Below are 143310 nucleotides of genomic sequence, written 5' to 3'. Positions count from 1 at the left end.
CATCCTCCTGTTGGCGACTGCAAGCTTAGAGAAATACCAACTTCACTCTCCATGTGTTCTGGCCCAGGTAAAGAAAAACCAACAAAAGAGCAAGAAGCCAGGATAGGGGCTCTGCAGTGAAATGCTCTTTGATGTCTGGCTCTGAGGTTCTGAGGGAGAAAAGCCCCAGACACGTATCAATCAGTCTGACAATGTTGACAGGGCTTTGGGTTCTGTGTGTGTGGCTGTCTTCCCCACTGGGCTGTTCATTCAAGCCCCAAGCCAGTCCAGTGCCTGGCCCCTATCTGGCTGTACACACATGTGTTTGTCAACCTCAGCTGAACTCTCCAGTTCAGTTCAGCTAGGCACTGAGGGTGCAGCCAGCAGATGGTTCTCTTGGGATCTCACCGTGCACATGGAGCCTACCTGCCTCTTTACCCTCATATTATATCTTGCTCCCATACCCCATATGCCCCAGGTGCTGGCAAAGCCCACCTTCTGACAGTTCCTCCAGCACGCCCAGCTCAGTCCTGTCTCAGGGCCGTTGTGTCTGCTGTTCCCTCTGCCTGGAGTTCTCTTCCTTAGAGCTTTCCTAGAGTGGCACCTTCTCCTTGTGCAGCCCAAAGGTTCCCTCCCTACCACCTTAGAGAGGCCACCACAGCCACCCTAGGATGCAATTCTTCCTTTGAATTAACTCTATAGTCTTTGTTTAGCCCTGTGTCATTTGTGTCCCTTCCTCTGGAAGGTCAGCTCAATGACATCAGAGGCCTTTTCTATCTTGCTAATAGCTACTCCCCAGCACCTGGAGTGAGGCTTGATGCACCACAGGTGCTCAAGGTGTGTGGGCTGAACCTTCCCTAGCTGGGCTTTGCCCAGCCTCTAGGGGAGCTCTGATCTCTCTAGCTCTGCTCTCTCAGAGGGACAAATGTTTTCATATTAGCTTAGCCCATACGGGTTGACATGTTTGGAGAGAAAAATTGAGAGGCAAAGAAGGAAAACTCCACATATTTCAAAAGCTGACTAGCTGATCTCATTTGTATCCTAAGATGACTTAAAGCCTCGTGGGCATCTTGGCTGACACTGGTCCTGGTTGGCCCTGCTTGGGTGGGATGTGAGACCAGCTGCCCCTCCTCATCACCAGGTTCAGAGGGATATTCAGGCCCTGTCAGGCCCTGTCAGTCCCTGCTTCTCTGCTTCTCCTCTGGGTGAAGACCCAAGATGTGCATTCTGGCCTCATGGTGACGTGTGTTTCTCTCTGCAGCTGTCCTAGATCTCTTGGGTTGACCCATGCTTTTGCTGTGGGCATAGTAGCCTTATAGAAGTAGGCCTTGGGCTTCCAGCTGTTCTCCGCTGAGCAGCAGACATTGTTTCTCCTGGAGATGTCTCTGACTCCGGATCCTCTTTTCTCCCTGCCTGCAGCATATTCACTAGCTGGGCTTGTGGATGATGTTTTCTTCTTGTCATTTGGATGAAATCTGACTTCTTCCCCTCCTACTATAAGCAGTGCCTGACCCAGCCACATCCACAGCCCTGAAATGAAAGATGTCCACTTTCCAGGCGGAATCTTGGGCATGCTACATAACTTTTTTGAATTTTTCTTTCCTTATCTGTAAGATGGAGATGATAACATCAGCCTCCTAAAGTTTTGTGGAGTCCAAAGAGATAGTCAATGTACAGGACCTGGCAAAAAGGGAGGGAAAGAGAGATGTAGTTATCATGATTAAAACTTGCAGCCCTGGCACCTGCTGAGCTCCTGACCTGGCTAGTAGAGGTTTCAGGACTTTCAAAAACAAGCCTGAGTTTCAGCCTATCCTCAGGGGGTGGGCACTACAAGTGCCAATCCAGGCAGGTAGTGTGGGGCAGGGCGAGGACATTAGGCTGAGTGTCAGGGCCTGGGTTTGGGGCTGACTCTGGGTGATCTTAACCAAGTGTCTCCCTTTTCAGCCTTGCTATGATGTATTTTCTGGTTCGTGCGGTCTGAAAACTATAGGGAGCTGGGGAGATGCTTCCAAAGAGAGAAAAAGGAGATGCCCAGGTTAGCTTAATGAGTGAGGGTTATAGGCAATGCATGCATTGACCCAACTGTGAGTTTAATTGTGAGCAGATGCAGGGTTTGCTGGATCCATGAAACCAACTCCAAGAAATCTCCAGGGCTGAATCCCTGTTGGCAGCATTAGCGACGCTGCTTTTCAAAGCTCCTGAGGTGAAAAGGGTTCTTTGCTTTGGTCATGATGGAAGCCCTGGGGCAGCGACAGCTATGAAATGTCCCATAGGCATGAGGGAGAGAGGCTGGTCTGGTCTGTCTGGGATGGCCCAGGCTGCTTCTGTGCCCTCTCTGCTGTCACAAGCAATGAGCCTGCTTCTCTTGCTTGTTCACACAGCTCTCTGGGTCCACAGAAAGAAGAGTGTGAGCGAGTCGGGGTAAGCCTTAGTGAAAGCCAGGGGCTGCTGGTGACAGGCTGGACCACCTTAGAGAGGCATCTAACCTCCAAGTCCCATTGTTTTCCTCTTTTGGGAGCCAGAGATAAAGGTGGTGTGATCATCTTCGCTTGGCCAAAATGAAGGAAAATCATTGAGAAAGTGATTTTCTCACTTGGAGGAAAAGATATGTGATGGTGGCATAACTCCTGGCCAAACACCACCCACATTCATTGCAGGGAGAGGGGGCCTGAGATATCTATTTACTTTCTATTTCAGGCTTTAATTTAGCAAGCAATTGTTGCCTTTTGTGAGCAAAGCACTCCTTGCTTGGGAATCCAAAAATGAATAGAATCCGGCACCTGCCTCCTGGGGCTCACATTATAAGTCCCCACTCTCTTCCCTTTGTGTAAACAGTACCAGCTCTACCTACCGTCCATCACATGAAATGGTCTGAGCTCTTCCCAGCACTCTGATTGAATTCCAATCTTCCAGAAATGTTATGAATTTTAAGCTCATTTAATCCTCATACAACACTGTCTGGAGTGGTGTTTTAAGTACCGTTTTGCAGGTGAGGGCACTGAGGCTCCAAGATGTCCATAATAGGGGTAGAGCATGTGCACCCTGAGAGGACCTGTGGGCTTCCCAGAGGAGGTGACACTTGCCTGGATTTTCATGCGTGGGTTGGAGGTCACTGGAAGGACAAGAGGGGCAGGGGCACATCAGGAAGAGGGAAAATTTTACTCAAAAGCTCAGAGATCAGAAATAAATACTGTGCCATGGAAATAGCCAGCAGCTACTTTTCAAGTTTAGAAAAGCGAAGAAGGTCCCTGTATACCAGGCAAAAGAGTTGTATCTTTAACCTGGGGCAATGCTGAGTGTGCATGTGTGTGTATGCATGTGTGTGTGTGCATGTGCGTATCTGTGTACCTGTGGTGGCGTTTGCTCTGGGAAGAATCATCGTGGATTTTATTTTCCCTTTAATGGTAGGCAGATAATACAGAGGCAGGTGGGGCTGGAGGTAGACAGACCAGATGAGATGTTATCGCAACTGTCTAGTAATATTAATCAATATTTACTGAGTACTTATCCCGTGCCAGGTACAGTGCTAAATACTTTGCAAGGATTATCTCATAAATCTTGTATCAACCTCTGAGGCAGCTGTCACTATTATGCCCACATTACATACAAGGACACTGAAATTTCGACAGGTTTAATAACTTGCCCAGGATTGCACAGCATAAGCTATGAGCATAAACTGAGATTTGAACACAGCTTTCTCTGACCAGATTCCAAACCCCTGACCATGATTACCTAGTATGACAAGGGCTTACATTTACGCAGGGATGGTGGGATTGAAAGTAGAGGAAATACCTGATAAATATTTAGGAGGTAAAACCAGTGAATTTGGTGAGCGAGTGGGTCCCAGGAATGAATGAGAGGAAGATGCTTTTGGCCTGGGTGACTATGGAGCCTGGAGAAACATAGATGTTATAGAAAAGACATTGCTTTTGTGATCTCAGATTTACCTGATGCAGGTATAACAGGATCTGGACTCTGCTCTTCAACACATGAACGGCCCCTCCTTATTCAATTTATAACTGATCAGCAATTCATCTATGGGGAGGTGAGAGCCCTGCCTAGGACTCCAGGGTCCTCACCCCAAGTATTGATCCAGTTAAATTGATCTAGTGATTGTTCTCCTTGGATGTGGTCATTCTGCCAGTTATAAAGCCCCTGACTGTATGATCATCTGAGTCACATTTCTCTGTCTGGGATCATGAGCGCATAGGTACTGTTTTTCATCTATTCATCTGACAACTCTATCAGAAAAGAAAACGAGAAATGTCAGGTATAAGGGGCTCTTCATGGACCCATGGTGGCCCCTGTGGATCACAGAATCTCTTCCTGAGGGCATGCAAACCATCTACTTAATGAGAATTGTACCTGGGATGGGCCCCCAGCAAATGTATCTCTTTTGGAAAATCAAGGCGTTTGCTTTTTTCTAGTCCCTTTTCAACATTTGAACAAATTTTAATTGAGTGTTTGCTATGTTCCTGTCACGTACTTGTCCTTTCTACATCCATGATGATTCTTCAAGGGTTTCCAACAGCAGGTCCATATCCTGTGTGATATCCACAAACTGTTGAATAGAATTCTTCCAGGTCAAGAGGCTTGACCTCATTTTAACAATCGGTTCGTTACCTGGATTCTTAAATTCTCCTTACCGATGTTTATTTTAAATGTACTAATTTGAGAATCACTGTCCTTGACAGACAGGTAGAAACAAAATAGGAGCTGAAGAGGGCTGCTTTTTGTTAACTTTAAATCACTAGTATTAAGGGGACAGAGCTGGGCGCAGTGGCTCATGCCTGTAATCCCAGCATTTTGGGAGGCTGAGGTGGGCGGATCACCTGAGGTCGGGAGTTCAAGACCAGCCTGACCAACATGAAGAAACCCTGTCTCTACTAAAAATACAAAACTTAGCTGGGCATGGTGGCACATGCCTGTAACCCCAGCTACTTGGGAGGCTGAGGCAGAAGAATTGCTTGAACCTGGGAGGCGGAGGTTGCAGTGAGCCGAGATCACGCCATTGCACTCCAGCCTGGGCAACAAGGGTGAAACTCCGTCTCTCTCTCTCTCTCTCTCTATATATATATGGACAGGAAGGAACTGACAACATGTATGTATATATTTATTTATTTATTATACTTTAAGTTCTGGGATACACGTGCAGAACATGCAGGTTTGTTACATAGGTATACATGTGCCATGATGGTTTGTTGCACCCATCAACCCATCATCTAGGTTTTAAGCCCTGCATGCATTCGGTATTTGTCCTAACGCTGTCCCTCCCTTGCCCCCGACACCTCAACAGGCCCCAGTGCGTGATGTTCCCCTCCCTGTGTCCACGTATTCTCATTATTCAACTCCCACTTATGAGTGAGAACATGCGGTGTTTGGTTTTCTGTTCCTGTGTTAGTTCACTGAGAATGATGGTTTCCAGCTTCATCCATGTCCCTGCAAAGGACATGAACTCATTCTTTTTTATGGCTGCATAGTATTCCATGGTGTACATGTTCTTTATCCAATCTATTATTGATGGGCATTTGGGTTGGTTCCAAGTCTTTGCTATTGTGAATAGTGCTGCAATAAACATACATGTGCATGTGTCTTTAAAGCAGAATGATTTATAATCCTTTGGGTATACACCCAGTAATGGGATTGCTGGGTCAAATGGTATTTCTGGTTCTAGATCCTTGAGGAATCGCCACACTGTCTTCCATAATGGTTGAACTAATTTACACTCCCACCAATAGTGTAAAAGCGTTCCTATTTCTCCACATCCTCTCCAGCATCTGTTGTTTCCTGACTTTTTAATGATCGTCACTCTAACTGGTGTGAGATGGTATCTCATTGTGGTTTTGTTTTGCATTTCTCTAATGACCAGTGATGATGACCTTTTTTTCATATGTTTACAACTTATATTTTTTGAATGTCTTCTTCTGTGCTAGATTTTTGTTTGTTTGTTTTCTTTTGATTTGAGACAGAGTCTCACTCTGTTGCCCAGAGGCTGGAGTGCAATGGCACCATCTTGGCTCACTGCAACCTCCACCTCCCAGGTTCAAGCAATTCTCCTGCCTTAGCCTCCCAAGTAGCTGGGATTACAGGCATGCACCACTACACCTAGCTAATTTTTGTATTTTTAGTAGAGATGGGGTTTCACTATGTTGGCCAGGCTGGTCTCGAACTCCTGATCTCAGGTTATCCACCCTCTTCAGCCTCCCAAAATGCTGGGATTACAGGCATGAGCCACCATGCCCAGCCTGTTGTTTGTTTTTCTAATGCATCATTCCATGTAATCCTCATAAGAAACCTGCAGTGTAATAATTATTATTTCCATTTTATGGACAAGGAAACTGAGTGAGGTTCAGAGAGGTTAAGAAAATCACCCCAGGTCATACAGCTAGTCCTTGGAGAGGTGGATCTAGCCCTTCTTTGTTCTCATTTCTCTTATTCTACCCAAGAAGACCTTTTGTGGTGTTGGCTTCGGCTCATTCTGGGCTTCAGCCTTCCTGACATTATACTTAAAGGTCTGTATCACTCGTGTGTATTCATCCTGTGCAATCACACTTCTTCTATATCACAGTCATTTGCAATTGTCTTGTCAGAATTTCTTTTTTGAAAGTCATCCCTTCAGAGCTGTCTGCCATGAGAGTATCAGGTCATGGGATCAGCCGATCTTTTCTCTGAAGATTTTGCAATCTGACTTGTAAAAACTAAGGTACAAGTAAGACCATGCCCAGCTCTTTTCTTCATGAATAGCATGAACTTTGAGGTGACCTGGCTACTATTTCTCAGGATTTCTCTCTTTGTTCCTTCTCTAAGCAGTTGCCGCTTGTTAAAGCAGAATTAGATTCCAAATAGATACCTTCTCCTACCCACAACCTCTGCTTTCTGAGAGATTAAATTGCTGAGGCAAACCAAGAATGTATTTCAATACGTTAATTGCTTTGCTTTTGTCTAAATGATAGTTTCTAGAATGATAAGTAGTTGTAAGTAAAGTCGATTAGGTAAGTTACACTGGGAGAGGACCCTATTTCTATAGGGTCTTTTTTTAAAAATAGAAATTTTGATTGTATGACAACTTGCAGGGACTTACTGGGATCCCTTCCTGAGCATGCTTATGTCATTATAAATGCAACTAAGTAGAGCTATATTGGAATGTATGTACAGTTTTATGTAAAACAACATTACATGACTTGGTATGAGGTAGAAGAGATAGAGGAGTGGTTAAGAGCGTGGAGTTTTGGAGACAAGCAGGTATGGAGTTCAGTGCTTTCTCAATACTTCATTAGCTCTGAGACTCCGGTAAATTCCTAACATCTTTAGGGTTTAGTTTCCTTACCTGTAAAGTGATGGTGATATACACAGTCTCTATACCCATCTCATAAGGCTGCATGAAGACCAAATGGGGTAACGTGTGTAAATGCTTATCACAATGCTTGGTGTATAGTAAAATACTCAATTAACGGTAGATATTATGTGGAATGACATTTGTTTGTATAGGAAATTGTTTTGGTTTATACAAGTGTGTGTAAATCTGGATGTGAAAATCTGAGTACATATTTCCAGAATATTTTAGTCTCATTGCTGCTTTTTAACACAGATGTTCACAGATACATGATGGTGAGTCCTGAGGACAGGGAGACCTTGAGGAGACTGAGGAGCTTTGAGTCCTTTTAAATTAAAAATCCAAAGAGTTGGAGAGCATTTAAGTTGGAGAAGAGAGTTGACTTCAGAGGTACAGGTGGGCGCTACATGAAAGGTTCCTTCTAAGATGTGAAGGGCCACGCAGGTTCCTTTTCTCCAAAGGGCAGAGGGATGAGGGATGGAACTCTGACCTACCATGCTGGCTGGTGAAGGATCACCTCTCTCAGGAGGCAGAAGGTGCACCTGTGGAGGCCAGGCAGCCTCCTCCTCCCTCCTACGATCTCTTTCCCCTGGCAGGAGGCCAAGACAGCCATCTCCAAGGTGTTTTCCAAGCCAATTCCCTGTGCTTCATGGAAAAGAGCAGCAGCCTGCGTGTGTGTATTTCCCCAACCTAAGCTCCAACTTTGATCTTCAGGCAGCACAACATTTGTTTTTAGAAAAAAACTCATCCAGCTCAGAGGTGATGAGGGTGACAGGGCTGTAATTATCACCTGTTCCTCAGCACCTAGTGTACCGTGGGAAAGGTGCTGACAGCTCTGAACTCTCTTTGTGTGGGGAGTGAAGCCCCCAACCTCTGCTTAGAACATTTGACACAGACAGACAGCTGTGGGGCCGCGTGGGGGTGGGCGTGGGGTGGGGGTGGAGGGGGCCTGTCACCTCCTCCTCCATCACCTCCTCTTCTCCCTAGGCTGTGAGAGTGGGCTGAGAGGCCTTGCACGTGTCTCCATTCTTAGACACATTTTTATAATAATCAGCTATATTTTACTTAAGAGTCTCTTCAGGGTGCCAGACCTTACAGAAAAGAAAAGGAAAGCAATGGGTATTCATTTGTGATTAACTGGACTTCGTTGGGAACCAAAGGGCAGGATGGAAGAGTGACCTCCAGAGGGCGCCAGAGTGATTCCATGCTAAGCCGCGGCTAAGGAAGTCCCCAGGAATACAGTGGAAAGAGGTCGGCTGCAGTGTCAGAAAAACCCGGGCTACAAACCTGATTCTGCTTCTTCCTCGACAAGTGGCTTTGGACAGTGCACTTGACCTATTAGAGTTTCAGCTTGCTGGTCTGTAAAATGAGGGTAGCAATACCCTACTTTCAACGGTTGCTGTGAAGACTCCATGAGATAAAGGATTCAGGGTTAAATGAGATAACAAAGACCAAGAAGGGAGGGGAGATATATGACTGCAAAAGATTTGTGTTACCACTGGCACCTTAAGTCCATTACCCGCACACTGAATTAAGGCCGACTGGTCATAGATGGTCAGCAGTTTTCATACATCCATCAGTGTTCTTAGAATAAAGCTGGAAATCAGTGAACAGCCCCGTTGGCCTTTGTCATGGCATTGTTTTCAATCAACAGACGCTAAGCACTGTGGCTGCTCTTGTGCAGGGATCTGCAGATGGCTTAGACATGAAACAAGAGTCCTCAGAAGCCCTCAGGAAGGTTGGGAACCACAGAGACAATGCAGGTAAAGCGCTTCTCTCCCCACTTTCCTGAGCCCAGAGGAGAAGAGGCCCCTTCTGACCTGGGTGGGCTCTGCTTGTTCTCCTCCAGGGCTGCCAGGAGGTCACAAGGAATGTGCCATGTGCCACCAGCAGGCCCCGACAGGTCTTACTAAGCTCCTTGAAAAGTCTGGCCCTAGTTTCCCCCTTTCTTTCCTGCAGTATCAGCTCCCAGTCAGGGACATTGCCCAGGGAGGCCTTCCTCCTCCTCAGAGTAACACGTGTCATGTGGCCTCCTTTTATGATTAGTGTTCTTCTCAACTGCCCTCTAGTAGGAGGGGTGAGAGGCAGAGGCTCAGAAACTTGCAGCTGGGAACATATGTCTTTCTGGCACCAATTCTGAGAGCAACCTCACCAGAAGAAAACTCCCCTGCTTCCTCCTACTTCCACCAACTGGAAAATGAAACGTCTGCTTCAGGCGTTCTCTGCAGTTCAGCTGTGCAGCCTCTAGGCAGGGGCCCTAGAGCTACTAGCATCGGGTTCTACCACCTACTAGCCAGGGGTACTGTCACCCAAACAGCCTGAGCCACAGCCACCACTGCCCATGCCTGATTCCAGTGGCCACCCTATGCCTGCCCCTGCCTCTCTCCTGGCTTGTCTTAAGGCTAGTGTTGTATCCTCTTGCTCCTCAAAGAGTGCTTCCTAGGGCTGCAGGATCCCGTCCTTGGAGTGCTTGCTAGAAATGCAAAATCTCAACACCCTTCCTTCCGCAGACTTCCTGAATTAGAATCTGTATTTTAACATGATCCCCAAGTAATGCTCACGTACAATAAAATCTGAGAAACATGGATCTAGCTCACCTGATGGTTTCCCATCACTGCCTAACTACTTTATGATAAAAATGACTTCTGGCTACACAGCACCAGGGGCTGAGAACACGGTACCAAGAAATGGTCATGGGAATCTTTGCTAGAAGTCAGAGAAAGCCCACTAGCATTATTGAAGCCAGGCACTTTATAGGCATGGTCAGAGTTCACCCTTACACTCTTTCTAAGGCACGTGTTATCCCCGTGTCTGGAGGAACAAACTGAAGATCAAAGAGGTCTGAAATGAGCTCACCATTCCAGAGCTAGTAAGAGGGCTGCGTGGGGGACAGAGGAGAGAAAGGGATGTTGGGCACAGGAACAGCACATGTAAAGGCACAGAGGTGTGAGACAGCATCATCAGCATCATCAACAAGAAATCCTGTATGCAGGACACTGGGCTTGACATTCATTCATTTCATTTATTCATTCCGCAGCTACTTGCCGAGTACTCAGTATGTGCCATGCTCTGTGCTGGGCAACACAGTTAATGTAGAATCAGGTAGGCATAGTCTCTGCTCTCAAGGAGCTGCCTTTCTGCTGGAAAAGAAGGATTTTATATTCACAAAAGTGATTTAATTGTAATTGAAGCAAGAGCCACAAAGTATAAAAAAAAAAAAAGAAACCTAGCTTAGTCTTGAAGAAAAGGATACTGTGTATAAATAAACAGAAAGACATCCTTGTTTTAGGGCTCCCCAACTTTCAAGATTCCCCTTGGTGGCTCCCAGGAGTGCTGTCTACTCTCCTGGTTGGTGGTTCTTCTCTTGCTGCTCCTAAGCAGCAATCATGGGTCTGTGCACAATGCCAGGCACATAGGGATGCTGGACAAAGGGAAAAAGAGTGTGGATTCTACCCTGCAGCAGAAGGGGGCCAGAGCACAGGATTCCCCTTGGGTCTAACGCCACCTGAATTTCTGCATGGGGGTGGGTGGAAGTTGGTGTGGAATGTTATTTTGTTCAAAGATCAAAAGCCCCAAGAGGCTGGAGCTTCGTGCAGTTTTGCTGCCAGGTGTGCTTGTAAGGAGGTCCAGAAGAAGGCAACATCAGAGCCCAGCCTGGCCTTCCTTTCTTCTCCCTGACAAAGGCCACTCACATTTATATACAGCTGTGGGTTTTCTTGGGTGTTTCCATTTTATGGTTGTGCATTTATTTGGGGGCTTAATTTTCTAACTTGGGTCTGGCTTTTGCTGGCAGCCCTGGTCCCAGCAAATGGCCTTGGTACACTGGGCAGCTGCAGGGACCAGCTAGGCTTGCCAGGGAAGCTGTATTCCTGTGCCAGGAGTCAGGCACATGGGAGTTTCCATATTGGCCTGTTTCTGTTGTCTATTGCTGCATAACAAATCATCCTCAAAATGATCATAACAAATAGTGCCTAAATTGAACAATGGCAATTCAGTGGGTTGGTTGGGCTCAGCTAGGTAGTTTTTCTGCATTCTACAAGATATAGGTGAGGTCAATCATGAGAATGCATTCAGCTGGGAAGTCTATAGAGGCTGGAATGTCCATGATGATCTCTCTTCCTTCAGGCTCCTCTCCAAGTGGCCTCTCACAGAGTGCTAGTTTCCCCAAGGCTTCTTTACACCTTGACAGCTGGCTTCCAGGAGGGAGAGTTTCAAGAGGATAAGCCCCAGTGTTCAAGCACTTACCCACCCAGCCTTTGTTTGTGGCATGCTTGCCAGTGTCTCATTGGCCAGAGAAAGTCATGTGGCTGAGCTCAGAGTCACTGTGGGAGGGGACTACTCAGGGTATAATTACCAGTAAATGTGCACACTGGGCACCACCAGTGTAGCAGTGTTCCATGTGGCCCTTGGAAGTGAAGCTGCCGTTAGCTGCTTAGGAAAGTAGTACAGGGCTTGATGGAGCAGGTCTGGAAGGTGAAAGAGCAGTACTGGGAGGGGCACATGTCTTTAACATATTTTATTCAATCAGTTGTTCAACAAGTACTAAGTAGTTCAAACTAGTAGTAGGCACTATACCAGACCCTGGGTGTACCAAGATGACGAAGACATCACCCTTGCTCTCCAGGAGCTCACAGATTATTAGCCACAGAGAGACGAATCAGCAATACCATAGCATATGTGGTCTGTTTTAGAACTGAGTTTCACTTTGGCTACTAAAGAGTAAAAAAGGAGAGGAATTTAAATCAGACTGAGGGTCAGGGAAGGCTTCCCTAGGGAAGGATACTTGAGCTGAGTCCTGAAGCAACATAAGAAACTGTTCAGGTGGACTTGCACCAGGCATTCCAAGCCCAGGAGAGAGTGTGGGTGAAGTTCCAGGGAAGAGAAATGCCTTGAAGCAACCACAGAATTGGATGTCACTCTTCATTCCACACATTCAGAAGGCAGGAACTGTGTGGGAGATGAGCCAGGAAAGCCTAGGGCATGAGGGTTCTTGTCCTCTATCATGCCCTATTCTCTTTGATACCAAGGGAGAGCATTAGAAAGACATCTTCTTTCTGCATAATGGCATTTAAATGGTTTCCTACGTGTATAAAATATAATACAAATGGGAAAACATTATTCTGGCCACCACCCACTGAGTGAATAGGCTGTTGCCAAATTTGAGTTATGATTTGATGGCAGCCTGAACTGAGTTAGAGGCAATTGGAAGGGAGAGAGAGACATGTGAGAGGCACTTAGGAAGTTATGAATGTGAGATTTGCCACCAGGTGACTCTGACGGCTGAGGAGGAGTATCTAAGGACAGCGCCATCCTCTTCTACCCTCCCATCCATGCACCTGCGTCCAGGGGGCACAGGAAGTCCAGAGCCAACCAAGGGAAGCATTTGGCACGCTTGGGGCCTTATGGGACGCACCTTTGAAAGGAGTGACCTCTAAAAGGGGACAAGACTGATCTATATTAATATGCTGTCCACCCTGTTGACACCCTGCAAATAGATGTGGTCCACAGCAGTACATGTGAGTGGGAACTGCTGGGGCTCTTGCATAGCACCACAGGGATTCAATCCTGGCTCAGGTGCCCTCTAGCTCTGTGATCTTAGATGAGTTACCTCAACTCTATGTGCCTCAATTTCCTCATCTGTGGAATGAAGGATACTTCATTGGCTTTTTTGGCCAGGTTTACATGGGATGATGGAGAAGGGTGCTGGAACATAGAAAACACCCAATAAATGGAAACTATAATACTTATTAAAATAGGTTTTTTTCTACTTATGGAATAAGTAAGGCTTTCAAATTGTTCCAAGTTTAGAAAGTACAAAATTATGTGTACAGGGAAACGTCTCCTTCTATCACTGTCCTCTAGAAAGCTAGGTTTTCTCCCTGGTAGTGATAAATAGTACTAGCTTCTTAGGCCTTCTTCTCAAGATAGTTTGCATATACTTAAGAAAAGGCATATATAATCCCACTTTTTATTACAGAAGTGGTGATGCCCTTCATAACACTGCATGGCACTTTTTGGCTATAATTTTAATGAGATAGTTTCTTTAAGTGGTTTCTTATTATCCAGCTTTTTGTTATTATAAACAATGGTGCAATTAAAAACAAAGGGCATCATTTCACTCGTGCTGGAGTATACATAAGGACGAATTCCTGGAAGTAGAATTTCTGGATCAAAAGAGTACATGCATTTTAAATTTTGTTCTTTACTGTTAAGTTCCATAGAGGCTATACCAATTTCCATTCGCACCAACGATGGTGATCATGTAGGGAAACACATTATCGTACATTGTTGGAGAACTTGGTATAACCTTTATGGAGAGTAATTTAGCAATATCTAAAAACGTGTCATCAAACATTTTGATATTTGCAAATCTAATTGGTAACAAATAGTATTTCAGTATAGTTTTATTTTGCAATTCTCCTATTGTAAGTGGAATTCAGCAATTTTCCCTAAGCTTAAAACACGTTCACCTTCTTTCTCAGTAAATGGTTCCATATCACTTTGTTCATTTTTTTCTATTGTGCTGTTACGTTTTACTTTTCTTATTGATTTATGAAATCTTTATATATTAAAGAAATTGTGTTATGATTTGCAAATATTTTCTCAGTTTTTAATTTGTCTTTTTATCTTACTCATGAAAGTTTTTGCCATGCAGAGCTTTAAAAACATTCATGTTAGTGAGATTTTCAGTTTTTCTTTTACAGCTTTTGAGGTTTACATGGTACTTAGGCCATTGATACTTGGAGATGAGAAGAAAAATGTTTTCTTCTGGCATGATGGAGCCTTTGAGAGAGAATTAGGGTTAGATTAGGTCATGAGAGTGGGTCCTCAAGTTGAGATTAATGCCCTTATTAAAAGAATACCTGAGATCTGATCTCTGGACCATGCGTGGATACGAGAAAGGGGCTGTCTATAAGCCAGGAATCAGCCATTCACCAGTCTTCTAATCTGCCAGCACTTTGATCTTGGACTTCCCAGCTTTCAGAATTGTGAGAAATAAATGTTTGTTGTTCAAGCCCCTCAATCCATGGCATTTTTGTTATAGCAGCATGAACTGACCAAGTCAGATATTGGTAAGGTTGCTGGTCTACAGCTGGGTTTTGGAATCAGTGTTAGGCTTGTTTCGTTCAATAGGATGTAGTAGAATTCCTTCTTTCTGTGCTCTAGAAAATAAAGATTAAGAAATTGCTTAAAATTTTCTTTTTCTTCTCTTAAAAATAAGCTTAGAAAGTAACCTTTGTAATAATTTCTGGCCTGGTAGTTTTATGAAAGGAAATTAGCCAACTTTTTCTGTTTATTCTTTTGTAATTGACCTGTTTAGATTTTCTCTATTGTAGAGCCGGTTTAGTAAATTGTATGACTTATACAATAATTCATCCCTTTCAGATTTTCAAATGTATTTATATAGAGTTGAATAAAGTAATGTTTTAATTTCCACTATACCTGTGGTTTCTCCCTGCTCCATACATCTTATTTTGTGGATTTTGTTTTCTCTCTCTTTTATTAATTAGATTATTTATTTTTCTCAAAGTCAGCTCTTGGATTTATTCTAATATTTTCCTTTTAAAATCTGTTGTTAATTTCTGCTCTAAGTTATTAAATACTTCTGCTTTTCTAAGGGTTCTTCTATTTTTATAACATCTAGAATTGGATGCTTATCTCATTTATTTTATATACTCTTTATTATTAGTAGTACTTAGTAAAACAAATTTCCCTCTTGACATTACTTTAGCTGATTTATATATATTGTCTTAATTAGCATGCTCTAGCTATTCTGCCATATTTATTTGCATTTTAGACCTAAGAGAGTTGTTTTAAAAAGACACTAAATATTTTTCTGCAAACAGTAGTGAGGATTTTTAATTTTTCCTTAATTATTCATTTCCAGTTTTAGTGCAATAGAATCAGAGAATGAATTTTATACTTTTTTATTTTGGCTGCATCTCAAATAAAGATGTTTTTCTCTGTTTTGAGGGTTCAGAGTTAGAAATATATAAATTACATGTACTTAAGTTATGTTGTTTTGGTCCCCTGTAAACTTAACTTTTATCCATTTGATCTTTGATTATAGAGAGTTGAATGAAAGCCTTTTACTCCTGATATGTTTTTGCCTATTTCTCCTTGTATCTTCTGTTAATTTTGCTTTATAAATATTGATATTAGGCTATTTTGTGCATAAGTAGTCATGACTTTTAAAGTTTCATTCTGCAGTGTATCTTTTTTAAAACTGTAATGGACACATAACAATTGTTCATATTTGTGGCATACAACATGATGTTTTCATATATATATAAATTGTATAATGATGAAATCAGGGAATTTAACATATCTATCACCTTAAACAGTTATCATTTCTTTGTGAAGAGAACATTCAAAAACCTCTCTTCCAGCTATTTTGATAAAATATATTATTATACTCTAATATTATATATTATATACAATATATTATTATACTCTAATATGTTATATTACTATACAATATATTATTCTACTCTAGTATTATACTCTAATCATCCTACTATGCAGTAGACTAATGGAACTTATTCCTCCTATCCCATGTAGCCCTGTACCTATCGACCAATCTCTCACCATCTCCTCCTTCTTCTCCAATCTCTCACCTTCTCCTCCTTCCTCTCCAATCTCTCACCTTCTCCTCCTCCTTCCCCTCCTCGCCATCCTCTGGTAACCACTATTGTACTCTCAACCTTTTAGTTTCCACTGAGAAGTGAGATCATGCAATATTGTATCTTTTAGCATTACAAAGTGTCATTCTTTGTCTCAGTGAATGCTTTACATCCAAATCCAGCCTTTCTGATACTTAGATCATGACCTGTTTCATTTTTCTGTGCATGTATTTGCTATACCATGTCTATTCCTTTATTCTTAACCTTTCTAAATCACTTTCTTTTAGGTGTGCTTTTATACGCAGCAGAGTTGGTTTTACTTTGTGATGCAATCTGAGGTCTTTTTCTTTTAATAAGCGATTTTAGTTTATTAATTTGTGTTCAGATGACATATATTTGGTTTTAGTTCTGTCATTGTTTTATGCTACGCTTTCTGTTTAACACTTTAGAAAACTTTATGTGGACTATTTTCCCCTTTCCCTTGTGTGTGTGTAATTTGGCAGATTTATATTTTTCTGGCACTTTCCTTTATAACTTTATATAATACTCTTAAACCCCTATCTCTCTTTTTTCTTTTTTTTTTCTTTTTTAGTATTTATTGATCATTCTTGGATGTTTCTCAGAGAGGGGGATGTGGCAGGGTCATAGGGTAATAGTGGAGAGAAGGTCAGCAGATAAACACGAGAACAAAGATCTCTGGTTTTCCTAGGCAGAGGTCCCTACGGCCTTCGGCCCTGTTTGTGTCCCTGGGCACTTGAGATTAAGCAGTGGTGATGACTCTTAACAAGCATGCTGTCTTCAAGCATCTGTTTAACAAAGCACATCTTGCACTGCCCTTAATCAATTTAACCCTGAGTTGACACAGCACATGTTTCAGAGAGCACGGGGTTGGGGGTAAGGTTATAGATTAACGGCATCCCAAGGCAGAAGAATTTTTCTTAGTACAGAACAAAATGGAGTCTCCTATGTCTACTTCTTTCTACACAGACACAGTAACAATCTGATCTCTCTTTCTTTTCCCCACATTTCCCCCTTTTCTTTTCGACAAAACCGCCATCATCATCATGGCCCGTTCTCGATGGTCGCTGTCTCTTCGGAGCTGTTGGGTACACTTCCCAGATGGGGTGGCCTGGCAGAGGCGCTCCTCACTTCCCAGACGGAGCGGCCGGGCAGAGGTGCTCCTCACTTCCCAGATGGGGTGGCGGCTGGGTAGAGGCACTCCTCACCTCCCAGATGGGGTGGCGGCTGGGCAGAGGCACTCCCCACCTCCCAGACAGGGCGGCCGGGCAGAGGCGCTCCCCACATCCCAGACGATGGGCGGCCGGGCAGAGATGCTCCTCACTTCCTAGATGGGATGACGGCCGGGAAGAGGCACTTCTCACTTCCCAGACTGGGCGGCCGGGCAGAGGGGCTCCTCACATCCCAGACGATGGGCGGCCAGGCAGAGATGCTCCTCACTTCCTAGATGGGGTGGCGGCCGTGCAGAGGTGCTCCTCACCTCCCAGACTGGGCAGCCGGGCAGAGGGGCTCGTCACATCCCAGACGGTGGGCGGCCAGGCAGAGAGGCTCCTCACTTCCTAGACGGGGTGGCGGGCGGGCAGAGGCTGTAATCTTAGCACTTTGGGAGGCCAAGGCAGGCGGCTGGGAGGTGGAGGTTGTAGCGAGCCGAGATCACGCCACTGCATTCCAGCCTGGGCAACATTGAGCATTGAGTGAGCGAGACTCCGTCTGCAATCCCAGCACTTCGGGAGGCCAAGACGGGCAGATCACCCGAGGCCAGGAGCTGAAGACCAGCCCGGTCAACACGGCGAAACCCCATCTCCACCAAAAATACAAAAACCAGTCAGGAGTGGCGGCGCGTGCCTGGAATGCCAGGCACTTGGCAGGCCGAGGCAGGAGAATCACCGGAGCCCGAGGCAGGGAGATTGCAGCGAGGCGAGATCATGGCGGTACAGTCCAGGCTCCGCAAGAGAGGGAGACCATAGAAAGAGGGAGACGGAAAGCGAGAGGGAGAGCGAGAGGGAGAGGGAGAGGGAGAGGGAGAGAGAGAGGAACCATTTTCAATTCAATTCAGAAAATACTTATTGAGAGTTTACTTTTTTTTTTTTTTTTAATTTGAGAGGGAGTCTTGCTCTATCGCCCAGACTGGAATGCAGTGGTGTGATCTCGGCTCACTGCAACCTCTGCCTCCCGGGTTCAAGTGACCCCTATCTTTTTAGACAATATCGGCTAATTCTCTATATAATCCCCTACTTCTTTAGATAATAGGTAGTAATTTCTCTCATCTTTGTTCAGCGCTTTTGCTTCACTGAAGTAATTGCCTCATTACTTTCTTTTTTTAATATCATGGTGAAATATTTAGTCACAACTTATTCTGCTCAGTGAAAATATTTTTCTATTAACTCTTCATCTTCTATTTTTTTTTCCTCCTTTCCTTTCTTCTTTTTCCCTTGTCTTTGTTTAGATTCTGTGCTGGCTGTTTTTCAAATACTCACTTTTGAAGGAGGGGAGTTTCATTCTGAAGCAGCTATTTGTAGTTGGTTTGTGTTGGGGGCAGCCTGGGCTTCCTTCTAGGGTACCAGAATTTCTTGTCAAGACTCGTGGTTTTATTGATGAGCAGCTTAGGGTTTTGTCTCAAGCCAGTAAACATGAGCAATTGTGTGGCTATTCACAAGAGAAAGACTCTCTCTGCCCCACTGTCACTAGGGTACTGTTTCTTGCAAATATGGCTTGATTGTGTGACACTTTATCTTGACCTGTGTTCTCTGTTCATGGAATTAGATTTAGCATATTTCCTGTCACCACCCTCATGGACTTACTCCATTCTTGGTTTTGAAATTAGGGAGTATAGGTTTTATATCTCAAGGAGGGCTTCTCACCTTCTAGAAACGTATTTTGAAACTTCTCTCTGAGCTCCACTGCTAGGGCATCCTCTCTGCTCTTCTTCCAATGTCACCTTCACTATTTTGGTGACCCTCCATTTATCTTGTGGTTCCAGGTTTCAGGTCTCTCCTACTTTGTGAGGATGAGTCTTGTGTTCCTAGCTCTCATTTGCCTCTTGGCTCTCAGGTGATTTCCAAGAGGAGGAGGAAGAACTGCCAGCTTTACATTGCTCTAGTCACACTGGAAGTTGACAGTTCTAGCTGATATCATTATCATTACAACTGTGTTGCCAGGCCCTGGGTCCCAGTAAAGAGTGTCCCTGCTTAGAGACAAAGGAATGGTTCCTAGGAAGCCCTGCCAGGAGTTAGCAGGGTCTGAGCCTTAAGGGAGATCAGAGACCAGGTGAGGATGAGAATGGCCCGACTTGCAAGTGGGCCCTCAGATCCTGATGACCACCTACAGTGGGGAGCTGAGAAGGCAGGTGTGGCTCTGCCTGCTCAGAACCAGAGTTCCCACTGTACATGGCAAGGACTCTATGACCTTCAGCCTGTTCAGTGCTCAGAGAGGGCAAGAGTGCTCATCTTGCATTTCTGGATGGGGAAACCAAGAGTAAGAAGGGAAAGGAATGTCTCAGAAAGTCAGCCTCCTGATTCCCAGTCATGCTCTCTCTCTCCTCTCATGAATCTTGTGCTTCACAGACCACCCTAGGAGTCCTGGGGGGATCAAGCACAAGCTCCTAGGAAGAGAGTGCTTGCAGTGCCTTGAAGGAGCCCTGCATGGTCAGCCTCTGGGCCTGGGCACTGCTGCTTCCTGCATTTGGGCTCCTCCTTCCATCAGCTCCCTTTCCAACCCTAGCCAGGCACAGTCATCTTGGGCATCCCTCAGAGGGCAGCTCTTCTTAACCCTTCGCTGCTTCCCTCTGCACTTTTTAAATTAAACAGCCTGACCTCGAGCTTCCCTTGTGTCTCTTACTCATCCCATTATTTTGAAAACTGCTGTGCCAGTTCGTTTGCCTGTACTCTTCCCTAGGCTTAGAACCCTCCCTGCATTTTCCTGTAGTTTCTTCCCTCACTTTACTTAGGTCTCTGCTCAAAAATCATCTGCTCAGAGAAGCTATCTCTGACCACAATATATAAAATAGTACCCCCTTACCCTCTAACTGATTTACTTTCTTTCACAGTAAGTTATTTTATTGATGTTAGTTTGTTAATTTCCTCGCTTCCTCACTAGAATCCAAGCTTCAGATGAGCAAAGAATTTGTTTTATCTATCACTGCATTCTCAGCAAGTAGAAATGTGATAGTACCTAATAGACTACAGAAATATTAGTAAAGAAGGAAGAAAGGAGAAAGCAGGGAATGACAGAAGAAGAGAGGAAAGACAGGAAGGAAAGGAGGAAAGAGTGAGGGAAAGAAAAAAGGAAGGAAGAAGGGAGGAAAAGGATCACTGTGCTCACATAATGCACTGAACTAGCATTTATGTTTTACTTGTCTATTTCTCCATTTAAACTGTCACTTCTTTCAGGGTGGTTCATCCCAGTGCCTTGGATAATGGCTAGCTCTGTGCATGGAGCAGAGGCTCAATATTTATTGAATTGAGTTAAATATGGCACCTCTGCCCCAAAATGAATCTCAGAGTGAAGAAGTTTAGCTGAAGAAACCTTGAGGGACAGGGGAACATCTGTTCTGACACAACTTACCTACCTGCTCCCACCCCCAGGCATATTGTATTTGCAAAGGTGTCAGTTGTGATATGGGAATCTTTTTATCAACAATAGATTCAAGTTGACCAAGGAATGGAAGAGTGTCTAGGAGAACTAGCTAAGGTCTGCCTCTACCTCTCTGCCCATAAGTGGGTGGGAGTGGCTCTACCCATTAGGCCCTTCTCTGACTGATTACTCCATGGACCCCAAAACACTCACATTTACTGAAGGGATCAAGAAAGAGACACGTTGAGTACTGGTGGCAGCTCCAGGAGTTTATTGACAGAATGAAGACAGCTGATGGAATGTCCATTGGGATCAAGAGTGCCTTGTTATTTCTGCCCCTTACAAGAAATTGTTTGATTTCTCTCCTGGCCCATTCACTCAGTCTCAGCTTCCCAAAGAGAAATCACCCCTCTGAAAGCTTATTCTAAAAGTTTTTCTATGCAGAGGATCCATCTGGTGCTATCCAGCTGTGAGCCCCTCTAGGAGCCTGCTGTGCCCAAAACCTGGATTGTTCAGGCTCAAATAATTAATTGTGATGTTTACTCCAGATGGATGGATATGAAGTTGCTCAGCATGCCCAGCAATTTTCTAAGAGAGGAAGAGGAGCTCAGAGGACCAGGGAGCCAGGTCCCATACAGAGTACCCTGGCCTGTCCGCCTACTCAAGTCAGTGACATGGGTCAGACCCTCAGAAAGTATCTGGCCCTGAAGTTCCCAATCAGGGTGGGGGGTGCTTGAAGTAGCATGCACCTCACTCTGGCCACTTCTTCCAGATGGATGGCAGTCCTCTGCTTCCCAGCATGAGCCCATGACTTCTCCCTCCCCTTTCAGAGTCCATAATTAATGTGGCACCTTCAGTAATAGTGACATGGGTCAGACCCTCAGAAAGCGTCTGGCCCTGACGTTCCCAATCAGTGGATGGTTGGGACAGCTGGTGTGTTGTCAGGAGTCAGAGTGAGTGCGGCACACAGCTGGGGGCAAACAACCAAGTAATAAAATTTGCAAATGATTCATTGCATCAAAAAACCCTCATAAATTACAGTGGATCTAAAGTTATAGTTTGTAACTTGCATTCTGATACCCTTCTTGGGTGAAAGAGCTGGGAATTATGCTTGTATGGGTCTAAGGTTAGTAGCATCGTCAAGGAGACCTCTGTAGAAAAAGGCTGTGAATCGCTGCTCTTGTCCAAACTTGTTAAGGGTGGAATCCCTTCTACACATCCTTGACCTATCCACCAGCTTATGCTCAAAAACTGCTAGCAGGGCTGCCTTTACAACCTCCTACAGCAGCTTGACTATATAGGAAGCTATTACCTCTGTAGAGCTGCCTGTTGTTTTCACCCATTGCCTTAGTTTTCCTCCTAGAGAAAGATAATCTCTCCTGCAAGCTGCCTAAGGCAGATGCTGTGGATCCTGTGCTGATACCACTTTGGTTGTCCTCACCTTTTCTTTGTGACACCAGCTCCTTCATCTTCAGGGCAGGGAGGTGGGAACTTATTTGCCTGCATGCCCCAGACAGAAGCACCTGGGAGTTAACATCTTCCCAAGGGCAACCCTTAACCAAGGAGTGATGGAGGTTGGGGTATAAATATCCCAGCTCCCTTGCCCCTGGCTGAAATAATTCTGCAGCATGTATACTGCATTGTTTCCCAGAATGTTCCTGCAGGATTAAGCTCCAGTCACCCATTGGGAAGCTGACTTATTAATGCAACCTTTATTGCCTGCCTTCCTCCCCTGTATCACCTCTCCCCACATTTCTTGTACCTCTCAATAAACTGTGCTTGAACCATTGACTCAGAGGCTGCTTCTTGGGGAACCCAAACCAATAAACCTAACCACAAAAGTACAAGACCTTGCTGGAGAAAATTATATGAAAACAAACAAGTGGAGAGATGTAATATATTTGTGAATGTGAAGACTGCAGTGCAAAGCTACCATTTCTTTCCAATTAATCTTTACATTTGATGCAGTTCTAATCAGAAACCCAGAAGCATATTTCAGAAAGTCAACAAAATAATTTCAAAAGTCACATGGCAGAATAAAGGGCATGAATAGCTAAAACAATTTTCAGAAAGAAGAACTAAGAAGGGAACTTCATTTGGCCATATGTGGAAATGAGTTCAAAGCTGTAGAAATGAAACCAGCATGGCGCTGCACAGGAATGGGAAATAGATCACGGGGAAGATAAGACAGTGCAGAGATAGGAACGTGAGTGTGGTAGAGGTGGCAGCACTAGTTAGGGAGAAAAGAGAGGCGTTGGAGAATGGAGGGCAGCTGGCTATTCCTTATTTCTATAATAGACACTAAAAAAGGAAATGGGATTGAATTCCAACAGGAGAGGTGCAGTTTAGGTAAAAGAGTGTCAGGTGCAAGACCAGATGAGTGAGGCAAACAGTGGCATTTCTCATTAGATAATTGGGAGCTAGCTCCTGTTTTGAGAATACCAGGATTTGCTCTGTGTCCTGGGTGACATTTTCTTTTGCTTGATAAACATATATTACTTGCATCTTGGGCTAGGTGGTGCAGCTGCCCCCCTAATTAATGTATTAGCCTGACACCGAGTATTTTGACATGGCATTTTCCACTTAGTGCTTGTGTGATCTCACAAAGAGAGCCCTGAACGGGACATTGAGAGCTTTTCTGGACAGTAACATGTCATTAGCTCTGGGGAAGTGGCAATCAGTGCAGATGTGAGGAATAGGGAGTCAATTCCTTGGCCAGGATGCAGAGAGCCCCGGGCTCCTTGTGACCATTATCTGGCCACATCCACCCCCTGACACTGAGACCTGGACAGAGAATGGCACAAAACTCCAACATACAGGACCCCCACTAGATGACACAGTCAATCTACACTGGTATGGGTACATGCTCACACTCAGGTCTAAGCATAACCTCCTCAGACTTGCTGAGAGGACATTTCAATGAGATTTGGTTTCTCATGACTAAATTCCATGGCAGGAACCTTTCCTGGCTTGGGTATGAGAGACACTAGGCCTTCAACTCCTCCACCAAACACCATACCCCAACGCCCCACCCCCACACACAGTGATGGTTAATGTGTCAACTTGACTAGGCCATGGGGTGCCAGATATTTTGTTAAACATTATTCTAGGTGTTTCTGTGACAGTGTTTTTGATAAGACTTGCGTATCAGTTGGTAGACTTCAAGTCAAGAGATTGCCTTTCATAATGCAGGTGGGCCTTGTCCAACCAGTTGAAGTCCTAGACAGAACAGAAAGACCAGCTTTCTCTAAGCAAAACAGAATTCTCCAGCAGGCTATCCTCAGATTTCATCTACAACATCAGGTCTTTCTGGTCTATGGCAGATAGCTTTTGGACTTGAACTGGAACATCAGCTCTCTTGGGTCTCCAGCCTGCTGGCCCACCCTGCAGATTTTGAATTTACCAAACTCCATGATCATGTGAGTCAATTCCTTATAATAAATCTTTATATATTCATATCCTACTGGTTCTGTTTCTCTGAAGAACCGTGACTCATACACACACACGTGCACGCATATGCGCTCACACGTGCATGCGCACACACATACACACACACGAGTTTGCCCTGAGGTAGTAGTTTGAATGGGATTTGGATGGGAGGCATAGTTGTCTCTCCTTCCCTCCCTCCCTCCCCTATATCCATTTCTCTGCCTTATACCTATCCATACAGTCCCTGAGGAGCCAAGGATGGACAGGAGTGCAAGTAGGAACTCTACATCCAAATACCAAGAGCAGACACAGGACCCTGGAGCTGACCTTGGGAGACCCCTCTGGAGGAGGTTTGCCACCATTCCATACCTGGAGTTTCTTAAGCCTTACCTGGACCTCCTGGAATATTCCTGTAGGGCGCTGCTGAACACTTCTCCTGTCTTGGGGATAATATGGCCTTAACAAGCTCTCTTCCTTCTGTCTGGGCCTCTTGTCTGCTCTGCCCTCCCTCCCTCTCTTCTTGTTGCCACTACCCATCCATCTAGGCATTGCTGTTCTCAAATCCTTGGGAAACAGAGCCCTAATCTTAGCAAGAGGAGGGAGAGATATTAGGGAAGGAAGGATCCCAGGCCAGGAATCAGGAGGCAGGTCCCTGAGAATTACTTCTACACTTCCAAGCCCAGTGATTCGTAGATGTGTCCTGCCAGTGCTCTATTCCTCACCTATGGGACGAGGAGGGTGAATAAGATGGTCTCTCATGACGGGCATTTGGGGAGCCTCCACCCTGTACCCAGGTAGGGTATAATGGAGAGAATCCTGGGTGTGCCTGGCATCTGGTGAGGATGTAATGAATGTTTGCTGAATGTCTTTAAATAATGGAATGAGAGAAGACCAAGGTTGAGAACCAGTGGTGTGACCTTGGCCAAATCGCTAAGCCTTTTTAAATCTCAATTTCAGTGGAAACAAGTGTCTCAAAAATGACCATCCCGAAAGTCCACAGCTGTGAAAAGGATCTTTCCCCCTCAAAGAGATTTAATTTCCCACTTTGGATATGATCCTTCCACAAGAACTTACACATCTCAGAGTTGTATTTTCTTAAGAATCTCCTGGTATTTCCTGAGTGTCGGGTGTTATGCTAGACTCATAGCTACCACAACAGATCATCTCAGCAATTCTATGCAGGACACTTTTTTCTCAGTATTTCACAGATGTGGAAGAATCAGAAGAGCCTAGATGGTAAAGTGACCCTTCCAAAGTCAGAGTAGAAAGTGACTGTGCTGAGATCCAGAACTCATCTATGCATTCACAGTTCCACCAGGCTGTGCACTCAATACTGAACTGAACCTTGGACACATGCTTTCTGAATTCTGGTCTGGGCTCCTTCCTTCCCTAATCCTGCTCCCACCTCTCACTAGGATCAGGGCTCTGGTTTCCAAGGATTTGGGAAGAGCAATGATTACCTTGCCCAGGTGAATGGGCAGTGGAAATGAGAAGAGAGAGCAGGAGGGAGGGCAGAGTGGAGAAGAGGACCAGGTAGAGAGAAGAGAGCTTGCTAAGGCCTGAGAGGTGAATCAGGATGACAGAGCTCCTGTGCTGGGGACCTGGGGTCTTTCAGAGTCCTGCTCAGTGCTGTCGCACTATTTCTCACCAGGTGGTCTCTAGGAAGCTCCAGCCCCCTCATTCTGATCCTAAGGTCCCACGATGGCTCTTGGTCTGTTATAGCTGCCTTATACCTTAGGCCAAGGGGAGCCTCAGTAGCCCTTTGGGGCTGGATGGAGGCAACAAAATGAGCACTTAGTCCATGTGGTATGAATCCCACCTGTGGTCGTCCTGCCCTCAAACATATGCCCAGGTGTGGACAAACCAATTCCAGAAGCCCCATAGCATAGCACTCTGGCACCCCTTGTCCCTGAAGAGATGGAGTCCAGGACAGGCAAGGTGGAAGGAGAGAAGAGAGAAGGCCCCAAACGGAGGCAGGGGTGGCCAGGGGTGATGTGCAGTGCAATAGAGCATATCTGACCATGTGACATCCCTCTCCATTCTTTCAGTGGCTCTCATTGCTGACAGGCTGAAGAATCAGCCCCTTAAGTGCCTTACAAGGGTGCTGTAGCTAACTCCTACCCATCCTGGTCACCTCCAGGCCAGGTGATGTGCCCACACTCTGACTCCATCCCAGCAGACTTTATCCCAAATATCTGATTGTGCATCTGTCTCCAACAGTCACTGGATTCTGAGGTCCTCCAGGGCACCGAGCCCAGGCCTTTACACAGGTGCCTTGTGCCAAGTTGGTGTTTAAGGAATATTTGCTGAGCAAATGAATGAATGCGAGCTGTGTGGATATTTCTCAGGGCGCTGAGCAATATCTGGGCCAGGCTTAGAGTAGCATGCACATCACTCTGGCCACTTCTTCCAGATGGATGGCAGTCCTCTGCTTCCCAGTGTGAGCCCATGACTTCTCCCTCCCCTTTCAGAGTCCATAATTAATGTGGCACCTTCAGTAATAAACATGTGCTTGTGGGCTCCAATCTTTCTCATTAGAGCCTGGGCAGATTGCTCACCTTTTCCTGGTGATGACGAATGACTCACCTTGCCCAGCACACGGCCCTGTCCTGTCCTGGGTGAAAGTGCTCCCATGCTTCCCAGATCTGACACTCACTAGCACTGACACAGAGCCCCCACATTGGATGGATGTAGGCCCAAAGTTGGTGTCCTCAGGTGGACAATGGTCCAGGTGGTGCCCCAGTCCTAGCCTCAACCTTCAGCTTGATGTTCAAGGCCCTCCCAGACCTGGTCCCTGTCTACCTGGTTGGACCCTTTGTCACTGAACCTTCTCTGTGCGGTGCACTCCTGCCTCTTCAGGAGTTTGTTCATGCAGTTCCCCCTCATTGATAACTCTTTCTTTTATGCCTTTCTGAAACTCACTCATGAAAGAGCCTATAAAAGTGATACCTCCTCCATGAAGCCTTCCCTGACCTTCCCAGTGCAGAATTCCCATGTCTTCCTTTTACACTTGGCATAGGATGTCTTCTGGCCCCAGGAGCTCTGTCACTAATTGTGTATCACTTTCCCTACTTTTGTCTCAGATTCCTTGTCTTTACAGGAAAAAAAATCACTCCACAGACTTCTTGTGAAGTTTAAATGACCTTCATTCATTCAACATTTGCAAACATTAATTCTGTATTTCCTTCAAAACACACAAGATGATGTGCAGAGGCCACAAAGATGAAGAAAACATAGCTTCACCCCCAAGTAGTGTGCAGTCCAGTGAAAAATAATCTAAGTAATAATAATAATAAAAGCTTCACATTTTTGCTTTCCAGGGCATATCAAGCCAAATACTTTACATACAGACAGATATAGAGGAGATTATAATCCCAAGTAATAACGTGCTTTGACATTGGACATACTCTCAGATAAACTGAATGTGATACTATCGCTACTCATCGTAAATGTCTGTCGGTCTTGGCTCCCCATTTAGGCCATGAGCTCCGTAAGTCAGAGCAGGAATCATCCTTCTTTGTAACTTCCATGATACCTTCAGCAAATTATGTTTCAATCCATGATTGTTTGCTGATCGGTTAATCTCCTAGGACCAGGAGGACTGGAGGAGATGCTGCCCTGTCCAGAGGTAAAGGCCACTGTGATACTATCGCTACTCATCGTAAATGTCTGTCGGTCTTGGCTCCCCATTTAGGCCATGAGCTCCGTAAGTCAGAGCAGGAATCATCCTTCTTTGTAACTTCCATGATACCTTCAGCAAATTATGTTTCAATCCATGATTGTTTGCTGATCGGTTAATCTCCTAGGACCAGGAGGACTGGAGGAGATGCTGCCCTGTCCAGAGGTAAAGGCCACTGGACACGTGGTCAACAGGACCTGCCAGAGGTCACTCCTTCCAGCTCCAGCCAACAGATGAGGACCAGTTGTCCTTCCTTGAAAGGCTTCAGAATAGGAGCATCAGAAGACCTGGTCTCAGGTCTCAACCCTGGAACTTCCCCATCTTCAAGCTTCAATTTCTACCTCTGCAAAATCTGAACAATATCTCCTGTCTTGCCTCATTTAAGGATCAGTATGACAGTCAAAGAAGGTGGTGGATTTTACCACCTGCATCATGAGAAATAGAGCTTGAGGGGTCATTATCCCTTGCATTTTCAAGATAAACCTTTAGGTTTTGAGTTTTAAAGAGGTTTTACTAAACTTATGATGGAAATTCAGCCCAAGTGGCCCCTGGGCAGACAAGAGATATGGGGACACGAGGATTGCCTGGCATGATCACCTGGCCCCAAATGGGCACAAGTCTTTTTGTGAGTCTGTCTTCACTCTGTCACTCATGGCAGGTGCTGCAGGAGGTGAAGATGGGAAGGGCAAACTCCTGTCACACTGGGCAGGAGAAAGGGCAGGCTACCACAGTGTCCGACCAGGGCAGGATGCTCCCTAGGGCTTAGCCAGCCTCCAGGTCACTTCACAAAACGTCACTGCACCTGCATGGAGAATTTTCCAGCTTTTAATGAGGCCACCAAAGCAGTGCGTCGATAAAGTTCCGTCTCTAATCCCCAATTAAGGCTCCTAGGCTTCGCTGCATCCGGCATCTGGTTGCCGGTGGGTACAGTAATCGTGTTGCTCACTTTTTCTCTCTCACTTTCCAGTACAGTTTCTAGTGGGAGGAGACCCTTCCCTCAGGGTCTCGAAAGTCAGAAACCTCTCCCCAAGGTGGTGTCCTTGTGTGTGTGTAAGGAAGCTTCTCTTGGCTTTCAGCTTCCCCCACCTCCCTGTCCTCCCTAAGCCCCTCCTCTGCTTCTATCAGAGTCTCTACCCCACGTCCCTTGTGAACTTAGCCCATTGATAAACAACCTACTCTGTTCTGTACCAGGCACTTTATATACGTAATCCTTTAATTCTCAAAATCAGCTCTGGGGTAAGAGTGACCATCGCCTTTGCAGCAGGGGGAGAGCCGAGGGTCTTACAGGGTGTGGCTTGCTCCAGCTCCACACATGGGGAAGAGTGAAGCTCAGAAGGACCCTGTGTCTGGGCCACCCAGGTCCTTTGCCACATCAGAGCCTTCTCCGCTGTGGATGTGACATGGGCTTTGGAGCAGCCTGAGCTTAGGACAAGGAGGGATGACCAGGATTCTGTCAAAAAACACTGTCAAAGAACCTATTATAATAATGCTGGCTGCCATTTTTGAACCACTGGCCTGGCATTTAGTAGATCTGGACTATTCGATTTTTATATGAAAGGGGGGTATGTTCAGGTACTGTCTGGGCACATTACTACTCATCTCATTTGAGCTTCTTAATCCAGGTAGATACATAACTTTACCCATATTTTACAGATAAACAAACTGAGACAAAGAGAGTGTAAATTAATCTAGTTATTTTGAGTTGACACATATGGAATTACTGCTTTTGTGAGTGGAAAATGGAAAAATATCATCAACTTCATATTGGCTCAGCCTAATTATAAGTAAAGAAGCTAGGATTTGAACCCAGTCCTTGCTCCATTCTAACATTCTTGCGCCCCCCCATACCCCCGCCCTAACTATAGCATAGCCTTCCTTTTGCAGTTTTTGGAAATCGTATGATAAAAGAGAAGGGAATTGGTGCCATGCAGAACAGAACGTGAACTCTGCTAACTTTTCCTTCAAATTTGGAAGGCTCTTACCCTGCATTGAGAAACCCTTAATGGCCTGTGAGGACTTCCTGAGGAGGGGTCATCTCTAAGAGCTGCTGGGCAGAAGCAAACTGATCAGAGTTTGGGCTTGCAACATGACAACATAGACAAACGAACTACTCTGTAAGTAGAAATGCACAGGGCAATGCCTCAACAGGTAGAAGTTCTCACATGGTGCTGTTCCTAGGTTGGGACAGACAGGAGACGGGGATCCCTGAAGAGTGAAAGGGAATGGGCTGGGTCTTGCCACACATCTACTCCAGGCTCAGCAGAATGCATGTCTCTCATCAGAGCCACATTTTTGGTTATAGACATGTGATTTACATTTACTTCGATTTCTAGAAGTGGAGAGCTGGAGCAGCCTCAAAACACCAAAAAAGTAAATTCTTGATTCACTAGCCACCTAGAAAAGTCAGCTTAAGAGGCAAAAGACATCTCCCCATTTTAACCCCCATCAGAGTGTCACAGAAGTGTATGACATTAGGGCCTTTTAGAACCTCAGAGATTTTCCTTCATTATGCCCTCAATGTGTGGTAAAAGAAACTGAGATCAGATGCCCAGGTCTTATATCCTACCCAAGATCATGAGCTCACTGAGGGTTGGAACCAAGTATCGTGTGTGTGTGTGTGTGTGTATTATTATTATTTTTTTTTCCGAGACGGAGTCTTGCTCTGTCGCCCAGTCTGGAGTGCGATGACACAGCAACCTCTGCCTCCCAGGTTCAAGTGATTCTCCTGCCTCAGCCTCCCAAGCAGCTGGGATTACAGGTGCCTGCCACCACACCCAGATAATTTTTGTATTTTTAGTAGAGACAGGGTTTCACCATGTTGGCCAGGCTGGTCTTGAACTCCTGACCTCAAGTGATCTACATGCCTCAGCCTCCCAAAGTGCTGGGATTAGAGGCATGAGCCACCGTGCCCAGCCTGGAATCAAATCTTTTTCATTTCTAGGTCTCCAACGTCTGGCAAGGTGCCTGACTGAGGGTAGGTGCTCAAAAAATGTTGATAAAAGCATGGACAAAGATATTGACAAAAAAGTAAAAATAGTGGAGTGAGGTGAGAGATGGACACCCCTGCCCCCATCCAATGGCCACTCACCTGGAAATGGTGGCATCTCTGTGACCCTAGAAGCATCTTGTTTCAAAACAGGTTTCATGTTGTTAATAAGGCGAGGCTACTTCAAGTTTGTGCTCTGAACAACTTGAGGGGTTGAAGTAGACTTCTTCCTTCTCTGGATGGCACTCACACCTATGCCCTTTTCAACTCTGCTTTGGGTCAGTCCTCTCCATCTTGCTGACCCTAATTCCTGCTCAGTGAAGGATACTAAAGATGTGTAGCTGGCTAGGATGCTCACTGTGACTGTGTCCATCCATAGGGAAGCTTTGTTGATCTCCTCAAAAAGGCTAAGTGACAACCTCCCCATGATGATTTTATAGACTTCTTCCATCCCGATGCTGCAATATTGGAGTCACATGAAATACTTTAAAGAATGCTGATGCCTGGGTCCCTCCCTCAAGAGATTCTGATGAATCGTTCTGGAGCATGACCTGGGCATCAGGATACTCAAAGTTCTCAAGGTATTTCTGTTGTGTAGCCAAGCCTGAGAACCTGTGCATTTGAGCATCGGCTCCATTGTCTACCCATCAGCTAATGTATCCTTTGCATTCAAGGGATGTTTGCTGAATGAGTGATGAAGAAAGGAATGAATGAATGAAAGGCTTCCTACCCAAAAGCCAGCAACAGAATAACTCAGGAATGTTTGGCAAAACAAACAAGCCCAGGCCCTATTCCACTTCCACTCTCTGTGCCCCTCCCTCCCTGCCCCCATCCCATCATTCGTGAACTCAGATTCAGTTTGTCTGGGCTATTGTTTGGGCTTGTGTGCTTTGAAAAAGACTCCCCAGGTGTTTCTGATAGGCAGAAATCAGAATCTTTCGTTAGGAAAATAAGTAGGTGAATGAATGAGTGAACAAATAAGACATCTGAGCGAATAGAAGGAGTTTTAGCTGGGAGCAAGAACTAAAGAAGCCAAGACAGATAAGCATTCTGTATGGTTGAGGAAATTGGTGGGTATGATCTTCCACTAGTCTTGTTTCCATTCGCTCAGTTGGCAAAATAAACGGCACTTGGGGAAGCTCTTTCCTCTTCCCTATCTCTCCTTTCCTTTCTTTCTAGGAGAAACCAGTAATTGCCTGGAAACATGAGTCTGGGCTTTTCTCTTGGGATTCCAATTTGCAGGTAGCTGTGGCTGATCTCTCATTGTTAGCACATACATTGGACTGGAAATTGAAGTCTTGGTGAGGAGAGGGAAACTAGGAAAGTGGGGAGGAGGGATGAGTCAATTAGGAATTTGGTGATCAATCCCATCCCCCCAACCCCATGATGAACTCAACCCAGCAGGTCCTTGGAGCTTGAAGAATTGGTCAAGCCATTTAACCTGCAGTCACCAGGGACATGGGGAAGTAACAGAGAAAGTCAGGGATGAAGATGAAGAAAGAAAGAGACCAGCAAGTCAGTACACTACAGGCAGCAAGGAGCTACCCCTTCCTACTCATCTGCTACTCCAGAGGGAGGCACAGGACCCGCTCACAGGGGCAGGCACCTGCAGTGCCCTCAACAAACAGTCAGCGAGCAGTCAGGAAGGAATGTGAAGCAATGCTGTCCTCAAGTTCAGGGATCTGCAAACCAGCCAATGCCTGGGCTTGCAGCAATTTTTAGTGGAAACTGTCAAGACAAACATAACGACCAAACCACAGAAGTGGGCCTATACCATTAATATTCATTATTATTTTCTGCAGTAATAGAAATGTTCTGTACTGTGTTGTCCAATATGGTAGTCGCTGGCTACACGTCACTCTTCAGCTACAGGGAACTGAATTTTAAATTTTATTTAATTTTAATGAATTTAAATTTAAATAGCCACGTTAGTGAGTGTCTACCATATTGGACAGTGCAGCCCTACACTGTGAGGTGGACAGATGGGGAGGGATGAAAATAGACCTGGGATGAGGAAAGGAAAAGGAAAACCTTGGTAAAGCATCATGTAACTTGGGCAAAAGGGTCCAGTCCCAGCTGTGGGGTGGAATACTTTATAATATGTTCTTCTCATTGAAAGATCCAGAATGCCCTCTGACCTGTGGCTTTTTGGGATCTTGGGCTAATCTAGAGAGTTGTCCTTGTGATGCCTTCAACACCATGAGGAGAGATTATGGTGCCTGCTGTACTCAAGGGAGTGCACTTTTTGACCAAGGCTCATGTTGAAAAAAGAGAAACATTCATTCTTCTATTGCAATATTTCTCAAAACCCTTCCCTTACAGGACTCTCTAAAAGAGCAAGTCTCTCCTGTTGGGCCAGAGGGGCCAAACTGGATTAGAACTCAGAGCTAACTCCAAAGACCTCAGACTCTCAGCTCTATAAAGCTGCTTCTCCAATTGGAAGTCAGGATTTCCCTGGGTCAGAGTCTGCTGTTAACTTGCTGAGTGGTGTTGAGAACATAATTTCGTTTCTCTGAGACTTCTCTGTAAAATGAGGGGGTTGAACAACCCCTAAGATGCCCGAGGTTTCTCCTAGCTTAAAAATACTACATTTCTAAGGCATTTAAAATGCCCTCACTAGACACCAAGTGAAGTCAAATGGGCAGTGAAAAGGCTTCTCTCTCACTGCAGCAAGCTTTTCTTGCAACCCAATTACCCTCGACATTAGTCTCTTTTATTTATTAATGTTATCATTACTATTAGAACAGTTTCTATTTTCTGCTGCTCAGCCTGGGTCACCCCCAGGAAAACCATTGTCAGCTTCAGCCAATCCTGCATGAGCATGGAGCCAGAAACATGCACAACCCGGCTCTGAAACAAATGGCACTCCCACAAAGAGCACTTGTTATTATCTGTCCTTTTCTCCCATCTTACTCCTTCCTTGCTTTATCAGTCAGCATCCCCCTTCTTTCTTTTCCGTTTTCCTTCTTCCCTCCCCCACTCTTTCCTCAACCCTCCTTTCTCCCCTTCTTTCTCTCTCCTGTCCACCCCCCACCCCACCCAGGTCTCCACCTCCCTCCCCACTCCACCTTCTCTTATGAAAGCTTGCAAGCCCCAGTCAGCCTGGTTTTATGCTCTTGCCAAGCAGGAGAATAGGCAGTGCTTTGGTGGGTGGGAGGGTTAGGGGTGGCTGAAGGGCTGGAGACCATGTTTCCATGCATTTCTCCAAGTGCTGAGAGAGAGAGAGAGAGAGAGAGAGAGAGAGAGAGAGAGAGAGAGAGAGCGCCTGGCTATGGGAGCAGCTCTTGTTGCTAATGGAAAACAAAAAAGGAAAGAAAAAAACCTGCCAGCCTAACCAGCCCCCAAACCCGCATGTTCCATCAAGACATTAACAGTCATACTAGGGAGCTGGAGGTCAAAATGGGGGAGGTAACCCCCTGTATTAGGCTGTTCTTGTGTTGCTATAAGGAAATATCAAACTGGGTAATTTATAAGAAAAGAGGTTTAATTGGCTCCTGGTGCTGTAAGCTGTGCAAGAAACATGGTGCTGGCATCTGCTTCTGGGGAGGTCTCAGGAAGCTTTTACTCATGGCAGAAGGTGAAGCAAAAGCAGTCACCTCATCTGGCAAAAACGGGAGTGAGAGAGAGTGAGTGTGTATAATGGGGAGGTGCCACACATGTTAAAAAGACCAGTTCTCATGTGAACTTAGAGTGAGAGCTCACTTATCACCAAGGGGATGGCCCAAGCCATTCATGAGGGGTCTGTTCCCATGATCCAAACACTTCAGACCAGGCCCCACCTCCAACATTGGGGATTATATTTCAACATGAGATTGTGGGGGTGCAGGGTAGGGAGAGACAAACATCCAAAGTATATCAGCACCCCCACCAATTCTTTAGCTTAGGGAGGGGGATCTGCTCCCAACCAAACTCAGGGAGTCTCATCTCACAGAGCGAGGCAGCTAAGCTGTAGGATCCAAATCTGCAGGAAGCCAGCAACTTTAGCAAGAGAGACTTGGAATCATCACCTACATTTCCAGGCTCCTCTGCTGGGCTGATTCCCTGTCTAGAAGACCTCAATGGGGAGCTGCGGCTTGGGCTGAAGACTTGTGAGTTTGTATTTCACCAGTGCTTCTATTCTCTTTCCCCCATACTAGGGGACATTGAGAGGAAAGCCCTGGCTTCCAGGGACTGTGCTATCTGCAACATCTTGGGGTTTTGTTGTCAACACAATAGTTATGCTTACCTTCTGCCCTCATTCCCCAAGGAACCCTGCTTCACAGAATTAAATCATGGGACTCAGTTACTTCTCGGACCATGGGTCCTCTTTCAAGCCCTATTACTCCTGGTCAGGGGTAGCCGAGAAGCAGAGGAGAAAATGGTCTTGAACTGTTTTTCCTAATTCTGTAGGGCCATTCTAAGGTAGTGAAATGAGCCCCCCATCTGGGTTTCTGGCCAGTGCCACCTCTTCCTAGCCTCGTGTCCTCACCCAGCCTCATTCTTTTCATCTGTGAAATGGGAATAGAATACCTCCTTCATCCGGGATCTTTACGAAGGTTGAAGGGAACAGTAGCTTTAGACCGTGGACAGGCAGTTGGTTAGCCTGGAAGCTGGAGATGGATCCGATGACCTCTTCAGGTCACTGTCTTGCTTGGTAATCTATAATGCTAGGGAAATTTAAGTGAGTCCAGAAATGACCATGAAATTGGCTGAGGTAGGTGAGACCTAACAGCTCATTACTTGTGTGACTGACAAAGTGACAAGGCCCTAAAGCAATTCTGAGACAACAAAGAAGGGGCCAATAATGGGCATTTCCTTAGCATCTGGGGTGAGTTTCTGAGGCATCACTCATCAGTTTCCAGGCGGCCTCTGCTGATTTGGTTTTCACGGTGGAGTGGTGTGGAACCGCTGACGTGGATGCACTGGGAGGAGAAGAACAAAGGGAGCATTGTCACATTTAAGCAACGTCGACACTCAGGCAGGAACAAAGGAGCTTGTTATGCAATAGACAGAATGAGAAGGCCAACCCAGGGCAGCTGCCTTGAATTGTGGAGTCACGGAGCTACGATTTTGCCAAGGGAGATAAAATCAAACTAACTTCAGCTTCCTAGCGTGAAGTGATGAGAGGGAAGTGGTGAAGCTGAAAGATGCTGGCCAGCCTACTAGGAGAGGGATATTTTCAGTGACTACACACCAGGGCCACTGTGGCTGCTAACAGAGACTTGAAGATGATAGACAGGTGAGGGAATAAAGGTGATAGATAGGTGAGGAAATAGGTGAGGGCTATAAAGAAAAGAGAGATGACAGGCAGACAATAGGGTGTTCAGGACGCCAGGTGAGATAAAAGAATCGGGTTAGTCTCAAAGACCAAGGCCCACGTGGATACCAGGAGAGTCAGCACTCAGCATCAGTTAACAGAAGACATCACCCCCAACTCTAATCCTGCATGCAACCTGTCTATTTTTGCCTCTTCTGTCATCTCTGCCATGTTAGTGGGCCTGAAGTGTGGTGAAAGAGACAGGGACAGGACAGAGGGGTGTGTTTATGATTAGGGCAGAGTTGTGAAGTCTGGGATTGGGACATTTTTCATGGAAGACAGAAAGATGTCCTGCAGTTCTGTGAGGGACGGTTTATTCAAAGAAGAGGGACATCGCTGTTTTCTGCTTCTATCAAGGAGGGAGTGTTTAACACGCAGTAAAATCACCGTGGAAATTCAGGGGAAGAGTTTCTTGATCCTGAGAGCAGTGAGCACATAAGCAAGAAAGTTGGGAGACTTCTTTTCTTTGGAAAGAGTCCGAGTGACAAGCAGTATCAGAGGGGCTTCAAGGATCTTTTAAAAAGAGGCTTTCCTTCTATCTGGGAGGTAGCTGTGGCTCACCCTGTCTGGGAGGGAATGAACAAAGAACCCTCTGATCTTCAGGTCCTGTACATTTACCAGTCCACTGGTACCACCCCTGCTGCCTAGCTATCCAACCAGATTCAGATGACACAATAGAGTTGGATGACTGAGCCAAACAGCTTATCAAGAGCAGAGCATTTTCTATCTAAATACCTACAGGATCGATCTGCATGAACATGAGGGTAATCACTTTCTGGTTTTCGTGAATGACATTTGAACTTCATGATACTATCTCCCTCTTTGCTCTACTCTTGGGTAAAGCAAGCCAGTATTCTCTCCCTCCTTCTGTCTCTGGCTCTGCCTTTGTCTCTGTTTCTGTGTGTGTGTTTCTGTCTCTGTTTCCCCGTCTCTCTTTCTCTCACATACACCAATCAAAACTTAGCCCTGGAAGAGATAACTAAACTTGGTTCCCAAATCCTGGTGTCTTCATCGGCACAGTGCAAACTCAAACCATTTGCATTAATGAATCAAGGCCAGTTATTACCAGGACACTCTTGTGATGGTTCCTTCCTTGGCTTCCTGCCATTTAGGCTGTTTAAAGGCTGCATTCCTCAGCTGCGTGCAGAGATAATAAAAGAGGAAACACAAGGAGGTTCCGGGGTTATGGAGCAGGGAGCAAGGAGGGCAGAGGAAAGCTTCTCCCTCTCTTTTTGTCTCCAGGGAAGCCTAGGAAAGCACTGTGATGATGCTGATGCTGGTGGCCATTGCTGAGCATCTGCTATGAATGGATACATACCCAGATGCAAATAATGATGGCAGTTATTGTTGAGCATCTGCAGTGTCTATTTTACATTCATCACTGCATTTACTCTTCTCATCACACCTAGGAGGTAAATGTCATTATTCCCATTTGACAAAAGACAAAATAGGGTGAGGCAGCTGCCTAGCCTCACTGGTTGTGGAACAACCAGAATTTCCAAACCCAGGTTATTCTGGCTCCGAAGTCTTCCTACTCACTTAACCCACTGCTGTTCCTTGTTCTGCTGGCCCCATATGACCTGAGTTTTCAATGAGCAAATCCTAGTTTCTTCATCAGACCCAAATCCCAGCTCCATTTTTTTTTCCCCACCACTGCTCACCTGTCAGGAGGAACTGATGACATTTTATCCCCTCTGCTTGCCTTCCCGGCCTGACTCCAGGGTCCTCCCTTGCTTCTGCTGTCTGACTTTGGGGAAGGCAGTTCTGGCTAGTCGTGGGTGCCCAGCCTCCCTCTTCCAAATGGCTGGAGTGCAGGAATGTGCCTGGAGAGTAAGGCCACTAGATTACAGCAAGAGTCTCAGCAGAGAGATGACCTGTTTGTTTCATCTTTTAAAATCATGTCTGTATTCGTCCTTCATTATAAAAGTGAAATACTCTTTCTAATATAGATTTTGTTGGGACACAGTATTGGGTGGTGGCTAAGGGTGTGGATCAAACAATATACAGTAGGTTTAACTCATTCAAACAACAGCAAGATAGTATTTCACAAATGAACCACCATTTAGTCAACCAATCTTCTACTAATGGATAGTCACTTGGTTTCCAGTTTTTTTCTGTGTCTTTTTGGTCATTACAGGCAATAGTGAAATAAGCAAATATATACTTAGGTACTGAGATATATATATATCGAGGCAGAGTTTCACTCTTGTTGCCCAGGGTGGAGTGCAATGGCACAGTATTGGCTCACTGCAACCTCCATCTCCTGGGTTCAAGTGATTCTCCTGCTTCAGCCTCCCAAGTACCTGGGATTACAGGCACTTGCCACCACACTTAGCTAATTTTTGTATTTTTAGTAGAGACGGAGTTTCACCATGTTGGGCAGGCTGGTCTTGAACTCCTAACCTCAGGTGATCCACCCGCCTCAGCCTCTCAAAGTGCTGGGATTACAGGTGTGAGCCACCGTGCCTGGCCGGTATTTGTATTTTTATAAAAGAGTCTCCAAAGTGTAATTTCTGAGTCAACATGTAGGGGTGCATCCGTGCGTGTTAAATGCCATTGTTACTGTGCTGGTTGCTCACGTGAAGGTATTTGATTTCTTCTGTGGAATGGTAGAATCATGGAACTTCTGGAAATGGAGGAACAGTTTTTAAGAGTTGACTTTTCTTTGTTCTAAGAGAACATTTTGTAATGCTTTATTTTCCTGCCAACATTTTTTTTTTTTTTTTTTTTTGAGATGGAGTCTCGCTCTGTCACCCAGGCTGGAGTCCAGTGGTGTGATCTCGGCTCGCTGCAAGCTCCATCTCCCAGTTTCACGCCATTCTCCTGCCTCAGCCTCCCAAGTAGCTGGGACCACAGGAGCCCACCACCATGCCCAGCTAATTTTTTGTATTTTTAATAGAGACGGGGTTTCACTGTGTTAGCCAGGATGGTCTCGATCTCTTGCCCTAGTGATCCACTCGCCTCGGCCTCCCAAAGTGCTGGTATTACAGGCGTGAGCCACCACGCCCAGCCAAGAAAGTATCTTTTTAACAATAATTCTAGCAGAACATTCAATAAAGTGCTCACAGTTTGTTCATCTTGGGTCAAGTGCATATTTCTACCTTCTTTTTGTCCCTCTTCAGTAAAATGAACTACTAGGAGGATTAAAAAAGTTAAAATTTGTGAAAAACTTAGAAAAGCACCTGGCACCAATAGCAAGTGCTGCATTAGTGTTTATTGAGTGAAAAGAACATCTGGGTAATGTTAGCAGAAGGAGGGAGGAATGAATATTGGGAAGGCAAACACAGGAAATATTCATATATTTGGCTTAGTTGAATTTCTGCTTATTCTCTTATTCCTGTTAATTGTGATTTTTATTATGCTTTCTGATTTTGTTGTTGATTATGTTCCCATTCCTAACAGTCATAATTACACTGATAACTTCTACTATGACATAAAAATCATTTTTCCATTATTTGCGTACTTCCACATATCTATCTCTCTCAAGATGAACCTTGGTTTCTAGAACAGTTGTCACTCTGCTGCCTTCCTCTTTTTTTTTTTTTTCCTTTTTTCTTTTTCTTTCTTTCTTTTTTTTTTTTTTTTTCAGACAAGGTCTCACTCTGTCTCCCAGGCTAGAATGCAGTGGTGCAATCATGGCTCACTGCAACCTCAACTTCCCAGGCTCAAGCAGCCTCCTGAGTAACTAGGACTACAGGTGTGTGCCACCATGGCCAGCTAATTTCTGCTGCCTTCTAATTGCAGTGTTGCAAATGAGAAATCTTATGCTAGTCTGATTCTCTTTCATGCATGTTTCCTACTCCCTACCTACCCAATTTGGAAACTGTTAATGTTTTTTCACCCTATAAGAAGTTTCAATATTATATTTTAGGAATTTCACTAGGTTATTTATAGGTGTGAATCTATTTTCATAAGTCTTGAGTTGAATTTTCTACATCCTTTCAATCTGCGAATTCAAGTCTATCTGAAGCTCAGGAGAAATTGTCTTCTTCATTCGTTCCTCTCTTCTTCTGAATCTTCTATTCTTTGCTTATTAGGTCCCCAGATTTTTTTCCAAGCTGATGATCTTTTTCTTTTATTAATTTGTTTTTGTGTCTTGGCTCTGTTCCTTAAAGCATTTCCCTTGATTTCCTAGATCTTTAATGTGATGCTCAGTAGTGACTACCCTGCTCCTCAGTTTACTTTATCTATTAAATATTTAGGGTTTTCTTGTCTTGTTGTTAGCTTCTGAACATCTCTTTGTGCTCACATTGTATCTCCTTGACTGCCCTCACCACTTTTTAAAATTAATATTCTCATATGTCTCATCCATCAGCCCTTCCAGAGTGCCCTTAAAAGATTTGTAATATTATTTTACCTTCTCATGGTTTGCGATTCCTTCATCCTCACAGAGGGCAGGTTGGTGGGGTTTCTACTGATGGTGTTAAATTGACAAATAGTGGAACATGCAATGATTTCTGCCTATTTGAACCAGAGATGATTGAATGGATAATTCATTATCTTCTGTTAAAGGTCGAGGGGATATTTTCTTGCACCTAAGTCTACTAATAGAAAGTCCTTGGAGAAATTCCACCAGTGCACTTTTCCTCCTGGACCATCAGAAACAGTAGGATTGGACAAATTCTCCTTTTTAGAACCAAATAACACAGGCAACTACAGTCCCTCTCCAAGCAGATTCACCATCTTCTGCTGGCTAAGCTCACCTTACCTCTCTGAAAACTATAGAAAATCTTCGTCTTTTCTCCAGGCTCAAGGAAATAAAAATCTGGTCCTCTGTTGCTGGAAACTTTACTCTTGCCTGGATCTAAGGAGAATAAAGCCTGTTCTCTGTCTTCATAATCCCTAGGAGCACCTGAGGCCTCAGATGTGCCCTCCAGGTGCCACCAGCAGGGACGTCTTGCTTGTGGTATTACTGCATATTGTTTCATATAACGGTTAGCAATTACCATTTTTTTCTTTTAAGTTGGGGTCTCAGTCTGTTACCCAGGCTGGAGTGCATTGATGCAATCATAGCTTAATGAGACCTCGAATTCCTGGGCTCAAGCCAGCCTCCCATCTCAGCCTCCTGAATAGCTGTGACTACAGGTACACTCCACTATGCCCAACTAATTAAAAAAAAATTTTTTTTTTGTAGAGACAAGATCTTGCTATGTTGCCCAGCATGGTCTTGAACTCCTGTGCTCAGGCGACCCTTCCACTTTGGCCCTCCAAAGCACTGGGATTACTGGCATGAGTCACCATATCTGGTCAGCAATTTAATTTTTATTGCTATATATTATTCCATTGGTGAGTACGGCTTATTTGTTAATTCTTATTGGTAAGAATAGTTCATTTATCAGTTCTATAGCCGAAGAACTTTCAGGTTATTTCAATTCATGACTACTTTAAGCAATGCTCTGCAAACATTCTTATGGATGTTTCCTGGTGCCCATTGGCATTCATTTTTCCTCAGCAGTGGTTTTCAAAGTATGTGTGCTACCTCTAGGGATCCCTAAGACATTCATGAGATGAAAATTTTTATAAGACATTGTTTACTCTTTTCACCAAGTTGACAGTTGCACCGATGGTGCAAAAACAGTGGTGGCAAAACTGCTGATGCCTTAGCATGAATCAAGTTAGTGGTACCAGACTGTACTAGTAGTCATCATATTATTCACCACAATGTGCCACAGTTTAAAAAATGCCAATTTCACTTAAGAATGTTCTTTAATGCCGGGTGCGATGGCTTATGCCTGTAATCCCCGCAATTTGGGAGGCCAAGGCAGGCGGATCACGAGGTCAGGAGTTTGAGACCAGCCTGGCCAATATGGTGAAACCCTGTCTCTACTAAAAACACAAAAATGAGCCGGGCGTGGTGGCACGTGCCTGTAGTCCCAGCTACTTGGGAGGTTGAGGCAGAAGAATCACTTGAATCTGGGAGGCAGAGGTTGCAGTGAGCCAAGATTGTGCCACTGCACTCCAGCCTGGGCAACAGAGCAAGACTCCGTCTAGGAAAAAAAAAAAAAAGAATGTTCTTTAATAAGCAGGAAAAGTTATCAATTATATTGAATCTTGACTAGAGTACTTTTTAAAAATATTCCATGTAGCATCAAAAAATATCAAGAAAATATCTAAGAAAGATAAGTCTTCTACAAGGAAAGCTCTGTAACTTCATTGAAGGACATTAAAAAGATTTAATAACTGGAGCTATATATCCTACTTATAGATTAGAAGACTCAATATTGTAAAGATGTTAATTCTACCAATGACGATTTAAAGATTCATCACACAGAGAGTGCTGACATTGTTTTACATTTTTGCAAAACCCTTTAATGTCTAGCTTAATGAAGTCTCTTATTAATGCTAATAGTTGAATTAAAAATTCTTTTTGATTTCCTAGGTGCACAATAATGTTGTCAGTCAATAGCGATAGTTCTACTTTTTCATTTACAATCTTTGTACTTTTTATTTATTTTTATTGCCTTAGTGCACTGGAGATGATCTCTAGCACAATGTTGGACTGCTGTTGTTAGATCAGATGTCTCTGTCTTGTATTTATTTATTTATTTATTTATTTATTTATTTATTTTTTGAGATGGAGTCTCGCTTTGTCACCCAGGCTGGAGTGCAGTGGCGCAATCTCGGCTCACTGCAAGCTCCGCCTCCCGGGTTCACGCCATTCTCCTGCCTCAGCCTGCTGAGTAGCTGGGACTACAGGCGCCCGCCACTACACCCGGCTAATTTTTTGTATTTTTAGTAGCGACAGGGTTTCACCGTGTTAGCCAGGATGGTCTGGATCGCCTGACCTCGTGATCCTCCCGCCTCGGCCTCCCCAAGTGCTGGTATTACAGGCATGAGCCACCGTGCCTGGCCTTGTATTTATTTTTATAGATATTCTTTAGTACATTAAGAAAGCACCCTCTCTATTTCTATTCAGCTAAGAGATTATTCCTTAAAATTATAAATGAATGTTGCATTTTATGAAATGATTTTTCTACATGTATTGTGATAATCATATAATTTTTTCCTTATCCTATTAATAAGGCAAATCACTTTGATTTTTTTCTAAGGCTGAATCAGCCTTGCATTTCTGCATTAAACTCAATTTATTTACGGTTACATTAGTTTCTAAAATTTTTTTGGAAAATTTTTGCACCTATGTTTGTAGATCAAATTTGCTTATACTTTCTCTTTTTTTCCAATATTTCTATCAGGTTTTGGAGTCAAAGTTATTGCTTGGAAGTGTTCTTTCACTTTTTAAATTCCTCCTGACTGTTTGTATAAATATTTGAGTATTTCTTTCATAAATCGCTGGTAAACCCACTGGTTAAACCATCTGGACTTGGAGAGCAGGAATTTTATTTTTTCATTATTATTTCAATTTTTTTAATGCTTACATAGAATTTTATTTATTATTATTAATTCAATTTTTAATGCTTACATAGAATTATTCCATTTTCTCCATAGTTTATTTAATTGAGCTCTATTAATGAAAACGTTAATTGCTTTCTGTTTTTACTATTACAGAGGATGCTGTAATGAACACATTTATACAAGCATTTTGCACATTTGTGTGTGTGTTTACATTTTAAATATATTTGTATAAGATAGATTCTTATAACAGAAGTTGCTTGGTCAAGAATATGACAGTTTTAGTTGTCTTGGTCTTGATATCGGACCATTTCTTCCTTGAGGAGGCAGCATTGGAATGAGAAATACCCTCTGGATTAGTTATTGATTGTGTGTAACAAATTACCTTAAAACTTGCTGGCTTAAAACAACAATAAACATGTATTATCCTCACAGTTTCTGTGGGTTGGGGATTTGAGAGTGGCTTAGCTGGGTGTTTCTGATGTGGGGTCTCTCTTGAGGTGGTAATCAAGAAGTCAGCCAGGTCTGCAGTCCTCTGAATGCTTGGCTGGAGCTGGAGGATCTGCTTTGAAGGGGGTTCACTCTTGTGGCTGGCAGGTTGGTGCTGGCCCTCGATAGGAGGCCTCTGTTTTCCCAATGTGGGCTCTCCACAGGCTGAGTATCATCGCAACATGGTAGTCAGCTTCCCTAGAACAAGTGATGAGAGAGAGAGAGATAGATACGGTAGCAGTGATGCCTTTTGAACTCTGAAATCATACGCCATCACTTCTGCCATATTCTGCTCATTAGAAGCATAGTATTACATCTGGCCCGCATTGAAAGGAAGGGGAATTAGATTACACCTGATGAAGGAAGATGTGTCAAAGGAATTATGAGCGTGTTTTAAAACCATCACAGCCTTTCTCTAAACCGAGTTTAAATGGATTGATCTCCTTAGCGTGAGCTTTCAAAAATATGTATCTAAGAAGTTCTGAGCCCATTGAAGTCACGGAGGTCAATGAGATCAGCTGGTGAGAATGTGGTACTGGGAATACAAGCTGTCAACCACCTGCTGCCCTTGGTGTCCAGTCCCCAGTGCCCTGGCTACTATCCAGGCTCAAGATTTATGTCTTAATTATGTAAATGAAGAGATTATGCCATCAGGGGCTCTGGTGAGCTAATTACTAAACAAGAAATCAATGCTGCTGAAGTCAAAACTAATGAATCCCAAGGCTCCCCACACTCTGACTATAATTGCAATAGTGAGGATCTTATTTCCACAGACCATGCCAGAGAGCTGGGAGGGCCTTGCACTGTGATTGATTTATTGAGATCCTATCCAAGCTGCTTTTTCTCATGGATGCTGGGTTCTGGAAACAATCCCTGGCCATCCCTCTCCCAATCCACGGGCACTTCTGCACCTATTCAATCATCTGTAATAGCTCAGGCTCTGGGAAATGAATGTATGGATTGTTCTGGCCAGTGACAGTGAGGAGGGAGGAGCTTTGGTCAGAGCATCAGCTCAAATAGATGTGACATTTGGAGGACTGAGGCAGGGTGAGAGGGTTTCACTGGGGTCCCTTTCTCCCTCCCTGCTTCGCAAGAGATATCCAATTGCCCCAGACAGTGGACAAAAGAGGACAGAGAGGTCTCTTGACCCTCTGGGCCCCAGAGGCACATGAATGCCTACTCAACTCATTGTCCCCTCTTCACCCTCCCTCACTCCCACACTGCAGGGCTCTAGGCTCTGTCTCTCTTGCTTTATGTGACTATTTTCCTTTTAATCCAAATTGCCTAGTCTTACCCTTAGCTTTTATCCAGTGCTGCTATAAGAAATAGCCATGTGCAGTCTATTTCTGCAATTATCATAACCATACTGTTGAGGATCATGACTGTTACATCTGCAGCAAAATAATGAGGGGGATTTTTCTGGTGCCCCAGAATTGTGGCTAAGGCCCAAACCAAAGCAGAGGAGAAGAGGCACTGAGGAAGCCTGCATTCTAAACAGAGCTGCCTGGGAGCAGGGCTAACATGTCCTGGCAATGTGGTTTGTAAACCACAGGTTGCAGAACTGACCTGCCCCCTTCAAGCCACACTCCGTCCTGCCTTCTGCTCCTCACTCTTGCAGATATCAAGTGAGGACTGGGGAATGGTATGGGGAGATGGCACCAGAGCTGCAACCTTACAGTGTTGGTGGTGGGGGCAATTCCCTTATCTCCCCATGGGAAGACACATGATCACAGAGACCACTGCACTGGCACTCTGCTCTAGAAACTCTCTAAGAGACCTGTGGAGATGGCCCACGCCAGTGGAGGGAGAAGGGGCTGCAGAGGGCCTGAGAAAGAAGCACTGGGGTTACCCCATCCTGGGTCTCAGCAGCCCTTGGAGGACACAGTGGAAGTCCACAGTATTGCCTATGGTTCCACACAAGGGGCATGGAACGGAAGGGCAGGAACTGCGGGCTGCCCAGCTGGTTGCCAGAATAAGTCGGGAAGGCACCACTCAGAGAGAGGGGGGCACAGTGCAGGTTGAAGGGGGGCATTACCACCTCCTTTTCAAGTGGGTCCTTCTAGGAGAGGAGACCCGGGTTGAGCTGAACATTGCTCCAAAAAAAGACCCCACCCTCCATGTGGAGACTGCCACTCAGCGGGGTCCACTAACCTCCCACAGAGCCAGGGTGAGCCAGGCTGAGATCAGAGATGCCTCCTCACCACCACAGACTCTCGGCCACGCTGAGATGCCTCCTGCCTCCCCATCCTTCCTTCCTGCCCCCAAGTCTAGAACCGCTAGATCCAGAGAAGGGAGGAAGAGGAGGAGGAGAAGTGAAGGAGGAGACCATGCTGCTCCCCCACCTCCAAGTCCCTAAAGCCACAGTCTTCCTGGGGTTTGGAACATTGACAAAAGGAAGAGCTTTGAACCAGATATGAATTTGGAGTTTTAAATGGACTGGACTGAGTTTTTAGTAACTGAAAGTGACAGGAATATTTATTCACTTTCTGCCCAAAATATCAAGGGATGGGAGAAAGTGATTTGACAGAACACAGCAGAAAGCAGTGACTAGAAAAAATTAATTTTCATGTTTATACCCCACTGCGTTGAGACTCCTGAATAACCCACTGCACATCATTCCAATCAATGCTCTTTAAATAAAGCCCCATGGAAAGAAAGTCTTCTCAGATTTTTTTGCAAGACTATCCAAGATGTGGGGAAATGTGCACCCTCACACACTGTGGGAGTAGAGGTAAACTGTAAAGGCAAGGCTTTTCCAGGGAGCAGTGTGTGTCACAAGACTTAACAACGGCATGCCTTTGATGCAGCAGTTTTACAGTGAGGAAGGTACTTATTGATCGTTAAACAGATGTTCATGGAGTACCTATTATGTGTTGGGCACTGTTCTAGGTACATTGACCACTGCAGACATGGTTTCTAGCCTTGTGGACATTACAGCTCAGTGAAGGAAAAAGACAGGGCAACAGGATGCTACAACACAGGCTGATTCCTGCCGTAAGAGAATGAAGAGTGGGTGACGGTGGTGACATAAGAGGTGCAGAGGACTCGGTCTGTGGTGGAGGTGGGTGTCAGAGGAGACTCATCTGAGGAAGTGATGTCTCTGTTGAGAGCTAAAAGATGAATGGATAAGGGTGCTCAGGCAGTGGAGAGTGTGCTAGGCAGTGGAATGAGGATGTACAAAAGCACAGAGGCAAACAGCGTGACAAGTTCAAAAAACCTGAAGACGTTCAGTTTGGCCAGAAAGAGGAGCAACAGTGAAGGGGCTTTAAGCAGGAAGAAGCTGGAAAGGGGCAAGGAGCCCTGAGGGAATAATTCAGGATGCATGCAAAGACTCACCAAAGCATCATTTATGGTTATAATATCTGATGATTGGAGACAACTTAGATGTCAAACAATGGGTCACCAGTGGCACCAATACAATAGAACACTGTATGACTATAAAAACAATGCTGTGGATGACTATTTATTGATGTGAAGAGATGCTGAATGTTATATTGTCAAATTAAAAATCAGCATATTGGAGAGCCTTGCAAAAAAATCAGCATATATAATATAAAATGTACACGCTGGACACAGTGGCTCATGGCTGTAATCCCGGCACTTTGGAAGGCTTGAGACCAGGAGTTTGAGGCTGGCCTGGGCAACATAGCGAGACCACGTCTCCACAAAAGCCAAGAACACTAGCTAAGCATGGCAGCTAGCTAATGTGCTTATAGTCCCAGCTACTCAGGAGACTGAAGCAGGAAGATTGCTTGAGCCCAGGAGTTCAAGGCTGCAGTGAGCTATGATCAGGGCAGTATACTCCAGCCTGGGCGACAGAGGGAGACATTGTCTCTAAAATATATACATACATTAGTAAAATAAAATAAAATTGTATGCACAGTTTGATCTTATTTTTATTTTAAAAATTATGCAAAGATTCTGGAAAAATACATACCCAGTTAACTATACTTATCTCTTGGTGCTGGGGTTGCAGATGAATTTCATTCTTTCCTTTTTGCTCTACTGTAGTTTATACCATACTTCATCTGTGTGCAAGTACGGCCTGGATAATAAGGAAGTCAAAGTTATAAAATATAAAATCTCTGAAATGTAAGCTTAAAAAATTTAGTGCCAGGAAAGTCTTGGTTTCCCTATCAAGCATGAAGAAATTATTCAAAATTGAGAAGAAGCTAGTGTAAATGCAACTGACATGGAATATCAGTTTAGACATTTATGAGCTCCAATGAACTCTGCATGCTTATTCAGAAGGTGTCCACTCCCCTCCCCAACAGGCTACCATTTCCAGCCACATGCACCAGTTGCTGAGCCCCAGGCAGCGCCAGCTTCTCATGGAAATCTTTAATTCTTGTTCTACCACCTTCTTGGTTCTCTAGTTTTATTTCAGAAGCTTCTTAACCTATTAGGATCTGCAAGCAGATAAGCTTATAACACTACGCTAAGGTCTGTTCAAGGCCTTCTGTGTGTCAATAAATTCCAGTGGGTTCACACAACTTTGGGAAAATAGAAATCTTCTTCTGGTCCTACTAGTATGTGGCTCACCTTAGGACCTCAGCACACACACCCAGCATGATAAATGTGCATCACCATCTTGCAGAGCCTTGGAGTAGAAAAAGAGAAGCTGGTGAACTTCCTCCTTTCTGAAACTTAACATGTTTCCTTTTTGCCATGGTTACCTGTAATCAGAGTCAATCTGATGCTGTTCAATTATTACGGAGAAAGAGTTGCTATTTGAATTCAGTGCTTTGAATTCAATTGATCTTTGAATAAGGAGCTTCTGCAGTGATGGGGACCCTCTGCCTAAAGTGGACCAACATTCTTTCTGTCCCTTGAAAGACACGTGTTGTCCCTGTTCCCATCCCGTGTTCATGCAGGTCCTCTCACTAGGAAATCCTGCTTTGCTGCATTTTCTGTCTATCCCAATGCTACTGATCCCTCATGACACAGATCAAGTTTCACCTGTGTGAAGGCTTCCCTGATGCTACAATTTTCATGCATCTAGATTCTATGTGCTCCTTGAAAAGAGCATAGATGTTGTCACTGGAAGTCATAAGATCTAGTTGTAACTTTACTACTTACTACTTGAGTGATCTTGTGAAATTTACTTACCCTTTAAGAACGTCAGTTTTTTTGTTTGTTTGTTTGTTTCATGGAGACATTGAATAACAGGGCACAGGATTACAGAATATTATAATTTAAGTGCCTTAATTACCAAACGCTACATGTATTCAACAAACATTTGTTAAGTACCAACTATGCAAGTGACACTGCACTAGGCATTACCCAAATGCTGGTTTTGTTATAAGAAGAAATAATAGTTTTCTAGGGAATTTAGCCAATTACATTGTTTTGTGCTTTTAATGTTTCACCTATGAATGTCTTGTTAAGTCTTTTTTGTATTTTGTATGTTAATTTCTTGTATTGCCAAATATTTATCAAATTCTTATTATGAGCCTAGTGGGGATAAAATGGTGGATAATAATGTTCCCTCCTGCAGCTGTGTAGATTTAAAAAATGGGGAACAATTGAAGATTTTAAGCAAGGGAGTAATTTGATGGGATTTGTGCTTTTAAAATATGATGCTTTTTCCAAGTAGTTGAAACTTTCTCCCGTTCTTTGCTTGTCTAAGTTCTGTCCATTTTTGTTTATCAAGTTTGATGTCACTTTCTATTGGGATACTTCTCTGATGTCCAAAGTTGGATTTTGGGCCCTCTGTCTGTACCTTTTCTTTTCTACCCTCTGTGCAGCTCTAATGACATTGGTTGTAAAAGTTTGGGTACTTGTCTGTGTGCCCCTAGACCATGAGCTCCTGATGAGACATTTCTGGGTTGCGGAAGAAAGAGTGTTTACTAACTGAGAAACCTGGAGGAGAGACAATATCTGTAGGGAAGTGCCAAGTTTTAGTTAAACTGGGAAGAGAGGAGGCCACTTGGTTGAGGAGTCTGGGGGAACATGAACATTTGTTTACCACAGAGTTGATTCTAAAGGAGACTGTGGGCTCTTGCGTTGTGAGGGAGGAAGTCCAAGGGAGTGGGTGAGGAGAGCTAAGCCCAGGGGCAAGGCAGACTGAGTTCGTTCGAGAGAGAGGTCCTGGGTCATTCTCGAAAGAGGAAATCCAAGGCCAGGAGAGCACACTGGCGATGGGTTTATTTAGTGCCCAGTACTCTCACCATGTGGAGAGAACAACAGCCCTAACTCACCAGAAAAGTATAAGGCCTTTAAGAAATGCCTAATGTATACCTCAACAAAGTTGGAGGGAAAACTGCAACAAAAAAGGGACAAATGCTTTATAAAATAAATAAATGTCTAAAGAAAATACTAGGTTTATGAATTACCTTCTCCTGCATCAGAAAGAGCAGTGGCTGTAATCTTCTGGCCCATGCAAAGGAAGGCCCAGTAGGTGCCTGGCCATGGCCACCTGACCTCTGTTGCTGTCAAGGCTTGGGAATTACTAGCCATGGCCACCTGACCTCTGTTGCTGTCAAGGCTTGGGAATTACCTGTCCAGAAATCCAAGAACCTTTGCTTATGAGTTTTGATTTCTCATTAACCTTTATAGGGTTTTCCCTGACAATTAACACATATTATTTATCAGTTCGTCTTCTCCAATTAAGATGATAATTAGCTTCCATGTTCTACCAGCCATTCTATGAAAAAGAGCTTAATCAAACAATCCAGACATATAATCACATTAACGAGAGAGGAGCCCATAGGGAGGAGGAGGATTTGAAATGTTTAACAGTTGAGCGGAGAGTCATGGGATTTCAGGGCAAACACAGACCCCATATGGGCTGTCATATATCCCATGGCATGGGAAGGAGAGTGTGGGTCAGTTGGGAAGATTGGGTGTTTTTTTTTTTTTTTTGCCTTGGCAGGTCATAGAAACAGGAAGCTGGCGCATGCAACAGTGTGGGCTACAAGCTTTGATAGAATGGTGGCTAACAACAACAACTGATATTTGTCAGATGTCTACACTGTGCATGGCATTATGTCAGGTGATCTACAAGCTTTACATCAATGGATTCTTACTGAAACCCTTTGAGGTAAGTATTATACTTAGCTGTGTATTACTGACAAAACAACTGAGGCTCAAAGAGGTTAAGTAACTTACCTAAGGTCATGCAGCTATTAAGTAGCGAAGCTGAGACTAGAACCCTGGGTGAGCCAAGGTATGCTCCTCCATGTGGTGGGAGATTGATAGAAAGCAAAATGGTTTGGGGGACAATGGTGCCTGCCTCTAAAGCCATGTGGCTGCCACAAAAATGGCTTGGCCCAAGAGTGGCAAGTATATGGCACATATACAGCCTGTCAGTCCCTCCAGCTATTACCCCTGCTAGACATTTCTAGTTTATCATGATCTCTCCCACTGAGCACAGATGTGGCCTCATACTCCTTCTCACCCCAGCATTGCAGGCAGCCACTAAGTCAATCAGAACTGACATGTCAGATGAAACCACTTTGCCATTCCTAACTTAGATGCTCTGTAAAAACATGAGTGGCAAAGCATCAGGCTCAGAGTTTGCAGGAACCAGCCCTAGATCCTGATTCTTCCTCTTCCAGCTGTTCCCAGAGCTTATTGCACCATCTGTGAAATCTGAAGTATTGTTGTGAGGATTCAATGGAGTAATATCTGCTGATGTGCGAACCACAGAGCCTGCAGGAGAGTAAGTCGTGGAGAAGGGCTGGCTTCCTTCTTTTACAATGGCAGTCAGTATGTTCAGGCTTATGTCAGGGCCAAGGATGGGTTTCTCAGTCTTAGAAACCTCCCTGGTGGGGAAAGGCTGTGACACAGTAGCCTAGATCCCAGGGAATACATGGAGAGGTGGAGTGTCCAGGGGTGAGGACCGAGAGTAGCTAGAGTGACTGATGTGCTGGAGAACAGTCCAGCTGGGTGTGGAGGGAGGCCCATGGAAGAGAGGGGCAAAGAAGCCATTTCCAGCAAAAACCAAGAATCCTTGGGCTGGGCCCCACCTGGATACAAATCCAAATCTATACCAGCCAATGTGAGCCAGGCAAGGTGGCCTGAGCTGAGGCTTCAGGAACCCTGGGATAAAGAATGTGTGCTAGACAAACAGAATGTGTCTTGCTTGGCCTTTTCACTATTTTCCATTTAGGCTGTGTTTGGTTTTCCTTTAGTTTTCTAAAGTTTCAAAATACCAACTTCTTTATTGATTTAAGAGGAAAAGGGAAACTCTCTATACCAAAGAAGGAAGGTGGGAAGGTTCAGAGTGGCCTATGCCGAGAGTCCTGAGGGCACTGACCACCTTGGGGGCGATGAGAAGATCCATGGAGCTGGAGAAGCCAAAGAGAGGACAAGCAGAGTGAAGGGGAGGTATTCAGGAAAGCAGTTGTCAGTAGACTTCCATGTCTTTTGCTACCTTTGATTTAAGTCTCCTTCTGCCAGGTTAAGTAGAGCACTGCATGTCCCTCTTGAGTTCCAGTGTCCTGCCATCTCATGTAGCCCTTCCGGGTCTTGACTTTGAGTTGATGGAAGTGAGAGAGATCTAGAAAGAGCTCGTAGTGGGTAACGTGAGCAAGTCAGGAAACTCAGCTCCGAGCACCAGATCTGGGCAAAAGGGGTGGATCTGAGTCTTAAGGAGAAGGAAGGAAACCACTGTTCAGAACTGGGTTTCAGTTTAGGGTGGTGTTAGGCCTTTCTGATGCAAAGGACTGGAGGCTTTCTTGATCATCTTCAGTAAGTGTGTATGTGTGTGTGTGCTTGTAGTAAAGGAAGAAGTATTGAAAGGAAGAACATGGAAATAAGGTAATTAGAAACCTCAACCACATGGCCAGGTGTCAAGAGTGCCAGGGAGAGTTTAGTAATCAGGCCTTGCAAGAAGAAAAGAAACTAATATCCTGGTGGATTTTTTGGAGACCAGAACTGGAAGACTGGGCAAAGTTCCAGTCACTCTAGGGATTAGGATCAATTTTCATCTTCACAGAAGTGTTTTCTGCTCTACATATCTGCTTCTTTGTGTTATCTACTTTACAGGATATGGACCAATGCCCTCACCCTACTCATATCTTTGGCTTATTTATAATTTTGGTTTACTCATAAACATCACTTACTCATGATTGCTCATGGTTCTTGCCTTCTTTTGACCTCTCTGTGCATCAGTTTCTGCTCCCAATGCCAACCGAATAATTCTCTTTAAAGAATCTCATAGTTTACATTTCTAACAGATAAAATCTAAATGGTCTAGCTAATCATAATTGTCTCCATTGAGAAAGAATTTTCAGTCAGACCACCTCATGGATTGTCTGCCCTGGGCTGTCAACGATGAGAGAAGAAGTTTCTTATTGGAGGCAGCATGGGACTGTGCAACTGGGCAGCAGGTCTGTGTCCTTTCTCCGTCCACATTGGAAGCTCTCATAGGGCAAGGCTTGGGAACTGAGCAGTTCTCTGCATGCTCCTTTTGAGAGCATCCCAACTTCTGTAGGGTCTTGATCTTCATCCATAATGATGACTGGGTTCATTTACCTCACCTTACTCTCAGCAGCCTCTCCCCTAATAGCTGGATTTTTTATTTGGTGCTCTACCAGTCAGAGTCCTAGCAGGACACATGAAAATCATATGCAAGACACACAAAAATCATATGCAAGGCATATGCAAATCATAGGATCAATTGAGAATAGTTTAGAGAAAAAAAAAAAAAAGACCACGACTGGGCATGGTGGCTCATGCCTTAATCCCAGCACTTTGGGAGGCCGAGGTGGGTGGATCACCTGAAGTCAGGAGTTCGAGACCAGCCTGGCCAACCTGGTGAAGCCTCATCTCTATTAAAACTACAAAAATTAGCTGGGCATGGTGGTGGGCACCTGTAATCCCAACTACTTGGGAGGCTGAGGCAGGAGAATCACTTGAACCCGGGAGGCGGAGGTTGCAGTCAGCCATTGCACCATTGCACTCCAGCCTGGGCGATTCTAGGACTGGTGACAGTGGGGCTCCATTACAACTTGAAGGACCTGAAGGGGCCAAGAAAGGAGCAGTTACCAGGAGGGAGGAAGAAGGAGAGTGAGAATGAGATCGAGAGGCGTACAGAAGCTGTGACCTGTGGCCTAGAGTTGCAGGCTCCCCTATCCCCCCGGAGTGATCTAGAGACTGACCCTGACCTCGTTCTCTCTCCCTCTGATTTCCTTCCCATATTCCAACCCAGTGCTCAGGAAGGCAGAGTGTGAGGGGGCCTTGATTCAGTCTACGTGGGTCAGCTCCCAGGGTGTGAGCAGGGTGAAGGGCAGAAAGGAAACCTGGAAGGACAAATCTGAGATGTCCAGCACAGGGCTTTCCTCCCTGGCAGTGGTCTTGAATTTAGAATTTGAGCACTGTTCAGCTGGTACCTACATTTCCTGGTTTGAGTTTTGCAAATCTATACTCCATGGCTGGCAGACAGCCAAGGAGAGAAGGCAGCCAGCAGTATGGGTCGCATGATGTTGAGGGTGCATACCCCAGGGGATGGAAGGTGTAAGGCATGGAAGGCGAGACAGCCTGGAAGGCAGAAGTTGATGTGTGGAAGCCTGGGCAACAGTAACAGGTCACTGGTGCCATCATGGGAACAAGAAGGTCCAACTTGGAGGGACATAGGTCATCCACCTGGTTAGTTGGGCACAGCCATGAGGTCTCTCAGGGAGGATTCAGAGTCCTCAGCAGATAGATTTAGCTCAACATTTATTCTTTTCTTTTTTTTTAAATTTCAGTAGGTTTTTTGGGAATAGGTGGTGTTTGGTTACATGAATAAGTTCTTTAGTGGTGATTTCTGAAATTCTGGTGTGCCCATCACTCAAACGGTACACTGTACACAATGTGTAGTCTTTTATCCCATGTTACCCCCTTTAAGAAATGCTTAATGTATACCTCCCCCAAGTCCCCTAAGTCCAATGTACAATTCTTACGCCTTTGAGTCCTCATAGCTTAGCTCCCATATATGAATGAGAACATGTGATGTTTGGTTTTCCATTTCTGAGTTACTTCGCTTAGAATAATAGTGTCCAATTCCATCCAGGTTGCTGCGAATGCCATTATTTTGTTTCTTTTCATGGCCGAGTAGTATTCCCTCACGAGTGTATATTATATATATATATAATATATAATGTATATATATATTATATATATTATGTATATATATTATATATACACACCATATATATATAAAATATTTGCTGTATCCAGTCATTGATAGATGAGCATTTGGGTTGGTTCCATATTTTTACAATTGCAAATTGTGCTGCTATAAACATGCATGTGCAAGTATCCTTTTTGTATAATGACTTCTTGTCATCTGGGTAGATTCCTAGTAGTGGGATTTTCTTTAAGGAATCTCCACTCTGGATTTTCCATAGTGGTTGTACTAGTTTTGCATTCCCACCAACAGTGTAAAAGTGTTTCCTTTTCACCACATCCATGCCAACATCTGTTATTTTTTGATTATGGCCATTCTTGCAGGAGTGTGGTGGTATCACATTGTGGTTTTGATTTGCATCATTTTGCATTAATGATTTTGATCATTAGTGATGTTGAGCATTTTTCCATATGCGTGTTGGTCATTTGTATATCTTCATTTGAGAATTGTCTATTCATGTCCTTGGCCCACTTTTTGATGGGATTTTTTTTCTTGCTAGTTTGTTTGTTTGAGTTCTTTATAGACTCTGGATATTAGTTCTTTGTCAGATGTACAGATTGTGAAGATTTTCTCCTACTATGTGCGTTTTCTGTTAACTCTGCTGCTGATTTCTTTTGTTGTGCAGAAGATTTTAGTTGAATTAAGCCCCATCTATTTATCTTTGTTTTTGTTGCATTTGCTTCTAGGTTCTTGGTCATGAACTCTTTGCCCAAGCCAATGTCTAGAAAGGTTTTTCCAATGTTATCTTCTAGAATCTTTATGGTTTCAGGCCTTAGATTTAAGTCTTTAATCCATCTTGAGCTGATTTTTGCATAAGGTGAGAGATGAGGATCTAGTTTCATTCTTCTGCATGTGGCTTGCCAATTATCCCAGCACCATTTGTTGTATAGAGTGTCCTTTCCCACTTTATGTTTTTGTTTGCTTTGTCGAAGATCAGTTGGCTGTAAATATTTGGCTTTATTTCTGGATTCTCTCTTCTGTTCCATTGGCCTATGTGCCTATTTTTACATCAGTACCATGCTGTTTTGGTGACTATGGCCTAGTAGTATAGTGTGAAGTCAGGTAATGTGATTCCTCCAGATTTGTTTTGTTTTTGTTTTTGTTTTTGCTTAGTCTTGCTTTGGCTATGTGGGCTATTTTTTGGTCCCATATGAATTTTAGAATTTTTTTTCTAATTCTGTGAAAAATTATGGTGGTATTTTGATGGGAATTGCATTGAATCTGTAGATTGCTTTTGGCAGTAAGGTCATTTCTTTTCTTTTCTTTTTTTTTTTTTGAGATGGAATCTTGCTTTGTCGCCCAGGCTGGAGTGCAATGGCATGATCTTGGCTCACTGCAAGCTCCTCCTCCCGGGTTCACCCCATTCTACCTCCTCAGCCTCCCAAGTAGCTGGGACTACAGGCACCCGCCACCACGCTCAGCTAATTTTTTGTATTTTTAGTAGAGATGGGGTTTCACTGTGTCAGCCAGGATGGTCTCGATCTCCTGACCTCATGATCTGCCCTCCTCGGCCTCCCAAAGTGCTGGGATTACAAGCATGAGCCACTGCGCCCGGCCACGGTATGATCATTATCACAATATTGATTCTACAAATCCATGAGCACGGGATGTATTTCCATTTGTTTGTGTTGTCTATGATTTCTTTCAGCTGTGTTTCGTAGCCATGTTTTCCTTGTAGAGGTCTTTCATGTCCTTGGTTAGGTATATTCCTAAGTATTGTATTTATTTACTTATTTTTTTTGCAGCTATTGTGAAAGGGATTGAGTTCTTGATTTGATTCTCAGCTTGGTTGCTGTTGATGTACAACAGCAGCTCAACATTTATTAAGTGATCTTCTCTGCTTCTAGCACCATGTGAGGCACTGAGAAACTAAAGATGGATAACAAAGTCTTTTCCAGTAATTTCAATATAATGTGAAGTGTGATTAGATAGTGTGCCCAAGAGCTCTGGGGGCCCCATCTGAGACTTTCTGGGGAGAAGGAGGCCTGGGCCCCTCCAGAAAGTTAAGTGAGAGTCAGGCTAAGTAAGGAGGGAATAACATCCCAGCCAGAGGGAATGGTAGAAGAAAACATGAATGCAAGTGCCCATGGTAAGGTCAGGCATTGCTGTGAAGTGGGAGGTAAAACATGGTGAGAGATGCGACTGGAGATGTGGGTGGAGAAGGCAGGCCATGGCAGGCTGGGAGCAGACAGAGGCGCACACTTCACTGTGTGGCCAATGGGCAAGCCTTGAAGGGTTTTAAGAGATGTCCAATGTGATCATGTCTGTATGTGGATGGCCCTCTGGAGGCTAGGCCCAAGCTGGATCAATGGGTAAGTCTAGAGACAGAGAGAGCAGTGAGGAGGTAATTAAATAGTCCAAGTGGGAGAGGATGAGGCCTGAGCTAGGCAGGAATGAAAGCTGGAGCTGCCCCTGCAGAGCCCAACAGGGAGCAGCCATGCTCAGAAATCCCCCTGCCCTCCTTGGCTGGCATGGTGGGAATGTATTACTGCTGATGCCCCTGAGGCAGGGTGGCTTTCCCCACCTGTCTGGCTGAGCACCAATTTGCCCTAAACTGTACTTAAGACTGTCATGACATAAGCAAATGAAATTGCCTGTAGGTGATTATAGGATTATCTGAAGGGCTCAGGGAAATCCAGGTGCTTCTCAGTTTTCCAACCTGAGTGGCAAAGAGATCAGACGGCCCCTCTGGGAAGGTTTGCTGGATACTGCTGGGAGCTGGGAAGGGTGGGGAAGGATGAGGAGGGATGCCGTCTCCCTAGGTGGAGAGCTTCACATGCACTCTGTGACAGTCACAAGGGCGAAGGGCATACTCATGGAAGCAGATGGGCTTACCTCACAGCTCCTACTAACTCGCCTGCCTGAGAGGTCAGGCACATCACTAAAAATAGCAAACCCCAATTACAGAGTACTTCCTAGGGCCCAGGCAATCTTTCTCAAGGTGTTCCCATAGACAGGATCACATATAATTACCACAAAAACTTTTACAAGTAGATCTGAGGGAAGGTGAATCAAATGGAAGAGTCAGTTCCTGGCTCTGAGGGAAGGCTGGGAACATGGACAAAGAAATTTCTGCTCTGGGACTTCTGGGCCCCTTCTCTCTAATCCAAACAGACCAGGAGTGCAGACAGGGCTGGGGTGACCAGTGGGCTGGCCCCTTTCTAACCTATCTCTGAAAATGAGAAGGGGCGGTGCCCAAAGCACAAGCATGTCGAAGTACAAAGACGGCCAGTTATGGCTTTGGTCTCTTCACTGTCTCCATCTTCTGCCATTCTTCTGCTACCTCCCACCTCCTCTCTCCTTTTCTTCTTTCTTATATCCACAAGATATCTGGCATCATCTATCTACTTTCAAAAACCCCTGCAGTCAGGCCCACCTGTACAGCCCCCATCTATCCAGATGCTGAGCAAAAGGTTGTCTTCTCCCCATCCCTCCCTCCATCAAAACTTTCACACCCCCAGTGCCTGGAAAGCAATCTCTGTTAACCAGCTCACACTCAGGTATGTGTAAAAGAAAAATCACCCTTAAATTTCCACCCTTATATTTGCTCACTGAGCCAAATTATTAATTGGGACTAACTAATTGGGGAGGTTTCTTTTAACAGACACTTGTTGCGAGTCTGCCCTGTGTCAGGTTCTGCGCTGGGGGCATAGAGGGACACAGGTGAGCTGTAGGATTTCACACTTTAGTTGAGAAGCAAGACAGGAACACAAATGACAGTGTAATCAATGTCACAAAGAGGTACAGGTCTTTATTAATACTGAGGTGTGGGAAATGAGGAAAGGCCTCATGGAACTCAACTATGTGAATTGGGCCTTGAAAAACCAGCAGGAAATGGATATATGGATGCAGGGAAGAGGGCTCTCGGGCATTTCAGACAATGGTAGTATGTGTCTGGAGGTGGACCTGGAACAAGTACCCAGAAGACAACAGGTGATCCCAAAGTGTGAGGAAGATGCTTCTGCTCAAACAAGGCAGAGAAAGGGGTTCCTTTAAATTTCATCCCTCACTTTTTTCCTGCAGGAGAAGGACTCAAGGTCTGCAATGATTTTTCTTCCATTCTTACAGGATTTCCCACCCATCCCAGTCCCTCCCTCACTGGATGAAGGGGCTGGACAAAGGGGCTGTCTTGTCTTTCCCCCATCTTGACTGAGAGCTTGCCTTGAACCATCTCCTAGCAACCCAGCTCCCACCTGACTCTCCAGCTTTGTGGGCAGACCCACCCATCATCAGCTCTGACCAGGTGCAGGTGACAGACCTGGGGGTCTCTATGGGGTCTCAGAGCAACACCCCAACCTTTCTCAATGGCTCCTTTCCTTCCCCCCTGGTGTGACCCCCACAAATACTTGGTTTCTATAACTGTAATAATAGTCCTCCCTCTGAATAGCTTACCCACTATTTATGCCTAATTACCATGTAGCACAATAATGATTATGTATAACACTAAATGTGTCAGATTAACTTTGCTCAAAGTTTTGCTTCATTACAAAACCAAACTCAATTCATGTGCATTGAGTATTTAACCTCTCTGGGCTTCAACTCCCACATATGCAAAATGAGGGGTAGGGATTATTTCAGTGCTTCCCCTGCTGCTTGGTGTTCAGTATCACTGGTTGGCTTTTTAGAAATACAGAAGGCTAACCCCGACCCCTTAAATTATAATGTAATGGTTCTGGCATTGGGCCCCCATATCTGTATTTTTCTTTTAGTTTCCCAGGGATTTCTATTAAATCCAATCCAAAGATTGACATATGGGAAACTCTGGAGTAGGTCATCTCTGCCACCCTTTCCAAACTTCATTGATTCATTTATTGATTCACTCACTGGGAGGGGCAAGTACCAGCAATGAGGCTGGAAAGAGGCAAGGATGGATGTGGTGTTAGCATGATTAGAATTTATCTCAAAGGCAACAGGAAAGACTTTGAAGGGGAGTAAGTAGGATCACATCATCAGATTTATGTTTAAGAGGCAGCATTGTTTTGCAGTGTGGAACATGGGCTGGAGTAAGGACAGCAGCAGAAGGCTTCATAATCATCTGCATGGGACAAGATGATGGCTGGATTGGAGTGGTGGCAGTGGGGGTGGAGTGAGTGGGTGGATCTGTGTAGCATTCAGAAAGTAGAATAAGCAGAGCTCGGCTTTATTTTTTCCTTTGGATCCGGGATATGGTGATTTGTTGTTTCACTGCACCACCTCTGTTCTCTTCCTATACTGTAGAATCCCTGTGTGGGTCTTGGTGGCAGGCAGAGCCCTCACCCCACTGAAAGATGCAGCTCATAGCCCTGCTCAACCAATGAGTGGCAGCTGCCTCAGATTTTGACTGAGGAGCTAGTGACTCAGAGAAGCAAGGACTCTGGAGAATCAATCCTAGAGGTAGTACCAGTAGCCACAACTTTCAGTTTTCCAGGAACAGCATAACAGGGTGCCGGGGGTTGCCAGTGTCTGGTACCAGCCAAGGTGGAGATGCCATCTGGTGCCCTGTATTTAGCTATGATAGCTAAGTTCTCACTGGACTGCTGCTCCAGCTTGATTTTGGTTGAAAGCCTAACAGTAGCTAGCTTTATTCTCCCTGCCTGTTTTACAAGTCTGGTTCTCTAATCTCTATGATTCTGTGAGCCACTACAATATTTTCCATGAATTCCTTTTCTGCTTAAACTGTCAGAATTGTTTGTTTCTCACATCCGTGTTCCCGACTGCTACCCTGATTGTGTTGGAGGAAGAGGGGGTATGAACAGTTGGATGGTGTGGTCCTCAGAGATGAGAAACACAGGCAGAGGGTCAGGTGTGAGCAGAAGAACCCCAAGTGCTGCTGGTTATAGACTAAAAATGCCTTTGCTCCTTATTCACTCACCCTTAATAAAGAAGCAGCCGAGACTGAGTTTTTCTTCTCCATTGAGAGCTTTCTTTGAACTGCACAACTCCATTCAGAAACTGAATGGTTGAATGATCCTTGCATTTGCAGACTATCTGAAATCTAACATCCTAGTTTCATTGCCTGCTCTCATCCTCATAGTCTTCCAAGTGCTCTCCCCAAATTAACAACATTCTTGCCATCACAAGGCTATTGGAAGGTAAATAAGATCACAGACAAGAAAGTGCTTTGTCATCTATGGAAAGGACTGAAGAACTTCAAGGCAGTAGATTGTACTTACCTAAATACAACTTCAGAAGTTATATGTAGATTGTTTTCTAACTTTGATCACTTTCCCACCAATTTACTTGGTAGTTTACAAGATGTTTTACTTTGTTTTCACATAGATTGGCAACTGCAGTAACCACTGAAACACAAGATTGTGTGTGTGTGTGTGACAGAATTTCACTCTTGTTGCCCAGGCTGAAGTGCAATGGCACAGTCTCGGCTCACTGCAACCTCCACTTCCCGGTTCAAGTGATCCTCCTGCCTCAGCCTCCCAACTAGCTGGGATTACAGGAGCCCACCACCATGCCCGGCTAATTTATTTTTAGTGGAGATGGGATTTCACCATGTTGGCCAGGCTGGTCTCGAACTCCTGACCTCAGGTGATCCACCCACCTCGGCCTTCCAAAGTGCTGGGATTACAAGTATGAGCCACTGTGCATTTTAAGTGCATAGTTCAGTAGGATTAAGTACATTCATGTTGTGTAAGCATCACTACTGCTCCACTTTAGAGCCAGCCTCAGCCTCCCAAAGTACCGGGATTACAGGCGTGAACCACCACGCATTTTAAGTGCATAGTTCAGTAGCATTAAGTACATTCATATTGTTGTGTAAGCATCGCCACCACTCCACTTTAGAACATTCTTCATGTTCTCATACCGAAACCCCATACCCATCAAATATGTCCCCATTTGTCCCTGCCTCCAGCCTCTGGCCACCACCAATTCACCCTCTGTCTCTGTAGATTGACTCTAGGTACCTCATATTAGTGGCATTGTACAGTATATGTCCTTTTGTAACTGGCTTATTTCACTTGGCACAATGTCTTCGAGATTCCCTGAGGTAGCAGGTGTGAGAATTTCTCTCCTTTGCTAAGACCTAATAATATTCCTTTGCATGTAAATACCACATCTTGTTTATCCATGTTGATGGACACATGGCTTGTTTCCACCTTTTGGCTATTGTGCATTGTGCTGCTATGAACATAGGTGTGCAAATGAGGTGTATATTTTTATGACCTCTTCCCATCAAGCAATTAAATTTCTAATATAAATAATTGCACTCTGAGTTATCTGTTCTGTAACTCTGAAGAACTGTGTAACAGAATTTCTTAAAGTGAGTCATCCCTGTATTCTCTTTACTCTTTCAAAATAGGAGGCAGCAAAGAACAAATGTCCATTTCACACCGAGGTGGAAAGGCCCATTAGAGTCTACCAGTGAGGAAATCATTTTCTAAGGGTGATTACACACGCAGATGTCAAAACCCTCGGGTAACTCTCTGCTCTCCTGCCTTGGTTGGACAGTGCCCTGAACTTCTGTCCTTCTCAGAAGATTCTCCCCTTGCCCACCCTTCTCTGGGGTCTACCATCTCGACTACCTTCAGTCCCTGCCCTAGATTATCCTATATGGGGCTGTAGGTCCCTCAATAACAACAATATCCAAGAATTCCACACCTCTCTAAGGTTTTCTGCATTTGAGGGATGTAATAAAGTACAAAAAAGATGATTGGTTTTTTGCCCCATACTTCCTTTGACCCAGATAGATTGCTGTTCTACTGCTCCCCAAGTCATTTGCAAATGGCACAAGAACTAAGACAAAAGAAGAGGATGAGAAAAGAGAAATTCCAAGAGCTTGGAAATGGGGGCTCAGTTTTTATCTACAAAGTGGGTTAAGAAATGGAGAACTGTAACACCATATAGAAGATGTCTGTATTTCCTGTGTCACTTCTCCAGTTGAAGTTTTCTGTAAGGGGGGAAGACCCATGGAACATCAATATGTGTGGGCTGTCATTCCCACTTATTCTTCATGACAGCACTGCAATGTGGCTCTCCATCCCCATTTCACAATCCAGAAAACTGAGCCCCAGAGCCATTCAGAATTTCCCAAGGTTGTGGAGTTTAGATGGGAACAAACTTCTGTGTGACTCCAGGGTTGCTACTGACATGACCCTGCTCTGCCTTCCCCACCTTTCAGATGAGAGCATTTCCCTTGTTTTCTGTGAGATGATTTTTAGAAGGGGACTGTGACAGTCTGTTCTCTCTGGGGGTACATCAGAGTTTGAAGGAGATCAGCAAGGGACCCCCTTCTTTCTAAGCTGCAGCTAGCAGTTCTTGGAGCTCGGGAGGAAGTTCTAGCTCTCCCTTATTCTCTGTTGGCTTTCTCCTTTGTTTCCTCATTACAATGGGCCAACAAAACCCCCATCTGTCCCTAACCCATTTCCTAGCCCTGCCTGAATGTCTTTGCTCCCCCCAATTCATATGTTGAAATCCTAAGCCCCAGGATTATAAAATTAGAAAGTGAGCCTGTAATCCCAGCACTTTGAGAGACCAAGGCAGGCGGATCACCTGAGGTCAGGAGTTCGAGACCAGCCTGAGCAAAATGAAGAAACCCCATCTCTACTGAAAATACAAAATTAGCTGGGTATGGTGGCGCATACTTGTAATCCCAGCTACTCCGGAGGCTGAGGCAGAAGAATCACTTGAACCCAGGAGGCGGAGGTTGCGGTGAGCCAAGATAGCACCATTGCACTCCAGCCTAGGCAACAAGAGCAAAACTCTGTAAAAAAACAAAACAAACAAACAAACAAAAAAAAAAAAACAAAGGGAAAGTGAGGCCTTTGGGCAGTGAGGAGGTCATGAGGACAGAAGAAGACACAGCCCTCATAAATAGGATGGATGAGTCCGCTTGTAAAAGAGGCCCAAGAGCACTCATCCACCCCTTCCACCATGTGTGAACACAGTGAGAAAGTGCCATCTATGAAACAGAAAGCTGGCTCTCACCAGATGCCAACTCTGCCAGCACCTTAATATTGGACTTCCCAGCCTCCAGAACTGTGAGAAATAAATTCTGTTTGTAAACCACACAGTTTACGGTATTTTGTTATATTAAGCATCCCAGATGGACTAAGACAACCCCTAATACCCACTACTACTTATTTCCTTACAACTTTCAACAATGAAAAGGGTAGAAATAAATGAAAGATTTAGGAGGTACATCAGGTGGAACTTCCTGACTCCAAGGAGGTAAAGAATTCAAAGAGGTTGTTGTAGATCCTTTTTCAGGAAAGCTATAAGGCAAAGGGACACCCTGCCCCCACCCCGCCCACTTGGACTGGGCACACTCCTGCCTAGAGGCAGGGGGAGGCACCAAACGACCTCCAGAGGGCCCTGCTAGCCCAGGAAGCTGGGAGCCTCTGGTGCAGCCGCTGCTTGGCCGCAGATGTTCCCTGTCATCAATCACACAGTGCATCTGTTTGCTGTGCCGCTTGTTTAAAGAGTGAGGCATTTGCTAATTGAAAACTAAAAGATCCATCCGTCTCACTCACAGCCAGCATGAAATCCACTCAGCCATGTAAGATTGGGGTAAAAAAGGCAGCGCAGAGCTACAGTGTCCTTGGGTGCGTGCACCTTATGGAGCTCATCTTCTTCCTGCTTCTGCCTCCTGATGAACAGGGCTCCCCTCCCCACCCCAGAGCAGCCAGGGATGGCCCATATTACCATTGTCTAACATGTCCTCATCTATTTTTCTCAGTAAAGCTCAGAGATCGTTATTTTTAGTCCCCACTTAAAAATGGAGAAACTGAGACTTCACGAGATTAGGCAATTTAGGCAAGCCCACACAACAGGTAGGTGACCAAGGCGGGACACCAATCCAGGTGCTCTGGCTAGTCTGACCCATCCCTGAACCTATGTAGAGGTGCTGAGTTGGGAGGTACCAAATATCTCCTTATGTGGATTAAACCTAGGAAAGAATGGTCCAAGGGTATACAAGGGAAACACTGGGATGTCAACCATATCTGTAATGGCTGATCCCTTAAAGGCAAGTATGGCAACATTCTAGGACTCCTATTGGTGTAATATCTCCCTATAGAGCCTGCAGGCAAATGGAGGCCAGTCCAGATCAGCAAGATCCAGGGGCAGGAGCTGGGAAGAGTCATGGGGTGAGATGGGGAGCCCACAGCTTCCTCTGCCCCCGTGCCTCCAGAGATGGCCGCATTTGAGAGAGGTGCTGTTTTGTGCCTCTGGAGAGGGGGACGGTTCAGTGCTGGACTCTGTGGGATTTGCAAGGACACTCTATCTCTCTGGGACTCAGTTCTCCCTTCTGAGGTGAGGCGGAATTAGATGAATGTTAAGGTCCTTTCCAGCCCTCACTTTCTATAATTGTGTGTGTCATTGGAGGAAATGCTGAGATGAAGTTAATCCTTGTGGCCCAGAGAGGCTGGATTCCAGCCATGCAGGGCTGACTCCCTGCTCTGCAGAGTCAGTCCTCTGCCCCTGCTCTTCCCTCTCCCTGGAGTGTTGTGCCACCTTCTCCCCTTGGGAACTGGTGTTGCTCCTTCAATGCCCGGTTCCTGTAAAGTCTCGCTTTTTTGTGCTTCACAGCACCTGTTTAAGCCTCAGCTATTTCCCTGGGGGTCCCCTCTCTGGATTGCCAGGGTGCGGGATCAGGGGCCTGGTTTTCTTTCTGTGTGTGACTTCTGAATCTGACACAGAGTCTGGCAAACTGAGGACAGTTGGTAACTAATTGCTGCAGAAGAAAGAAAAGAAAGAGAAAGAAAGAAAAAGAAAGGAAGGAAGGAAGGAAGAAAGAGAAAGAAAGGAAAGAAAGAAAGAAAGAAAGAAAGAAAGAAAGAAAGAAAGAAAGAAAGAAAGAAAAGAAAGAAAAGGAGAGAGGAAGAAAAGGGGAGAAGAACGAGGTTCCTCTGCAGCCCAAATGACAGTGGGCAGGGTAGCAGCGGAACACCCTTCACCACTCTATCTCTTTCTCCCTCTCCCCACTCCCTGCCTCACACACCTCAGTTTGGAGTCAAGGGTGAGCTGGAACCCCTGAGGCCTCCTTTTGCATTTCCATGTCAGGTCAACTCCAAACAGGCTTTTTCCTTTGGATGAGTCCAGCAATAGAACTGACTACATAGATTCCAAGACCTGAAGTCAGAAAACGGATGCGGACCTCTTCCAACACCTCCTCTCCTTGCCTGACTTGCTGGATGGGTGGTGCCTCCCGCAACCCTTGGCTTCTGAGTCCTCAAAGGAGAAGACTGGCGAGCAGACGGTGAGGACCCAGCCTGTAATCACAGCTTGTTACTCTGGGTGTGGGTGGGAGCGCAGTGGGCGGTCGAGGGTTGCGTTCCCGCCTCAAAACAAGGGATGGCGGCATCCCCCAACCCCTCCTACCCGCTCCAGGCCGGGGATCGCCGAGGAGGCACAGCTCCTTTGGTGGGGGGCGGGGGCGGGGCCTGTCTCAGGGGCGGGGACCGGGGCACCTCCCTCCCGCGCTCCCCGCGCTCCGGCGCCGCGGAGCTGTCCAGCTTCAGTGCCGAACCGGCAGCCTCCCGCGCGCACCGCGCCGCCTCCGCGCCGTCCCCGCGCCGTCCCCGCGCTCCCTCCTGCCCACCCGCCCCGCGCCCGGCCCCGCCCCGCCCCGCCCCGCCGCGGCCCGTCCACTGCTCCCCGCGGGCCAGAGCCGGCCGAGCGGCTGCCCGCCGGGGCTCTGAACGGCGCGGCGGGGCCGGGAGCCAGGGACCGGCCGAGGAGAGTGGCGGCCCCGGACGGCTGCGGGAGGGGCGGCCGCGCGTGGATGCGGCGGGAGCTAGAAGCCTTAAGCAGCCGGCGCCGTCTCTGCCCCGGGGCGCCCTATGGCTTGAAGGTAAGCACCGGCCGGATGGAGCGGCGGGCGACTCAGTGTCACGGGGAGAGGAGGAGGGACCTCCAAGGGGAGCGAGGCCAGGACCAGAAGTTTGTGCGGCCACTCCCGACCGCCTGCTCGGGAGCGCCCGCCTGGGATCCGGCTCTGCATGGGCTCCCCGTCGGGCGGGGGCGGAGGGCGTCTGGAGCCCGCGGCTGCTATCCCCTCTCCCTCCTTCTCAGTAGCCTCCTCGCCACTTAGAAGGGAATCCTCTCCCCGAGCACGAGCGGGCGCAGCTGGGGCAGCCTCCCCGCGGGGCGCCCAGGGCAGCACGGCGGATCCGCGGCATCGGAGGGCGGGAGGGCGGCCGCTCCCCACAATCTCGGGAGGGCACTTCCCCCAGCACCCAAGCGCGAGACCCGGGGCTCGCGGCCAGAGTTTCCGACTTCTTCCGGAGGAAGAAGGGCTGTTTTTGGCAACTCTGTGTTGGTGCGACCTGACCCTTTTCAGTTTCTAAGGCAGAAGCTAAGGATGGGGGAGAGGCAGATTCTGGCTGGATTCTCCCGCTCCCACGGTTGCCGCTGTCCTTGGTCCTGAACTTTCGTTCTCCTTCGCCTTCTCTTGGGTTGACACATAGTCAGGGAGGGAGGCTTGGGTGCCAGACCCGTTTCTACCCGGGAGTGCAGGCGACGGTGGCGGCAGTAGCGGAGGGTGACCGCCCGGCTCTCTGATGGACCGAGAGCCCCTCTAGGGTGGTATGCGGAGACAAGAGACACCTCTAAGCACCAGACAGAGCGCTTCCCTATCCCTGTCTGAGGCGGGCAGCCCTTGAGTACTTCCTCTTGAAGAGCAGAGGTAAGAGGGTGCGTGTGCGTCTACATAACAGGCTTCACCATGGACACAAGTCACAGCAGTGCAGCTCCGTGGGGACAGGCGCTTGCTCTCAGCCACAAGGAAGCTGTCTGAGCAAGTCACTGTTGCCCCACCTGGCATCCCACTACTTTTTTTTCGGTGGCTCTTGAGGTTGGGTGAGGGGGTGAGGGAGTGAGGTGCAAGGCACTTTGTGGATCCCACTCCAGATCCTTCTGCAGATCCAAGCCTTTCTGTATTTTGACCAGGCTACAAACCTTTTAGGCTAATCCTTGCTCCTCCTTAGGGAGCTAGATGTTCAACGATTCTCCCCACTCCCACCCTGCTTCAAATGCAAATATGCATGCTTATCTCTGATTCATCCTGCAGCATTAGGACCACTTGAAAAAGAAATCATACTTATCGTCTTTCCCTCGTGCAGCTGTTTGATGAGGGTGGCCAGATAGAGAGACTGTGGTCAGCGTGACCAGTTTCAAGAAAATCAGCAAGCTGGTTTCCTGGGTTTCAGCCCCTGCCTTGGACTTCCCTCCTTAGTGTTCAAAATTCCTGGATTATTTGTTGCAGGGGGTTTTGATGCCATCTCTGAAAGCAGACATCTGACAAGGAAGTGGTTTGGGAGGGTTAGACCTAGAGCCAAATGAGGGCCAGGGTAGTCCCAGCTCTTAAAGATCATTGAGTTCCTTCTACCTTCCCTGCACAGCCTGAGGTGCCCAGAAAATGGAGAGGTTCTGATTTGTTGTAGAAGTCCGGGCAGCATTTCTCTAAGGGTTTTTTTCTTTTTAATGAATTCCCTGAGAAGCTGGTTAAAAATGCGTATTTTTGCTTCTTCCTTGAAAAACTGCTGAATGAGAATCTCAAGCGGAGGCCCAGGAAATTTATATTTTAACAATGTTTCTGAGTGATTCACGTGTACAGTGAATTAGCAAATTACCTCCCAAAAAGTTGAGACTCCTTAGAGAGTCTGTATACATTTATTTTATTTTGAAAATGGAAAGCAAGTTTATTTTACATAAAATTGGTAGCAGGTATTCTATCTGAGAAAATCCCTTGAAGATATAAAAATGCATTTCTAAGAGTTAAAAGAATCATGTACCTTGGCAACCATTTGCTGATATCTTAAATATTCCTAAATTTCATACATTTGAAATTTATAAAATTAAGGTATTTAATCTCACCCTTTGTCTCCTGCTGTTATACCTGTTAAATGCTTCAAGTGTGAGACTCTTGGTAGAAAGACCATCCCCCTGATTAAATCTTTGCTGAAATTAAGGATGCAATCCAATCTCCTCTCCCCCAGGATCTTCCTGGGCTTTTCTTCTTTCTAAAATTTTTGGCCCTTTTAAGGAATCACCAATATGGCTTCAGGTTGACTTAGGTAAATACTAACTGTCCCTCTATGGGGGTCAACTCAGTGTTTCCCTCCTGCCCTCCCCTCTGGGTGAGTTATTGTCTTTCATTATGCATGTGCTGTGATCTGTTAACCTAAGTGCTCCTGAAATGCCAAGGAGTGATTAGTTCAGCCTAGTAGCACGTCATGCTCCCCAAGGCTGGTAGCCACTCATGCCCTGCTGAAAGTGACATATTGACTATATTGATTTGGTTCTTTTGTTCCATAAGCAAAGAGGCTTGTAGGGGTAAAAAGGCTAGTAATGATGCTTGTGAGCTAGTTAGTCTTGTACCTTCACCTACAAGGGTGGATTATTTCTGTCTAGAAAATGCAATTATCTTGAGAATGATATAGGAGAATTTGAAATTGAGACAAACGCTTCTGTTCTTTCTTTGATACTATGGGAAACAAATGGGAACTTAGGGTCATTAGAAATATGGCCTCACATACTCCTGAGATTGTCTTGCTGAAGCCGAACTGGTCTGGGGTCACCATTCTCTGAATAAACAAGTATAAGGGGAAAGACATGGGGACTCTGCCTGGAGAGAATGGTTTCCATCTCCCCTGCAAGTAAAAGTTACATTTTAGTGTTAACAAAAAAGTGTGGCTGTGAAGATAGCACTGTGTGTATGTGTGTGTGTTTGTGTGTGTTTGCATACACGTGCATGCACACATATGAGCACATCGCCCAGGAGAGACAGATATGATGAGACTTCCTTGAGCCAATCCTGTGTTGGCACCCACCACTTCTCCCCGCTTTGTGGCTTAATACCTATGAATCTCCAACAGTGAAGGTGCTTCAACACCTAGGAAGAGAGAAGAATCAAGTTGAGGTTTTATAATGCCAGAACCCTAAGTCATATTTGTAATATCTCCCAGAATCAAGTTATATATCAGCAGGTTACAGTTACCTAAGAGTTGAGGTCTTGAAAATAGCTTAGAACAGCAGCCCAGTCATTTGCATTTTCCTGGGATATAGTTTATAGGACTTTAGATTCTTAGGTTATCTTCTTGGGCTCCTCAGAGGTCACGCCAGATGCCCCTGACTCCAAACAGGGAAGCTGTTTCCTTAGTCCAGAAATACAATGGTCTTTCTTCTTTTATTAAAGTTCTCCTAAATAGAACTTTTTCCAGTGAATTTTCCAGTTTCTGAACACCAGGACTGGACTCAGCAACCGAAGCTTCTCCATCCTAACAGGTACTCTGCTTAGCAGAGGAGCATCCTGCATATAGGAAACACTGGAAACCATGGGCAGCAGAAAGGACACAGGTTGATTCAGCTTCTCAGCAGGCACCCTCCTTTGTAGGTAGCCTCTTACTTAGCTGAACCCCAGCACCATTTTCCCTCCTCTCACCTCCAGTAAGGCATTTTGTGGCTTTGGAAGGACCTTGGGATTAGGTATAAGCCCTTCTGCTCTCCAGAATATACCATGGAGCCACTAAGGATGCACAAATTGCTTATTTACCAATTTGAGCAGTAGACTAATGTTATCTCTGGCCTTTTAAATTACTCTAATGGTGTCGGAATCTAGTATTAATATACTTTTGCCTCTCACCTGTTCCCATGACCAATGTAATTGGAGATTTCTTTCCTCTGTACTTAAATGGATGCAAAACTTTCTTATTTTTTGACAATAGAATCATATTATCTAAATGTACAGGCCTGGAAAATAGCTTGATTATAGTGTCAGCACATGGGGATGGAGGAGTAATAAAACTATAAGACTCAGCCACTTGGTTTTCTTTGATTTGGGTCTAGAGAAAGGAGGGAAATTTGCCCTCAGAATTGCAGATTTTTCTTTTCTTTTTCCTTTCACCTTAATCTGGTAAATGGGTTAAATCAACACCCTTGGCAGCTGGGATGCCCTTGGAAGGCACAGCCTCTTCTCTGCCTAGGATACATGAGAGTGTTTCACTGCGGAGGGGCCAAGGACCCTGGTGGCTCCAGTGTATAGGGAGGAGTCAGAGATGACACACTGGGGTCTGAGGCCTCCCTCTTCCCCTGGATAGAAGAAACTGTGCTGCTGCAGTGCTTTGAACTCAGAAGCCTGGAAACTGCTAGGGCCATTTGGGAGAGTATGGGACAGTGTACAGAGGTGAGAGCAGAGGAGAAGCAGACTCTTAGGAGGTCCTGAAAGAGGCTGATGTTAAATATGCATTGAATATAGGTATCAGCTTAGTGTAGTTTGGGCAATTTTGTCATAATCTGATGTCACCTGTAAGGATTTTTACTTTTTCCAGTAGGAGATGAGGGAATTCTTTGCTGTCTGAAGGGACAGGGAGGGGAAGGAGGGAAAACCTCTGGTTTCCCCTGCAGCCCTCTAGGTAATGTCAGCTTGCTTCCAGACAGAGGGCGGTAAGGGAAGTCAGGCAGACCTGGCTCCCAGGAGCTCCATCAACAGGCCTGCAGTTAGCCTGGGCAGTCCTGCCTTCCAGGAAGCTGTCGCTCAGCACAGAACTGCAGCTGTGGCCCCAACGATAATCCCCTGCAGATGTCTGGGAGCCAAAGGGAGTCCTGGCACCTGTTCATTTGTTATTGGTCTCCTTCAGAACGTGCCTGCCCTTCTCATTTCCACCCCCTCCTTGTTGTTATTGTTTGGGTTCTAAGTGGCCCAGCAGGAGAAAGACATTAGAAATGAAATTATTTTTGTTACATGCTACATCATTGCCTCCTCTCCTACCTGCTACCCCAGGCAGCGCCATCACTAGCAACTCCCAGGAACTCTTGATCTGGGAAAGTGGCTTAGTACCAGGCTTCCCTAGAATGAGAAGTGGTCCTGTTCACCAGACCCTCCTTTGCTGGCCTCATCATCATAACAGCCAGCATTTATTGTGCACTTACCGTGTGCAGGGCACTGTGCTCAGCACTTGACATAGGTTCCTCATTTAAACTCCCAATCCTGCAACAACTCTGTGAAATAGGAACCCTTGTTTTTACATTTTTTGTTTGTTTGTTTATTTATTTATTTATTTATTTATTATTTTCATTTTTAAAGAGAGGTCTTGCTCTGTCACCCAGGCTGGAGTGCAGTGGTGCAATCATAGCTCACAGCAGTCTTGAACTCCTGGGCTCAAGTGATCCTCCTGCTTCAGCCACCCGAGCAGCTGGGAGTACAGGTGCATGCCAGCATGCCCAACTAATTTTTTAAAGAATTTTTTGTAGATATAGGGCCTTGCTTTGTTGTCCAGTCTGGTCTTGAACTCCTGGCTTCAAACGATCCTCCTGCCTCAGAGTAACCCTTATTATTCCATTTTGCAGAGGAAGAAGCATAGGCTTAGAAAGGTAAGTGGTTTGCACAAGGTCACACGTTTCATGTGTGAGACAAAGATTCAAAACCATATTGTTTAAGGCTAAAGCAATAGCCCTCTAGGATATGTAAGTGGCATAAAGAACAAGAAAAGTAGGAGAATAGGGATAAGAAGATAATTCTTAATGAATGAAAGGGCAGTAATCTTTGTGTATGATACCAGGAAAGTGAAGAGGGAGACAGCAGATGGAGAAGGATGAATAAAATAACTCCTTGGGATTCTTAAATTTGAGAACCAGCGAGGAAGTGTTCTGTACCTGGATCTGGGTCCCTTTGGATGAAATGCACTGGGCATAAACCTCAGCAAGGAGTGGGAGCAGGAGGGAGGGCGGCAGGAGCAGGAGGGAGGCACGGTCAACTAAGCCTTCCAACCTGGGGGAGGAGCTGGGAGGAGGTGTAGACGGATGTTTTGTCAAGCTCTTCTGGAACTGTGATGACATTACCTTCTGTCCCACATCTCTTTGAGGTGAACTGAACTGTCCAAAGGATGAAAGCCAGACTTCTGCCAACAATTAGGTCTTTGGGGTTACTTTCTTATTACCATAGAAGGAAAACTTGTTATATCTCCAAGACTAAGCTTCCACATTTTACAGAAATGTGAGGGCGGGATGGCCTGGGATCCTGGACAGACACAGGAGTGACTCATGAGAGCTGCCTTTAAAAAATGAGCTGATTAGCCAGACCCAGTGGCTCATGCCCGTAATCCCATCCCTTTGGGAGGCTGAGGTGGGCAGATTGCTTGAACTCAGGAGTTCGCGACCAGCCTGGGCAACACAGTGAAACCCCATCTCTACTAAAACACACAAAAAAATTAGGGTCTGGCAGCATGCACCTGTGATCTCAGCTACTCAGGAGGCTGAGGCAGGAAAATTGCTTGAACCTGGGAGGTAGAGGTTGCAGTGAGCCAGTATCGTGCCACTGCACTCCAACCTGGGTGGCAGAATGAGATTCCATCTCAAAAAACAAACAAACAAACAAACAAAAAACAAAAAAAAACCTGATCAATGCTTTTCTGATAGACAGAGGCAGGTGAGGCCTGGATGTCCCTGGGCAGGGCACTTAACCTGCTCATCAGTTATTTCAGGCACAAATAAGGGACTGTAATGATCGTGTTCACCTCATAATAAGTGAGAAGACTCCTCTGTTGTTGAGTCTCACCATGAGTTTTATAAATGACATATATCAATATTTAGTCACCTATTTAAACCCTTTAAAAACAATACCATATGGTAGTTAAACCTGTGGGCTCTGGAATTAGACTTCCAGGATTTGAATCCTGACTCTAACACTTACTATGTGACCATGAGCAAGTTAATTAACCTCTATCACCTGGGGGTTCTCACCTGTAAGTGGATGTTAATACCAACATAATTGGGTCACAGTAATTAATTAAGGTAATAGAGACAAGACATTTGAAAGAGTCCCTGGGAAAAGTGAGTACTCTTTAAATGTTAACTGTAATGATTGTTATTGTTATTATTAAGATGCTTAAGTAAGAAACAACACTTTGAGCTGTTGTCCTTTTGCAGTAATTCAGCACCTGATTTTACATTTCTGAAATCATGTTTCTAAAACGTTCACAAAATTCAAGGATATACTTCTTTCTTACACTCTCCACTTATCTGCACCAAAATTCTTTGGCTTTCACCTGTCAGCAGCTCTTGCTCATTTTGAGCGAGATAGGGGTTTGAATTGCTTGTCATCCCTTTGATTTAGGTGCAGCTGAATTCATTTCCATCTTACCACACATGAGCTAGGAAGAGGCATAAGTTATCCTGGTGATGGCTTTTCATGGCCTAATTTTTATTCCTTGTTTCCTGGGCTCTGTGTCTGCTACCTCATGGTTGGAGCCTCCCTGATTGGCAGTGTCACATGGTATGTTGCACTCTGGCATAGGCCAGTTTTTATTAAAAACAAAAAACAAGGAGAACGTACCGGTGTACAAGGACAAGGTGACTTTTTTTCTTTTCCCAGATTGAAAGGGCCGAAGAACTTCACATGAGCAGACCCCCAAAGCTGGCAGAAATATGTGTTCTGCAGCTTCTGGAGTCATTCATGGCAGGAGCAAATGCTATCATGTTTTTAGGTGAAGTATGGTCCTGCCTGAGAAAGGAGGATGGAAAACAGTAGCTTCTGGTCCTGAGATTCCCCAGTCCATAAAGATAATCCCTCTTGTTGGCCTTTTTCTTGGTCTATGAATCCCTTCTTGGGGAGGACTCTCTTGTAATTGATGTGCATCTATTTCTGGCCAGCTACAAATGCTCACCATTTAGCTATGGTAGAATATTTCAGAAGGCACTGTAGGTATTCTGTTCCTGGGTCATCTTCCTTGGTTCATCCTTTTTTGGACTCAGCCCTTTCAACTCTTTCACTCATTTATGGCAGGGTCAATAAGAGACGTGTGTTGACAAGCAGAAACTAACTTCCAGGGTCCCAGGCAGAGGATGTCAGCACCGCCTCCCACCGCCTGCCCCCGCACCATGGTGGATCCATGTTTCCACACACTATTTTTCTTTAGTAGTATGTGTAGTTGAAGGTCTGGGATCACTCTAGAGTCACATTGTGACTAATGACACAAAATCTCCCTTGTGGCCTGTCTTCTGTGAGGAGCCAACTTAATGCTTAATGCTAATCTCTCAATTGTGCATTTCTTGTCTTCTCCACCAGACCATGAGCTCCTTGAAGCAGAGAATTTGTCTCATGCTTCTCTAAAATCTATTATAACCTAAAATGGTGCTAGGCACTTGGTAGTTACTTAAACTGTTGAGTGAGAGTGGGTGAGTGGATAAGTGATAGGTAGGTGAGAGACAGCTTACTTCCCCATAGCGACACTCTCCCTCTACTTTACTTGCAGGTTAACAAGAGTGGCAGTGTCTGAGGCATCCCCCACTAGAGGTATCTCATAGGTCAGCAACATACTTCATGCCTTCTCTCTTTCGTCCCTAACCTGCACTATCTGGCCACTCTCAGCCATGATGACATTATAGGTTGGATGGAAATTTTTCACAGTTGTCACAGGGTGTGGAAGTTGGGGAATATTGAATGGTTGGAACCTACTTCAATCAGACACACTCATGGAGAAAAAGGTATTGGGGGGGCTGTTGAGGAGACATACACAGGTGTGTTTGTTCAGGTCAGCCTGGGGACCTGAAGACAGAAAAGAGCTGTTATTGAGGGATGCCATTAATGCTTTGGTGATTTCTGTGTTTAGACTTTGGGGAATTGGACTAGTCCTTACTTTGAAAGGTACAGATAAGCATGATTCTACCCAAGACCCTCCAAAAGCAGTAACAGTTTGAACCTATCTTTCCACAAAGCACTTTTAAGAAGTGGGCTATGCATCCCCTGTCCCTCTAATACTAATAACTAAATAACTAATAACTTTGTTATTTAGTTAAACAAAGTTGTTCAGAGCACTCAAAAACCAGGCTAATGCAGGATCAGATCTTTGTTCTATCGGTCATGAGCTATGTGACCTCTACCAAGTTACTATCACTCCTTTGAGATGCAGTTGTTTATCCCTTCATAAAGCAGGATGACCATATACTTACCTGATTGGGTTTTGTGCAAAGGAAATGAGTCATGCACATAAAGTGCTTGTCTCAGTACCTGATGCATGGTAAGCTCTCAGCAAACATTCACTATCATTATCCTTACCGTAATTATCAGTGGGCAGAGAAATGTCCACAGAACCCTTCCCAACCTGTGCTCCAAATTTTATATTCTCTCTTCTGGAGGGAAGAAAGACACCGTTGCAGATGAAGACATTAGACCAGGTATGAACTGGCATAGAGTGTTATACTTGAAAGAACCCAATGTTACACAGCAGGGAAGTAGGAGAGCTGAACTAGAACTCACTTCTGCCCAGGGTTTTTCCTCCACACCTGGCTCAGGTTAGACCATGGAGTTTTGAAGAAACTCAGTGGCTAACGAATGGAATTTGAAGTGAAGATGGTACAAGGTAAGGCCAAAGGCATAGGCAGGGGCCAGACTATGAACCTTGAAGTCTTATGAAGGAGACTGGATTCCATCCTGAGGGAAAAAAGAAGCCATCTTGAAGGATTGGGTTTTAAGCACAGGAACAACTCCAGTGATTCAATTTGCAGTAAAACAACAAACAAACAACAACAACAACAAAAACTGGCCAGGCATGGTGGCTCATGCCTGTAATCCCAGCATTTTGGGAGGCCAAGACAGGCAGATCACTTGAGGCCAGGAGTTTGAGACTAGCCTGGCCAACATGGCAAAAGCTCATCTCTACTACAAAACTTAGCCGGATGTGGTGGCTCACACCTGTAATCCCAGCTACTGGGGTGGCTGAGGCACGGGAATTACTTGAACCCAGGAAGCAGATGGTGCAGTGAGATCAGGCCACTGCACTCCAGCCTAGGCAACATAGTGAGACTGTCTCAAAAAAAAAAAAAAAATCACAGAGGCTGCTATGTGGGGGAACTGATTATAGAAGATTCAAGACTGGAGGCAGAGTACCTAGGAGAGTTTGCAGTTGTTCAGGACAGCAATGCTGGCAGCCTGGACTAGGGAGGGGCAGTGGAGGTAGGAAGGCTTGAAAGACCTGAAAAGATATCTTAAATTCGCCAGAACTCAGTGATTGATGGGCTATGGAGGATGAGGGGAAGAGAGAAGCCAAGGATGATTTAAGAACAATGAAGCAAGGGAATTAAGGATATCGGTAAAAGTGTATGCATATTGGGCCAGAAACCTAAGCCGGATTGAAAAGGAAGGGAAGATAGGCTGATAGAATTGGTGGACTGATGGTGTTGATGAAATCAGAGAACTGGTATACTTGGAATCACTGAGCACTTGAACTGGGCTGCAGAGGCAATTGTGGTCACACAGGGGAGTAACTAAATTTCTAACCTCAGAGATGAACACCCCTGGCGATGTCAGTGCTCAGAATGCAATCATAGGAGCAGGTGACTAATGTGAAGGGTGTGCTTGGGGAGTAGGAGGCCAGGCATCAAGACACCAAGCTGTTGGAAGCTGATTTCACCTGAGTTCATGGCACAACTTGGGCTGGAGTGGAAGACAGTGAGCTAGTGCCAAAGACAGTGAGGGAGGGGAAGTGACCAGGAATGTATGGATGGCAGTGACAAAGAGAGATAGAGTGGGCATAAATGGTTGGTGGGCACCTGAAAGGAACAGAGTCTTTATGACAGGGTAGGGGAGGTGGTAATGAGGCACAGGGATGTGGGGCTGAGCACTTTCCTGCAAGGGCCGCAGCAGAAGTGGTGCCCTCAGTTGAGGCTGGGGAGGGGGGGAGGGGCTGCTGCTGCCATGCAGTACACACCTCCAGTGTAGGTCTTCTCATCCTGCTTTTCTCTTCTGCTCCCTCCGTGGCTCATGGAACCCATTCCTCTCCATAGCTACAGAGAATGGAAGAAAAACAGAAGAAAGGTGAAGACACGGTGGCAAGTGGGTATAAAGATGTGGATGAGAGAGCTGAAATAGGTGGAAGTTACAGGGAATAGGAAAGAAAATGGATCTGTGGACATCCATTGTTCCTCTGCACCCAGTGTGCCACCTGTAACCTTCTAACATGTTGTGTTGTTTTCTCTGCCAGAATGCTCCAGCCCTTAACTTATAAGGTTAACTCCTACTCAGCTTTTAAAACGGAGCCCAGGTATCACCTCTTCCAGGGAGGCTTCCCCAATTTTGCTTCCTACACTCTTTCACCTACCTGGGCCAAGGGCCTCTCTTCTGTATTTCTGTAGCATACAGTATTGAGTTATGTTGTCATTGCTTATTTACTGGTCTGTTTCCTTCCCTAGATGGTAAATTCCTCAAAGGCTGGAATGGAGCCCTTACCTCTCTAGCTCCAGGTGCCTGCCTGCTGTACTGCACAAAGTGGGACTGTCATTGAGCCCCGCCCCCACAAACACGCATGCACACCATAATAAGTCAGCAGCACGCACTGTCCTCTGCTCATCCCTGAAGTCCTCCACATTATTAAGGCAGGCTGGAATGCTCCTCCAGCAAGTGATTCAGATGAGACATTCCAGAGTGTCAAGGCTGTAAAGAAAGGGACCTACGCTAACTCTACACATGAATGAGAAAATTGTACTTGGAGAGGGAAGTAACGTGTTCAGGGTCTCATGGCTGCTTAGAAGCAGACCAGTCCCAGATGTGGGACCCGTCCCTGACACGGCCCACTTCCTACCATGCCAAACCCCATGCCCAATGGCCACAGATGGTGTGCACCACACTGTGGCTGCAGGTAGCCACATTAAAAGTTTCCCCAATTTAACCAGCTCCAAAAATCATCCTCTTGTCCTTTCTTCTCATTTCTGGGTTCAAAATTGCGATTTGGTGAGCCTTATTATTCAGCTATACTCCACTGCCTGGGAAATAGAGATAAGTGAAACGTAAAAGTAGAACCAAAATACTTATGTATTTTGAGGTGTTCACTTTATGTGATGGGGCTACAGCACCACCAACATTCCCGTTTTCTCACAGGGAAGCAGATTAGGCAAGTCAGTGCTCAGTGTATCACGTGACGTGCATATGCTCCTTGAATGCTGTGCTATTGTCTTTAATAATACTAACCACCTAAGGTCCACTGATTACTCCTACATCATCAGTCAGATCTTAGGAACTGGGCAGCAAGGAGGGGGCAGGAGAAGGGGGAGTTTCTGGGTGTTCCATCTAGCACATGCATGGGAAGTAGTAGGATGCCAATAAATACTTGTTGCATAGATGAAGGAGTGAATGAATGAATATTTTCCTCTTGCAGAGCAGGCTGAGATTTGCTCAGAAGCATGTAGAGCAGATTGGCTGCCCACCTGTGTGGGCTCCCTGAGACCCAGGGCATCCAGAAGGTCTCCAGAGGGAGAGGGAAGGTGGGAGAACCTCTGTAGAGCTCACAGCCACATGCCTTAAACACTGCTCCTGCATGGAGCATGATACCTGTTCCTGCATGGCCATGCTTCCTCTGAAGCCTGCAGGGGAGGATACTGTCTTGTCTCTTCTGGCTCCCCATGGCTCCTGGCGCTCCTTGGCATGAGGCAGCATCACCCCAATGTCTGCCTCTGTCTTCACATGATTGTCTCTCCCCCATGGCTCTCTGTCTCCTCTCTGCTTCTTATAAGGGTACACCAGGCGTTGATTTAGGGTCCACTGTAATCCAGAATGAACCTATCTCATCCTTAACTAATAATGTCTGCAAAGACCACTTCCAAATGAGGTCACCTTCTGAGCTTCCGGGTGGACATGAATTGCTGGGTGTTGGGGGCTTGGGGGTCGGAGGGGAACACTCTTTACTCCTGTAAGGGAGCTTCCTGCCTTGGTGGATCCTGTTCCTTATAGACATCTTTTGTTTCCTCCAGAGTAGGACTGTTTTCCTTCCTAGTCACCTGTTTGGGAATAGCTGCCCACTTATCTAATTGAAGCCTCATCTCCTGAGTTAGAAGGCAAATGAGGACAAGAAAGAAAGCAATTAGTACAACTGGGAGTTCAGGATTAAAAAGGATTCACTGACCTGCTGGCACAATGGTTGGTAAGGGGGGAAAGTAAAGGGAGTTTGGAGGAAGAGAGGGGAAGGAAGGGGGTCCCTTGAATGTGCCAGCAAGGGAAGGCCCATGGGAACCTGGATTTCTGGGGCACTTGGGCACAGGCCCTGTGAGGGTGGTGATTGGGCGTGCATGTTAAATGCCTTTTATAGTCATAAGAAACTCAGGAATTGCTCCCCGTGAGGGCAGCTGGGTGTGCATATTAAGTGCTTTATATAGTCATAAGGAACTCAGGGATTTGAAGTTGTTTACTCAGTGTTCATTCTACAGGCATTTATTAAATGCCTCCTATACACCAGGATCTCAGACTAATGCTCTAGTTTCACAGATGAGCACACTGAACTCCAGTAGGCCAAGTGAATTACCCAGGATCTTTTGGGGGCAGAGTCAGGACTAAAATCCAAGTCTTTAACTCTCACCATGCCTCACACAAAGCAATTTCTTCTCTTATATACTCCAGTCTGCCTTGGGGGATCCCTCATCTCCACCAGGTAATAGTAATAATAGTAACAACCCCTGCATCTGGACAGGGCTTGACTGTGCCCAGGGTGTGTTTCCAGAAGTCATTTTACTGCTGCTCCCTGATGTGTGGGGTGGAGGCAGGGGTAAGGAGGGCTTCCTGACTCCTGCCACAGAGTTCAGCTTTGCTGGGGGTGGTGGATGGGAGGCCTGGGACCTGTACTCTCCATAGAGAAGAAGATCAAGGACCTCTTAGACAAAACTAGCGGGACTCACTCTCTGAAACCGGGAGCCCCATCATTAAGTTTGCCCAGCTGGCCAGTCTGTAAGGACACAGGGGATGGTGGTGGTGCTAGCAAGGTATTCTGGGCCCCTGTAAATGAGGATCCTGTGGCCTCGCAGATTCATCTTCCAACAGGCCTGTCTTAGCACACAGGTGGCAACATTTGGTGCTGTCTGTAGTATCTCCCAGCAGGGCTGAGCCTTCAGAGCCTGCCCTCTTGGGCTTTCCAATCTGGATGTCTCTGATGACCCGGTCCATAGCTTAGTAATTACTTGTTGAATGACTTGAGTAAGTCTGGAGAAAAAGTTAACTCCTTCACTGTGATAGGTGAGGGAAGGTATCAGAGAAGGAAGTACAGGGGATTTCCAAGGAGCTGTTCTCAGGCCAGCTTTGGGACTTGAGGCCTTGGAGGCTCCACCTGGGACTTGGCATTGGGCCTTCACTACCTCCCTGAGCGCACAGGATGCTGGAGCCTCCCAGTTTCTCTGGCTTTCATCTCGTCTTCATCCCTGGGCAGCTCCCTGCCCTCTGCAGCATCTTCCCACACCCTGTCTCCACGGTAACGTCACAGCCACAGGAGTCCATAATCCTGGTGGGAGGAGAGGAGCAAAGGGCAGGGACAGGGGCACATGTGGCCAGCAGTGTCCATGTGCCTCTGAGCAGCCAAGCTCCCACAGGCCAGGGAGGGTGCCTGCCCCAAAGCCTGGCAGCAAGGAGGGGCCAGGGTAGAGGGCCCCCAGGTAGTGCCTCTGAACATTCTCCTGTGTAGAAAAGGAGCCGGGGAGCTCTTAAGCAACAGGTGGAGCCTCTGACCCCAGGAAGCTTTTGGAGGCTGGCAGCTCTAGTGTCTCCCTAGGTCAAGATCACAGCCAGTCCAGCTTGAGGCAGAACCCAGATTCTCTGTGGCTCAGGAAAATCTGCCCACCTGAGTATCCCCACGTCCTCCCTCCCTGTCCTGCCCAGTCCCTGTTCCATCAGCCTGTGGCAGCACACAAGTGCTGCTGGGGCTGGGGGTGACTGGGGAGGGCAGGGCACCAATGCCAGCCAGGAGAGGGCAGGGTCCACTGGCAGCTTCGACCCTGGAGCAGCCCCACTGAGGGAACTGGAATAATGGTTGAAATGAGCAGCTTGTCTGAAGACAGTCAATTTGATAGTGCCTCTCTAATCATAGCCGCTGAGTTTCTGTCTGCCAGACGCAGAGATCCAGGAAAATATAATAGAATGGACACAAAAAGCAAAGAAATGCAAAGTAGAGCTGGAATCCCATAGATTTCTTTCTTCCCAGACCCACAGCACTATTCCTTGGGGCCCACTGCCCAGTTTCTTTGAAGACTTGGCAATCTGCTAATTTGCTGATTAGCAGTACACACATAATAGTTGTACATATTTTGGAGGTACATGTGACAGTTTGATACGTGCATGCGCTGTGTAATGAACAAATGAGGGAAACTGGGATGTCTGTCACCTCAAACATTTATCTTTCCTTTATGTTGAGAATATTCCAATCTTCTCTTCTATCTATTTTTAATGATACAATATGTTATTGCTAATTAGTCACCGTACTATACTATTATTGGTAGATCTTATTCTGTCTATCTAACTGAATTTTTGTATCTATTAACCAACCTCTCTCCATCTCCCCCTCCCCTTCCCAGCCTCTGGTAACTACTACTATTCTCTGCCTCCAGGAGATCCACCTTTTTTAGTTCTCACTGCTCGGCTTTCTTTCTAAGGAAAATGGACTCAGATGGGTCTTTATGGAGGTCTCTAGAATTAGGAGTCTTAGGTTCTAGTCTCAGTTCTGTCATCTAATTGGCAGCTTAGGTATAGTTAATTTTTCTTGTCCTCTGATTTTTTATTCTAAAATGATGGTATTGGATTGGATGAAGTCCCTTACAGACTATAACCAACAACACCCGCACTTTTCCGCCTTTGTCCATCCAGAGCTGCATTTGGGGTGACAAACCTTGCTTTAAAACACATACTCTATTAAGGTGTTCATTTTTCAAGCAGATGCTTTCTTGCCCACAGTACATTCAATTTATCCAAGTGAATAATATCTACCACTTTCAAATACTGACTATATTATCTTCCTTATATGCATCAGCTTTAATCTCTGTGACAGCCATAAGAGATGGAAATTATTACTCCCATTTTACAGATGAGGAAACGGAGACTCAGAGATAGAAAGTAAAGTGTTAATCAAGGCCACACAGGTGGTGAGAACTGAAGCTGGAATTTGAGCCTAGATCTGTCTGATACAATATTTCCATGCTGCCCCGGATCATATTTTCTACATATGCTAGGTTTATCTTCTTCACTTTCATTATGATATATATCACAACGTATGTGATGGCTGCCTCTTATTTCCTCCAGCCCCATCGCTGCCCCCAGCATGTGAGGTCGATAATGACCTCACATAAGATCTTGTCCTTGGTGTTTAGTGCATAGTAGACCCTGAACATTTGTAAAGAGGATGTACAAATAAAGGAATGAATATATTCCAAAATTTTAGAACTTAGGTAAGTTGGAGACTGCTTTTAAATATAGAAGTATAGTCCACAGTGCCAAAATAGTGGGCATTCAATAAATCCTAATTCATATGCAAATGTGTACACACACACACATGCACACACACACAATAATCAAAGCTTGTTTGTGATGATATACACACAGCATAAGTTGTGGTGGACCGGCATTTTTTTCCCCCAGATCAAAACTGGTACATAGCCTTTCAAATAAATTAGTGCTTTAATCTTAGCTGATGCATTTGAAGGAAGGAGTATATCCACATGCCAGTGCCAGGGTGATCCTGTGGCCTCTCCAACAGAAACCATAGAGGGCTGTGTTTTCAGAAAGAGTAAACACAACCTTTTCTCTCATTTTTTTTTCTGGTGATATTTGTAGGCCCACACCTGGCATCCCATATCACCCACGTGGGTCAGAGATTACATATGCAATAAAAAAGGAAATCAAAGCACGAAATGAAGAAATTACTGATAACAGCATTTATCAAAAGGTGAGGGTGGAAAATCATTTTAAAATTTAAAAACAAAAGCCCATACACTGTGTGTTACAGGGATGTGTGTGTTTATATATAAAAATTGCTAAATACCCAGGTTAGGCACCATTTAACCAGCAGAGCTGTTGCCTCAGGCAGTTGTTTTTCTAATTGCAGGTCTCGGCTGTGTCACCAGCTAGCTGGGAGCCCAAGGGGAGCTAAGAAAGTCTTGTTCTGTCCTTTGAATTCCTTTTCAACAGTCTGGCTTCCCTACCACCCAGGAGGGCACAGATCTTCCATGCCCCTCCCCAGCCCAGGCTGCTGCTGGCCTGCTGTGTCCCACCCACTGGGGAACAGCCCTTGGAACAAGAGGCTGCTGTTAGGTTCAGCTTCCAGGGCTGGGACATAATTGGCCCTGGCTCTAATGAGCAGGGCTAAGGTGGCAGAGCCTATCACTGATTGCAACTGCTACCTGCAGAGGGACCAGGACAAGCATCAAGCTAACAGCTTGGAGAGCTGCCACTCGGACAGCCCATAATTTCCAAATTAGATACTTCAGAGGTCTGGATTTTGCTGTGCAGACAGAGCTCAGGGGCAGCTCTCGCAGAAGGTGGAGAACTTAGACAAATTTTCATTCATAGTCAACAGGGTCCCAGGCATCCGTTTCTTTGTTTTTCATTTATATGTAAATAGTGGGGGGTGGGGGGGGGTAATGGAGAGGGGATTCTGGAGCTCAGTTCCTGGGGCAAGGAGTGGCAGGAGACCTTGAAGCCAGTGAGGCCGGTTCTATTGCATTCTTTCAACTCGGTGGAAGCAGAAGTACTATAAACTTTGTAGATTCATCCTTGAGGGCCCTGCCCAGAAATAGAACTGTACAGTCCACAAAGCTGCACTGAACAAGAGAACAGGGTTGCTTTGTATTGCTGAGATCTCCCCTTCTTGTTATTTACTTGTAGCTTTCTGTAATTGGATGAGTGGATATTTACTGAGTAAAGTGACATCTGTACTAGGCATATGTTCTTTAACTACCCAGACCCACTGGAGGGAGAGAGACCATCTGATGTGGCCACTGCACCTCACAGAGGTTGAGTGACTCCTCTAGGGAAGCGGCACAGTCAGGATTCAAATGCAGGTCTGTCTTTCCGGCAGCTACCTACGTACTGTCATCTGTCTCTCCCATTGCCTCCAGAGCTGCTTGGGTCTCCTGGTGTCAGTCTCCCAGCCTGGTGGCTCCTATGGTGGTGGCTGCCTCTCAAATGCTGCACATGGAGGCCCACGGTGAGCCCAGGGGTCCATTCATTCCTTTTTGCTGCAGGTCGGGTGTGCGCATGTGAATTCCATTGGGGATCACAGTTTATTTTCTTTTATTGTGGTTAAAAAAACACATGATGTGAAATTTACCATCTTAATAATTTTGACGTGTACAGTTTGATAATGTTAAGAATATTTATGTTATTGTAAAATAGATCTCCAGAACTTTCTCGTCTTGAAACACTGAAGCTCTATACCCATTCAACACGAATTCTCCATTTTACTCTCTCTGCAGCCTCTGGCCACCACCATTTTACCTTCTGTCTCTACGAATTTGACTCCTTTAGATACCTCACATAATGCAGTATTTGTCTTTTTCTGCCTGGCCTATTTCCCTTAGCATGCTGTCTTCAAGGTTCATCTATGTTGTAGCATGTGACAGGATTTTCTTCTTTTTTTTAAAAAAATTGTATTTTTATTGAAAAATAATAATTGAATGTGTTTATCGGGTACAATGTAATGCTTCAATACATGTATGTATTGTGGAACGAGCAAATGAGGCTAATTAACGTACCCATCACCTCACATACTTATCATTTTTTTGTGGTGAGAACATTCAAAATTCATTCTTTTAGCAATTTTGAAATAGACAACTTGTCATTACTAACTATAGTCACGTTGCAATGCAATGGATCACCAGAACTTATTCCTGTTGCCTAATTAAAACTTAGTCAACCCCCACTCTGCCAATAGGCTCCGGTAACCACCATTTTACCTTCTACTTCTATGAGTTCAAATTCGTAGATTCCACATATAAGCAAGATCATACAATGTCTTTCTGTGCTTGGCTTATTTCATTTAGTGTAATGTCCCCTAGATTCACCCAAGTTGTCATAAATGACAGAATTTCATTCTTTGTAAAGGCTGGATTGTATTCCATTGTGGATATATAGATCACGTTGTTTTTTTCAATCTTTATCTGTTGATGGGCACTTAAGTTGTTTCCAGATCTTGGCTATTGTGAATAATGCCACCATAAACATGAGGGTACAGATATCTCTTCAACGTGCTGATCTTAGTTCCTTTGGAGACACACCCAGATGTAAGATTGCTGGATTATATGGTAATGCTATTTTTAGTTTTTTGAGGAACCTGCATATTATTCTCCAAAATGGCTATGTTAATTTATATTTCCACCAACGGTTTATAAGTGTTCCCTTTTCTCTACATCCTTGATACCATTTGTGGTCTACCATATTTTTGATAATAGCCATTCTATCCAGCGTGAGGTGACATCTCATTGTGGTTTTATTTTGCATCTCCCTGATGAATAGTGATGTTGAGCATTTTTTAAAAATATATGTTGACCTTTTGCATGTCTTTTTTTTTAGAAATGCCTATTCAGGTCCTTTGCACATTCTTAAACAGGGTTATTTTTTATCTTGGTATTGAGTAGTTTGAGTTCCTTGTATGTTTTGTATATGAGCTCCTTATCTGATGTATGATTTGCAAATATTTTCTCTCAATTTATTGTTTCCTTTACTTTGTAGAAACATTTTAGTTTGATGTAATTCAATTTGTTGATTTTTCTTTTGTTGACTGTGATTTTGGGGTCATATGCAAAAAATAATTGCCAAATCAACATCTTTTTTATTTATTATTATTTTTTTGAGATGGAGTCTTGCTCTGTCACCCAGGCTGGAGTGCTGTGGTGTGATCTTGGCTCACCGCAACCTCCACCTCCCAGGTTCAAGCAATTCTCTGCCTCAGCCTCCCAAGTAGCTGGGACTACAGGCGCCTGCCACCACGCCTGGCTAATTTTTTGTATTATTTTATTTTATTTTTTTGGTAGAGACGGGGTCTCACCATGTTGGCCAAGATGGTCTCAAACTCCTGACCTCGTGATCCATCCACTTCGGCCTCCCAAAGTGCTGAGATTACATGCATGAGCCACCGTGCCCGGCCCAGATCAACATCTTATAGCTTTTCCCCTATATTTTCTTCTAGTAGTTTTACAGTTTCAAGTGTTACATTTAAGTCTTTATTTTAAGTTGATTCTTTTATAAAGGGTGAGACAAGCGTACAATTTCATTCTTCAGCATATGGACAGCCAGTTTTCCCAACACCTCTCATTGAAGAGACTGCCTTTTTCTCACTGTGTGTTCTTGGCCTTTTTGTTGAGAATTGATTGACTATAGATGCATGGGTTTACTTCTTGGATCTCTGTCTGATTCCATTAGGATTTCCTTCTCTTAAGGCTGAATAATATCCCATTGTATGTGGATACCACGTTTTCTCTATCTACTCACCCATTAGTGGACACTTAGGTTGCTTCCACTTCTGCTATTATGAATAATGCTGCAGTGAACATGGGTGTGCCTGGTCCAGGGAGCTCTGACTTTTACAAGGAGACTGAGTAGAGAGTGAAGCTTTTCTGTTCTGCCCTTCAGCCAGGACGAAGTACAGACAATGCACTAATCTGTTCCTGATTAAGCCCACTGGGACACAAGGGGGATGGGTGGGTCACAAGTTACAGAGGGAAAAGCCAGGGCTTTGGAATCAGGTGAGTTTAAGTCCCAAGTCTGCCTTCTATGATCTGTGTGACCTGGAGCAAATTAACCTCTCTGAATCCTAATTCATATATATATTTATGTATATATATAATAATTATTATTTTTCCATGACAGAGTCTCACTCTATTGCCCAGGCTGGAGTGCAGTGGGGTGACCTCAGCTCACTGAAATCTCCACCTCCCAGGTTCAAGCGTGAATCCTAATTCCTTCACCTGTAACTAGATTATTGCAAGAGGACCATATAGTGTCTGCTGGTAAATATTTTAACAACTAGCTCTCCAAAAATAATAATGCTCTAATTTGAAGCATTTAATGATTTTATTGTGTAAAGACTCAAACTGTAGCTGATTTGAAGCCACCAACCTTGCCTTCTTTAAATGTAGAGTGAGGAAGAGTGAGCCACCCACCAGCCCCAGCACACCACTGGTCCATATATAAAATGTCTTTCCCAGTATTTGGGATGTGCCAGGTTCTCTGTTAATACTAGTTTCCTTCCTAATATTAGTTCCATCCTACCCCCAGCCCCCCATCAAAAGGACTCTGGGTAACTTAGATAATAAGAAAGATTGCTCAATTCTACACGTTTATTTGACGAATATACACTGACCTTCTATCACATACAAAGCTCTGTCCTAGGAGTAGAGTAAAAGGTGCAGAGGAATAAGGAGGGGACTTTTTAAAAATCATGTGACCCAGCCCTGTCTTTAGAGAGTCCAGCCTGGGGGGACAACCCCTTCCATGTGCCGGCATCTCCGTCATGGAACGTGTTAATCATCTGTGGACTTGTTTCTCTCCCTGCACTGTGGTCTCCTGGAAGATAATGACTCTATCTTGCTTATTTTGTTATCTACATTGCTTAGCATTTCTAAAGTATTCAATAAATAGTTGTCAAATTATTTTACGAACTTGAAATCTACCTAAGAAGGCATAACTAACAAATCCGAGACAGAGAAGAATACAACAAAACAGGCAATCGTAATTATAAAACTTCTCATTTGATAGGCATCTTACTACTTCAAAGCTTTTTCAGTTAAAATAGTTAACACGGACTGAGTGCGTATGGTATACCAGGCATCAGTATCCTCACTCAGCATACATTATCTCATTGAAACTTTACAACAACTCAATCTGTACAACTACCCCAATGGGGTAGATACTGTTATCATCACCCCCACTTCCTAGATGAATAAAATGAGCAGCAGCAGTTCAGTGGGTTTTTCAGTATTTTTTGTTGTTGATATTGTATGCATGGAGCCAGGATGGGAACCTAGGACTTGATGTTTACTGCCCCACAGAGTAGAGAAAGTAGGAAACTTTCTTATGTACTCATTTGATAGGTGATAAAACTGTGGCTTAGAGAGGGAGATGGAGATTAAGTAACTTGCCCAAAGTCACTCAGCTAACAAGATGCAGAACCCCAGGACTAAAATACAGGCCTGCTAACTCCTAATAAAATAAAGAGCATAAAGTAAAGTATGGTGTGAAGTACTATAGGCAAAAAGGGCTAGTGGCTGGGCAGGGTGGCTCACACCTGAAATCCCAGCGCTTTGGGAGGCCGAGGCGGGTAGATCACCTGAGTTCAGGAGTTTGAGACCAGCCTGGCCAACATGGTGAAACCCCGTCTCTACTAAAAAAAAATACAAAAATTAGCTGGACATGGTGGCAGAAACCTGTGATCCCAGCTACTCAAGAGGCTGAGGCAGGAGAATTGCTTGAACCCAGGAGGAGGAGGTAGCAGTGAGCTGAGATTGCACCACTGCACTCCAGCCTGGATAACAAAGCAAGACCTTATCTCAGAAAAAAAAAAAAAAAAGATGGGGACTGGTTCAGAGAAGGGCCATACTACTGGGATATCCAGTGGTCAGTGGTCAGTGGTCAGGGAAGAATTCCGGAAGATGTGTGGTTTGAGTAGGACCCTGGGGAGCTGAGGGTGGACCTGAATCAGCAGTGTCTCATTTCCTGTCCCCCTATGTGTGCGCGCGTGCGCACACACACACACACACATGCATGCACACCAGTGGCCCTAGCCCTTGCTCCTCAACATGGAAAGCAAGGGCTAAACTTCAGACAAGCTTTCCCCATCTTCTGGAAACCACAGCTTCACAGTTGCTGCTTTTCTTGTGTATTTATTTTTCAAGTTATTTACATAAAGGATCCACCGGCCCCCTGGCTGTCAGACAACATTGCCCTTTCTCCTGGCTTTTATCTGACTCCTGGAGAGGTTGTCATGCTCTCAATTACCTGAAACATGCCTCTGTCCCAATATGATTTGGGGTCAGCCACCTCTTACTTTGCAAGCAGTAAGTACTACAACCACAACGGCCGAACTTGACGCACAGATTCCCATTAAAAGAAGAAGCCTGCAGGCTTTTCTGCAGGCCTCTTGGGCTGCTGGCAGGCAGGCTGGGGTGTGAGTTGAATGTGTTGGGCTGGAGGGGGCCAGAGGAGGGGAGAAGAAATGGGACAATGGAGCTCACTCAGCCTCCTAATCCATCCCAGCTACGGAATTTTCCTGTGAATGTTTATTTTTTGAGTCATGTACACTGTTAAAGTAATATTTTTCAAAAGATTAAAAATCTGTTTCTCAAACAATTACATGTCAAAGATTCATTTAACTCATGAATGAGACAACTAGCAGAATGACAAAGCTGGGTTTAAGAGAGGATACAGGCCTATAATCCCAGCACTTTGGGAGGCTGAGGCCAGTGGATCACTTAAGATCAGGAGTTTGAGACCAGCCTGGCTGACATGGTAAAACCCCATCTCTACTAAAAATACAAAATTAGCCGGGCGTGGTGGCAGGTGCCTGTAATCCCAGTTACTTGGGAGGCTGAGGCAGGAGAATCACTTGAACCCGGAAGCGGAGGTAGCAGTGAGCCAAGATTGTGCCACTGCACTCCAGCCTGGGTGACAGGGCAAGATTCTATCTCAAAATAAATAAATAAATAATAAATAAAAGAGGATACAGGAAAAATTATATATATACCTATATACGTGGAAGAAATCTGGAATAAGATTGCTAAATTAGATGCAAAACTTAATGTCTCACAGGGTAACAAAATCATAAGGCTTTGGACTATCTTCTCTACTGGATGGAAATCACTCACATGTTACCATCTTTTCTAACTGTTAGCATCTATCTCATAGGTTTAGGCCCCTTGTGGATGGTAAATAGTAAACAAACAAAACAGATTCTCCTGGAGAATCAAAGCCTGAGGTGGGCTTGCTGCCTTATTAACGAGTTTTGGATACATATTCTTAACAGCTTAAAAGAATCTAGCCAGTCCTGTGCAGTGGCGATTCTGCAAGTTGCTGAATATGCCTATTCCAATTATGTGTTCTGGAACCAGAGAGGTAACTACAGGATGGGTTCGCAGACCTGCTGGACCCACTGTGAGAAGGAACTGAGCTAAATCTCCATTGATTGCCTGACCTCCAGAAGGCCCTCCTTTGACTGGGGGCTACAGTGATGTTTTGGGTCTCCAGGAATTAGTGTCATTAGAGCCTGGTCAGAGCCCCCACCTAGTCTAGTAATCCTCCAAAAGTCTATTTTATTTTCCCAATGCATAGTTACCCTGGTAAGGAGTGGTCCCTTTGGAGAAAGCTGGGAGAAATATTAACAATGTAAATTTTTGGCAGGGGTCTTCCTCAAGAGGACCAAGTCTCTCCTTCATTCAGGGGTTCTGCATCTGTCAATTGGCTCAAATCTGGGAATTAATCAGGGGCCATAACTCTCTGTTTTGGTGAAGAAAGTTAGACTTCTGATCACTTGATGTAGAACTCTTCTATTTAAAGAGATTGAGTGAGAATGTAGTAGACTGCCTATCTATTTCTCTGCTAAGGATACCATGATCACCTAGCCAACACCGTTGATCTCAGACTATTTTATTAACTGCTTTGGCTCTGCTATCCATTAGGCTGTGGAGACAAGGTGGGGTTTGGGAGAGGAGCCTTTGAGGCAGAATGTTGAGATGTGAGTTCTGATCCTGCCTTTCCTACTAATTAGCTGAGTAATCTTGTGCAAATAGAGAAGCCTCTCTGGGTCAGCTTCTTCAACTCTTAAAGAGGGAGTAATAACCCTGCCCTGCTTGGTCAGAGGGCTGTTTCGAGGCCTTCAAAAAGCACAACAATGTTGTTAGCTCTGGTTGCTTGTTTGGCATTGGTGTTTTAGATGGTGTGAGTAGAGGATGCAAGCTGGAAGTGCTTTGGCTCAGCTAGTGTGATGAGTTAGTTGCCGGGATTTCATGATAGGGAGATTTCAAATAAAAGTTCCAATTTCTGTCTTCTTTTGAAATATTGTTTCCATTCTCAAATGGCAACAATAGACTAAGGATCCCATTCTCTCCAGTTTACCAGCCACCTCCCACTACTTCACTTGTGAACATTGCATTCATGGAGGGTGGCAGGTGCAGCTCTGGATGCTGGGAATAAGTGCATACAAAATGGAAGAGATATGAACTGCACAGCGAGACAAGTAGAACAGCAGGGCTGGTGCTAGTCTGAACGGTAGCTCAGGGAGCAATCAGTTCTACCCACAACTGCTCACTAAACACCGCCCCCTGATTTCTTTCTTGGCTCTCAGCCATTTTGCTCTGACTTTGGGGTGAATTTTCGCTTCTCTGGTAGTCTCTCTCTGGCTCCAATTCTTGGAAGACCTATCCGGCTTGTCTGAGTATATCCACTTGCTAGGTATTCAGGCCATTTCTGCACTCTCTTCAACTATTACTCCAGCTTAAAATCACGGCTTAACTGGCCAACAGTCCTCCCGTGGCTGACACCATCTTGGTGGGAGCAGCTCCGTGTTATGGCCGTCACTCTGCTAGCCCAGCATTTATTCATCTAGAAGTTTTACTGTGCACCTATGATGGCATGTACTCAGGGGGAAGCAGCATTATGCTTTTCCAAGCCTGCCCTTGGCTCACATGATCTGCTCATGTTGGAAGGATGCCTGCAGTTCCCAACTCATTTGTGTAGCACAGGTGCTTGACATGTCCAAACGTCATGAATGCCAAGGCCTTCCTGTCTCACCTGCCCAATTTCCCAGGGCATCTCAGGTTCCCTCCTCCCCCAGGGGTCTGGGACATGCCTCAACTTTACAATATTACCTTGGCAGAGCCTCCCATATCAGACTGTATGGGAGCACAGCAGGAAGAAGTCTTGATGATCTCAGAGGGTTCAGGGAAGGCTATTCTAGGAGGTGGGCTTTTCCCTTTGAAGAGTTGGCAGGATTTGGACAGTTGGGAATGGGGAGGCAGGTGGAGAAATGGCAGCATTCAAAGGAGGATGAGGGGAAGCGAGGGGTACAAAAGTCACAGACTAGATCAACGCCAGCTGCAGTCTAGCCTGTCCACAGGAGGGGCCAGCAGGTAATGTGGGAAGATCAAAGGCAGAGAGCTAAAGAATCTGGACTTTTCCCTTCAGGGGAGTCATAGAAGATATTTTGAGCGAGGCGGTGACATGAGCCTGAAGCCATGGCTTTGGGAGGTGGACTTGGTGGGCATGTGCAGGATGGTTAGGAAGGCAGGCTAAAGGTAGGGATGGGAAAACACTCTTGAATTTGGCCCCCTGCTGACCCCTCCCATCTCCTCCATCCTGCCTGGGTCTCTGGGCCTGGTCTCCTCTTCGCAGGCCCAGTGTGGTGCAGCTCCTTTAGAGGTGGCCAGGGAGAGCTACCCAGCTCCTTACCAATCCTTTCCACTCTAGGGAACCTGAATGAGGTCTGACCCCAGTCCCCTCTCGGAAGTGACAATGAGCTTGAGGAAGAGACAGAATAGACTGCTGTACCCATGCCCTTGGATGAGGACAGTGAACAACACCAGGCCCTCTGGCTCTGTCTTCCTCCTGTTCCTCTCTCATGGCTGGGGCTGAGATGAAGACAGGTGATTAATACTGCTGTCAAGAGAGCACCACGTTGCAATTACTGAGATGCCACCTCCTTCAGAAGGAAAAATATTGTGGCAGTGACTCCTGGGCTTTTTAGAGTGGGGAGCAGCTCTGACAGGGAGCCAGGAGTCTCTGTGTTTCCAAGAATAGCCAGGGAGTTCCCCCGGAGCTTGAGGCGTGGTTTTCAGCCACCGTGCATCTGGGCTGGGCTGGGGTGCTGGAATCACAGTTGCTGCCTGGTTCCTTCCAAGGAGCGGCTGCCCCAGGTTGAAGTCAGACCCCCTTACCCATTGCTCTCGGCTTGGGTGCTCTACTGGCCTATGGACAAGAGATCTCATCAGGACAGGAAAAGAACGTCATTAGACTCCTGCGTCTTCCTGCCTTGAAGCTCATTATCTCTGGTGACTCACTCACTCCCTGTTTCGTGGTTCCATCTCGCAGAGTGATGATGACTTCCTAGCCTGAAGGTCCTCTGACTACATTCTCTGCTGCCAGACACCATCTAGAGCCCCCTCAGTATCCCTTTGTGGGATCTTACCTTCATCATGGCCGCAGACACCTGCTTTAACCACAGTAGACAGTTGTCCCCAGACTGACAAGCAGGGAGGGCCTGGGCACCCTGAGCTCCCTCCTTTGGCTACTGGCCCCTCAACATGGACAAGGCTGGAGATCGCATCATGGCAGATTAGAATCTTAGGACTGGTGGGAGGAAGCCTTGTGTATCCTCTGGTGTGGCCACACATGTTTGTTACAAAAGGACATCCAGGGCCAGAAGAGGGAAGCCACTTGCTTGAGGTCACATGGTTGGAAATGTGGGGCAGAGCAGGGGCCAGAAGCCAGATGCTGACTGCCTGTCAGAATTCTGTCCCTGCACACCCCGCCCCGTGTCTGTCTGTCTTGCTTCATGGACCACTCACACCCCAGAGTTCCGCCTGCCTTCTCTGTTGCCCACCAAACCCGTGTGTGTTTGTTCGTTCATATGCAAGGTGAGTAGTGAATTTGCTGGCTGGCTCGCATCCTCTGCAGGTGCTGGAACAAGCAGCACTTTCTTTTCTTTCTTTCTCTCCTTTTTTTTGTTTTTTTCAGAGGGTGGTATGGAAGCCTTGAATCATGTCAAAGTTGCCTTGTTTTGGTTCTCACGGGCACTTCCATCTGCCCATACCAAGCATTCTGTGTAACAGGGGTGTGCCAGAAACTGCAAATTCAATTAAAAGCCCGAGAGAGCTTGCCCAGGAAAGGCACAGGAGCGGGGAGAGGATTTTATGATTTAAAAAACAACATCATGGAGCCTGAGCAATTCCAGGGCAGCAGCAGCAGGGACAGACATGGGCACAACGGAACAGTGTGGCCGTGCAGCCCAGCGGGCCTCCCGACTTTACCCCAGGCCCGGGGAGGGTGGGGCTGCTGTCTTTGGAGGCTGGAGCAGAAGTGGGCAGGTTTGGACTTGCAAGGGCTATGACATGCTAGAGGATCCCAAGTTCCCTGAGGGCATCTACACAGATCTGAGTTTGCTCAGCATTTGTGCAGCCCTCTTCTTGTCTGGTGTGAGTGCTGCTTAGGAGTCAAGACTGCAGATGAAGCCCACAGCAGCAAGTTAAGAATTCTGTCCTATCAGCCATCAGCTCCTGTGGCAATGGTGTGATGGTTCCTTGAAGACCCCTCCCGCTTTGGAAACACAGGGAATATGCCTTACTGTCAGTGTCAGCCTCATCCTCACTCGCCACCAACACTGACTTCCTAAATGGTGCTCTTACAGCCACATGCCTCCACAGGACTTCTCTCTGTTTCTCATTTTCACAACTACTTGCATCAATGTGTACTGTACAATGGGGACATGGGATTGAATTTACAGGATTATTATGAGGCTTAGCAGCAACATGGGTAAACTATTTCCAAATATCCCATCTTGCATTTGCAGTATGTTAATGTTAGTAGGGGGTGCCTCATTGCCACTGTGGAAATAGAGGTTTTGCAACTAGACAAACCCAGTCTTCCATCCTCCACTGCCACTTCCTAGTTGACATAGGTTATTAAAGGAACTCCCTTGGCCTCACTGGCGTTATCTGTGAAAAAGGATTAGTAATGTGTCTGACTCAGCGCCCGGGGTAGAAACTGGTCTTTTCAGCAGACGTGACTCTAAGGAGTTTGGATGAAGAGAGTGCCTGGGGAACTAGGGTGGGATCCATGGAGGTGGGGTGACTGTATCAGATCTGTCATCAGGGCTTCTGGAAAGGGGCGAGTGGGAAGGGGGAGCTGAAGACCCTCCATGTACTTCCCATGCATGAAGTGGGGTCCATGTGTCCCAGGAGGAGTGAAACATGCCACTGAGGTCTGGCAGGAAGCAAGGGGACAATTGCAGGTCAGACACAGAGAAAAACTTCCTGGGCCAGGACAACAGGCAACTCACTGGAACTCATGGACCCAGGCCCCTGGAAATGCTCCAGAACAGGCTGGAAAATGCCTCCAAGGCCGGGCCACCCCCAGCATCTCTGTAGCCAGCAGTGGCTCTGGAGACAGGCTGAGCTTGTTAGAGTCCTGCCTCTATCACCTAGCAGCTAGAACTGTGGATAAATTTTTGAAGTTCTCTGGGCCTCCGTCTCCTGAAAAATGGAGACGTGATGAGGATTCATGGAGAGCACATGTATAAGGAGGGTTGCTGTGCCTGGGACACAGTAGGTGCTTGAAATGATGGCTACGAAAAATGGATCAATTGACAGATATTAATTCCCCTCTCCTCCTTTTCTGCTTCTCTGCCTCCTGCCCCTTGCACACGCAGTCAGCACCATGTGGGACAGATACTTGATATTTGCTCCATCCAAGGGTGAAGGAGAAGAGGACCTTCCCCTTTGCCTGGAAAAAGTTTCTGCATCCTTGCCTGCAGGTGGGAGGAGGATACGATGCCTCAGGAAGGCCTGGACAGCCCCTTCACACAGATACCTGGGTATCGGAGGTGCCTGTGTGAATGCCTGTTTTCCATTCGAGATAATTTTAGACTTGCAGAAGAGTAGCAAAAGTAGTGCAGAGAGTTCCCGTATACCTTTCACTCAGCTTCCCCTAAAGTGAACGTTTTATATAACCACAGTGTGATGATCAAAACTAAGAAAATAACATTGGCTCAATATTATTAACTAAATGACAGATTTTATTTGCATTTTGCCAGTTTTTCCACTAATGTCCTTTTCCTGGCCCAGGATCAAATCCAGGATCCCACATGGTTTGGTTGTCACATCTGAGTCTCCTGCAATCTGTGACAGCTTCTCAGTCTTTCCTTGTCTTTCATGACCTTGAGATTTTTGAAGAGTGCTGGTCAGGTGTTTTCAGAATGTGGAGCTATTTTCACACTTGTGATGGAGTGTGCAGCACTGAGTTTTGCAGTCTTGCTTTAATATTTTTCTGCTTTCTTATTTTTGCTAGACTCCCAGAGCCTTTGCTTCTGCCAAAAATCTGTCCCGTGCAGTGAAAGATCCCATGCAGCTACAAAAGTGGCAGGAAGTTCATCTGTTTAGTGTGTGACATTAGCCACGTTACCCTCTCTGCAAAATGTGCACCCTCTTTCCTACTCACTGGTCCAGCTTGTGCTCATATCAGAGCCCCAGCTGTCGAGCTAGTACCTCTATCCAGATGGTGGCCTCCGTGAGGACAATGGAGCTTGCCTCTCTTGTTCAACGTTGTACCCTTAGTCCCTAATCAGCGCTGCATATAATAGGGGCTCAGCAAATGTGTGGTGAATAAAGGAGCAATCACCGTCATCATCAGCCACCATTTATAGATGGCCCATGGAGTGTAAAGGACAGTCATTCAGGTTGTGGATGTGTAAGGCATGTAATTTCCTCAAGGAACATACAGCCCTGTTAGAGACTGAACATAGATAGAAAAAGCTGATATGCTGGCCAGTCAGTACAGCAGAAGCCCTCATTTTCAGTACGGTGGATTGACTAATTTCAAAAGTTCTTTAAACAGGGAATTCATTTAAAAAATGATACTCTAATCATTTCATTTTACCTTAGGGCATTCATGTACGTTCGTTTACCAAACGTTCTGTTCATATCTTGGGTCATTTCTTTGAGTACAAATACACCAGCTGGGCGCAGTGGCTCATGCCTATACTCCCAGCACTTTGGGAGGCTGAGGCACGCAGATCATTGGAAGTCAGGAGTTTGAGACCAGCCTGGTCAACATGGTGAAACCCCGTCTCTACTAAAAAACATAAAAATTGGTTGGGTGTGGTGGTGCATGCCTGTGATCTCAGCTATTCTGGAGGCTGAGGGAGTAGAATCGCTTGAACCCGGGAGGCGGAGGTTGCAGTGAGCCGAAATTGTGCCACTGCACTCCAGCCTGGGCCACAGAGAGAGAAAGAAAAACAAAAACACAAAGAACAACAACAACAAAAACAAATTCATCAACTGGAGTCTTGCCTCACCCTATTTGCTTAAGTGTACCCATAGTACTTTACTTACAGCTTCCAGTTTTTTTTAGTTTTATTTTTTAAAGCAGAGCAAAGACTTAAACTTACAAAATGATACAGTGTAGACGCTTAGATTTTAAGAATTTTCAGTTATCTCATTTGCATATTAGATAACTAGTTAGGTTTTTTTGTTTGTTTTTAGCAATTTTTCTTTATCAAAATTTTTCCCAATGCATTCCACTTAGTTTTCATGGATCAATATTTTGACTTGGCATCCATATTTCATTTTTTATGAAATGGTGAGCTAAACTAATGACAATGACAAGAACAACTGGTGTACACAGGTTTGAGAGAGGACTAACTGCCTGGTGAGCTGACAGCTCTCCTGGTATGCTAGGAGGACAGATAGAGCACAGGGTCCTGGAAGGGAACATATGGTGTGCGGTGCACATCCATCAGCATCCTTTCCCAAAACAGTGATTGGAGAGCGATGGTTAATACAATCTGCCCAAAACTTGGAGGTCACTAGAGAGCTTCTAATATGTATCTTTCCTCTCAAGTTAGTTGTCCTTGCTGAGCGCCACACTGTGCTAAAATGCGCTGGATACTCCAGGAGCAAAAGATGAATAAGATACAAGCCTTGTTCTTAAAGAGCATAGGAGAGGAGAGAGACAGACTTGCAGATTTTGGTACCACAAGTGCCAAGAAGAGCCAATAGTGTACTATGAAATTGAAGAGGAATAAATAATTTGCCCAAAAATAGATCATAGAAGCCTTCTCGGAGGCGGTGGCCTCAGATGAGCAATAGAGGCCATGGTGAGAAAGGAATTTGCAAGAGGCTGAGACCACTGAGCCTCATCATCTCAAACAACCCAAGCATACAAATAAGCCTGGTAACAGAGATGCTGGTGTTTTCTGAAATAGAAGTTGAAAGGACCAGTAGCAGCTGGATCCACTTGTTCACTGTCATCAGCATTGGTCGTGAAGGGGACCAGAATCCTCCTCTCCCCCATCACGCAAACCCTAGCATATTTGTTAGGCTTACAGATAAGAAAAGAGGGGGACAGAACCAGCCTTCCCTCGGGGAACCCAGCACTGCATGGAGGAAAAAAGGCACAAGGGTAATGGGCAGGCCCCTCTCCCAGGTCACCAGCAGCCCTGCCTATCAAGCTGATGCATGCGGTAGAGTCCAGACCTCGATTTGCCTCATGCCAGGAAGATGGAATGTTTTGTTTCAATCTGTGACACGCACCTCAGTTGCTGAAGAGATTAGCGCTTCCTGGGCTGCAAAGGTAATTAGATGATCAATTGTAGAAAGTCTAAAGCAAATGGAAACTTTAGGGAGAGAGATTTCTGTTTGCTGTGTCCCATGGAATATCAGCAGGGAAGAAAAGGAACCTAAAGGAGCTGTGCTTCAGAAACAGGGGCCTCCAGACACAGGGCTGAAGTCTCCAGGCAGGGCTGGGGAGGTGAGAAAATCAACCCTTTGCTCAAAAGCCACCAGTGTTGCCTCAAGCCTCCTTAGCCTCAAGAGTGCTCCTCCTCCTGCCGCTACCCCTTGATGGGAAGGATTAGGTGAGAGGATCTGAGAGCATCATTCAGACACAGACTTTGTAGCTCAGCAACATAATAGCAACTCAGTTACCCCTGCTAACTATTATAAAACACGGGGCACAAACTTAGATACATTCTGGGACCTGGTAGTTAATGTAAACTGAGTGAAACCAGCTGGGTGCAGGGCTGTAAGGATGGCTGGGGATTGTGGTAAACTTGAGAGCATGTGTGGAGCTGGACATAATGACTGGAGGGAGGGACCTCTGCCTTGGCTTCTGCCAAAGCCTTGGGGTCTGGCCACTTCCAAGCTAAGGCAATTATGGCCAATTTTCTTTCATCTATGCCCCTACACCCATGCTGTTTTCATATAATTCCCAGATAGCATATAATTTCATCTGTAAATATTTCAGTGCGTTATCTCTAAAGGATAAGGACTCTGAAAAAATTCACCATATACGGGGGATGTGGGGAACAAGGGTGGAGGTGTAGCTTTTTTTTTTTTTGGAGACGGAGTCTCACTCTGTCACCCAGGCTGGAGTGCAGTGGTGCGATCTCAGCTCACTGCAACCTCCACCGCCCTGGTTCAAGTGATTATCTTGCCTCAGCCTCCAGGGTAATTTTTTATATTTTTAGTAGAGACGGGGTTTCACCGTGTTAGCCAGGATGGTCTTGATCTCCTGACCTTGTGATCCTTCCACCTCGGCCTCCTGAAGTACTGGGATCACAGGCGTGAGGTACCAAGGTGTAGCTTCTTTTTCCATCCTTGAAGTGTGGAGACAGTCCATTCCTCATGAGCCGGGCTGTCCTCTGCTTTCTTCAATCGGTGTGTGCCTTGTGTAAAGGGGACTATCTGGACGACCCCAGCTTGTTGTTGCCATGCAAGAATGCTGACCCAGTGTTTCCAAGATTTTATGATTCTTCTTGTAAAAGAAGCTAGATATCTGTATTTTAACGTGAAATGTCCAATTGTAAATATTGGCAATAAAATGCCAGTTTTTCAACAATGCTATGTGAGCCCAACAAATCCTGTATGCAAGCTAAATGTGGTCCATAGGCTACCAGTTTGCAGTCCCTGGGCATGAAGGAGATTAGCTAACCAGTACCAACTCTCCATTGCTGGGCTGTTGGAGACCAGCTGTGTAGTAGGCAGCCTTGCAAAAGAAAAAGGTTTTAGCAGGCTGCCATTGCCAGCCTCCATTTCCCACATAACAGAATGGGTTGATTCCATGTTATGGTCTGCCCATAAGTTGGGGCTTATGGCATGTGGCTCATTGTAGGAAGACAGCAAACATCTGGTTCTCAGATGACTTCAGCATCCATTGGAGGGTTATTTGCACAAACTTGGCAGCTTGAACTGATCCCTGAGAAGAGCTTCTCCTCCTTCTTGCCACAGCCATCAAAGCTCTCTCTGTCAGCCTGTGCCTCAGGGAGCTGTCACAGCCTCATTACTGCTAATTCATCTTCACTTAGTGCATCAAAAGGCTGATTTATCAAATTGGGTGGGCGCACAGGAAGTTTGATTAGCAACATTATGTTGTTTGCCATGACAGGCTCAGAAAACTTAGCTCATCTGTGTCCCAGGAGCCCCAAGGTAAGACCGAAGTGTTTACATTCTGCCTCTGAAATTCTCAAGATCAGAAACCAGTATGGTGGCTCTAGTCTGGGGTGTTCCCAATGGGGTGCCCTCTCCATTTCTCTCCTTTCTGCCCCCTCATAAGTGGATCTCTGGAGTAAAATATCTCGATTTCTTATCCAAAGAGGTACTGGTGTGAGCAGGGTCCCTGGTTGCATCCCATCATCCTGGGTGGCAGAGTAGCTCTCACGCCTGGGAATGCCCTTTCATCTTCATATCTAATGAAGCACTTGGGATTTGCATTATTTGCCTCTGCCATTATCCCCATCATGGCCCATGTCAAGCTGCTGAGCAAAACATCCAAAGGCGCAGCCTTTTTCCCAGGCTCCTGGGACAGAATGAGACAGAAAACCTCCCAAAGAAATAGTTTCAAGAAGTAGCATTTCGCAGAGAAACCTAACAGGCCCCATGGCCCTGAGCTTCTCCCTGAAAGTCTGGGGGGAATCATCTCTGAGCACATTCCTGTAAGTGTATGCCTTTATCAATATCCAGAGGACAGAAAGAGAGGGAGTGCTTGGAAAACAGCCCTTGCAAAGAAAGGTTAAAAGAAAAGTTTATGGCCTGGAAAAGAACTGGCTAGGTGGGACTTTCTATGTATGCATTGTTCCTGAGTGCCACTTGAGCCTGTCTCTGCTGAGGATAGGTATCTGGGCGAGGCGAGCATACACAGAAGTTGCATAAAGGTAAGTTGGACTCAGGAGAGGCACTCATGGAGGCTCCAGAATTACTCTTCTTTAGTTAAGTTCATTTCCTTGAAGATGCAGATGATAATGATCCTACAGTGACCAGGATGGTAGTGACAAGGATTGAGCCCTTTCCAGGAGTCAGAGAGCCCTGTAGGATAAAGCAGGGGACCTGTCTAGAGACCTTAATTGCAATCCTGGTTCTGAAAGCAGTAGGCTCTATGAACCTGGGTGAGTCATTTCACTTTCCTGGTCTTACTCTTAGCTTTTTTTTTTTTTTTTTTTTGAGACAGAGCCTCCCTCTGTCACCCAGGCTGGAGTGCAGTGGCATGATCTGGGTTCGCTGCAACCTCTACCTTCAGGGTTCAGGCGATTCTCCTACCTCAGCCTCCTGAATAGCTGGGATTACAGGTCACCACCTCCACCCAGGCTGATTTTTGTATTTTTAGTAGAGATGGGGCTTCACCATGTTGGCCAGGCTGGTCTCGAACTCCTGACCTCAAGTGATCTAGCTGCCTCAGCCTCTCAAAGTGCTGGGATTACAGGTGTAAGCTACCATGCCCAGCCCTGGTCTTAGTTTTTTAATCTGTAAAATGAAGAGATTAGATTAGATATTCTCTAAGGCTTCTTCCAGCAGTAAAAGTCAATATTCTATATTTTTCCAGGTTAGCTACCATTAAAATAGGAACAACTGAGTGCCTTCTCTCACTCAGAGACTGTGCTAGTGGCTTGATGTGTCTTGTTTAATCTTTATGATAACCCCATGAAGAAGGGAGTCTCGTCCTGTGTTAGGCTGTTCAAAGGAGCACCATCACTGTCAGCTTCCTCCAGCATAACAAACATCCAGGAAGCACTTACAAAACTGGTAGCCTTCCTAGGAGATGCTAAGGATACACATAGGTTTAAGACAAACTCTGCCCATTAAGGCTCACAGATGCATCAGACAGAAAGGACAGATGCAGAGCAATGTAAGTACCGAAGAACCTGTGCATGGCAAAGAAATACCGCCAACTACATGCTCCTGAGTGAGACGATAATAATACACTACATTCACATTTTTATAGGACTTTAGAGTTTGCAAGACACTTTGGAATATATCATTTTACTTGATTCATCTATCACTCTCTGAAATTAGGTCTGACAGCTCTCATCATTAAATTATTAACTATTAAGTTGAGAATTAGAGAAGTGGCTCATCCAAGGGAACTGGATTTTCCTTCTGCATGTCAGACATCCACACAGTGAGACAATAATAATGCAGTGCTGGTGATTGCATGATACCTGATAGAGTCTGCCAAGCCTTATCACATCTCATGCTGGTCCTACTTCTGTCCTGAGGAGCAGAGATGTCTCATAGCTGTTGCATCCTTAGATTTACCAGGAAGGTTACAGGCCAGGTAGGACTTCTTTTTCCTCAAAGATTTAGAGGGAAGGCTCAGGGTTGTTGCAAATCTGCATGACACACCCCAAAAGGACTTTAACCAAGGTCACCTGCCAGATGCCCTGATATTTTAGGGCTTTTAGTTCAGGGGTGAGTAGTGGGAACAACATGGTAGGCATGGCTGGAATCTCTCTGAAGCATGCAGAAAATTGGGGGTCACAGAGAAATGGGGAGTTTCTTTCCCTTGGGCCCCTCATTCCAGCTTGAGTCTTTTGCCTGTGACCCTCACACAGCTCAGCTCCCTTCCAGCAGCTGTTGCAACCTTGTAATGACATTAGCTGCCACTTATTGGGCACCTACCACTTACTGGCCCCTTTATTCACATTTTCTAAGTCAATTTTGCAACCACTCCCATGAGGAGGATGTTATTGCCCCCATGTTACAGATGAGAAGACTGAGGCCCAGAACAATTTCATTGTCAAGGCCATACTGCTACCAAGTGGGACTGGAACCCAGATCTAGCTGTTGTCTGTCTGATTAAAAAAAAACAATAAAAATAGGACGCATTGACACACCTTCTTCAATTCCAGGGACAGAGGAAGTGACTCCTCTGTATCCTGGGCATCACTGCTTAGGAAGGCCTCAATGTTGGCCCCGGGATGTGGAGTGGTATGCAGCAGCAGTGGGTACACAGCCTGTTTTCATGATGGTCCCCAGCACTGTGGCTGCTCTTCCAACCTGCTTCCATCAACTGGGAGAGGCAGTTGGGGGCTCCTCTGCACCCACCAGTCTGTTGTCGGGATGAGGAGACTGCCTCTCTGCTCTCTTCCCTGTTGTGCCCATGTTGCCCCTCCTCTGAGGGAGGTAGCAGAAGACCAGGCAAAGCAAGATGCCCAGACCTACAGTGCCACCCTTGGTGGTGGACGCACACCCTGTGGAATGAAAGGGAGCATTGGGGAGGAGCCTGGCCTGCCAGATGGACCCAGAGGCAGCCCCGGGAGCTGAGAGAGGATGAGGGACCCCAGCTCTTGCCCACACTCCTCGGCTCCACCCAGACTTGAGCATGCCCTGTGGTCCTTGGCTCCACCTGGACTCCAGCGTGCCCTGTGCTCCTCGGAGCTCCCTTGTCAGAGTAGCCCCATGTCCTGGAGACACTAAGAGTGTCATTTTCTGGAAAACATGAGGTTGCCTAAGGCACTTAGAATTCTGAGGAAACTTGGGTATGGCCTGGACCTCAACTTCCCTCTTTATAAGGCTCATATAATTTTTCCCTCATATAATTATATGAGAAGTTCCTTTGGGGGCTCTGTGGACACCAGTCTGACACCTACCAGCCTGGAGGGGTGAGGCCCTGGCCATCCCCATGAAGGAATCGTGTAGATGTGCCTCGGACACAGGACTGTGAAAACGTTACTTCTTCGTACCCTAGATCCATACTCAACTCCTGGTGTAAGGAAGAGTCTGGGTTCTGCAGGCAGATCCACTGGTATTCACAACCCACTGCCTGTTTCTTTGTCTGTAGCATGGGGATCATATCTAATCTCACAGGGCTGCTATGCGGAGTAAATGAAATAGTAGGTGCCCAGCACTTCACGTGGTGCCTGGCCTGCAGTAGGCGCTCAGTAGCTGTTCTATTTGTCATTAAAGTGGGCTTTACCCTCCCACCTCCATCCCTACCAGCTGAGCCACCACCTGCTGTGAAAGAGAGGACATGACTCATTAGGCCAAAGCTGTCATGTCATGAGAAAGGATCCCAGGCCATAGAAAGGGTTGCCAGGGCTCGTCCCCAGGGCTCCATCTGTCCTGGACAGGGCAATGGAGTGATCGAAACAGAGGGAGAGTCTGGCAGCCAGACTGGCAGAAAAGGAAGCCAGTGTTCATAATAAGAGAACTTGATCAGAAAGATACCTTGAAGCCTGGCTTGCACTCATCTGTTTTCTTAGGGATGGGCGCTGGGGTGAGGGTTAAGGAGTAGATTAGATATTTTAAAACATTTTGTTATAGAAAATTTCAAACATATACAAAATTAAAAAGAATAGCATCATGAACCTCAATGTATCTATCACCCACCTTTAACCATGATCAAATTACAGCCAATTTTCTTCCATCTATGCTTCTACCCCTATGCTATTTTCATATAATTCCCAGACAGCATATAATTTCATCTGTAAATATTTCAGTGTGTATCTCTAAAGGATAAGGACTCTAAAAAAAATTCACCAGAATGCCATAATATCAATAATTCTGAATATCATAAAAAATCTACTGTTTAGATTTTCAATTGTCCCCTAAATGTCAGGGATTTTAAAAAATTGGTTTCTTTGAATCAGCATCCAAATAAGGCCCACACATTGCAATTGGTGAAGATGGCTTTTAAGTTTATTTTATTCTAGAGGCTCTCCCCACTCCATCTCTCTTTTTTTCTTTGCAATTTATTTTTGGAAGAAACTGGGTCATTTGTCCTATTGTATTTTCTGCAATCTGGATTTTACTGATTGCATTCCTGTGGTGAAATTTTACCTTCAATTCGTCTTTGAGGTCTTGACACCAAAACAGTATTTGTGTGGGAGTCCTCAAGTCCAATCTTGCCTGCCCACCCCCTCCATTGCAAGAGGGCCTCCCATCGCCTTTGCCAAATGGGAAAGAAAGGTCCCCGGTGCCAGCCTGCTGGAGCCAAAGGATGAGAAACGTGGGGACAAGGGCTTCCGGAGGTTTCCAGCAGTGTGATCGTGGGTTGTGCTATTATTTGGACTGGGCCTTCTCTCTGTTTTTATGAACAGGAATGTCTTTTAATAAAGAAGAACAATTTTCTGCCAAATAGCCAGGATTGTTTTTCCTCCATCTGGAGCAATAAGGTTCAGGATTTGTCTCCCAATTGACTTTCAAGAGCATGTTTTCTCAATTCTTTCCTGAAATTAAAGTAAAGGTCAAGGAGGCTGGTCTAAGACCCAGCCCTTCCTCCTCTCTGGGCTCTGGCTGGCAGGAGTTTGGTAGCTAAGTATGTCCTTGGCTCAGGTGACCCTGTGTAGCCCCTGGGGTAAACCAAGCTCAACTTCCCAGATTTTTTTCTTTGTGGGGGCAAATTGAGGAGGAAGGGAAAGTGGGGGGGCGGGGGGAGGAATACAGTGCCAGTCTGTGGGCTCCATTCTGAATTTAGATCTCCTGGGCAATTTCTAGAGGCTTCATTCTCCCCACTGTGTTCCCTTCTCAGGGAGGGGGCCCCTGGCCCCACCCCTCCACCTGCCTCCCACCCGCCAGTCTTCTGCAGAGCACGTGAGCTGCCCCAGGGATCTGCCCCTTCCCTCACACAGTATTGGAGCGGTGAGGATTTTTAATCAAAAGGCAGCACACGCAGAGAACAGCACCGCCACCACCCCGCTCAGCATCACTGAGCCATTCTCCCCCACCCCCTCCCCACACTGAGTCACTCTAGCTAACAGTTAATTAATTTGTGACACTTTGACAGTTTATGAGGAGACATTTTTACGGAGCCATCAAAATCTGCAGGGATGGGGCTGTCAGGCAGACACCCCTTCCTGCATTCACTGCATCTCCCAGACCCTGCCTCACCCCGCTGCAGACCCTGGAGGCCTGCAACAAGGTAAGGCTGGGAAGACTCAAATTCTGCTGCTGCTCAGGCCTCTCAGAGACTCCACACTCCCAGGGACACCTGAGCAGGCCCAGGGCCACCTGGCCACCTTGGGAAGAAGCAGAGAGCGGGGTTGTCTGGGATGAGAGCCCTGGAGAAGGGGAGGCCCTGGTCATGCTCAGCTGTGGTCTCCTCTGCTCCTAGACAAAGTCTCACACAGGGGCCCTTTCCATAGCTGGGCAAGGAACTGTGCGTGCTCCAGCCTCTCCCTGGGGACACCCCACCCCACCCTTGTGCTCCGTAGAGAACTGAGTCTCAGCTGCACTCAGCTCACTCACTGTGGATGCTTGGTAGTCTCTGGCTGGTGCTGACGGCGGGAGATGGCTCCCTTGGCCTGCTGTGACTTCCCTCCCACAGGGTGCTGCCAACCTGGATGCTCTGAAGCCCTGGGACTTCCAGAAGCCCAGAAGCCATCTCCACCAGCTCTGTGCTTTTCTTTCCACAGACTGTGTGTTGGCTATGACCTCTCCCCACCTCCCCACATCCCCACACTCACTTTCATCTGTGTGCCTCTTCTTCTTTTTCCAATGCCTTATAACGCCTTTGTGCCACAGTGATGCCCACCTGGGAAACACCCTGCAAGGACCCGAACCAGCTGGGCACCCAACCCCAGCTACCACTGTGACTGGGACCCAGAGGGTCAACAGGAGATCTCAGAAGAGGCTATTGTACCCTTCACGAAGGATCTGGGAGGAGAAATGACTGCAGGGTAGGAAAAGACCTAGGGACTGGCCCCTTCACCCTTGAATGAGGTGCTATCTCCATGGACGTCTCTCAAACATGTGTGGAGCATGGGCTATTGCCAAGGCTGTGCTGGGGAGGGAGAAGACCAGGAGAGACAAGACACGTGAGCCTTGCACACAGTTTAGCAAGAAGAACAGACATCAAACAAATCTCTAGACAGATACTGACTTCATTACACCTGTGCTGGGTGTCACCGAGGAGCACATGTGTTGTGAAAGCATTAAGTGAGAAGACGGGCTCTGAGCTGGAGTGGCAGGAAGGCTTCCTTGGAGAAGGGGCTGGAAAGATAGTCCTGAAGGGTGAGGAGGAGGAGGCCAGCCAGGGTGTGCTATGCTGAGCCCAAGTGGCAGGAAGGGGCTTAGGGTTAGGAGTTGGGACTCAAGGAGGGTGCATGTGGCTGCCTGTGCCTGTAAGTTTATGGATTTTGTGACAGGAAACTGAGAAAGTGCCGAAGGCTAGCTTCTATTTTTACTGTGAGGTGGGAGGTAAGACTGGGAACTGCTGGCCAGGTTTAATTCCAGGGAGCAGGGGGAGAAGCTTGGGGCAGGTGACCCGGGTTGCCAACCTCAAGCTGGGCCACAGAAGGCCCTCGAGATTGTAGCCACTCTCTGGCTCCAGCTGCATAGGGCCAGACACAGCCAGAGACCACCAGTGGAGAGATTCATCCAGGCTGTTCCACGCCTTCTAAACAAACCTAGACAATGTTCCCTGCAGATAACATAGCCAAGAGCTGCTGCGCGGCCCCTGGGCTCTGCTGCCTCGCTGCCTCTGAAGAACTCCAGGTTCCAGGGAGGCTCCCCATGCCGGGGGAGAAGGGGCAAATGGGGTATTAGTGTGTGGCCTCCCCTTGTCTCCCGCAGCAGCCTCTGCCACCCCAAAATGGTAGTCCAGGCCACTCCCTGGGCTTCCACTAACGGGTATCCCCCAGCCTAGGTCTCTAGTCCAGACCTGTTCCCCCACAGTAGTGCTGAGGCTGTGGTTTGTGGGGGAGTCCAGGGGCTCAAGAAGGGGGAGCCCTTCCCCTTAACAGGGAAAGAGCATTCTGCATTTCTTCCCTCAGGAGTGACTGCTGACACCGGGGCCAGACCCACACCCTCACACCCCACTCCCCTGTGCACCCGGGCCTGGGATGCGGGAAAAGACGTTCCCAGTGAGCCCAGGAGGCTGCCATCGTCCATTGCTCCAGGTTCCTCTTTGTCCCCACAGTCCTTTCTGTTTCTCCTCCCCCTCCTTTTTTTCCTCGCCACAGACCCTCCAAACCCCAGCTCCAGGGCTTAGAGGCTTTGCCCTCCAGACAGTGACTGTGCCTGTCCATCTACCCACTCCCGCCCTCGGCAACCCAAGGTCTGCAGCCGCCTGGCCTAGGGCTTTGGGAATGAGGTCTCCATTTCCTCTGCCGTCTGCTGGGGTTGCCTCCTAGGCCAGAGAATATAAAAGTGTTATTCAGTAAGTGTCTCCTTTTCCCTTGGATGTTGGAAGGAACGGGCGCACCACCTTTCCTCCCTCTTCCATTTCCATGCTGCCTTTTTGAAGTTGCAAGAGATGCTAAAAGAAGGTCCAACCCCAAGTCAGAGCCTGGCCTTTGCCTGGAGGGGTAGGGGCAGGTGGCCTATATTGCCAGGGTCCTGGAAAGGAACCTCTTACCCACTCACTCCCAATTCCTATCCAACCCAAGTCACTCCAGTAGGCTGCTTTTGAGATGCAAATACAAAATGCTTTCTTCTCCCCCTCTACTTTTTCATTGAAATGCTTTGCATCTCAGAAAAGAGGAAAAAATGATGTGTTTAAGACAGGAGTGTCTCACCCGCCATCAAGCCTGATAAGGAATTGTTAAATTTTAATTAGACAATTTGATTCCTTCAAGTGCCAAACTTTCAGGGAAGGCAGCACCAAGACTTAAGCTGAGACGGAGGCATAGGAAACACGTTGCTGGGGTTTATGCTGCATCCAGGGCTTCTGTCCCCCACCTTTCTAGCTCTGTGCCCCAGATGAAATAGAAATGAGGTGGTGGGGAGAGAGGGAGGGAGAGAGAGAGAAAGAGAGGATCAGAGAAAATCCTCTCCGTTCTCCCAGGACCTGCCAGCTTTCTTCCTGGATCCCAGGCTGTCCTAACAGATCGACCCTTTTCACCCCACTCCATCAGCCTGGGGACTAAGGGTTGCTACACCTTCCAAGTTTCTCCTGAGAGAAAATGTCAGGTTTCAGTGTCAGCCTCAAACTGTTGAGCCTTAAAGGAGCTTTTTTCCCTTCCAATACACTTTATAGGTTGGGGCGCCTGCCAGTTTTGGGGCGTCACTGGGAAAGCAGCCCCTTCCATACCTCATCTATACCCCAGAAGGCCTGCCCACTCCCTGTCCCCTCCTCTACTCCTGGGGGGCAGTGCAGTGGGTGGCCAGAGCAGGGTGGCCTGCCTGGGGCAGCCTGGGTGGGCTAGCTTAACCCCGGGTATCTGGGCTCTTCCAGTACTTCTCAACTTGAGAGCTAGCTAATTTCCAAATTAGGGCACACACAGAAAATAGTAGCATTTGTAAGGCATATAGGGTGAATAGCAGAAGCTGCTGAGGTTGGAAATGCCTGGCTCTACATCCCAATTGACCTAATATTTCTATGCACCTTGATGCATTCTAGACCTCTGGTTGGGGAAGTTCCGCTCTGAAGCTTCTGAAGAGAGCCACTATTATAGAAGGCTAGAGTTAGGCTAAATGTTAGGAAGAACTTGACAGGCAGGGGTCCTGAGCACTAGAATGGATGACTCTGAAAGATATTTCTGTAGATCTTTGCCCTTCTGAGCTAGGGCAGAGCAAAGAGTCCTGGAGACAGATGAGGAGATCTTTGGCTCTTTGATGACCAGTAGCTTGCAGGTCACCACACAAATGCAGTCTTCTCTTTCTCCTGGCTTCCACCAGGGCAGCTGAGAAAGAAAAGCCTAGGAGGCCTCAGAGGACCCATGGAACCTTGTCTGCAAGCATCTGCATGGTGAGGGTGGAATGAGGAGCAGCAATTACCCCCACTTTCCTGCAAAGAAAGGTGCCTTAGGGGAGAGGCAGCCACCCCTGGAGTGAGACCTGGCAGCTACAGGGTTAGATCGTTCATCCTCCACCCAGGAAACACTGTCAAGTAGCTCAACCTGTAACAGCTGGAAAATAACAGTGTCCATGCATGTATTTGGTGCTCACTAAGTTCTTGTTGACTGGGGATTGTGATTTGGAGTTTTGTAAGCTTTTATGCATGCCGCAGGGGTCACCTGGGAGAAAGATGGAGATGACATTTGGAAGGTGGTGAGCAAGTTGATCATATTTTCACAATCCAAAATCAAAATGCTTGTTTTGACAACAACAGATTTTTAAATATACTGTGTCACTTTATTTGTCTCAAAAAAATTTCTCATGTAAGAATAATGCACCTTGGGTTATATATTTAGCCAATCTCCATTTTTAAAAAAGAACAAGAAATTGGGACCATCATGGCAAATACAAGGTGCCATGTGTTATGTGGCTTTGCATTTTCCCTCAACAAGCTCCAGAGTGGACAAAGAACTCACCAGGCTTCTTTGGAGCCAGAACCAGCCCAGCGTAACTGGAGCAGCACTGAGAACCTTTCCTCACTCCCCTACCATGAACACAAGCTCCAGCCAGGATGGAGAATCTACTCACTTGTGTATTCTTGTGGGATGCCCCTTGGAGCCCAACAATCTGTGCAGCCCGGAGACAGAAGGACAAAATGGAGGGATGGGCTGGAGCTGCAGCAGGGAAGCCTGGGGACCAGCAGGTTTTCTCAGGCCTCTTGAGAAAATACCAGCTTAGAAATGCTGGGAAGGCCGTGTATTGCTATCCACTCTACAATGCACACCCCCCTGCCCCCACCATTTTAATGTCTCTGAAATCAGAATGCATTTTGCAATGGATGACATCTTGGAGCTCTACGGGGGTTGGATGGCATTTTTTTCTTCCCTAGTGATATATAAAATAGTGGTGCATCTTCATTCGATTTTGTCTTAGAGTCTATGAAATGTGGTGATTAGTATGACGGTCATTGGCTATAGCAGCTGGCCTGGGAGAGCTGTATCTTCCAGGCCAGCTGCTACCTCATCTCAAGGGTCACTTGAGTTTGTCCTACAGCCAGGGCCCAGGGACAGGCTTTGTCTTTTCCTTCCTTTACTTCCTCCCAAGGAGTTGGTGGCTGCATCTTGAAATCCATCTCCCTTCATCCAGCCACCTATTTTTCAGGATGGGCCATAGGAGGCAGTGGGCCCAGGAGGACCTCAGACCCTAGTGAGCTGCATTTGAACAGCAACAGTCACTTCATCTTGCTGAGCCGTTGGCTTGTGGTCTGATTGCTTGTTTCATTTCATTCTTTTGCTTGGTTTGATTTTTAAAGTTGACATTCTCGAGGGCTTACCTGTGCCTGGCACATGGCCATGAGTCATCTTACTTAATACTCACAATTGTTGTTATCTCTATTTTGTGTATGGGAAAACTGGGCTCAGGAAAGCCAAATAATCTGGCTGAGGCCCCAAAGTTAGTAAATGGTAGAGTTGGGACTTGAACCCAAGTTTTTTAGTCCTCAGCTCGAATGTTATACTAGCACCTCTCAGGCTAGAGTACCTTCTCTGTGGCAGTGGATTTGCTGATGTCTGAATTCCTGCTCAGCTTGATGTTTACATGGTGAGAGCCAGCTAGGCAGCCCCTGCTTGTGAGAGGTGAAAGCCCCAAGTAGATAAGGTGCTGAAGACACGATAGAAACCAGGACTGACACCAGGTGTTAAAAGATAGCCCTGTACCGGCCGGGTGCGGTGGCTCACGCCTGTAATCCCAGCACTCTGGGAGGCTGAGGCAGGCAGATAACGAGGTCAGGAGATCAAGACCATCCTGACTAACACGGTGAAACCCCGTCTCTACTAAAAATACAAAAAAATTAGCTGGACATGGTGGCAGGCACCTGTAGTCCCGGCTACTCGGGAGGCTGAGGCAGGAGAATGGCGTGCATCCAGGAGGCGGAGCTTGCAGTGAGCCGAGATAGCCCCACTGCACTCCAACCTGGGTGACAGAGCAAGACTCCATCTCAATAACAAAAAAAACCCCAAAACAAGCAAACAGACAAAAAGATAGCCCTGTACCAAGGTACTTATAGGGGTTACAGGTATTTAGGCATTTGCCATGTTTTCCCTTTTTTTTCTATAGTGTAAATATACTACGTTTGTATTAGCAACAAAAAGCAACGAGAACAACCAATAATAAATAATAGATTAGAAAATCAAATGTGTGAGGCCTTTCTCAGAACTTGGGTACAGGGACTCTCCCTTACCCTGCAGAAGTAACCAGCACTCCAGAGAATGAATGCTCACCCTCAACCCCACCTGACCTGCAGTGCTCACATTTGCCATCTACATTGTACTCATAATTTTAAATCCTAGACTAGTGCCTGTAATCCCAGCACTTTGGGAGGCCAAGGCAGGAGTATCTCTTGAGGCCAGGAGTGTGAGACCAGCCTGGGCAACATAGTGAGACCCCCATCTCTACAAAACATTTTTAAAAATTAGCCAGGCATGGTGGCACATGCCTGTAGTTCCAGCTACTCAGGAGGCTGAGGTGGTAGGATCACTTGAGGCCAGGAGTTGAGGCTGCAGTGAGCTATGCTTGTGCCACTGCACTCCAGCCTGGGTGGCAAAGTGAGATTCTGTCTCTATTAAAAAAAAATTAAATCCCAGTTTACATCCTCCCTCCTCCAGGAAGTTCTCCACAAACACCCCAGCCACACACATGTGCGTATGCTCCTGAACATCAACTGTAGTGGACACTGTGGAGTGCCACCCAGATCCCCCTGCAGGACCACAGCCCTCATCCCCAACTACTGGGAGTGTTGGCAACTGAGAATTTTTGGCAATTGCCCACTGCTGAGGAGAGATGCCTCTTTCAAGGCCTCGCTGCTTTCCCTGGGACAGCCACAAGCTGTGACATCTATGAGAGGGGATTAAAGGCCCTACCCTGTTGCCCTCATTTAGGCAACTGGCAGGGTGTCCTGTGGGGTCGCCTGATGCCTTTGTTATGACTTCTCCCTCTGGCCTGTCCTGCTTCCTCACTTCTTTGCACATCTTGATCCTGAGAGCATTCCCCAGTACATTTCCTGCAGGCTGATTTCCTCTTCAGAGTCTACTTCTAGGGACCTGTATTAGTCTGCTCTGGCTGCTATGACAAAATTCCACAGATTGGGTGGATTAAACAACAGAAATCTGTTTCCTCATAGTTGTGGAGGCTGGGACGTCCCAGATCAAGGTGTCAGCAGGGCTGATTTTGCTTAAGGCCTCTCTCCATGGCTAGCAGATGGACGCCTTCTTGCTGCATTCCCACTTGGTCTCTCCTCTGTGCGCGCATCCCTGATGTCTCTTTTTATGTCCAAAGCTCCTCTTATAAGGACTCCAGTCAGATTGGGTTAGGGCCCACCCTAAGCGTCTCATTTTAACATAATCAACTCTTTAAAGGCCCTGTATCCTAATACAGTCACATTCTGAGGTACTGGGGGTTAGGACTTCAACATATACATTTTGTGGGTTGGGAGAAGAGCATAGTGCAGACTGTAACAGGACCCAATGTGCAGCACCTATGGCACCCTTGGGGTGCCTTACTTTTTCATCACTTGTTAATCTGGTAGCCTATGTTAGCAGGTACCTTTCAAGTGGGAAGGGGTTTTTTTCCCAGTTGCACTAACAGAGCCTCTGATTCAGTTCAGCAAACATCTGTTGAATACGTACTGCCCACAAACCAGAGTCAAGAGTTGGGTAAGAACAAGATAGTATGGTTTTTATTTGTTCATTCCAAGAACAAGAGGAGGAATGAGCAAGACATGTTGTAACTCTTGTGATGTCTACACCCCAGTGAAAAAAAGAGACTGCTAAACAGGTGTCTCCTGCAGCACTGGGGTGTGTTTCAGTGCTGCAGGACCCTGAGGAGGGTGGGTGATGGCTCAGGCAGGAGGACATGGGTGGATTCTAGGGCAGGAGGATTCTAGGCAAGACTCGCTTTGAAGGTTGCATAGGGACTGGAAAAGCAGAGGGAAGGGAAGTGAACAGAAGAGTTTTCCAAATCCGTTTCTTATTAAAGTAGGGATAATAATTAGACAAGATCAGGCATGTTCCAGGTAGTATGGCCATAGACAGGGATAATAATTAAAAGCCTCCGAGAGTTGTTTTGAGGATAAATGAGACAGTATATCCAAAAAACTTAGCAAACTATCAAACCCTTTACAAGTATATGATGCTATCATCAGCATCAGGGAGTGGGGGGAGAAGAAGACAGCGATGGTCAGGATGGGGGCAGTGAGTGTGCCTCACACGCCTCAGGCCCCTGACACTGCTTTGCACAGTGCTTTATGCCCAGCAGGTTCAATAAATGCCGATTGAGTAAATGAATGTCAGAAGCAGCCCCAGGCACCTGATCAATACATACATGCAGGCCTCCCGCTGTGGGCTCCAAATGGGAAGAGGGCTCAGTTGGTTTTGCAGAATACAGCATCAATATGACACATGCTTCATTACCTTAGAACAGGAAGATTTGCTGCATGGTGGCATTCCATGTCACCCCACATGGAATTAGGCACTTTGCTTTTCCCCGAGGCTCCAGAGTGATGGTGGTTGGTAGGACATGATCCATATTCTTCTACTAAAGCTGGAAGAGTGGTGTGTCAGACAGGGATGAGAGTGTGGAGATTGGGCAGACCCTCTTCCACCATCCCCTCTGACCCATTGCAGGAGGTGTGCCCTGTTCATTGATTGGACATGGCACCACATTCATCCCAAATGGCATCAATTGGTGGTTTTCAATTTGCAGTAGCAAAGTACCTGGAAGTCATGTGCTTTGTATGAAACGCCTTGGAATGCTGATAAGTTTAATTCTATTCTGTAAAATAGGAAGACTTTTTTTTTTTTTTTTTTGAGACGGAGTCTCGCTCTGTCGCCCAGGCTGGAGTGCAGTGGTGCAATCTCGGCTCACTGCAAGCTCCGCCTCCCGGGTTCACGCCATTCTCCTGCCTCAGCCTCCCAAGTAGCTGGGACTACAGGCGCCCGCCAATGCGCCCGGCTAATTTTTTGTATTTTTAGTAGAGATGGGGTTTCACCGTGGTCTCGATCTCCTGACCTCGTGATCCGCCCACCTCGGCCTCCCAAAGTGCTGGGATTACAGGCGTGAGCCACCGCGCCCGGCCAGGAAGACTTTTGTTAGCTGAAAAGCCAACTATATTATCCATGCATTATGCTTCAGTCACAACCAAAACTCCGGCTGTCAAGTTCGTCAACTCCTGATGCCTCCCAAGTCTGCTCCTGAGCCCCTCTGGTCCCTTTTCTCTGTGAATATGCGACACCAGCCTCCCAGAGCCCCACACAGAAATCCTAGCGTTACCCTCAACTCCTTATCTCCCTGCTTGTCCCATACCCACTTTTGCCCCACACCTATCCAAGGACCAAGGACCACGAAATTGACTTGCAGTTTAGCTCCTGATTCTGAACAGGTCTCTCCATCCTCGTTTCCACTATCTTCGTTCGGATGACCACAATTTCTAACCTAAATTACAGCCAAAACATCACTCCCCTCTGAGCTCTCTTCTACACCATACACTTTCTAGAACACCAGTCCAATGGGGTCGTGTCTCTGGGCCCAACCTCTCAGGGACTCTCCAGATGACAAGACACAATCTGGCCTGTAAATGTCCCTGCAGTTTAATTATCCTCAACGTTACTGCCATACCCTACATTTTTGGCCAAACAGAATTGTTTTCTGTTTGATGATTTGGGACCATGTCATATTGTCTGTCTGGAACATCCCCCCACCCCTCTCATTTAGCAGGCTAAGTCCTCCTTCTACTTCATCCCAGATGATACCCACTTCAGGAAGTCTTTCCCTTCTGTGGGATGAGATGCCCATTCTGCAGGGCTTTCACTCCCTGCATCCTGCCAAACCTCATCATCTCTTACCTGGATTCCTGCTACAGCCTCCCAGTTGGTGTCCCGCTTCCACTCTGGGCCCCTCCTCTCCGTTCTACACAATGCTGTCAGAATCACCTATTCGAAAGGCAAATCTGATCATGTGGTTCCTGCTGCCCTTAGGATCATGTATAAACTCCTAGCATGACTTTTAAGGCCCTCTATGATCTTGCCTATTGCAACCTCCACAGACTCAACCCTTGCCAGGTCCCTCTGCATCAGCTATCCAGAATCTCTTTGAGGCCCTCCACCTGCTGTCTACCTCTCTACCTCTGTGCTTTGCATATACTGCTTCCAATGTCTAGACCTTCTGCTGACTCCTAGTTCTTTACCTGGCTAATTCCTACACATCCTTCAGTTGTCTGTCTGTTGAACATCACTTCCTCTAGAAAGCCTTCCCTGCATACCTGAACTAGGTTATGTATCTCTCTCCCTGTTCCATTTCCTACTCCCTATCACCCGTAGATGTAATTGCTTGATTAATTGGCTGTTGTTTCTCCTAGAATGTGAGCTACAGAACCATGTATATTTTGTTCCTGCCTATATTTCTAGAACTATGTAGAACAATGCTTAATAAATATTTATAGAATCAAGAATGAATGAATACCCATTTCTGTTTCGATGACTGGAAGGTAGCAAGCCTGGTTAACTGAAGTGTGCGGTGCATGGGTCGTGCTTAAGAAGTGTTTGTTGAATGAATAAATAAATGATGGATCAGCTCTGTTCAAGCTCATCTTATTATGCATTTTTTAAAAATTGTGTTTGCTTATTTGTCCTACCAGCTGTAAAAACTTGCTAGCAAAAGAGTGGCAGAAGGCCCAACATTTTTAGAAAATTCTTAGCCGTAAACCTTAAAATCCCGAGTTGGAAAATTCTCATTATTAAATGCCAGGAGTTGGTCTTCTCCCTGGAGACCTCTGCAAGAGGCCCCCCCACTGACACCTTGTGTCCATTTTTCCTGGCCAGAGCCTGGCCACCCAGTGGCTCCACTGCCCTGATGGATCCACTGAATCTGTCCTGGTATGATGATGATCTGGAGAGGCAGAACTGGAGCCGGCCCTTCAACGGGTCAGACGGGAAGGCGGACAGACCCCACTACAACTACTATGCCACACTGCTCACCCTGCTCATCGCTGTCATCGTCTTCGGCAACGTGCTGGTGTGCATGGCTGTGTCCCGCGAGAAGGCGCTGCAGACCACCACCAACTACCTGATCGTCAGCCTCGCAGTGGCCGACCTCCTCGTCGCCACACTGGTCATGCCCTGGGTTGTCTACCTGGAGGTAGGTGGGCCCCCTGCTTGCTCCAGCACTTTCTCCAGCAGGGCCCTGCACTGGACACTGGGGACTCTAGCTCCCCACTGGCTTTTACCAGTGAGTTTCCTGGTGCTTCCCCAGGTGGTTTTTCCTTCACTCTGAGCTTACTTTTTCTCCTTACGAAATGGGTAGATTGTTTCCTTAATAATCCCAACTACCATTTGTAAAGTGCTTACTAAGTGCTGGGCCTCATATAGGGACTTTAAATATAGCATTTTCCTATATAACCCTCACAGCAGCTTAGAGGCTGGCATTATTGCCACCATTTTGCAGTTGATAAACCAGGTGGTCAGAGAAGTTAAGTAACTGCTGCAGCATCACACGGCTGGCAAGTCCAAGCTGGAATTCTGGCCTCAGAGTTAGTTCCTTAGGTCATATTGGAAATAGAAGTAACTGGCAAGGATCCCCAAGGAGGGGCATGTTTATGCTCCCAGGCCCCTGAAACCTTCACTCCCATCTCCCCACTTCAGAAATGGGTCTGCTGCTTTATGCTCCCCATATCCCCTCTCCTTCCCACAGCTTATCCTGGGGCCCTGTCCAGGACCTGCAGGTAGAGGCTGCCATGGACTGTGCTGTAGCCCTTTTGTTAGGAAGAATTGTATAGTCACTCATTTCTTGGCCCAGCTCTGCACCTCAAAATGGGGAGTAGGCAGCATAGTCTAGACACTGTGCCTGGTGCATTGCTGACACAGACCCAGTGAATACTCTTGGTAACCCTGGGAGTCCATGCTACTCTTCTCACTTTACAAAATAGGAAACAGGCTGAGCACGGTGGCTCACGCCTGTAATCCTAGCACTTTGGGAGGCCGAGGCAGGCAGATCACGAGGCCAGGAGTTCAAGACCAGCCTGGCCAACATGGTGAAACCCCATCTCTACTAAAAATACAACAATTAGCCAGGTGTGGTGGCACATGCCTGTAATCCCAGCTACTTGGGAGGCTGAGGCAGGAGAATTGCTTGAATCTGGGAGGCAGAGGTTGCAGTGAGCTGAGATCATACCATTGCACTCCAGCCTGGGCGACAGAGCAAGACTCTGTCTCAAAAAAAAAAAAAATTAAATTAAAACAAAAACAAAATAGGAAATAGAGGCTTTGGAGAAGTTGCCTTTCTTCACCCAGGTCACAGGGAGAAATGCTGATGGAGAAATCCCAAAGCAGATATTATTCTCCAGGAAGACACCTTCAGAGCCAGCGAGCAGATGTGGGAGCATTTAGGGATCATCGGTGGGCACAAGCTGGATCCTGCCCCTTTCTCTGCCCAGCTTTCTAGGACGGCATGTCCAGGACTCAAGCAATCTGGGAGTCTAGGTGCATGGGAAGGCATGGGATCAGGCATTTAGGAAAGTGCCGGTGCTCTGCCCACTGAACCGTTACCTTCCTTCCCTGAGCAGGAGAGGAATTGACCAGTGCCTCTGAGGCCATCCCTGCCTGAGAGGGAAGGGGTTGTTGAAAGAAAATGCGAAAGCTTTGTAGGTTTAAACAGGGGAGAAATCTAGATGAGGACGCTCAGGTGAGGAGGCGAGACTGGTGGAAAGTGGCACACCTCCCTGTCCCCGGGCCCCCAAGGGGCTCGTGCGCTTACTGTTCTCACCACCACCCCGGGCCCAAGGGAGCTCTGATCCATCACCCCTTGGCTTCCTTTACTACAGCCAATGCAGGCTGCAACTTCCAAAATGACCTGACTGGATATTAAGGAAGAACCAAAAGGAAACACAAATACAAAACCACATAAAAATATTCAGTTGACACAGGCTAGGAGTCCAATTCCCCCTGGATCCATGTTTATGAGGGCTCCTAGACTCTGCCCATGCCTTCTTAATTCTTACGCTTGATCCCCTCCTTCTTCCCTCTTCCAAAGGAGGGTCCTAGATCTCAGACCATAGGGAAAAATGGTAGAGCAAACAAACACTCTGTACCTCAGTTTCCTCATCTGGAAAATGCAGATAATAATAGTATCATACATCATAGCATTGTTGAGGATCGAATGAGTTAATGTATGAAAAGTGATTAGAATGATACATGGCTCACAGTGAGCACTGTGTAAATGTCAGCCATGGCGATGATGATTAAGATGAAGATGACAATAGACATCCAGCACTGCTCCACATAGGGAGGACTCTGTCGTTCCTATTCACCGCCCCCTTGGGATAAAGAGGAAGGAGAGAGTACTCCCTATGTTCACCCCAGGCAAGTAGGTACCCTCTTCCCAGAGGAACGTGTGTTCTACCCAGGGCTCTGGGCATGGCTTCTGTTAGCTTCCAGACCCCCTGTGCCTACCCAGGCACTTGGGTAGGGACAAATCCATACATGGGCTATAGGGGGTTCCCAAGAATCTGTAAGTCTTTCGAACAGATCCTTTAAACATGCTTGTTCACCTTATTTTAAAGGTGAAGCTGAGTGTGTCAGGGGAGGAGGGTGCAGAAGCCATTCTCAGAGGGCAGGGCTCAGACTTCCCCACAGCATCTCATCAAACTAGAGCTGGGCACTGAGCCTTGTTTAATGGACATTATCTCAGCCATTTGTTGTCCCTAGAGAACGTCCCAGGTGACGTCTCACCCTGCCCTGATGTCCTATCCTCGCACCCTCACAACCACGCACTGTCCCCTCTCTAAGACGTGCTCTTGTCATCCAGATTTTTTCCTCCTGTTCCATTTCCAGCAATGCCATGCCAACACCTGTCTGGCTTAGGACTAGGTGTGCATTATTTATCTTGCTAAGTGTATGAAAAGCACGCTGGTTTTGGAGTGAGAGGACCAGGTTCAATTCTCAGCTCCATTCCTTTCCATCTAGATGCTATGGGAAGAGTTCCTGATGTCCACATGTGCCATTCCATGTCAGCCTCACAACCCTTTAAGCAGCGGCTTCCTGTGTGCACTTATTTTCTAGATGATGAGATTGAGAAGATGAACAAATATCTCAGAGTTATTCATTCACTCAGTCAGCACTGACTGAGCACTTCGAGGTCTTACCCCAATCCTTGTGCAATGGGCTAAGGCACTGACCTGCTGGGGATGCAGAGGTTGACAGGGCCCCTACAGTGCAGTCTGCTGCAGGTGACAGTGGAGCAGTCCCCATAGGAGGTGTGGGGCATAAGGCCCAGCATGAGGGTGTCAGGGAAGACTTTCAGGGAGAAATGATGCTTTCGGAAAAATTATGCAGGAGAGGGAGGGAGACACTTGCATTCTCAAGAAAGCCACCCAGCAGGGAGAGGGAGTAGCTGGCTGGAGGTATGGAGGAGAGGTGGTTATGTCGTTTGCCTCTGAGGCTTACTGTCTGCATTCTAAGATATAAGCATCAAGTGTTTGGAACAGTGCCTGACACATGGTAAGTCCTTAGTATTATTACAGTTATTAGGACTTAGCTGAGCCAGCTCAGGGCCTGTACTGCAGGTCTCAGCTTTATGTGAGCAAGAGCATTAAGGAATGAGGCCTAGATGCCTGGGGGTGTGAAGAAAAGAGCCTTGGGTTCGACTAGGGAACCTGGGGCTACTCCTTCCTCTGCTACTAAATCACCAAGTGATCTTGTTCTGTTTTATTCTCTGACCCTCCCTAGTTTTGTCCACCCTTGAAATAATCATCTTTCCTTTTCACATTTCATGCTTACCAAGTACTTGTCACATAATTATCTCCTCTCTTGATAAGCTAGATTGTCCCTTCCAGGGCAGCTTAGTAGAGAGCATGGGATGTGATGTTTCAGATTCCAGCTCTGCTGCACACCTGCCCGGTGAACTTGGCCATGTTACATGGCCTCTCTGGGCTTCAGTTCCCTCACCTATGAGTGGGATAAGCAAGCCCTTCTTGTAAAAGTTTTAAGAACAATACATGAGATAAAGTGCAATGCCCACAGTAGATGTTTTATGGACAGTGGCCACCAATGCATTTTCTTGAGTCTTTAAGTTAGCAGCCCTAACTACTCTCCAAGGCAGCTTCCCCTGGGACCACAGAGGAAATCTCTTTGTTATTCTGGGCTCCAGATAGGCCAGTGCAAGGAGAGATTTAAGATGTCCATGAAGGCAGGACTGTGTCTGAATTGCTCACAACTGTGTCCAGGAGCCTAGGATAGAGGCTGGCACACAGTAAGTTGCTCAGTAAGTATTTGTAGGAAAGAAGGGATGGCAGAAAGGAGGGAAGGAGAGGAGGAAGACAGGGAGGAAGGCCCTGATATCTCAACCTAGATCCCCAGTGGCTCCCAAGTACTGGTCCCAGGAGGGGCTTCAAAGTGGGATGTAAATCAGGTAGTGCTGGTTTTCTGCCCAGTGGTACCCTAAAGGTACACTCTGTTTATGCCAGGAAAGCCCTTTATGTACCCTCCTGCCTCCACCCGCAAAATGGACATCCAGCTGTTAGCTCCTGCCAACCTGGTCAGCGCAGCAGCACAGGGAGCTGGGAGAGGCCCTGGTACGGGGCCCCCATGTGAGCTCCCAGGAAGACAGTGCCGCATGAGAGGCTTGCTGTGTTCTGGGGCAAGCTGCTGTTTCTGCCACACAGGATGACAGCAGCTGCATTGCCCATCATTGAGCTTAAATGCCAGCGTTTGGTTGGATGCCTAGGAGCAGAAGAGAGGGCAGTGATCAGAATGAGCAAGGTTATAATTAGCCCTGCTGCCAAGCTACACGGTGACACGAAGTCTGCCCTACTCCGGGTTGCGGGAGGGGGCTTTCACGCTCCTCTCTGCTCCTATTGGTAGAAGCCAAAGGTGCATCTCCCTGTCCTGACTCCATCCTCAGGGAACTGGGGCTGCTCCAAGCTTCCAGAGCGCTAGGGACAGCTGCCGTGAGTGTGTGCCTGCGTAACCTGCCATGAGTGTGTGCCTGTGTGTGAATGGGTGGTACGTGGGGAGGGGGGAGGGCGGTGCATTCATGTGTGTGTGCCTGTGTGCATGTGTGTATGAGAAACGTGCTCCTAGACTCTTCATTTCCCATCCTACCAAGGACACAGCTCATCACAGCAACCCCTCCGCCTACCCCAGCCCACTCGGGCGTTCCTCGAGCGCTAGCCCAGATCTGCCTTCTTTCGTTCTCTGGGTATAAGAAGGAGCAGAAATTTCTTCTCTGTTTCATGGCGAGTCTTCATCTTCACCATTATTCTTAACAGATCATTTTGGGGCCCCGACTCTGCCAGGTACTGGGCCAACCACTGAAGGGCTTGCCTGGCTCAGCCAGAGCCTGGGCCAGAGCAGGACTAGGAACTGAGCCCACAGGCCTTGGGGAAATCACTGCACTTTTCGGAGGCTTGGTTTCCTCACTGGTTCTCAGTTTCCTCACGGGCATTCTAAAATTTTACCTGGAATCTAATTTACAGAGGTATGGCTGAATGATAACACAGGGAAGCCAGTGCCATTGGGAAGAGTTTAACGTGATACACAATATCCCTAGAAACCAGATGCTCAGCCCGCCATGTGGGGTGCAGGGGGAAGCAGCAGGCTTGGGTCAAGAGTCAGAATCAGGGGTGAGGGAAAGCCCAGGCTACAGCCCTGTTGGGGCTCCCACAGGAAATGCAAGGCAGGGCAGATTAAGCAACCTAGGGTTGGCTAGTCTCAACATCCTGGCAGGCTTTGGGCTACAGGGGTGATCTCTAGTTGTCTCTCTGGTACCTGAGATAATTTGGGACAGGGGAAATATTGTCTTGGTGTGTGTGTGTATTAGAGAAATGGGGTGGCTGGCTTGCATTTGAGAGGCATCCTTCCAAGTCAGTCATTTTCTGTCTTCAGGAATTAACTAGCTCTGGGACGGTAAGTCTCTCTCTGGGTCTGTGAGGCTCCCAAGTGCCAGAATATCAGGATCAGAGAAAATAGAAAAATATAGTCAATATAGGTGTCTCTGTGATGATTGGATGCCAAATACACAAATACAGAATCTAAGAAAACACATGGGGTTAACAAAGGTTGCAGAGATGTTTAAAGTTGAGGCCCTCTGTATAAGTTGGCTGTCTTTCTTCTAGCACAGTAATTGGCAATAAGTGGTCTTATGTATCTGGGAGAAGATAAGCGAGGGGCAAGGGCCTCAGACACCCATGGGCATCACTCCCCACACCCCAGCTGGATGCCCACAAGACTTGCAGCTGCCTCCTGAGTCTGTGGCCTCATCGGCTCCAGGAGTACCAGGCTACAGGACCTAAGCTAATCTCCCACTCCTGCTGTCCATCCATTATGTTGCTTTGTCCCCAGGTGGTAGGTGAGTGGAAATTCAGCAGGATTCACTGTGACATCTTTGTCACTCTGGACGTCATGATGTGCACGGCGAGCATCCTGAACTTGTGTGCCATCAGCATCGACAGGTGAGCCCAGCCAGGGTGGAAGAGGTTGCTCTGGCCACTCACCATTCTGGCTGCCCCAGCTTTTCTCAAAGCCAGGCTATGTCTCGTGTCTGTGATGCTGTGCAGCTGGCTGTGTGCATGTGGGTCCATGTGTTTGTGTGTATGGGTGTGCATGTGTGTATGTTTGGCTAGGAGAGCACACACTCCCTAAAGAGAAGCCATCTATGGACAGTGATGCTGCCAAGCATACTCAGACAGTGACTGGTACAAAAGGGGAAAGATTGTGATTCTGACGGAAGCCCTAGCTCTATCACATCTTACTCATGTGACCTTGGGCAGATGATGGATGTTTTCAGAGGTCTCAGTTTCATTTTCTAGAAATCTACATTGATGACACCTGTGGCCTGGAGCTGCAGTATCTGGTTATGCATTTTATGTCCTTGGCACATGGCCAAGGGTCCCAGGCCATGCACACCTTGCTAAGCTGCATCCTTGGAGCCTTCCACTAATTTGCACAGATATGACCCTACCTCCCTCACACCATTCTTGGAAGATGAAATAAGTTAATGAATGAGAAGTGCTGGGTAAAAAAAATGTGATGAAGGATTGTAGACTATTGCCATTGTTATTTCCTGCTAATTAAGGCTTAAATCTTGCTCTGAGGGGCCTGGCTAACAATTTATCAACAAACATTTCCACCTTATGGGCTCAACACAAGTGCAGTGGGTACAGTTTCAAAAGTGCAAAGATCCAGGCCATGGTTCTTTGAAAAGCCTGAAATCCAGGTGGGGCCAGTTAGAATAATAGATATGAGCTAAGAGTAAACAATAGCTCACCAGTGATTAAGTGTTTGGGCTTTGCCAACTGTCCTCACCATCTGAGTTTGGGGACAGGAGGGAGGGTTGAGTTAGCATCTCAGGCAAGCTTCATAGAGGTGTGTCAACTGTTTAGCCCCAAGGAGTGAGGGTGTCTCTGGTGTGTGCATATTGTGGAGTGAGGGGTCCCTGGGCCTGCACCCCAGATTCAGGGTCCCTCGCCCTTGCAGGTACACAGCTGTGGCCATGCCCATGCTGTACAATACGCGCTACAGCTCCAAGCGCCGGGTCACCGTCATGATCTCCATCGTCTGGGTCCTGTCCTTCACCATCTCCTGCCCACTCCTCTTCGGACTCAATAACGCAGGTACATTCTGCTTTTGTTTGCCTGAGGCTCAGCTGGCCCTGGGCCCCTGCTCCCTCGAAGGGCCGTGAGGGAGCAGAGTCCCTGGCACAGATATGGGTGGAGGCCCAATGGAGGCCTATCACTACCCTGGACTGAGTCCAGGCTACATGTCCTGGGCCAAGCCCAACTCAAGAGTTGTTCTAGGTTGGCAGAGAGGAAACAGTGGCCCAGGACACAACGGAGTTGGATGAGGAGTGGGGATAATGGTTCAGGGGGATGTCTGGGAATTTTCAACTTTGGCTATTAAGTTGAAGAGGCAAGACATGCTTCACAAACTGCATGTGTGTATATGTGCACATGAACATGGGATGGCGGAGGCTACTGTGCTTCCATCCACCCCTGACAATAGTATTTTTGTAATGAAGCTGCAGCCCTCAGGGCCTGCTAAACCCAGGTCAGGCCTTAGCCACCTGGAGCAGGAAAGCTAGAAGTGAATAGGAGGTAAGCTGACCACATGCCCATTTCTGTGGGAGGCAGAGTCAGGAGTGTCTCAGACAGAGGCAACACAAAGCCCCCGCCAGTGTGGAACTTCCTCTCATCAGGGAGGCAAGAGCGATGGCAGGTGTGCACCTCTGGAGATCATAACAACAAAAGATACAGTGAAGCCTTGAAAATGCATGGTTCAGTATCTATTATAAGCATCACAGGAATTCTAAGTGGGAATAACACTAAACATACTTGGATTAATGCACAAGGCCCTGAGATAGAGGACAGGCATCTGGTAGACCTAGAAGGGCACACAAACATATGAAACACATAGGAACACAAGTGAGTTCAACAGACAGAGCCAAGTTATCTTGCTGCAAACATTAAAAGGTGGCCAACCTCTCCCAATACACAGGTCAGACTAAAAAGATGGTTTACTCTTTTAAAAGTTTTCTTGTGTCATTCTTTCTGGATACATCGGCTTCACTTGTTATGCCCAGACATGGCAAAACTAATGACCAAGTAATGAGGGAATAGTAATGGAAAGACTTGGGAGCAGTCCATCATCATAGCTTAACTTTTTGCTCACAACCGTGTTTTTAATACTCTGGTTTCTGCCATGCGTTTGTGTATATCTAAGATGACCAGGCAACCTTAAACATCTAGTTGCGTTCATATTCTCTGTAAAATCGCTCCTTGTTCCTGGAAGGACATGAATGGGCTCTTGTGGAATTATGGCCAGTGGGCCCGCTGACTGCCTGCCTGCCCGGGCTCTCCCTCCCCCAGACCAGAACGAGTGCATCATTGCCAACCCGGCCTTCGTGGTCTACTCCTCCATCGTCTCCTTCTACGTGCCCTTCATTGTCACCCTGCTGGTCTACATCAAGATCTACATTGTCCTCCGCAGACGCCGCAAGCGAGTCAACACCAAGCGCAGCAGCCGAGCTTTCAGGGCCCACCTGAGGGCTCCACTAAAGGTCTCAAGACACCCCCCAACCAACTCCAAGTGTCCCCACCTAACCATTACCAAGAGGGCTCATCCTATGCTCAGGTGGGGGCTTGGGAAACCTCAGCAAAGGTTAGGTCTAGGCTAAAGGAATTCCCAGGAGCCGGGCAAGGGCAGATTTTGAAGGCATGGACCTCAGTGGAGCAATTGGAGTCTCCAGGAGAGGGAGGCAGGGTCCATGACACTAAATAACAGGGAGAAGTCTTTGCTTGGAGATCTTTGTGACTGAAGGCGGCAACTCTTGCTTGGTACCCCCGTGGGCTCCTCTCTTCCTCTTTTCTGGTTTCTCTGTCTCACTTTAGCTCCCTCTGACTCCTCCATCCTCTTTCCTTTACCTTCCGTACTCTCTGTCCTCCCCTCCAAACACAGATCACTTTTCCTGACTTCCTCTCCACTATGTCTCTCCTCTGCTGCTGTTTCATTTCCCCCCTGATGTCTTGTGAATTCTCCCCTTCACTCAGTCCTTCACAAGGAAGACAGTGTGTGGGCACAGAAGGAACAAGAGCTCTTGGGCTAGACACATCAGGTTCAGATCCTGTCACTGCCACTTTTTTTGCTGAGTGACCTTAGGCAAGTTGCTTAACTTCTATGAGCCTGTTTCCTCATCTGTTAAATGGGAATCAAAATACCAGCCTCACAGGGTGGTCTTGAGGATTCCACGTGAGAAGGGATGTGAGTGTGCCTAGCACAGTGCCAGGCCCTTAGCAGGTGCTCCATAAAAAACCAGGTCCTTGTGTTCCTCGTCATACCCACCACTTTTTGTCTCATTCCAGCCTTCCCCCTTGCCCCAACTGCCTCCTCTGGCCCCCACCCTCCTGATCTCTGAGCCCTTCTGCCCAGTCTGAGTTCCATGGACTGCTGCACTTTGGGTTTCTGTCCCCCCTCCATCCCCACCACTTTGTGTGACCCATGTGCTGGCTCACTCCACAGGGCAACTGTACTCACCCCGAGGACATGAAACTCTGCACCGTTATCATGAAGTCTAATGGGAGTTTCCCAGTGAACAGGCGGAGAGTGGTAAGTGCTCAGGCCAGGGACCCGGAGCCAGGTCTTTCTGCCCCTAGGGAAGCCCACTGGCCATGGTTCTGAGGCCTCAGAAGCTGGCCAACGGGAGAAGCACCCCAGAAACCCCCACCTTGCCTCAGCTGAAGGCAGACTCACCGTGCACACCTCCAAGCAGGCATGAAGTGAGACACCTCGGTTCTGGAAGGCATGGATGTGTACGAGAAAATGGTTGGCCATAACAACATAATAAAAATGATAATAATGGCTATTCACATTTCTCAAACATCTACCATATCCCTATTATCTCATCAAATCCTCACCACGACCCCGGGAGGTAAGTCTCTTTGATTGAACCGATCTTCAGTTGACAGAAGAGGAAACAGGCTCAGAGAGATTAGGCAACTCACCCGTCTCAAGAGTTGGTGACACTAAGCCGAGACCTGTTTGACTCTGAAATCCACACCTGTGTTCTTTCCACTGACATGAGCTGCCTTATGGATGGGCAGGTTCTGGGGTAGGACGGAGCAGAGCAGCTGCGGGGACTGGTGGCGGAGCAGTTTGTGTACATAGAGCCCTCAGGTGCAGAAGCACAGCAGACCACAGCCTCTGCCAGGTGGTAGCTGTACCAGCATGCAAGCAGCAGGCATTCCATCCTCCAGAGGGATGGAGAACAGGGCCAGAGAACCCACAGAGGGCTGCATACAAAATCCAGGTCTGGTGTCCTGCCTTCACCTGCACTGCAAGGGCAGGACTCTAAGAAGCTGTCTATGAGGCAGGTGCCAAAACAGAGCCTCAGAGTCAGGGCCAAGGCAGCAGCCCAGTTATGCCACCTAGGCACATAGTGAGGCTGCACTTTAGAAGTTCAGACTAACACCTCCAAGGCCTCAAACAAGAGAAGCTATGGAAGAACCCAGGAGGCCATGAGTGGATCCATGCCAGGGCCCTCTAGGTCACCCCAGCAGGGAAGATGTGGGGCCCCAGGGGTCAGCTTTTTGGCACCTAGATTAGTCTATCCAGGAGAATATGGAGTCCACGTGTGTATGCAGGTGCAGGTACCCATGAAGTGGGAGCACTGGGCCCCTTGTTTGACAGGGAGAACAGGGGTGGGCACCCTCTTTGCAGTTGGAACATGAGTTTCTGGAGGCAGGGCCAAACATCATCAGCTCTTGACCCCAGCAGCCACTGTGGCACCTGGCACTTTGCTAACAGTAAGTGTTGCTCAGGCCATGAGAGACAAGTCCCTGGTATTCAGCCCTGGCAGAACAGAAGTGGGGTATTGAGGCTGCATGAGGATTGCCATGGGAAAAAGGACAGGGGCAATCCTGCAAGGGCTGCCATGGGTCCTGGGTCCCATGCCTTAGTGACATCCTTGCCTTCCTGGCAGGGTGACCATGTGGTGTTTGCAGGAGTCTTCAGAGGGGGAAAGGGAGGGGCCAGTGAGATGGGTGGCTGATGCCTGGGAACTGGTCCAGCTTTACCCAGAGCCCTCTGCCTCTGGTGTAGGAGGCTGCCCGGCGAGCCCAGGAGCTGGAGATGGAGATGCTCTCCAGCACCAGCCCACCCGAGAGGACCCGGTACAGCCCCATCCCACCCAGCCACCACCAGCTGACTCTCCCCGACCCGTCCCACCACGGTCTCCACAGCACTCCCGACAGCCCTGCCAAACCAGAGAAGAATGGGCATGCCAAAGACCACCCCAAGATTGCCAAGATCTTTGAGATCCAGACCATGCCCAATGGCAAAACCCGGACCTCCCTCAAGACCATGAGCCGTAGGAAGCTCTCCCAGCAGAAGGAGAAGAAAGCCACTCAGATGCTCGCCATTGTTCTCGGTGAGTCGGCCCTGGCTGCTGGCCACAGCCCGGTCTGTGAAAGGTCCCATTCCCTGCCATGTCCTTCCTAACCATGGCTGCAGGATCATGGGGCTAGCATTTCCTCAGGCACAGGCCAAGCCCACTGACATACAGACAGCCCTATTAGGTAGATTCTGTAATTGTGCTCACTTTACAGATGGGCAAACAGAGTTTTAGAGTGGTTATAAAACCTGACCAAGAGGACCCATGGTTTGAACTCAGGCAGTCTGACCCCAGAGTCTGGAAATTTGACCAGTCTATTATGCTGGCACCAGAACCTCATGGGCCTATGTGCCCAGGAAAGTCACTTTCTCTCTCTAGGCTCCTCATCTGTAGAGTAGGTTACTTCTCAGGGTTGTCGTGGCAATCAGTTGGTGAAAGCATTTTCTAAACTACTAAGCACTATCCATATGTAAGTGTCACTATTATGGTTTTTATTACTATTGCTCTTTTTGAGGAATTGGGAAATTCAGTTCACTTGCACTCAAACAAGACTCCATGGGACCAGAGCTGTGAAAAATAAATGAGATTTTGGGGAGTGGCCCCCAATCTAAATGAAAAGCATACCTGTCCATAAAGCAGGATTTTTCAATAGAAGTCTAGAAAACCACATAGTAAAGGTCAAAACCCAAAAGGTGGACTGATATGGGTGGCTGGGAAAAGGAGGGTCCCCAGTGACTCTGTCTTCCAGGAAGCACCTGAATCCCCTTTGACTGCCGGATGATCCTGGGGCGTGAGTGGGGCAGCTGTTACCTCCCTTCTTTTATGAATGAGAGCACTTGATCCCATGGGACCACTCACGATCATGGGACTGGGATATGGTAGGCTAGGATTGGAGCTAGGCCCTCTGCTGCAGTCCATAGGGGCTCAGCTCTGTGGCCCTACTCTTCCCAGACACTATACAGTCTCCAGGGATGCCTCCTGTGCCCGTAGGGCATTCCATGTACACATTGCTTCCAGGCTAAATATCACACCTGTGCAGGAGGTCCTGGAAAAAGTGCACCTGAGTTAGGTGAGCAGAGCAGGTAGGTGGCTGCCCTGGGTGAGAGGGCATGGTTCAAGGCAGGGACTAGCAAGGGTGTACCCACCAAGACTGGGGAAATTGGGGGAAGGCTGGAGCAAGATCATCTGGGGACCTGGATAGACCGGAGTTCAGCTCTCTGCTTCGCTGCTCAAGAGTGAGTGACCTTGGGAATATCGCAGAGCTGTTGTGAGTGTTTTTCTTATGTACCTTATGGGGATGCTATAAGAACTAAGTGGCATGGGTCTATAGCTCTCAAAGATGACCTGGAAGTAGAGTAGATATTTCCATTTCTACTGGCTAACCTGGGTCAGAATGGCAACCTTTTGGATTTATTGTTAAACCATGTACCCTTTCCTAGGAGGTGGGAAAGGGACAAATGAGGAAAGTGAGGCTGAAGGAGCTGAAGGGATACTTCACCACAAACGGGTGTCAGAGGCAGGTCTAGGATCTAAGACCGGGACTCCTCCTACAGTGCTTCTGTGGCTACAGCCCACTGTCTTGGCATACGAGCCAGGGCGCACTGGGTGTGGGTGTTCCCAGCCGTGCCTCCCCGGCCCTGGGGACCAGCCTGACCATGCCCTCTCCCCCAGGCGTGTTCATCATCTGCTGGCTGCCCTTCTTCATCACACACATCCTGAACATACACTGTGACTGCAACATCCCGCCTGTCCTGTACAGCGCCTTCACGTGGCTGGGCTATGTCAACAGCGCCGTGAACCCCATCATCTACACCACCTTCAACATCGAGTTCCGCAAGGCCTTCCTGAAGATCCTCCACTGCTGACTCTGCTGCCTGCCCGCACAGCAGCCTGCTTCCCACCTCCCTGCCCAGGCCAGCCAGCCTCACCCTTGCGAACCGTGAGCAGGAAGGCCTGGGTGGATCGGCCTCCTCTTCACCCCGGCAGGCCCTGCAGTGTTCGCTTGGCTCCATGCTCCTCACTGCCCGCACACCCTCACTCTGCCAGGGCAGTGCTAGTGAGCTGGGCATGGTACCAGCCTTGGGGCTGGGCCCCCCAGCTCAGGGGCAGCTCATAGAGTCCCCCCTCCCACCTCCAGGCCCCCTATCCTTGGCACCAAAGATGCAGCCGCCTTCCTTGACCTTCCTCTGGGGCTCTGGGGTTGCTGGAGCCTGAGTCAGGGCCCAGAGGCTGAGTTTTCTCTGTTTGTGGGGCTTGGCGTGGAGCAGGTGGTGGGGAGAGATGGACAGTTCATACCCTGCAAGGCCCACAGGAGGGAAGCACGCTGTCTTGCCGAGGAGCCAGGCAACTTCAGTCCTGGGAGACCCATGTAAATACCAGACTGCAGGATGGACCCCAGAGATTCCCAAGCCAAAAACCTTAGCTCCCTCCCGCACCCCGATGTGGACCTCTACTTTCCAGGCTAGTCCGGACCCACCTCACCCCGTTACAGCTCCCCATGTGGTTTCCACATGCTCTGAGAAGAGGAGCCCTCATCTTGAAGGGCCCAGGAGGGTCTAAGGGGAGAGGAACTCGTTGGCCTAGCCCACCCTGCTGCCTTCTGACGGCCCTGCAATGCATCCCTTCTCACAGCACATGCTGGCCAGCCTGGGGCCTGGCAGAGAGGTCAGGCCCTGGAACTCTATCTGGGCCTGGGCTGGGGGACATCAGAGGTTCTTTGAGGGACTGCCTCTGCCACACTCTGACGCAAAACCACTTTCCTTTTCTATTCCTTCTGGCCTTTTCTCTCTCCTGTTTCCCTTCCCTTCCACTGCCTCTGCCTTAGAGGAGCCCACGGCTAAGAGGCTGCTGAAAACCATCTGGCCTGGCCTGGCGCTGCCCTGAGGAAGGAGGGGAAGCTGCAGCTTGGGAGAGCCCCTGGGCCCTAGACTCTGTAACATCACTATCCATGCACCAAACTAATAAAACTTTGATGAGTCACCTTCCAGGACCCCTGGGTAGAAGGCAGCAGCGCCACTTCTGTGCTTGGCATTCAAGTGTACCAAGACCCCTGTGTCTGCAGGGTCTAAACCAAGGGAAGCCACGTTGCCCCCACTGCTCCACCTCCCAGGTTGCCCCCGCTGCTCCACCTCCCCTGTTGCAGCTCCTGCTTCCTCTGAAGGACTCATCCTTTGCCCTCTTAACCACCAGGGCAGAGAAGGATCTGTGGAAAAGTGGCCTTGGATGCACTGGCATTGCCTGTGTCTGCCTATGTCCCTTGCCCTGTCTTCTGTCCCCTGTCAGGATCCCCTTCCTCTAGGGCAGGCTGGGAGAAGCAGGGAAGGCCCTGACCACTGCGGCCTGGACAGTTCTCCCTCCTCTCAGCTTCCAGGCCGGTCCCAAGCTCCAAGCCTTCTGGGGCAAAAACTTGGTACTGCCCCGACAACAGAAACTTGGCTTTCTACAAATGAAGCGTAAATCAACCCAGTGAGGGAGGAATATTCTTACCACCTTGAGAATAACCGCAGTGATGACAAACAAGGTGCCGGCACCCACGGGCTCAGGCGCTGGGGAGCTGTCAGGGCGTAATTTGCATGCTAAATACAATATTTTTAGCACCAAAGTTTGGAGCACTTAACTTGCCCTGAACAGTTAATTATGGACTTTGATCTTCTCCTTAAACCTAAAGGTAGCACTAAGCCCTGGGAGAGGCTCCTGTCCCCAGGAGCACCCTGATTCTGGAAGGTGAGCAAAACAGGCCCCTAGTCTAACTCCGGGGAACCAATGACCCAGTGACCATCTCCTCTGGAAAGCATCAGGTCCCCAAGGGGGCTAGAAGCCCCAGGGACCCAACCCATCCCCACTGCACACATACCATGCTCAAAGTCTGTGAAAGATCTTGACCTGGATGGACGCTTAAAAGTATATCCCACAATTAGGAATCTTATGAGGGTATACAGGCTTATCAGATGTGAGGATTGGAAGAGGTGACAAAGAGAAGCAGAGGAAAGAAGAAGGAAGGGAGGAAGGGAGAGAGGGAGGGAGGGAAGGGAGACCCAGAGCAGAGTGAGAAGAGCATTGACAGGGAGCAGAGGGGAAGAGGGCAGGGCAGGGGCGGGAGGCGGGGCAGGGGAAAGTTGCCCACAGTTGTCACGAGGCTTCATGTCTTTCTGCCAGACAGCAGATTGACAGCTAGAGTGGGCAGGGGGAGGGCTGGGCTCCACCCTCTCCCCCCCTCAGCACTTCAGGGGCAAAGAAATGGGAGGAGTAGGACCCGACACAACATGGGAACACAAGGTGGAAGGGGGTGGCCCAGGCTCTGACTCTCTCCAGAGAGGTCCTGACGATGGTCTCTTGCTCTTGACGACAGGATGGAAAGGAAGCCTCCAGTTTTCACTCCTCTTTGCCTTTCCCTAGGTTTCTGTCTGTGCCTGTGCCGCTCTGTAGAGTGCCTTTTAATCAAAGGATCATTCATCTGCCTTTACAGCAGGTAGAGTCTGCACCCTTGTCCCCTGCCCTGCCCTTTCCTAGAGCACAGCCCAGGATCACCACCTAAGGGCCAGGCACAGTGGGGCACTTTGCATATGTCGTCGTAGATGGGAATGGAAATCACACAGTCACAAAGGAGCAGACCCAGAGGTAACTGCAAGTCTTCAAGGCTTCAGGCCCTCATTCTTCCTCCTGGGTCCTGAAGGACTCTCAGGTGGCCCTGGGCTGGGGAAAGTTCCTGGGAATTAGAAGACGAGTTGTCTAGCAGACTAAGAAGTTGCATTGCTTCATCCACCCATCTGCTGTCTTCCTCAGGGAATATTTATTGAGCAATTCTTGTGCTCCAGGCCCTGGGTGAGGTGCTGGGATTAAAACAGTCAAGGATGGTCACCGGCCCTGCCTTCGTGAGTCCAGTCTAGTGGGATCACAACAAAGTGAGACTCTGCTTCCCCCAAGGCAGAGCCCAGGGAGGGCAGACACAGCACAGGCACATGCTGCACACTTCCAAGGCACCTTTCTCCTAGATGACGTGTGACACAGCAGCCCTGGTGTGCCTTGGCCTTGAACAATTAGGTAGGGCACCAGTGGGGGCAGGAAGACTGACAGCATGGACCACTACTTCCTGCGTGGCTGGGGCAGGAGGCCCTGAAAGAAGCAGCTACAGATCCTGCTTTCCAGGTGGTCTCAGCACAGGCACAGCCAGTTGCCTGCAACTAAGAACACTGAAGCCCAGCCTGCTTTGGGGGCATTTCCAGCATCCCCTCCTATCTGGAATCTCTTCCCAAAACATCCCTGTCCCCAGGGACTGCGTAGCTCCTTTCACCTGGTGGCCCAGCCCTCTCTGTGTGCCACTGGCTCCCTGCCCTCCTGGGTCCCAGGACCTGGGCTGAGTGTGCAACTTCAGCTTCCATCTGCGCAAGGCCCTCTCTGCGGGCTTTGCCCTCCCTGATGGCATGTTCTTCTCCTAACCCACTGGAGTGAGGGGCATTCTTATCGTCTCCACTTACAGAAGAGAAGCCTCTCATACAGAAAGGGTAGTTTCCCTTTCAGGCTAAATCTTCTGATTTTACATCTTATATTGTCCATTCCAGCCCAGGCTTCTGACCAGCGTGAGTGCAGCTGAAAGAGGCTAGGATGGTCAGAAGATTTTTTTTAAAAGAGAAAGAATACCTGTTTTGGACCAGACCTGTAGGGTAACAGCCTGGGGTGCATGTAAGCAGAACTTGGGCCTCTCCAGGGAGCAAGTGGGTAGGTGGTGGGGGCAGAGCAGTTATTAGCAGGGCTTCAGGAGTGAGAGGGCCAGTCTGGGCATCTGTGTGCCAGAGGGTCCTCTCCTGCCAACCAGGTGGACCTGGCTCTGCTACACTAGTTTCTGGGGGTGCAGGGGAAGCAAGAAGCTGGTGGGGGGAGAGTGGACCATCTTTGGAGTGGGAAGACCTATCCTGGCTTTGGGGGGTTAGAGGGGACATGGGAAGGGGGTACCTGGTAGGAACAGCTTCCTGCTTCCTCTCTCATCACAGTTCTGCTACTTGGCAAATAAGGCCTCATTGGAGCAGAGGCCCAGAGAGGCGCAGGAGAGGGAATGGCAAGGAGGGATGTGGAGAGACCTTTCACTCCCAACTGGAGCCAGAGACAACCCCAAGTTCATAGAAAGTGCTGTGTGACCGCTCCACTTGCATGTGGCTTTCTCCCACTTTCACATCTGGCTTCTGACACCTAGAGCTGCGTGTGAGGCCAGGGAGAGGGGGCCACCTCCCTGGCACCCCAGGGCCAGGGGTGTCAGAGCTGCACAGGAAGTGAAGGAATGCTATCAGGAAGGGGGTGAGGTGGTGCCATTCCAGGAATCGGAGGGGCAGGGCCTGGGGCCGCCGACTGTGCAGAGACAAAGCTGGGCCATCCATACCTTCTGGATTTTCCTGATCAGGCCCAACTCCAAACACTCTGTCCTGTTGCCCCCAGGAGTGTGTTAAGTTGGGAGGGTCATTTGGGGGCCAGGCTCTGTGCTGCGTCCAGGGCAGGGGAAAGCATGGGAGGGGCAAGAGAGGCAGGACACTGCCCTGGAGGAGACAAGTCCCTTGTTGATTTTCTCCCAGGGCTGACGGCACAGACCTGACCCAGGCTCTGGGTAGAGGAGGCATGACTGGCTAGTGGGGCTAGCCTTTGCCCTATAACTGACCTGATCCGTAGGTGTTTCCCAGGGGGCCTCAGTGTCTCAGCCTACACCAAGGCACTGAAGGAGAGTCTCCCTTTCCTTTCCTGAATGTATCAGCAAAGGAAAATTGGCAGAGGCTTCTAAGAGCATCCTTGCAAAAGGCTCCCAAGGGATGGGCTGTCTATGTCTTATTGCAAGAGAAACATTCCTCTGATTTAGGAGGAACTGCAAGAAATGAATGTGTTGAGTGCTTATTAACTGCCTTGCCCTCTGACTGGCAGGGCATCAGGTTTAATTCTTACAACAACCCAGAGATAAACATTGTTGCTGCTAGATGATACCATCAAGCTAAGATAGTTTTAGCAACCTGAGATCTGCAACTAGTAAATGGCTCAGCGAAGACATGCACCCAGGTCTGCCTGCCCGAGTCCACTAGACCCAGCCACCCGCAGTTTCCCTCCCCGACCTCAGCCCAGCCTGGTTCCTGCCCTCTGTCCCTAACATTACCTTACAGCAAAAACCCCTGCTGCCTGTAATCCGATTCAGCAAGCAGGGAGGAAGCACCCTCTGAGATCCAGACACCAGGGCACTAAGAAAGGACTGGATGGAACACAGAAACAAGTAGGGCATGGTGACATGGCATGCAATGAGCAAGGAAGGTGGACCCAAGAGCAGCTCTGTCAACCTCACTGCACTGGGCATCGGGACAGAATGCCCCTGAGGAAGGAGTGAGCATCTCCAGGGGGCAAGCAGAGACGTCTTCGTGGGCCGGAACAGGCAAGTTGGATCTGGAAGGGCAGATCGGATCCCGGCAGGCACCGGTGGAAGAAGAGGACACAGCATTAGCAGGAAGAAGGGCCTGGGGTTGGTGGGTGCTGCAGCAAGGCTGGCTGGGTTTCAGAGTGGGCTGGAGCCCTAACTCACTGGAGGCCCTCACTTATTGGTGAGATGTGTTCTATAGGTAAGCACAGGGGGCATCAGGAAAGGAATGTTCCTGAACACAAGATCACCTTGGAGCGGCCATCTGTGTGTTCAGGAAGTCCTGGGGCTCCCTCCTTCCTCTCCTTCTTGCCACAGGCCTGGAGCCCTGTTTCCTCCCCTTCTCAGCCCTGCCCATTATCATTCTCTTCCTGGGGCTCAGTGCCCTCAGGTTGGCTTTGGAGATGGACACGGTCTCCCCAGTCTCCTCATTTCCCGTAGGCCTTTTCAGCCGTGAGGAGTTTTCTGCTGATCCCTGCAGTCCTGCCTCCCTTCAAGACAGTCGCAGCAGCCCGTTTGGGCCTCTGCCCTACACTTTGCTGTGGAGACAGCTTGCCAAGCCTCCCTGCTCCTTTAGGATTCCCAGCCTCATAACTGGAGGGTTCCACCAACAGCTTCCATCTCCCAGCACAAGAAGGGATCCAGGTGGAACAATCTCGGCTATCTGCATCTCTGGGGATGGCTAGGCTAGGAGATGCCATCTCCCAGGACCCAGGAATGTCCTCATTGAGGTGGGCTGGATTGGATCAAGCACAGTTTAGGATGGGAAAGGAGGCTGTCATATGGGTAAAGGGTAATGAAGGGGTTACCTGAGTAACACTGGTGAGAAAGGACAGGAACAGAAAGCTGGAAGAGGAGAGAAGTGATGGTGAGTACCAATGTGTGCTGGAGATAGGCGTGATCTAATTGCATCCCCAAGATAACAAATCTGTTATAAATACAGATGCCGAAATCTGGAAAGTCTGGGTAAAGTCCACAGCTAGCAAACGGCAGAATTGGGATGCCAAGCCAGGTGTGCCTTGCTCTGAAGCCCCATAGGGCAGGGTCCCCATCTCCCACCACTGTCCCCCATTTCCTCATCCTGCACACAGCTGAAGAGGTCTTTAGGATGCATGGCGTGTTCTGATTGCATCCTCCTTCTGCTGGGAAACTGACAGCAGCTCCCAACTGTCCCTCATCCTGCGTGGGAGCTCCCAAATCAGAATGAACATTAAGGTCTCTCCATTGAATACGCACCTCCCACACCTGCACCTCAACAGCACTGTCCCTCCTTCAGCTGGCCACTCTCTGCTCCCCACAGCAGCTGTGTCTCTTTCACATTCCCCAGCCAATCCTCTCCCCTTCTGTCCAGTCCAGGCTTTGCTCCTCTTCTGCTCTGTCCTTGTCCTCATTCAACATACACATTTTCCAGGAAAATCTTTCCTGATCGACCCCACGCAACATGGCAACTGCCTGGCAGAGGCAAGACAGGTATAGACTGTGCTGTCCACTGTCCCCATGTGGCTAGATACCCACATTTAATTTATTGAAATAAAAAAAAACTTGATTCCTTGGTTACACTAGCCACATTTCAAGTGCTCAGCAGCATCTGTGGCTGGCGGCTATCCTACTGAGCAGTGTGGATGTAGAAGGCTTCCATCCTCCCAGTGCTGGTCCAGAATGGCTCCTAAGTTAGGAGTTTGGATACCTTCAACTAAAATAGGGTATAAAGGGTGAAGTCAGGCTTGTGGAGGGAGAAGGGAATGCTCAGTTTGGGACGCTTTGAGTTGAAGGTTTACTCCTGTAGACCCCTTCAACTCAAAGTGTCCCAAACTGAGCATTCCCTTCTCCCTCCAAGTGGAGATGCCCAGTAAGAAATTGGGGAGCTCTTTCCCCCCGATCCCCAATCTCCCCTAAATAGGGCTTGAACTTCTACTGGAGACCCTCTCCTTGGGAATTTCAAGGGCCTCATTCAAACCCAATTTTAAACATCCATAGGGAAGCTCTAGAAGGCAGCTGTGTTGAAATGGGACTCAAGGTGGATACCGTGTGTGTTTGTGTGTGTGTCTGTGTCTGGCTAGGAGTGGCTTGATAGGGCAGAAGAAGACACTGGTAGGCAATGAAGGGCCATGTTGTCCAGGGCTGGCCTGAACTCACCTCTAAGAGTTATCTCTTAGAGGAAGGAAGTGGAGGAAGCAGGGGTGTGAGAATCTCTGCCTAGACTCAGGATCACCAGAGCTGAAATGATTCCCAGGGACAGTCCTGTCCACATCTCCACATCATCCCTGCCATTCATTGGACACTAGGTGCAAAAGGATCATCTACTTTTTCTAACTCTTTTCTTCAAGGCCTTTTCTCAGTTCTCAGCTCTTTCCAATAGGATCAGCCAGCCACTCTTCTCCCTCTTTGGTTCCCTCCTGATCACTCCCACTGATGGATCTGAGCACCCCTGGCTGGAAGCATGTAGCCCCAGAGCCTTCTCTGGCTCTCATAGAGTCCTAGATTTGGAGTTAGATCTGGAAGGGCAGATAGGATCCTGGCAGACACTGGTGGGAGACTTCAGAGCGCAAAGAGAAGCAAACAGCCCTGTGCCTCCTCCACTTCCCTCCTCTTGCTCCCGCATGTTCTGGGAAAGATAGAACTCCTAGGGGAATCTTTAACTACAAGTTTTGCCTAAGGCTTAGTCTCAGTGAGACTAAAGAGATTGAGCTGGGCAGCTAGCAGGGAGTAGGAAGATGGAACAGTCAGCTGAGTGTCCCCTGAACCCAGTCGTGAGGAGTCCAAATGGAAGAGAAAAAGACCTCTGACACCCAAGCTGCTGGCCACTGATGTCTGCAAGGTTATGCTAAGGAAGGGCACAGAGAGAAACCATGGGATGCTCCAGTGCTTCTCAGCCCTGGGTGCTCTTCAGAATCACTTGGGAATTGTTAATGATGCTCACACCAGGGTCCTACCCTGGAGGTTCTGGTTTAATTGGTTGAGGGTAGGGCCAGGCATTGGTATATTTTAAAAGCCCCTTGCCCAGGAGATTTTAGTGTGCAGGCTCAGTTTACAACCATGGCTCTAGGACACACTCCAGCTTCCTGGGCTCACATCTGACTTTCCATGGTGGCCATAAGCTATGGCAAGGTGGTGGTAAAGGGCCCAGGGCCCAACAGGCTGGAGCTGTGGTCCAAAGGCCAAAGGGTGGAGGACACAAAGCTGCTAGCTCTACTGAAAGGGACTTGTTAATTCAACAGGATTGCACGTGGCAACACATTTCCTCTGCCCCACCTCTCTCACCCCATGCTGATGCCAGGCTGCTGGCTGCTGGCCCCATGCCCAGACTGGAGTGCCCAGCCCAGGAGAATGACACGCAGAGGCGGGTCTGCCAATCAGCTTGGCTGAGAGCTGACCAATAGTTGGGACAGATGATTCCTTTTCTCTGACAATTGCAAAACATCCTTGAGTGGGAGGAGCTGCTTCTACTATGCTGACCAGCAGTGTAGGGAGACAGAAGGAGCAGGATAGGACCCCAGGACACTCATCCTGTCCCTACTCCCTCCAAATTGTTGGCTGCTCTCCTGGAAGCTGAACTAGGGCCCTGGTCACATAAAGTTAGTGTGAACAGCTCCAGCCACAACCAGCAGGACAGGACAGGACAGCTGATGGGTGGCCTGGGTGTGGTCACAAAAGTGAGCCCTGCAAACTCCATACTGAGTCCAGACAACCCACCCCTCACCATCATCACCCCCTCCAACTCCCTCTGCTGCCTCTGCCTCCTGTCTTTATGTGAACTCACACACACATATGAACACACATATACCCTACATTAGACAAATCGCATACACACACAAGCACACCATACTAACGTTGCTGGCCTCTATATGCAACTTGGTTCCACAGGCCAATCCATCTCTAAACGGGAGACTCAGAGCCTCAGCTTTCTTGACTTCAGAGTTTGGCTGTAAAACTGGACACGATGAAGGGTGAAGGGTGGTGCTGGGGACCACGGACCTCACATCTCACATAGGGTGACTTATCCACAGTTAGAGTGCACCCTTCCTATATCCCCAAAATGCCATGAGGGAGACCCACGCATTGGGACCAGAGACACTGGACAGGTGTGGTCAGTGTGGCAACAGATGGCTGGCTGGGACTTTAAATAGTGAGCAGAAACCTCCTTTGAACTTTTAGCTTCTGCCCCTTGAGCAAAGCACATGTGTCTGGCTCTCCCACCCCAGCCTGAGGTAAGGAGCCAAGAGCCCAAGACGTGAGATGGGAGGATCCTGCTTCCCTCACCGCTGTGCCTCCCTCCATCTCCAGAGGGGGTCTGCTAGGATGCAAGGGCCCCTGTGAACTCAGAAGCGAGTGGCAAAAGGTGGTAGGTGTCTTGGACTGGAGAGGGTATTCATTTGGGGAGCTTGCGTCCCCATAAAGGAGGAGGAGGAGGCCTGGGGTCTGTTGGAAGTGACTGGAGGATGTGTTGAAGGCAGCTCTCCAAGCCAGAGCCCCTTCCTCAGCTACAGCCACAGTGATACCTCTCCCCATGCCCCCATCACCCAGGTTCCTGTCTCCTCTCAAGGTGGAAGGGGCAGGTGAAGACTGCAGACAAGGAAGATGCCCTGCCAGAAGCCCAGCTGCACTTTCACCAATTCCTACTCCATCCAGGCGAGAGGCCCCAAGTAGTCTAAATTTCTTTCTTTCTTTCTTTTTTATATGGAGTCTCGCTCTGTTGCCCAGGCTGGAGTGCATTGGTGCGATCTCGGCTCACTGCAACCTCTGCCTCCTGGGTTCAAGGAATTCTCCTGCCTCAGCCTCCCTAGTAGTTGGGATTACAGGCACGTGCCACCATACCCAGCTAAATTTTGTATTTTTAGCAGAGACAGGGTTTTGCCATGTTGGCAAGGCTGGCCTCAAACTCTTGATCTCAGGTGATCTGCCTGCCTCAGCCTCCCAAAGTGCTGGGATTACAGACGTGAGCCACCACGCCTGGCCAAATCATCTAAATTTCCATCTCGGCTCCTGGCTTAGAACCACCCAGAGTGGCCACTGACGGCTCCTTGCCCTCTAGGAAGGACATGATGCCCTGCTTTCGGCTGCGGAGGGCCAGTTGCAGGGGTGTGCAGCTCACTCCATCCTGGACGTCCAGCTGGGCGCCTGCCTTGACCAGCACTTTGAGGATGGCTGTGTTGCCCTTGAGGGTGGCCAGGTGGACGGGTGTCCAGCCCACCTTGTTGCGGGCGTGGACATTTGCGTGATGTTCCAGGAGGTTGATGACACTCAGGAAGGTGCCCCTCTGGACCGCCAGGTGGAGGGGTGTCCAGCCTGACTGCTCTGCAGCATTGGGGTCAGCCCCACACTGCAGCAGTGCCGACACCACCGCCTCCTCCCCGTGGCGTGCAGCTAGGTGCAGGGGAGTCCAGTTCATAGCTCCAAGAGCACCCATGTTTGCGTGGCTCTCTGCCAGCAGATGGATGATCTCCAGGTGGCCGTTGTAGGCTGCTAGATGCAGGGGTGTCCAGCCCTGGTGGGTGGGCAGCTCAAGGCTGGCTCCGTACCTGAGCAGCATCTTGCAGATCAGGTATTTGCCCCTGGCAGCTGCAGTGTGCAGTGGGCCGTAGCCGCTCTGGTCAAGGGCATCAGGGACCGCTCCACTCTTCAGCAGGTGTTGGATGGCCCTCACTTTGCCCCGCTCTACTGCCAGGTGCAGTGGTGTTCTCAGGTTTCTCTGCTGAGCATCCAACTCAGCCCCCTGGCTGGTCAGCAGCTTGACCAGGCTAATATGGCCAAAGTAGGCAGCCACATGGAGGGGGGTCTTGCCCTCAGCCTCATGCAGGTTGGGGTCAGCCTGACGGGAGACCAGAAGCCGTGCCACATTCTCAAAGTTATTCTGTGCAGCCAGGTGAAGAGGGGTCCACCCTTCACGTTCCTGGGCATCCACACACGCCCCGTGGTCCAGGAGCAGGCGCGCAGTGCAGTCATCCCCATTCTGGGCTGCAAAGTGCAGTGGGGCCCAGCCATCCTCATCCACTCGGTTGGCATCGGCACCATGTGCCAAAAGCAGGGCACAGAGGTCGGGTTGCTGGTCCTGGGCGGCGATCAGGAGGGGTGTGTATCCAGAGGCCGTCTGGCAGTCCATGTCTACCTCGTGGGCCAGCAGCAACCTCACCTGCTCCACACTGCCCTGGGCCACCAGGAAGTGGAGGGGGGTGACCTTGTTCTCATAGATACACAGTTCCTCATCTCTCGGGACCAAATTCTCACGGTCGGAGAGCTGAAGGGCCCGCTTCAGGTAGTTTCCTGAGTCTGCTGGGAGAAAGATGGGGTTGAAAAAAAAGACCTGTGACCTGTGACCTGTCCAGAGGTCATCATGGCCATCCCCCTGCCTCCTGGAAGTACCATCCAGGAACAGAGGCTAGAGCAGTAAGGGCAATGCCTTTCCTAAGCATGGCTCTCTACACAGCCATAAATGTTACTATTCAAGTTCAGGCTCGGTCGTCCTGGAGAGCTGAGTCCTGCAGTCCTTTCCTCACAGGTGAGGCAGAAAGAGCAGTGGGCTCAGGAGGCCCGAGTGCAAATCCTGATTTCACCCCTCAGCATCCCCCGACCTTAGCCAATTCACTGCCTCTTTGAGCTTCCATATCTGGATCAGCAAAGAGGGGACAAACAATGATCAGTTCATTCTACCATTGGAAGGACAAATTATATACGTAAAAACTTTCAGTGGAGGACCTGAGGAGAAGTAAGCAATTCTAAG

At 47.2% G+C, this 143310-nt stretch overlaps 2 protein-coding genes and 1 long non-coding RNA gene across 7 annotated transcripts in view; 1 reads left to right on the top strand and 2 right to left on the bottom strand.

The window, feature by feature from the left end:
* Nucleotides 1-43663: 43663 nt before the first annotated feature.
* On the bottom strand, nt 43664-47802 carry LOC134759298 (uncharacterized). Its single transcript, XR_010135405.1, has 2 exons — nt 47693-47802; nt 43664-43953 (listed from the first exon to the last, which is right to left on the bottom strand). It is a non-coding gene; the product is annotated as an uncharacterized lncRNA (long non-coding RNA).
* An 18516-nt stretch (nt 47803-66318) lies between these two features.
* Nucleotides 66319-132200, top strand: DRD2 (dopamine receptor D2). 5 transcript variants are annotated; one of them, XR_010129197.1, is made up of 9 exons: nt 66512-66653; nt 117160-117475; nt 123673-123782; nt 124807-124943; nt 126195-126385; nt 127345-127431; nt 128923-129250; nt 130886-131153; nt 131675-132200. XR_010129197.1 is itself a non-coding variant. In XM_004052152.5 (8 exons), the coding sequence occupies exons 2-8, from the start codon at nt 117191-117193 to the stop codon at nt 131077-131079; spliced, it is 1332 nt and encodes a 443-aa protein (XP_004052200.1). In that variant the 5' UTR covers nt 66319-66653; nt 117160-117190; the 3' UTR covers nt 131080-132200. The 5 variants fall into 5 exon arrangements, 3 of the variants coding, with proteins under 3 accessions (XP_004052200.1, XP_055212214.1, XP_055212213.1); XR_002007704.4 differs by having other exon boundaries at nt 130886-131878; nt 132039-132200; XM_004052152.5 differs by having other exon boundaries at nt 66319-66653; nt 130886-132200.
* A 9212-nt stretch (nt 132201-141412) lies between these two features.
* The window catches only part of ANKK1 (ankyrin repeat and kinase domain containing 1), a 12570-nt gene continuing 10672 nt past the window's right edge, over nt 141413-143310 (bottom strand). The window contains 1 exon segment of the mRNA XM_004052151.5: nt 141413-142859. Within this exon segment, the coding sequence (XP_004052199.5) occupies nt 141556-142859 (1304 nt within the window). The 3' untranslated portion in view covers nt 141413-141555.

The sequence above is a fragment of the Gorilla gorilla genome, chromosome 9 (assembly GCF_029281585.2).
Source record: "Gorilla gorilla gorilla isolate KB3781 chromosome 9, NHGRI_mGorGor1-v2.1_pri, whole genome shotgun sequence".
NCBI classification, from domain to species: Eukaryota; Metazoa; Chordata; class Mammalia; order Primates; family Hominidae; genus Gorilla; species Gorilla gorilla.
Note: the sequence above shows the minus strand (reverse complement) of the source record. Positions and strands in the feature narration are given on the sequence as shown.

Excerpts from the sequence above, each read along its gene's own strand:
- DRD2 (XM_004052152.5), top strand. The coding sequence starts at position 117,191 with ATGGATCCACTGAATCTGTCCTGGTATGATGATGATCTGGAGAGGCAG. Across the intron at positions 124,944-126,194 it reads CTTCGGACTCAATAACGCAG|ACCAGAACGAGTGCATCATT; the intron begins GTACATTCTGCT and ends TCCCTCCCCCAG. Across the intron at positions 129,251-130,885 it reads GATGCTCGCCATTGTTCTCG|GCGTGTTCATCATCTGCTGG; the intron begins GTGAGTCGGCCC and ends CCTCTCCCCCAG.